At 50.4% G+C, this 142,699-nt stretch overlaps 1 protein-coding gene across 10 annotated transcripts; it reads left to right on the plus strand.

Annotated features, from left to right (window-relative positions):
- The first annotated feature begins 15,004 nt into the window (after window positions 1-15,004).
- On the plus strand, window positions 15,005-116,763 carry CXXC5 (CXXC finger protein 5). Of its 10 annotated transcripts, XM_073356036.1 has the most exons (5): window positions 15,134-15,573; window positions 16,168-16,180; window positions 102,596-103,575; window positions 114,474-114,605; window positions 115,031-116,763. In XM_073356036.1, exons 3-4 carry the CDS (start codon window positions 102,784-102,786, stop codon window positions 114,600-114,602), a joined length of 921 nt encoding a protein of 306 aa, XP_073212137.1. In that variant the 5' UTR covers window positions 15,134-15,573; window positions 16,168-16,180; window positions 102,596-102,783; the 3' UTR covers window positions 114,603-114,605; window positions 115,031-116,763. The 10 variants fall into 10 exon arrangements, with proteins under 10 accessions (XP_073212138.1, XP_073212137.1, XP_073212136.1 ...); XM_073356037.1 differs by lacking the exons at window positions 15,134-15,573; window positions 16,168-16,180 and adding an exon at window positions 15,005-15,127; XM_073356035.1 differs by lacking the exon at window positions 16,168-16,180.
- Window positions 116,764-142,699: the final 25,936 nt, after the last annotated feature.

Genomic DNA, 142,699 nt, shown 5'->3' on the forward strand with positions numbered 1-142,699 from the left:
TCCCCATGGCATTCTCCACAAGCTCATTCTGAAAACAGATGATTTGAGAGTGGGTGATCCAGCCTGGATTGTCAGCATCAAGGGGATGGCTTCTTCAGAGCAGCCCTCCTTAAGCAAGGCATGGATGCTCACCATCCACTTCTTCATTGGCCTTCACCAGGCATCAGGGACATGGGTTCCCAGCACAGCTGTGGCACACAGTTCCGGGAGCACGGCGGGCTGGAACCTGAGCAGGGGAGACAGTGTCTGGACCTGCCTCCATGGACACAGACCATTGGGTCTGACTCTGTGAGCCTTGCTGAGCAAAGCGACGTGAAATTGCCTCACAGCTGGAAGATGTAAGTCAGCTGCAGAGCGAAAGCAGCTCGTTGTGCCTGGGCAGCTCATTCCACTCCCTGGAACAGGCCTGCGGGGGCAGTGGAAAAGGCCAAGAGCTGCTTATTGGCCTCCCACACTGCCATGGAAACTGAGGGTAAAAGAAAGAGTCTTTCTGACACAACTGCACCTCTCCGTGGACCCTCCAGCTGGCTTCCCACTGCTTCTGCTGCGTCAGCTCATCTGTCAACCAAGGCGACCTGTGAGGCAAACGCTGGGGAAGAGGGTATCCAGGAGCCCTTCATCGATGTTATAAAGTCTTGCCAACCCCTCGAGGGAGTGTCGGGTCAGAAAGACAATATTTCTGCCTCCCAGCCCTTGGGAAACATCCAGGTTCCATTAACCAACAAGGTGGGACCATCAAACCAGGTTCCTCGCCCCCTAGGAAAGGGGACCCCAAGATGCAGGAGGACCATGATGCAGGCTGAATCTCCACCTGTACTGCCTCTAATCCCATCCTCACTCACTGGATCAACAGTGTGGCCAAGTGCTCGCGATGCGCCTCAGACAGTCCCCTTGTAGTTGGTGTGGTAGTCATGAAATCTGGAGCTGTCTCGGGAGAACCACCGTCCACAGGATGCTGACATTTCCAGTGTTGCCCTGGTGAGGAATGTCCTCTGCTCACACAGTTATGTGCTCTGCCCACTGACAGCCAGTCCCATCTGGATGCTGCCTTGGGGATGTGCTGTGTTCATGACCACTTTGGAGTACATTTCAGGCTGGGTGGAAATAACACAGCCACCCCCACCCCCTCACTGAGCCCCCCTTCGGCTCATACTGCACTGAATACCCAGCTGGAGACAGCAGCACCAGCCATGTCCTGCAGCCACACATGCAAAATCCAGGGGCTTGTCCTTCATGACTTAACCCCCATGGTCCCCAGGCCAGTGTCCCCTGATACCCTGCTCTCCTGGAGAGACCTGTGACCCAAGCCAACAGAACCAAGACTTGTCACTTCCATCCCAGTCTTCTGCATACACGTTTCCTGCCTGGTCTCGCCCTGCTCACAACTGCAGGGACTGAAGAGTCCCTGTCCCCAGCCTCCTGGGTCTCCCCAGGGCATAGCAGCATTGCTTTGCCCTTTTGGCCAGCCTCCAGTGGAGATAACTGCCACCATTGATCACCTGGATAAGGACCTCCAGGACAGCTACTCAAGCCATCCATTCCCTCCCCCAACAGACAAATAACACCCTAGCAATCTGTCTGGGGGAGACGTCTATATCCCCCAGACAGCTGCAGACTCCCCATAGAATGCCACACCCAGTACAGTTAGAGCGGGAAGGGACAGATTTGCACCAGCCCTCATATGGGGGGAGGGGTAACGGTCTCCTGTCAGGGTAAAAACGGAGTGATTCCAATCCAGCCTCCCCCACCCATTGCTGCACCTGAAGACCTTATTCTTTTCTGACTCACTCTCCTTTACCCCTGTGTAGTGTGGCTCATGCACAAAGGCTGATGGGTCCCTCCTGCCCCGAGCTAGCTGCATTGAGGTGACCAACAACCACCCTACACCCCTGCAGCTGGCTTTGTGGTTTGGGGCCTGCCTCTATGGGCAGTGCCAGCGAGCATGCTCTCCATGCAGTTGCAGGCCCAGTTGCAGATTAACCACTGGGATATCTCAAACCACGGGCCCAGTTACCCATTTCCTAAATGCAACTGCATGCTTTGCTTGTGCCACCTAGGAGCAGAGTCGAAACCTCAGCCCACAGTGTCTTGGATGTCAAAATACCATGCACTCCTACCAGGAGGTCAAATTCGCTGGAGAGCTGAGACAGCTGTATCCCTCTGCCCGCTCCGTGATATACGGTAAGGGAGAGCGGATTCCTGGGGAAGTTGCTGTTTGACCTCTGCATGTACCTGATAACTCCAGCCGGAACCCGCTGCTGTGGTTAGAGCTCACCACACCGCAGACAGCTGGGGTTAAAAATTAACAACCTCTTCTGTGAGCAGGAACAGGTATAGGCCACTTAAAATTCAGTTAGTCTGAGCCACGTTCTGGTCTGAGCGACACCTGTGTGATGCTGGGGTAACTCCATGCACACCGGTGTAACAGAGATCAGAATTAGGGGTAGAGTATTTGTGTATTCACTACATGTTAAGTATGGGGGCCTGATTCACCGCTGTTACTCCAGCTTTGTGTGTGGATTCAGTGGAATCACTCACATGTGAAACTGGAGAGCTGCAGTGGTGAAACAGGCCCTAGGCTACACATTCTGATCTCAGCCACCCTGGTGTAAATCTGGAGTGACTCAATTGGTGCAACAGAGACTACAGTTTGTTTCCGAAAACCTCACTGCTGATTTATCTCCACGTGACTCCAGCTTTTGTTATGATCTGGCAAAAGCGCCTCCACCGGCGATTGCGACTGCCCACTCGACTAAGGCACGAGGCTCGGCGACTGCCTTCTTGGCTCAAGGGCCTATTCAAGACCTCTGCAGGGCCACTACCTGGTCGTCCATTCACACACTCACGTCTCCTTATGCGCTTCCTCAGCAGGCCCGAGACTATGCTGGCTTTGGTAGAGCAGTGTTGCAAGCTGCATGACCATGAACTCCGAGCCTGCTGCCAGGGATTCTGCTTGTGAGTCACCTAGAATGGAATCAACATCAGCAAGCACTCAAAGAAGAAAAAACGGCTACCTATCTTTTCGTAACTGTTCTTCGAGACGTGTTGCTCATGTCCATTTTATTCCTCGCCCTCCTACCCCTCTGTTGGAGTTCTGGCAAGAAGGAACGGAGAAGGCATAGGGCTAGAGGTGCCTAATATACTGACGCATGAGCGTGGCACTCCCGAAGGTGCCATAGCTGGCCCTACAGATACTGCTAAGCAGGGCCATCCTTACCCACATGCAAAGTACGCAGCTGCTTGGGGCACCGAATTTTCTGGTGCCCTGCGCAGCTGCACGGTGCTCCAGCCCCTGCCCCACCCCTTCCCCAGGCTCCCCACCTCTGCCCCACCTCTTCCTGCCCCTGCTCCACCCCAGCTCTGGCCCTGCTTCACCGCAGCCCCGCCTCTTCCCGCCCCTGAGGAGTGCAGCAGGGCTGGGCCCGCCCTCACCAGTGGGGGGAAGTGCAGGGACGTGGTCCGAGCCACACTGCCAGTGAGTGCTGGGGGTTGGTTCCTCCCTGACCCCCAAGCCAGCTGCCCACACCCCGCAGAGGCCTGACCCCCTCCCCCACAGGGGGGCTGCTTCGGGCCCCAGAATAGCTGGGGACAGCCCTGCCGCTAAGGCAAAAATCTCTGACAACTGCATGTGGGCACACGCACACCTAGAATGGAATGAACATGAGCAACACATCACGAAGAACAACAGTTACGAAAGGGAGGTAACTGTTTTTTTGCAAGAGCTGAGCACACTGATTTTCCTACGCCTAGCACAGTGAGACTTTTTAAAGGGAACTAACTTCTTACAAATGTTAAATAGATGAAGAATCATGGTTTGTGACGAGGAAATTATCTCTCTTCAGAGATGCTTTGGGTTTTTTCCCCACTTCTAAGCAGGGACATTTTGAGGGATTTAATCATCTGATGAGGTTCAATAAGGATAAGTGCAGGGTCCTGCACTTAGGATGGAAGAATCCAATGCACTGCTACAGACTAGGGACCGAATGGCTAGGCAGCAGTTCTGCGGAAAAGGACCTAGGGGTGACAGTGGACGAGAAGCTGGATATGAGTCAGCAGTGTGCCCTTGTTGCCAAGAAGGCCAATGGCATTTTGGGATGTATAAGTAGGGGCATAGCGAGCAGATCGAGGGATGTGATCGTTCCCCTCTATTCGACATTGGTGAGGCCTCATCTGGAGTACTGTGTCCAGTTTTGGGCCCCACACTACAAGAAGGATGTGAATAAATTGGAGAGAGTCCAGCGAAGGGCAACAAAAATGATTAGGGGTCTAGAACACATGACTTATGAGGAGAGGCTGAGGGAGCTGGGATTGTTTAGCCTGCAGAAGAGAAGAATGAGGGGGGATTTGATAGCTGCTTTCAACTACCTGAAAGGGGGTTCCAAAGAGGATGGCTCTAGACTGTTCTCAATGGTAGCAGATGACAGAACGAGGAGTAATGGTCTCAAGTTGCAGTGGGGGAGGTTTAGATTGGATATTAGGAAAAACTTTTTCACTAAGAGGGTGGTGAAACACTGGAATGCGTTACCTAGGGAGGTGGTAGAATCTCCTTCCTTAGGGGTTTTTAAGGTCAGGCTTGACAAAGCCCTGGCTGGGATGATTTAACTGGGAATTGGTCCTGCTTCGAGCAGGGGGTTGGACTAGATGACCTTCTGGGGTCCCTTCCAACCCTGATATTCTATGATTTTACAGGTTTTCTCAAGTGTGTAAAATGTGCATTTTTTGGTCTCATTCTCAGGTATCTTTGTTTTTCTCCCAAAAGGTGATTGAGACAGTAGTTGAGCTGGTCAATAGTAAGAAAGCAGACCTTGCTGTGGGGTAGGCTGTGCAGCTTTACACTAAATGAATAGGCCATTGTAGCCATTGGGCAGATGGGTGGTCTTATAGTTAAGTTGCTGTAATGAGGCACTGGAGATCAAGGTTCAAATCCTGGCTCAGCCAACTTCTTGTATGATCCTGAGCAACTCATGTAATCTTTCTGTGCCTCAGTTTCCTATATCTAACGTGGATGTAATGTTCCATTCTTCCATCCCTTTTTCTCTGTGTTTAGACTGGGAATTCTTTGGGACAGAGGCCATCCCTTACTATGTGTTTGTGCAGCACCTAGCACAATGGGGCCCTGATCTCAGCTGAGCCCTCTAGGGTTATTTTAATACTAATAATGGCATCTGCTTTACATGTGATGGGACTACAGCAGCCATCTTCTTCTATCTTAAGTATAAGTGTAGAGAATCCGTGAAGCAAGTCTTGTTGCTGCACGGTAGCTGGTGGGTTCTCTTATTCATCTAAAGGTCTATTAAAGTTACAAGCCAATGTAGAGGGAAGATGTGCCAGCCTCATTTCAAGCATGGACCGGCAGGTACAGTAGAGTCCATCCGAACAGTATTGATGGGTTCTGACCCCTCTCACCTTGTTAGATCTGAAGAGATCACCGCGGCAGGTACTATGGTGCAGGCCAAAAATTAGCATGTGTACCCCAGAGAGAGTTGCTCTTCTTCTCTTCAGTGGTTCATCTCCTCAATGGCTGGCTTGGGCTAGTGCTAGCCAGCTCTTGTTTGTATATTTTCCTTTGGGAAGAAGCACTATTATTCTTCATTCTTTACATTGCAGTGATGTCTAGATGCCCTTGTGCTCTGTGTTCTACAGACCCTCTCAGCACCAAAAAAGGCAAAGGAGGAGAGAAGAAATTGTGGGACAGATTACCCAAGATCACACAGCGAGTTCATGGCTGAACTGGGACTACAGCCCAGGTTTCTAGTCTATTGAACCACACTGCCTGTATAACAAAACTCAAAGGACATGGTGGGGAAAGGTTGCAGGACTTGGGATAAGGTGTGCCAGGGAAGGGGAGAGGATCTGGGAATTGGCTGGGCAATGGGTATATGGGAATAGTTTTGATAAGACCTCGTTTTCTTATACACTCATTCTTTCCACAGGAAAGGAGTGAGTCGGTGGCTAACGTCAGCTGTTAATCCAAGGTAGGTCACAGTCACTGTTCCAACCATCCAAACTCAATCAGCCTGAAGTCCTTTGCGGATGGAGATCTGGTTTCCCTGCTCCCAACAGTGCTGCTAAACAAGACTAGCACTGGATTTTCAAAATCACCTAAGTGGTTTCTGAGCTTATGCACCTGATGAAGGCCGTTGAGGTTCACTTTTTCAATGTGCTGGTTTAGGTGAAAACAGCAGAGGAAACGGTGTTAATCACTAACTCACTCTGAGTCAGTTCACTGGTGGTAAGCAGCTGATCCAGAGAGGAAGGATGGCTTTGTGGAAGGGGGCTAGCCTGGGTCTCAGGAGTTCCAGATTCAGCCAACCCTGGCTCTTAGGGTGACCAGACAGAAAATTGTGAAAAATCGGGACGGGGGTGGGAGGGTAATAGGAACCTATATAAGAAAAAGACCCCAAAATCGGGACTGTCCCTATAAAATCGGGACATCTGGTCACCCTACTGGCTCTACCACAGGCTTCCTCTGTGACTGTGGGCAAGTCACTTAGGGTGGGATCCACAAAGGGACTTGGGTGCTGTGACACTCAGCATGGTATCACCTAGACAATCCCAGGAATAGTGCTACGATCCACAAATCCTGAGAGGCAACTTGGCTCCCTATACAATGAATGGGGAGAGAGGCGCCTAAGAATGGGATCGACAAAAGCCAGCTGGCTAGGCCAGAAGATCCCTAATCTAGCGAATGGAAATGCTGACCAAAGGGGGGTGTGCTAAGCCCCGCCCCTTTCCCAGAGATCGGCACCTAAGTGCAGGCCGCAGAAGGTGCCTAACTCTGCGTAGCCACCCGTGACCAGGGACCTGCTGCCTGGAGTCGCTCCTTGGGGGAATGGGTTAAGTGCCTGCCTCACTCCATGAAAAATGGTGCTGGGAAGAGGTCTTGCCCGCCTTATAACTTCCAGCCCAGTGGTTAGACCATTGGTCTGGGATGCGGGCGGCCCAGGTTTAATTCCTCCTCTGCCAGAGGGGAGAGGCTCTCTCACCTCTCAAGGGCATGCTCCAGCCACTGGACTGTGAGGTATTCTGATGTGGGGCTTCCTCACTCTCTCCTCTTGAAGCTGTTCCACTGAGGATAAACACAGCCATTGGGCCACAGAGGGGAGATGACTCTAATCCAGTGGTTAAGGCTCCCATGTGGGAGGGATATGACTCTGGTCCTGTCCCTCTGCTCCAACCTAGGAACATAAGAACGGCCATACTGGGTCAGACCATTGGTCCACCCAGCCCAGTGTCCTGTCTTCCAACAATAGCCAATGCCAGGTGCTTCAGAGGGACTAAACAGAAGAAGCAATCATTGAGTGACCCATCCCCTATTGTTCCCTCCCAGCTTGTGGCAAACAGAAGTTTAGGGACACCCAAAGCATGGGGTTGTCTCACTGACTATCTTGGCTAATAGCCATTGATGGACCCATCCTCCATGAACTTATCTAGTTCTTTTTTGAACCCCGCTATAACTTTGGCCTTCACAACATCTTCTGGCAACAAGTTCTACAGGTTGACTGTGCAAAGTACTTCCTTTTGTTTGTTTTTAAATCTGCTGCCTATTAATTTCATTGTGTGACCCCCAGTTCTTGTGTTATGTGAAGGGGTGAATAACACTGCCTTGTTCACTGTCTCCACACCAGTCAAGGCTTTATAGCCCTCTCTCATATCCCCCCTTAGTCATTTCTTTTCCAAGATCAACAGTCCCAGTCTTATTAATCTCTCTTCACATAGAAGCTGTTTCATACCCCTAATTTTTGTTACCCTTTCTGTACCTTTTCCAATTCCAATATATCTTTACTGAGGTGGGGTGACTAGAACTGCTCACAGTATTCAAGGTGTAGGTGTACCATAGATGTATATAGAAGCATTCTGATATTTACTGTCTTATTCTCTATCCCTTTCCTAATTATTCCTAACACTGTTTGCTTTTTTTGACCACCACTGCACATTGCGTGGATGGTTTCAGAGAACTGTCTACAATGGCTCCAAGATCTTTCTTGAGTGGTAACAGCTAATTTAGACCCAATCATTTTGTGTATATAGTTGGGATTGTTTTCCAATGTGCATGACTTTGCATTTATCAATATTGAATTTCTTTTGCCATTTTGTTGCCCAGTCACCCAGTTTTGGGAGATCCCTTTGTAACTCTTCACAATCTGCTTTAGACTTAACTATCTTAAGTAATTTTGTATCTGCACATTTTGCCACCTCACTGTTTACCCCCTTTTCCAGATAATAAAATATGTTCCAGATTTTTGAATTGGTCGAATTGCACTGGTCCCAGTACAGATCCCTGGGGAACACCACTATTAACCTTTCTCCATTGTGAAAACTGGCAATTTATTCCTACCCTTTGTTTTTGGTCTTTTAACCAGTTACTGATCCATGAGAAGACCTTCCCTCTTACCATAACAGCTTACTTTGTATAAGAGCCTTTGGTAAGGGACCTTTTCAAAGGCTTTCTGAAGATCTAAGTACACTATATCCACTGGATCCCCCTTGTCCACGTTTGTTGACCCCCTCAAAGAATTCTAATAGCTTGGTGAGGCATAAGTTCCCTTTAAATAGCCATGTTGACTCTTCCCCAAAAAATCGTGTTCATCTATGTGTCTGATAATTCTATTCTTTAATAGAGTTTCAACCAATTTGTTTGGTACTGAAGTTAGGCTTACTGGCCTGTAATGCTAGGATCGCCTCTGGAGCCTTTTTAAAAAAATTATCTCACATTAGCTATCCTCCAGTCATCTGGTACAGAAGCTGTTTTAAATGATAGGTTGCATACCACAGTTAGGAGTTCTGCAATTTCATGTTTGAGTTCCTTCAGAACTCTTGAGTGAATACCATCTGGTCCTGGTGACTTATTACTGTTTGTTTAATCCAGTTTGTTCCCAAACCTCCTCTATTGACACTTCACTCTGGGACAGTTCTTCAGATCTGTCACCTAAAAGGGATGGCTCAGTTGTGGGAATCTCCCTCACAACTTCTGCAGGGAAGACCAATGCAAAGAGTTAATTTAGGCTGTATCTACACTAGCAAGCTTACAGTGGCACAGCTGTACTAATGCAGCTATGCTGCTGCAAGATCACTCGTGTAGCCGCTCTATACTTGCAGGAGAGAGATCTCCCATCGACATAATAAAACCACCTTCACAAGCGGCGGTAGCTATGTCGGCAGGAGAAGCTCTCCTGCCAAGGTAACACTGTCCACACGGGCACTTCTGTCGAAATTTATATCGCTCAGCGGTGTGTGTTTTCACACCCCTGAGCAACATAAGTTATACTGACAAAAGTGGTAGTAGTTTCTCCACAATGGCCTTGTCTTCCTTGAGTGCTCCTTTACCACCTCAATCGTCCAGTGGCCCCACTGATTGACAGTCTTCCTGCCTCTGATGTACTTTTTGCTGTTTTTGTGTCTTTTGCTAGTTGCTCTTCAAATTCTTTTTTGGCCTGCCTAATTATACTTTTACACCTGACTTGCCGCAGTTTATGCTCCTTTCTGTTTTCCTCGGTAGGATTAACTTCCAATTTTTAAATGATGCCTTTTTGCCTCTAACTGATTCTTTTACTTTGTTTAGCCACGGTGTCACTTTTTTGATCCTCTTCCCAAGTTTTTTAATTTGGGGTATACATTTAATTTGCACCTCTATTATGGTGTTTTATAAAACAAGTTTCCATACAGGTTGCAGCATTTCACTTTTGAGACTGTACTTTTTAATTTCCATTTCACTAGTTTCCTCATTTTTGGGTAGCCCAATCACTTTCATTATTTATCCACAGTGCACAGCTTCAACAGGAGAGACTGCCAGATTTTGCATGGGAGCTGATCTGATAGGTAGCCGCTGAGCACTTCCACAAGTGCTTTAACCACTGGGCTAAAAGTTATAAACTGGACTCGTCCTCCTGGAGCTGGATTTTGAATGGGACCCAATCTGGTAGGTAGCCTCTGAGCACACCACCTGGATCAGGCCCTCCCTTGACTTAGGAAGCTGAAGGCCTGCCTTTCCCATGGTTTGTTGAATTGCCCTGGGGCTTAGGGAGGAGATCAGAAGCTGGATGCTAGGACGCCCAAACGGAGGCAGGCAGTGCACACGCCCAGAAGCAGATGCACATGAAAACGGAGGCACCAAGTGACTTCAGGCATTGCATTGGAGCCAAAACTGGGCTGGGGGTGCCTAAGTCTGGGGGTTACCCACCTATGTCCTTTTGTGGCTCCCACCTTTAGTCTCCCTGGCCATCAGTTTCTCCTCTGTAAAACACGGATAAGAGCACTTCCCTGCCTCACAGGCTGTGTTGAGGGGCACTTAGGTACCATGGTCATGGGGGATATACAAGTACCCCAAGCAGAGATGCCTGTGACCAATGCCAAGCCTCACTGGCTTAGGAGCTGTATCATACAGGGCTGTGCTAGCAGGCCGTACCCAATATGCTGTCTGTGTAACTTCAATCTTTGTGTGTAGCCTTGGGGGTGGTTAGAATTGGAAGTAACTTTATGGGACATCTGTGGTCTAATGGGTGGATAATGGGGCTTAGGAGTTGGCTTTCCCACTGGCTTTGTGTGATTTTTTTTTTTTTTTTTTTGTGCAGGCTGCATAGGCCTAGCTTCCAAAGCAGTCTTTGATTTTGTTGGTAACATTTTCAAAAACCTGTGAGTGAGTTAGGACCAGGGTTGTATCGGGATGCAGGTATCTGAAGATGCAGATAGGTGCTCTGTGGGATTTTAAAAACAGGCCCCTAACTTCCCATTGATTTCTAAGTCCCTTCTGAGAATGAGACTTGGTTTCCTTGATCACTTAGGCGGTTTTGAAAATATTATCTTAAATGTTTAAAAATGCCTCCCAGTGGAGGGCAGCAGTGGTGCTTCAACCTGCCTTTCCTCGCAGACACAGCTGTTCCTGTTGGCCTAGCCGCCTGCAAATTGCTCCTTCTGAGGCTACAGTTCCTTAGCCTTTTAACTTACCTTTATGAAGATGGCATTTTCAAAGCACCTAGCGCTGGCCTAACTCTGCTCCCATCGAAGTAAGGTGTAAAACTCTCCTTGACTTCACTAGGAGCAGAGTGAAGCCAATACTGCATTCCCACCAGAGATATATGTAAAACTCTTGGAATTAACCAGATGTGTGCCAAATGAAAACAGCTTAGCCATATTACTTTCATTTTCAATCCTCCCTCCTCTGCCCCAATATACACATACTGTCTGCATTTTTGTCTCACTTATGACTATAAGTAGAGCTGGTCAGGACATGATTTTGGGGTCCTCCCCTGGGGAAAAAAGCCAATGAAAAGAGGGTTTTTTTCATTTTTTCTCAACATTTTTCTTCAGAAAAAGTTGGGTTTTCATCAGAAAACAGAAGCCAAAAAAACAGGGTTTTTTCAATTTTCAGCAACATAAAGCTAAAAAATTTCTGCCATAAACCATTTTTCTTTAGTTTTTAGTGGAAATTGATAGAAAAAAATCAGTTTTGGGGTTTTAGATTTATTTTTAGTGGAAAACCTGAAACACGTACTCAAAACCGTAGATGTCCTGTGTAAGTCTTCCATTTTGATGAGAGCCATTAAAGTTGGGTTGAAAGAAATATTTCAACTGGATATAACTTTCCAGTGTCCGATGTAGGGATCTAATCCCCTGAGGTGTTTGTAATGGGCCTTGCATAGAAATGATGTATTTTGTCTTTATTGAGGTGGAGATTTTCAAATGCACAATAGGCCAAGTAGGCACCCAACTCTCCTTGAAAGTCAGTGGGAGTTGGGTACCTGGGCTCCTGGTTGTATCTTTGAAAATATCCTGCTTATTTCATAGAGTTTAAGGGGAAAGAGACTTTTTAGATCTAGTCTGACTTCCTGTAAAACCCAGGCCTGAAATTTTTACCCATTTACCCTTATATTGAGCTCAATAACTTGAGTGAGCCCTAAAGCATGTCATCCTCAGGAGACTAGAGGTGCCCCAGGCAGAGAAGAAGGAAAATGGAGGGGCCACCAATGCCAGAGGCTGCTGCCATGGCAGGGAATTGATTAGGTGAGATATGCCCGGATGATCCCAGCAGGTGAACCACACCCCATGCTGCACAGGCAGGCAGCAAATCTCCAAGGTTCCTCTAATCAGACGGGGTGGGGGGGGGGGGGAGAATTCCTGCTAGCCTGCACATCTGGCAATTAGTTGGATCCTGAGTATGTGAGCAAGACCCACCAGTCAGACGTCTGGAAAGGATTCTCTGTACCACTTCAGAGCATTAGTCCACCCCATCCAGGGTCCTGTCTCCAGCTGTGGCTAATCCCTGATGCTTCAGGGGAAGATAACCCCTGCTTCGCTGTCCCCTGCCATACATCTGGCCAGGTGTGCAATGGGGAAATGTGTAGTGTGGTAGCGATCAGGGTCTTGTTATGGTAGCTGTGGGTCACACACATGGTCTGTATAAATAATCAGTTTAACTGAATAAGAAATTGGAATCCACATAATGCTTCAGCCCCAAAAGAAGTTACGAGAAATGGAGAAGAGTGGGAATAGAAATTGCCTTTCAGCCTTGCCTATAGCAGACATTAGCTGTACCTCCTGTAATGCTGGAGGAAGTACCCACTCCTTAAATGGACACGTAAAGTAAATGGATGAGCACCTGCTAGTCAATGTGAGTACATTTGCAGAATTGGGTCCTGAGTCCATTTGAGATTGTATTGCAAGCAAGACCAGGAAATATCACATTCCTGTTTTCTTCATGTATCTGCTGGAAGGGTTCAGTAAGAAGTTCACATCTGACCAGTGGTACTTACATGATCCCCAGATTATATATGATGTACATACTTGTGACACCCATTGCTTACCAACTGTCATACAACTGGCTGACACAGCATCATAAGACTGAAAAGAGTTTTGCACTATTGCTTTCCTAGCTAGTCAATAGCTTCTGGCACCAGCAAATATTGACCAGCTACAAATTTGCTGAGGGGAGGTCATATGGCCTTTTGACCTGAAATATAGAGGACGATAACTTCGATGCTGTGTAGGGGATATTGGAGTGGAGACATTTTATCTTATTCTACCCGGAATAAGCTTTCAGGGCCCCAGTCCCAGGCTTTTTAGGCATCAGCCACACAAACATGAACAAAACGTGTGAGGTATAAGCGACACAGAAAGAAAAGCAGTCATAACAATTATTTATTGAGACAGCAGCTCAGTATGGTATCATGGAGAGAGACACACCCTAGTCCAAGTGGTTTATAACCAAAGACCTAGTTTTATGATTAGCTGTCTGCCATCTGTTTATCTTGTCCAGCACATCTGAGCACAGTAGTAGCACTGGGCCAGGTCCTGGTCCGCTTGAAATTGATGGAGGTTGTACCATGTAAGACCTTGATCCTGCGAGTAGCGTTGCATGGCAGGGGGGAGGGGAGAGATGACCCTTGCTCCCTAGCAGAGCCCCATGGAAATCAACAGGGTGCTGTGTGGGTCCCTCACACATGCTCCAGGATTGCAGGAGATGCTCAGCAGACATGATTTTTAAAAGTGAACATGAAGGACTATAAGAACTGAGGGGAAAATGTCTTGTACGGAGCGTGGCTTAATAGCACCTGCCCAGCTTTGCACAGTGCTTTGAGAGTGCTATAGACGTGCTTACTATTATTACATGATCCTATTATTAATTAATTATTATCTGAGACAGTTCCCACTATTTGTCCTGGAGTTCTGTTACTAAGACTAGGTCACGTCATGCGGCGAGCTAAACCCAAACTTTGTCAGACGGTAAACAGCCTGAGACAAGTGATACAAAATACATTATTAAAGAATGTTATAACACATCCCCTGGCCAGCAGGGTAATGTGTATAAGGATGAAGGTCTGCATCATGTGTTGAAAAAAAAAACAAAAGGGACCTGCAGCTTAATTATATCTTGATGGTCAATTTCTGAATTTTTGCTGTAGTCTTCACTTCCAATCAATCCCCCCAAGTAATATATCCCTTTTAAGAGGGCCTTATAGCAGTTAGCAGAAGCTATATAGGCATCTATATATATTTGGCATTTATATATATGTGCCCAAGGTATGTAATAAAAATACAATAAATGGACACATTGCATTAGACTGAGGGCCAATGTCATGTATTCATAATGTACAGAGACTAGTTTGAACAATTTCAGCTCAGAATAGCTTGAAATGCCACAGAAAGCTGCGCTCTGAGTCCAAGCAAGCGGAATCCATTGCGGAAACCTAAATCCTCATGCTCTCGCTCACGCACATCTGTATCTACATGTTATAATAATAATAATTAATAATTAATTAATAAAAAGGATCTTCAAAGTTTAGCACGAGTACCACAAGTGGTCTGTTGAAGTATTTACACCCCTAAGGAACCGCTGGGAAAACCTTTATTCATAAAAAAAGGCTCCACAATGAATCAGCCCATGTGCTGGCGATATTTTGTGGCGAGGCACAAGGAGCGTGTTTTCACCAGAAAGCAGCGTGAACCTCGGTATTTGTTATACCAACCCCCCCCCCCCAAAGAAAGTTCCGAACAGGCCAGTTTAACAAAGCCCCAAATAAAAATCACATCGCCCCTGAGAAGCAAACCCGGCTGGGCTAGCACCTCCCCAGGCCAGCTTGCTGAACGCCGGCTGGGCAAAGTTTCGCATCTTACTTTGGGGTTTGTTTTTATTTTGTTTAAAGGGGAAGGACGGCGATAAACTCAAAGTTGCTTTTCGTCGTGGTGGTGGTGGTGGGGGGGAACACAAGGAGAGAGCAAAAAGAGGGAGTGTAGGAGACAGCGAGGGATGGCAGAGGGCTTGGGGGCTGGGATGTGGCCAGTGGGAATGCAGCAGCGGCAGCCACGCTGCAAGTTAATCAGATAATAATCAAAGCGATTGCATAAAAACCTCCTTTGGAGGCGGCTCGGCGCTGCCTGCCCGGCTGGAGGAGTTGCCCCGGGCTGCGGCTCACTTTGGGGCTGGTTGCTGGGGAGGGCGGGGGGAGAAGCCTGCGCTCAGCATGCAAAAGAGCAGGGCCAAGGGAGCGAGGCGGAGATGGCAGAGGCGGCGGCAGTGGGCAGCCGGCGACTTGGTCCGGTCCGGGTTTTGCCGGCAGCCCCCGGGCAGCAGCAGCCCTATGCAATGTGGTTCGGCTGTCTATGTACTTCCAGAGCGAGGAGGGATGTAGAGGTGGGTTTGCGGGGAAGGAGACGCTGCCTTGGAGGAGAAACACCCCCCCCCCACCCCTTCACTTCTTTTTTTTTCCCCTTCAATTTCCCATTGTGAGCCCCCCCCTCCTCCCATGCACGCGACCCTTTGATCTGGGCGCTGCAGCCCCCCCCCCACCCCGCTGATTTACCCCCCCGCCCCACAGCGAGGGGAGGGAGACAAACACCCCTCGCTTTGCAAAGAGACAATTTTTTGGCAGGTGCTAATTTTTTTTTTTTTTGCATGCTCTGGATTTGGCTCTTTAATCCGGCCGGCGACAGCTCGCGCGCGCACACACACACACACACACACACACACACACTGCCCGGAGTGGTGGTGGCTGCAGCTCCCATCCTTCCCTTCTCCTCCTCCTTCCTCCCCTGCCGCTGCTGCTTCTCCTGCTCTTGCTCCGGATCGCTCTTCCTCCGGTAGGTGCATGAGAGTGAAAAGGCCCCTGTGCTTGCTAAATATGCAGATACATTCACGGGCGACGGAAGAGTTGGGGGAAAAGTCTCGGGAAAAAGTTTGCCCTGTAATTTTCCGTCCGTTCAGGTGCTGATCAGTGGGAAAGGGGCGAGGGGGCAGATCAGACCCTTTGCTCCGACCCAGCCCCTATCCCTAACCCCCCTTCTCCCTACCTCCGCCGGGATGGAGAAGTGCGGCAGAAGGTTGGTCTCAGATCACTGGGTCTAGACAAAAAGAGGGGACTTTTTTTGGGGGGGGGAGGAGGGTGGTGGGATCCTCCATGGGAGATGACCCGTGAGTTCGCCCCAGCCCGGCTGGCACCAGAGGTCCTTGGAGCAGAGGCAGAGACATCCCAGGAGAAGGGGGGAGGGTTATGCACCCTCCCTCACTTTCCTTTTAAAGTCCCCCCCCAAGGGAAATTAATCGCTTCTCCCGCCCCGATTCTTCCAGTTTTGGGTATTTTTTGCGGGGTGGAGCAAACCCCAAGCACCGCGATTTGAAAGTGACCAGTCCCGTGTGTGTGTGTGTGTGTGTCTCTCTCTCTCTCTCTCCTGTAGCGCTCGGAGTCATGTAAGTCCCAGATCGCGGCTGCTTTATTGGGGTTGCTGCCGGGAGCGTGGGGGGTGGGGGGATTGTTGTGGCGGCCGCGAGGACGGGGCGTTTAATGAGCAAAGTTTTGTCTGCAATATTGAAATTGTCCCTCTTGCCCCCCCTTCCCTCCCCCCCCTTGAGTGAAATTAACAGGAGGGGGAAATGGGATAGCAAATGTCAGTTTCCAGGGCTGGGCGGTGGCACGGTGGCTGCAGCCAGCCCCTCTATCCCAGGACGCTGCATTATTGATCGGGAGCCCACCCCTCCCGATCTAATCACTGGGTTGTTTCCCGGGTTACAATGGTGTCTGAAAGCAGCAGGCTGGCTCTAGCTGACCCTTCTGCTTGTGTGAGCCGCGGATTAGAGCGGCGCCCGCTAGCGCCGCTGCAGCTCAGGGGCTGTCAGCAATTCCTAGCCCTGCTTTCCAGGGGCTGGCGATTCAGCAAACAAACCCAGGCCGCCCACCCTCCCTCGCCTGCCTCCAGCTTGCCATGCAGAGCCTGGCGCTGCTGGGGAGAGGGAGTGGACGGGGAGCAGCACAAGGCGGCTGGGGGGCAGACTTTGGGTTTTCCCGGCTTTAATTTGCCCTTTTTTAAAAAAAAAAAAAAAAAAAAAAGCTGGAGGAAGAGGATTTGGGGCAGAACAGCGTTCCCTGGGTTTATCTCTTTGACTTGCGGGTTGGATATGATTTCTTTTTCTTTTCTGTAGCTCAGAGGGCATTCAAAGTGTTGGGGTCGCTTGTTCAGAGTTTTCTACAGGTTTCTTTTTTTATATAAAAGCAACAGGAGGGCTGAGTTTGTTTCATTTATTTTTAAAGCAAATTTTGCATCCACGGAGTAGTTGAAATCTGTCTATTTTGTTGTTGCCCATTTTAGTTTTGTTTCCCAAACTGCAGTCAGTGAGGGATGGCCAGTGTGCGGGATGCGCGGCTCTCTGGAACTGAGCCATGTGTGACAAGTAACTTAAGTTTGTTTTTTTTAACCAAGTAATATTTTCCCCCCACTTTGCCTTTGAGTCGGTAATATGCGATTCATGCTGGAGCTGCACTCCCCCTGCATTTGATGTGTGGGCACTGAATGTACACTAAGAATAAAAGATTAAATGGAAGCAGACGATTGCAGTGTACAATGTGTAATTTATCTAATACTCATCCACAGCCGCACGCTGCTAACTGTAGTGCTGTAGTGTATTTTGCAAATGATTTACTGTACTGTTGATTATTATACAAAACTCGGCTCGGTCTTAGCTCAACTCATTGAGGACCAATGCCCTTCCCATTCCACCCAGTTATTTGGTTTGGGTCCTTTAATTCTTTGCTCAAATGAGCGATTAAAAAGGAAGTGCTACTTATTCTGGGTCCTAAACATAAACAAAGCTGTACACACATCCAGTGATAACAGATCACATGTGTGCAGAGCTCCATGTGACCCTGATCCAGCAATCTTTGCTCCCATGAGTAGATTCTTTGGAGAGGATGGGATGACTGGAGTGATTTGAGGACTACATGAAGGAGTAAAGGATCCATGCCCTCTTAGTTGTAGGATACCTGGGAAATACCGTGTTTTAAAAGAAAAACTTAATGGTTGGGGCTGCCCCATCTGTAACCCACTGAATTAGAATGTAGGGCACATTTCTTATCACCATGCAGCTTGAAAGATACATTGCATGCAAGGGGTATGAGCTGGGTCTTGCACCACTGAACTCAATGGAAGTTATGTTTCTGACGCGTTCGGGAATAGGCCCTGACTGATATGACAGTGTCAATGGTCCTTTAATAGTTCCCTTGCCTGGCTTTTCCAGGCTCCTTGGAGCCCTTATTCTGTCACAGGGACACTTCCCCACCTTCACTTGCTGTTCCACTTTCTAAAAAAAAAAAGACTAAATTTCCAGCAGCTGCTTCCACAAAGCTACCCATGAACTTCCATGCTTATGCATGCAAACAGGACCCTGTGACTTTAGATCAGGTAGCTGCCTATACAGGAGGGTGATTGGGTGTTTCTCTCCCTGATTTGCCTGTCCAAGGGTGTGATTTATTACAAATACACCCATAGCACCAGGGAGTGAAAATTTGGCCTGCAGGCTACTTCCCTACAAGCAACTGCTGTAAGTAATTGTGTGGGGTCCAGCTTAAACCCACCAAAGCCAGGAAGTTCAGAGCTCAGACTGCAACTTCTTTGTTAACTCCAACCCCGTTTATCCCCTCTGTGCTGGAGGATTCCCCAAACACTGGGTGGTCTTCCATGCTGCACCTAGGCATAGGGAGAACTTGGGCTGACAAAGGTCCCACCCTGAATATACTTGCTTTCACTTATTGCTACTGTAACTGGGTTTTTTTCCTTTTGTTTATTTGTGTGAGGTTTTAAAAAAATGTTCCAACAGTTAAATAGCTTTGCTTTAATGTGCGCTTTGAAAGAAACATGAGCCATTGAAATTGAAGGCCAAGTAGCGAGGATTTTGCCTTTAAGAGGTGTTGATTAATAGAAAAGCAGACCTAGGTTTTTCCTTTGGAGTGTAAAGTACCCTTTAGTTAGACATAGAAAACAGAGTGCCCCTTTCCTCCCTTTTTAAAAAATTCCTTTCCTGAAAGATTATGCATGGTGTCACCTTTTGAAAAAATGACAACAGTCTGTGCATTTAGACCTTGATGAGAACTCTCAGTGCAATGTCAAAAACAAATCGGCTTCTTTAGTGCCTTATTGAGCACAAAACCCGTAAGTGTTGTTCTCCAAGGCTTCTGCCCACATTGGCGAGGCAGAGAGGGGTCGGTTTAGCTCCCTTTGCTGCCAAGTGTAAATTTATTGCCTGATTTTAGTAGTGTCCCCCTATGGAATTGGGAGCTGTTGGTAACATTTACTGTGTTCCCCTGTCATGGGAATGGGCTCGTTTTGTCACTTAAATCCAAGTAGGCGCCATTGTGTGCGTGTGTGCGTAGATGTGCATTTTATCAGCCTTATAGACCCAATGATCTGACCTCCCGGGGTGTTTTTTGGGGTTAACCCATCAGAGCGTGATAATAAAAGTAAACTAACAAAAGAAGTGCTTATAGCTTTCTGCTGGTGAGGGTTGACTTGGCTCTGTGTATTTGAAGTTCTAGTCGATGTTCTTCCTCTGCACATTAAAGCTGACAAAGTGGCTTATGAGGAAATGACAGGTTAAAGCGTCGGACAAATGAAATCGACATAGTAAATGTTCGGAATGATTTGAAAGTTCGGCTGATTCCATGAATGAAACTTGTTGAATGAACTTGCGTGGGAGTTTTGTTTACTGGTGGCAAATGCAAAGTGCACATTGCAAAACATGATTGCTTACCCTGGATTAGAGAGATAATAAAGAAGATATTGAAGTGTCTGCATTGGGCTAAACAAGGGCATTTAGAGCATGCAGAGGTTATTGAATGGGGGGTGGAATGGGGAGAAGGCCTTGGTGGTGCAGGCAGTTTGTGTGTGTGTGTGTGTGTGTCATGTGTGCAAGGGCTTTGTACAATGTAAAACTTTTTGAATGAATGCATGCACACATCATTCACAGGTTATCACCACTTTGGTGGGAAAATAGATGAATTGTTTGAGGCTTTGAGCCAAGTTGTTACTGACATGGACTTACAGGGGGAGATCTGAGGACCAAAGGGACCCAGCTTTGTCTCTGGCAGATGCCACAAGGTTGACTTTGGTGCAGTTGTGCTGGCTTACGCTAGCATGGAGTTTGGCCCACGGAGCCTGTGAAATAACATTGGGCCGTGTTACACTCCAGCAGCATGGGATGCCCTGAAGGCTGAGGACTGATCCAGTCTGCAGCATGAGCCCAGCAGCCAAAAGTGCATGTATGACATTAACTGGCTGAGGATGTATTTGCAGGTGCCTCTTTCCAAAAACCTGCTTGTTCCTCCTTGATAAAGGATGCAGTTAACACGAGTCATGCAAGAGGGGGATGCTGAAATGGGTTTATTGTGGTAGGGACTTGTCCAGTGCATCTCACTAGTGGCATCTATCACAGAGGGGCCAAATTGTCCTCTCCCTAAGCAGGGTAAATGTCCCCTTTGGTGAAATGTGTCCCCTACCTGCAGAGTCAGTGGCATCTCCTCCATTGGTTTTGGGGAATCAACTCCCCTGCCCACCCAATAGGTTGTGGGATAAACTCTTCCCCCCAGCAATGATCCATGAGAAGGCAGAGCTCATGGCATTTCCTGACTTGTTCTCACCAGGGGCACTCTCGGGCCATGCGTTCGGAGCACATGGGGACATGTGGCTGCCTGTCGGTATCCTCGTTTGTTCCTAAGCACAATGTGGTTTTCTGGTGGTTTCACTTCTGAGCTCCTCCAGTAGCACTTACGGCCAGACCCTCAGCTGGTGTAAATTGGCATAGCCGCACCGATGTCAATAGAAATGATCTACACCTGCGCAAGATCTGGCCCTTTGGCCCATTCAGATTTAAAAGCTTGGTAACACAGAGCAAGGTGAATTACAAGTGAGAGGGTTGGGGTTTTTTGGCGGGGGGAGAAGGGGACTGATTGGCTCTGGGTGCGGGGCAGGGTCATATGGGGCTCTTCACCTGTAGGGTGCTGGTTCCAATCTGGTTCTAGTGCAGCAGTGACTGGGGGCCATTTGGTGAGATGAATTGACCGTGTTCTCAGCTGAATCCTAGCAAAGCAGGAGCGTGCTGCTCAGAGAGACACTATTGCAAGGGGGGCTTGTAATTTTATTGCAAAATACTAGACAGCTTACTGGCTTGATCATCTTCTCAGTTACATCGGTGTCACGTTGTTGCCTTTAGCAGTGTAGGTCACTTCAGATTTACACTGCAAGTTCTGCTGATATTTTGCTTCTTTCCCATGTGCTTTCTCCAAGGCCAAAGTCTCCAGGGGAGGGCTGAGTTTGGAAAAGGGGCAATGAAGGAATTGGGGGTTTACTGTGTGAAATTAGAAGCTCTGAGCCAAACTCACTGCTGGCATAAGCCACCAGAGTTCTGTGACTTTACGGAAGTGTGCCAGTTTACACAAGCAGAGGATTTGGTCCCCAGCACCTTAGGTGCCATGGAAGGCCGTATTGGGGAGTGGGTGAATTTGCTGCAGTGCCCACCCTGCAACTGAGTGAGACTCAGGGGTCTGTAGAAAGTGTGGGTGGTGGGGCGAGGGAGAAGGAGAGAGAGAGAAGGCCTGACTTCCGCTCACCTCACCTGATTTCCGTTTACCCTAGTCTGAATCCACTAATCTCAGTGCAGTTCCTCCTGATTTACACTGGTATACAGGAGAGCAGAATCGGGCCCGTTGTGCCTGGAAGGGCCAATCTGGAGCTTGAAAGCCAGTGTGAGCCAAGTCCCTGTGAGTGGTGGTGTCGGTTACTCTCCCTGGGCCTGATTCTGCTCTCACGCCACTGGATCCAGGCTCAGGCCTTATGTCTGCCTTGGCCAGGTGGCGCCTGTAGGGGGGCACAGGCGCATAGCTCATGCAGACGAGGCGTTTGACAGGTGTGCACGCTGGCCCCCACCATGGGCAGCGGTCTGGCCACTTGAAACCGTTCTTCGGGGTGTAAAAAGGCTGGAGTCCAGGCTGTGTCCCTGATGCATTGGGGGGGTCCCCTGCCAGCTGGGCTTCACCTGGGCCTGGGCCGGGGGGGTAGCAGATGGTGCAGGTGTGAGTGAAAACCTGGAGGGAAGGGTGCTGCGTTACTGTATCTCTGGATGCTACCAGCCCCTGGTCCCTTCCACTCCCATTCCCTGGGTTTGCAGGCCTGCTGGATCATGCAAGTGCCATCGCTTCACCATTTACACCAACCCTGGATTGGCCCTGAGGCTTTCCTAGGGGCTGCCCACCCCCTGGCTTTGGGGCCAGATCCTCCAGAGACCTGTAAATCAGGGAGCTCCATGGCACTACACCAGCTCTCACCCAGAGAGGAGCTGCGCTGGCCCCCTTGGTGGGAAGTTTCCCTCCCGATGCAGGACATGTTCCGGTGCTGGGATCCTTAGGATGGGCTGGGGGAGCCTTTGGGAGCGACTGCCACTTCCAGGGTGAGGAGACTTGAAACAAATCATGCCAAGCCACCAAGATGACTGTCTTGGGGCCAGCTGCCTGCTCACCCGTCAGCAGCCTGGCCGTGTGCTGGCCTGGATCCCGCTCTGTCTGGGACCTAGCAGCAGGCATCTCCTCTGGCACTCTGCTACCTTTGCTATTCAAATGCCGTCCCTGCTTGGGAGACTCTGGATTTCCTGCCGGTGAGGTGGTGTGGCTTTCCACACTTTGTCTGGCTGCCACTCCATCACGCGCTTTGATGGCCACATTCAGGCTCACAATGAGGAGGCCGGAGCCAGCCCCCTCCAGTCCTGTTCCCCCCCTCCGCCCTTTTTCCTCCAGCCTCCACGCAGATGTACCACTCCCCTCCTCAGGAGGCTGGTTCCACTGGGGCGGTGCTGACTTGCCCCGGTCTCTCCCCCACCCTCTTCACTGATGGCAAATTTGTTTTCCCAAACCCGGGCGCAGGAAGGACCCCTTGGTTAAGTGTATTAACAGTTAAACTTTCAGCTCATAGCTTAAACTCACCAGACCACGAAAAGCCTCCATCGTGTTTACTCATGCTCTGGTGCTCAACAAGAATATAGTGCTGAAGCTTTCCTCCACCCTCCCACCCCCCGCCCCTCAACTTCAACTTCCAGGAGAGAGGGGGCCTTTCTGGCGCTTTTCTCCTCCAGAGGACCCCGGATCTGGGGGCGATCCCAGCTTTTCCTGTTGGGTCTCTCTCCAGCTCTGCGAGCTTTGGTAAGAGAGGTGGAGACTGAATTCCTCCCTTGGCCAAAGGAGCATTTAACATTTCCCCCTCTCGCTAGCGCTTTGAATCCTTTTTTTTCCTTAACGGAAACCCAATTTGTTTCCTGTTGGAGCTGGGCAACTCCAATGGGATTGATCTTTACCCATTTTGATGAGCCTGTATGCCTAGCAACACCCAGCTCCATTGAAATTTACCTTCTGTGGAGTGGAGGAGGATGATTGTTTGTTAAGCCAGTGATGCCCCAGGATCAGGGCCCCATTGTGCTCCACACTGCACAGAGTAAGAGACGATCCCTGCCTTGAGTTGCTTACAGTCTGCATAGACCAGACAGACAAGGCAGGAGGGGGGGGACAGACAAGGTATAACATACAAGAAGGGAGGCAAATGGCCTCTTAGATCAGTTTTATGTCTGGTGGGAGATGGGGTGAGTGGGGAGAGTGGAGGGGCTGAGCTAACAGGCCTACGGGGGAAAAAGGACCAGCAATATTGCCAGGAGTAGGGGGCTCGTAGGGGAGGTGGGGATGAGGCTGCAGCGGAGGAGCTGGGAGGGCAGAAGATAAGAGGTAGTTGGCGCAAATAGTGGGGGGAAAGGGGCTGCTTTTTTCCCTAACCAGCAAAGCCCTTATGCAGCCAGAGAGGGAGGAAACAATGGAATCTGCTTAGAGCTTTGGGGTCCGACTCCAAGGTGACGTGGACAAGGGGCAGGTTTCAGGGCAGCCAGTGGGTGTGAGGGGGTCAGCAGAGCCTGCGGCAGATCTCACTCCCCGTGGCAGCAATCGGCGGCGACTGCGCCAACCCCAGGCCGAGTGGCACCACCATAACAATGGTGTATGTGAAGCCGAGTCCTGCCGAAGGGGCTCTGAGCTGGTATGGCTTGTACCCCGTTTGGAGCTGTGGTTAAAGAAGGGGAAATTTCTTTACTACTCTCCTGCTCATTGCTTCTCTGCCCATGCTCTGGCATGTTGGGGCAGGGCCGGCTTCCCCTCCTGCCCACTCGTGCTGCGTGTTGCCTGGGCAAGCTGCCTGAGCAGGGCCCGGGTACCAAGTGGTAGCTTCTCTGCAGATAAATGGGGAGCAAGGAACAGAGTGGCCTGGGCGGGAAAGAGCTGCTCTCGCTTGACTGGAAGGGATGGGCTTGATGTAGTAGGTCAGACGGGATGATCATCACGGTCCCTTCTGGCCTTAGCATCTATGACTCTCAGAGTTTCTCAGAGGCCCAAGGTATCCTGTGTGCCCCAGAGCTCTGCAGCCCCAGAGCAGCGTTGTTATGTGATGGGGGAACCTAGCAGTCTTGGATTGGGGTACAGATTTCATTTATTTTGTGGAGGGGTTTGCAGAGGGTGAGCCCAGAATTCATTCATAGGGGTGTGGAGCAAATCTGTGGGTTCAGTTATTAGGTGGTGGGAGGAGAGCCCAGAATGTATTTACTCTGTGTCTGTGTTGGGAGGTGTCAGGATTGATCTATTGGTGGGAGAGAGGAGAAGTGATCCTTTAAATCTGATAGGTGTGGGGTTGGGTTTTGTGTCAGCACATGTCCTTCTCAGCCAGGCTATCAGGTTTAATCTTCAGGCACCTATGTGTTACAGAAGCTTATGAGCCCATTTACCTGCTGTGACATACACATCACCTCTCAGTTCACCCTGCTCTGAGCTCCACGCACATCCCAGTTGGTGGAGTGCGGGGTAGAGGGGGTGCTGCATGGCGTATCAGGCACACCTTTAAAAGCCCTCTCTTCTCGGGTGCCTCTGGTCTTTGGGGGCAATGGGTATCGGCCCTGAGAGCACTGTCAGTTAGCACATGCAGAGCATTCTCTTCCCACATGTCTCCTCCCCTACATTGGGGAAGCAGGCGGATGGCATCGCAGGTCTTCTATGACAATCCATATCAATGCACAGGGCAGCCTGTTATTAGAAGAAGAAAAGGATTTTAAGGTCACAACTTTTTAAAGCAGCAGAATGAAGCAAAGGGGAACCCTTGTATTCTATGGAAGCGGTTGGATCAGCCTACATACCATATTGGGTTAACTTCTGAGGTTTGGAACGCTCCAAAATTAGTTTTCAGAGATAAATAGAGGGCCCGATTCTGAGACACATACATCAGGTTTACCCCAATGCCTTCATTAGGGTTACTCCTGATCTGTACCGGTGCAAATAAGATCAGAATGAGGCTTGGTGTGTGAAAAAGTGATTCCGCTAGCAAACGCGTGCTGCAGAATTGCTTTAATCTATTTTCTTCTGGGTCTCATGGCCTGTAATCTCTCCTCTTGTTCCATATTTTTTCTTCTCCTTTTGTCTGTCACATGGTCAGTGATCTTTCTCACCCAGCTCCCTGGACCCATCTCTGTCTCATCAAAGGGTGCTCCTTTTGTGCTTTGTCTTGACTGGAAAGTGTAATCCTTTCTGGATAATTAATACAAAGGCTTTAAAATGTTTTAAAAGTGACTCTGTAAGAGGCTCCTGCATCTGTCTCATTGATTCCATCTTAGATGTACCCATTTTACAAATAAAAAAGTTTTTTTTTCTAATCTCCAGCCCTGCAACTTCCCCTGGGATTCTAGAGTCAAGCTGGGTTAGAATCATAGAATCATAGAATATCAGGGTTGGAAGGGACCCCAGAAGGTCATCTAGTCCAACCCCCTGCTCAAAGCAGGACCAATTCCCAGTTAAATCATCCCAGCCAGGGCTTTGTCAAGCCTGACCTTAAAAACCTCTAAGGAAGGAGATTCTACCACCTCCCTAGGTAACGCATTCCAGTGTTTCACCACCCTCTTAGTGAAAAAGTTTTTCCTAATATCCAATCTAAACCTCCCCCACTGCAACTTGAGACCATTACTCCTCGTTCTGTCATCTGCTACCATTGAGAACAGTCTAGAGCCATCCTCTTTGGAACCCCCTTTCAGGTAGTTGAAAGCAGCTATCAAATCCCCCCTCATTCTTCTCTTCTGCAGGCTAAACAATCCCAGCTCCCTCAGCCTCTCCTCATAACTCATGTGTTCCAGTCCCCTAATCATTTTTGTTGCCCTTCGCTGGACTCTCTCCAATTTATCCACATCCTTCTTGAAGTGTGGGGCCCAAAACTGGACACAATACTCCAGATGAGGCCTCACCAATGTCGAATAGAGGGGAACGATCACGTCCCTCGATCTGCTCGCTGTGCCCCTACTTATACATCCCAAAATGCCATTGGCCTTCTTGGCAACAAGGGCACACTGCTGACTCATATCCAGCTTCTCGTCCACTGTCACCCCTAGGTCCTTTTCTGCAGAACTGCTGCCTAGCCATTCGGTCCCTAGTCTGTAGCTGTGCATTGGGTTCTTCCGTCCTAAGTGCAGGACCCTGCACTTATCCTTATTGAACCTCATCAGATTCCTTTTGGCCCAATCTTCCAATTGGTCTAGGTCCTTCTGTATCCTATCCCTCCCCTCCAGCGTATCTACCACTCCTCCCAGTTTAGTATCATCCGCAAATTTGCTGAGAGTGCAATCCACACCATCCTCCAGATCATTTATGAAGATATTGAATAAAACCGGCCCCAGGACCGACCCTTGGGGCACTCCACTTGATACCGGCTGCCATCTAGACATGGAGCCATTGATCACTACCCGTTGAGCCCGACAATTTAGCCAGCTTTCTACCCACCTTATAGTGCATTCATCCAGCCCATACTTCCTTAACTTGCTGACAAGAATACTATGGGAGACCGTGTCAAAAGCTTTGCTAAAGTCAAGAAACAATACATCCACTGCTTTCCCTTCATCCACAGAACCAGTAATCTCATCATAAAAGGCGATTAGATTAGTCAGGCATGACCTTCCCTTGGTGAATCCATGCTGGCTGTTCCTGATCACTTTCCTCTCATGCAAGTGCTTCAGGATTGATTCTTTGAGGACCTGCTCCATGATTTTTCCAGGGACTGAGGTGAGGCTGACTGGCCTGTAGTTCCCAGGATCTTCCTTCTTCCCTTTTTTAAAGATTGGCACTACATTAGCCTTTTTCCAGTCATCCGGGACTTCCCCGGTTCGCCACGAGTTTTCAAAGATAATGGCCAGTGGCTCTGCAATCACAGCCGCCAATTCCTTCAGCACTCTCGGATGCAACTCGTCCGGCCCCATGGACTTGTGCACGTCCAGCTTTTCTAAATAGTCCCTAACCGCCTCTATCTCCACAGAGGGCTGGCCATCTCTTCCGCATTTTGTGATGCCCAGCGCAGCAGTCTGGGAGCTGACCTTGTTAGTGAAAACAGAGGCAAAAAAAGCATTGAGTACATTAGCTTTTTCCACATCCTCTGTCACTAGGTTGCCTCCCTCATTCAGTAAGGGGCCCACACATTCCTTGGCTTTCTTCTTGTTGCCAACATACCTGAAGAAACCCTTCTTGTTACTCTTGACATCTCTGGCTAGCTGCAGCTCCAGGTGCGATTTGGCCCTCCTGATAACATTCCTACATGCCCGAGCAATATTTTTATACTCTTCCCTGGTCATATGTCCAACCTTCCACTTCTTGTAAGCTTCTTTTTTATGTTTAAGATCCGCTAGGATTTCACCATTAAGCCAAGTTGGTCGCCTGCCATATTTACTATTCTTTCGACTCATCGGGATGGTTTGTCCCTGTAACCTCTACAGGGATTCCTTGAAATACAGCCAGCTCTCCTGGACTCCTTTCCCCTTCAAGTTAGTCCCCCAGGGGATCCTGGCCATCCGTTCCCTGAGGGAGTCGAAGTCTGCTTTCCTGAAGTCCAGGGTCCGTATCCTGCTGCTTACCTTTGTTCCCTGCGTCAGGATCCTGAACTCAACCAACTCATGGTCACTGCCTCCCAGATTCCCATCCACTTTTGCTTCCCCCACTAATTCTACCCGGTTTGTGAGCAGCAGGTCAAGAAAAGCACCCCCCCTAGTTGGCTCCTCTAGCACTTGCGCCAGGAAATTGTCCCCTACGCTTTCCAAAAACTTCCTGGATTGTCTATGCACCGCTGTATTGCTCTCCCAGCAGATATCAGGAAAATTAAAGTCACCCATGAGAATCAGGGCATGCGATCTAGTAGCTTCCGTGAGCTGCCGGAAGAAAGCCTCATCCACCTCATCCCCCTGGTCCGGTGGTCTATAGCAGACTCCCACCACTACATCACTCTTGTTGCACACACTTCTAAACTTAATCCAGAGACACTCAGGTTTTTCTGCAGTTTCGTACCGGAGCTCTGAGCAGTCATACTGCTCCCTTACATACAGTGCTACTCCCCCACCTTTTCTGCCCTGCCTGTCCTTCCTGAACAGTTTATAACCATCCATGACAGTACTCCAGTCATATGAGTTATCCCACCAAGTCTCTGTTATTCCGATCACGTCATAGTTCCTTGACATCACCAGGACCTCCAGTTCTCCCTGCTTGTTTCCAAGGCTTTGTGCATTTGTATATAAGCACTTGAGATAACCTGTTGATCGCCCCTCATTGCCAGTATGAGGCAGGAGCCCTCCCCTCACAGACATTCCTGCCTGTGCTTCCTCCCGGTATCCCGCTTTCCCACTTACCTCAGGGCTTTGGTCTCCTTCCCCCGGTGAACCTAGTTTAAAGCCCTCCTCACTAGGTTAGCCAGCCTGCTGGCAAAGATGCTCTTCCCTCTCTTCGTAAGATGGAGCCCGTCTCTACCCAGCACTCCTCCTTCATGGAACACCATCCCATGGTCAAAGAAACCAAAGCCTTCTCTCCGACACCATCTGCGTAGCCATTCGTTGACTTCCACGATTCGACGCTCCCTACCTAGGCCTTTTCCTTCCACGGGGAGGATGGACGAGAACACCACTTGCGCCTCCAACTCCTTTATTCTTCTTCCTAGAGCCACATAGTCCGCAGTGATCCGCTCAAGGTCATTCTTGGCAGTATCATTGGTGCCCACGTGGAGAAGCAGGAAGGGGTAGCGATCCGAGGGCTTGATGAGTCTCGGCAGTCTCTCCGTCACATCACGAATCTTAGCCCCTGGCAAGCAGCAGACTTCTCGGTTTTCCCGGTCAGGGCGGCAGAAGTTCTCCCCTTCCTGTGTATAATCACTCGGAATCATAAGCTGCTTCTTTTACAGGCCATATTCTGGATTCCTTAACGCTTATGCAATGCTACTAAAGGCACAGCTGCCAATCAGAGTATAATTTGGCCAGCAAAATCATTGTTACTGGGGATGATGCATCAGAAGGGAAATGCCACCTTTTTATGTGTCAGATGAGAAGATTTCATACGGTATCCACGAGCCAACAAACATAGCTACCCCGATGCCATTTTTACAGTCACCTGTCAGAGAGAGCCCTACTTTATAGCGAATATCGTCACTGCATTGCAAACAGTTGGAATTTCGGGTTACCACTGATGTAGCTAGATTGTGAGCACAGGGCTCTGGAAGTTTATAATGTCCTCCATCCCTCTTCTTCCTCTCTGGATGATGCTTATGGTGGGGTGTTGCATCTTCCCATTTAAGCTCTTAAAAGTCATGAAAGTTAGAGATGGAAAAGAACCTAGACCACTGAATCTGTCTCTTGTCAAGAGCAAGCGCTAGTTCTCCAGCTAGAGAATGTAGTGGGTAATAAACATCCCCAGCACTTCATTGTGAGACATGGAGCCTTCCATTTCTATGTCACAGTTCAGATCCATCCTTGGGGTTTGATTCTGCTCTCACCTATGCCAATTTTCCAGTGGTGTAACTCCACTGACTACACTGGAGTGATTCCTGATTTATTGAGATGTGGGAACAAAATCCGTGACTGAAAATCATTTCTGGGCCCCACTGGTTGGTTGAGGTTACAACTGGCAAACTATATTTGAATTGCCAAGATAATTCTACAGGGGCCCTAGAGATGCATGTGATCTTATCCCACGGGCGATGGATCCAATTCTGCTCACAGGTGTAAATCCAGAGTAACTCCACTGTGTGGTATGGATTTGCTTCAGATATATGCCAGTGTAACTGAGAGCTGAATTAGGCCCAGTAATTTTTAGACCCATTTTGCCTGGCATAAGCCTGCACAATGTCATTGCAACAAATAGGAATTGCATCCACATGCCCCAGTGCTCTGAGGTCTTGATGCACTCTCATCCTGGACTCTGGCCTCCCTTGACTTCAGTTTCCTTAAGCGCAGCTTTTAAAGTCCTTGATTAGCATGACATCAGATGGCCATCCAGCGATCCAAGCAAGTGATGCCCTTGGCACTTGGGGTGGTGGCTGTATGGTGTTTGAATTTGGGCCTTTAAATCTTGTTTGGCTTCAGCAGTTCTCCTTCCAGTTCATCATGATTTTCAGTTACTTTTCAGGCTTCTTTTTCTTTAAATTTGTGTTCTCATTCTGAGACTTTTCCTCCAGTTCTCAGTCATTCTCCACCCCACCCTCCCATGTGACGTGTGTTGCTTTGCTTTTGCACATACCTGGCTTTTATACATCTCCTTCAACCCTAATCACCCACCTCTTGTCTTCAGTCCAGCTGTTGATGTTCTCCACTGGGGGTTTCTCTTTTGAACACGTTCCCCCATTCTTTTCCATTCCTCTGTTATTTAACCTGTCATTCACCTCTGTCACATATGCCTCTGTCCTTCACCCTGAACATCCTTTTGTCTTCCCTGTAAGACTGTGAATCTCTAATGCTCCTTCACTATGGATGCTCTGAGCTTTTTCCTGAATGCTGCTGGTTCTGCTGCTCTCAGGATGTTCCCAGTGCTGACTTCCCAGCCGTACCATTAGGTGTGGGTGTGAGCTGAAATGCTTCCGTTAGGGTTTTCTCTTGACTCTTTCTGTGTGGGCCTCTTTAATTTGTTAGTTGCAGTCTTGCATCTGTAATTGCACTGAGCCGACACGTCAATGCCTGGTTCTTGCTGCTCAGTGGTTCTGATTTTAGAATATGGTTTACATGTACACTAGAACTCCCAGGGTGCATTAGTTTGCAAGGATTTCTGAGTTGTAAGGGACAGTTTGGTATTGTCAGTCACCAGTGCACATAAGGGATCATATTTACTGGTGTAAATCAGTGCAGCTCCTTTAGCTTCAGTGGCGTGCTGCTGATTTACATCAGCTGTGGCTCTGGCCCCATGTAGTCAAAATTAGGCCTGTATTTGACATTTCAGTGCCTTAGAATGTCACCCAACTACTGCATTTCTGCCCCCTTGGTTCAAGTGTAGCTGCTGTACCCCTGTGGGCCCTGCTCATCTCACTAGCTAAGCAGGATCAGGCTAGGTCAGTTCATGGAGGAAAGATCTTCTAGGAAAGCCCATGCTGCTGCCGCTGGAAGTGGTGTTTGTGGTTCAGTAGATGGGGTGATCCCCTCACGGTTGCTAGGGAAGAATGAACGCCCAAGGTGCTGTCCTCTGTATGAAATGGAAACCTGAGGACCTGATTCCTGTGGTCATTAAAGGGTTGGTGGTGCTTCTAGATTCACAGAAGGGACCATTAGATCATCTCATCTGACCTCCTGTATATCACCGGCCATCACATTTCAGCTAGTTACCCCTTTATTGAGCCATGTAACTTGTGTTGGGTGAGGCATCTTCCAGACAGGTAGCCAGTCTGGAGCTGAAGAGATGGAGAATCCACCACTTGCCTTCATAGTTTGTTCCAGCGGTTTGAGTAAGGGCTCGTCTACGCTACAAAGGCTTTGCTGGCACAGCTGTACTGGTGTAGCTATGCCGGAAGGGCCGCCTAGTGGAGACGCTGGTTATACCAACAAAAGGAATTGGCTTAGTTAAACCACCTGCCCCGCTGACATAAGCTGTTTCCAGCTAAAGGATTTTTTTGCTGGTATAACTGTCTACACTAGGGCTTTTGCTGCGTAGCTATGTCAGGCTGGGAATGATTTTTTCACGTGCCTACCAACATAGCTATGCCAGCTAACTTTGTAGTATAGACCTGTACAAACTTCTCAAAGCCCTTAGAAAATGTTCTTGATCCTTAAAATAACAAACACATCTTCATGGTGTGAGTGAAAGCCCGCAGGAGCTAAGTATGAACGGATCAAAGCAGGGAAGATTGGAGGCACGTGCCACTAACGGGGCAGAGTTAAGGCAGTTTGAGTATCTTAAGTGGATTTTCATTCTTTCCCATTTAAGTTTCATTTAAATTTTACCTTAACTCTGAATGTGCTGGGTTTCTAGTGATTTTTTGTTTTGAGAATGACAGACTTCCTATAAATTACAGGATCCGTGCACTCCAACTCACCAGAATTGTATTAGGATTTGATGGACGGCGTGGTAGCCTGCTCAGCTGTTGGCAGAGCCGGCCTAGAAACAGAATGGGAAAATGTGCTTTTAAAAAGTTTATATGTATATAAAAATTATATTTGGGGGCTGGGGGATGACTGCATCTGTTGCCACTCATCAGCATCCCAGCTGTGGGAGCCCTGGAGAGCGTTGTGTAGAACATAGAAACCCCACTGAGTCCTTAGTTGCATCCTAGATCTCAAAGCTCTCTGCATTATTGTGAGCCCTGTTTCACAGCTGCGGAAGCCAAAGTACGGAGAAGGCAACTGACTTGTCCCGGGTCACGCGGTGAGTTGGCAGCAGTGGGGCCATTCCCCCAATGATTTTTCAGGCCGTGCCCCTGCTTGATTTCGATGAGGGCTTTGGCTTAAAAACTGCCATTAGGGTGGCCCAGAACAAGGAGTTAAGCCCAGCCCTATCCATTGGGCCATGCCACTTTTATTGTACATAGAGAGCCAGCTCCTCAGCTGGTGGGATTCAGTGTAGGTCCATTGATCTCGGTGGCAATTTGCTGGTTTACACTAGATGAGGATAGGGTGATCAGGTGCCTGGTTTTTGACTGGAAAGTCTGGTCGAAAAGGGGACTGGACACCTGATGTCCAGTTCCTGCGGGCGGGGGAGGTGGTGGGTCATCACCCGCTCCAGTCCCCACTCAGCTGGAGCAGCTTCCTACCTGCATTGGGCAGCTGCAGCTCCCAGCCCTGGCTCCGCAGGTGAGTCCCTCCTGTCTCAGGTGGGGTGGGGGGTGGAGGGGGCAGGTGGGGGAGAGGGAAAAAGCAGTGAGCGACAGGGGGAGGGGGGAAGAGGAGTGGATAGAGGGTAGGGCCTTGGGGGGAAGAGGCGGGGCAGGGGAGGTTCTGACTCTCCTGCTGGAGTGTCTGGTTTTTAAGTATTACCAACTTGGCAATCCTAGATGAGGATCTGGTCCAGCATGTACAGTCCGTGCATTTGTAACCCCTGGTGAGTGGCGGGATGTGTAATACACACTTGGCATGGGTGACATGGTCGCATATGTTGTGTGTAGGAAACGGACAGTTCAGGGCGGCAGGAAGCAAATCCATACTGTCTGTGTTGTCTCCTCCTTGCTGTATGGCTGCTCCCATGGGAGAACAGGCCAGCGCTTAGGGACTACATTTTCCTTCCTCATCTCTCTGGGGCTCTGCACAGTGTGGGGCAGGAGCAGCTCCTTCCGCAGCCTGCCAGCAGCGTTCCTGATCTGGATGGGGTCAGTAGAGAGCTCCAGGATGTGTGCCCACCTGCATGCTATCTCCACCGTGCCCCAGGCTGTTGCCTGGCTGGCACCTGAATTTGGGTCCATCTCTACATGGCTCTTCCTCTAGACAAGCCTTTTGTTCTTCGTTTCTGGAGACTTTTGACCTAATTGCTATAACCTCTATGAATGACAGAAGATTGCTGCCTCTGGGTGGCATTGTTGTGGTTGCCCTCTGCTTTACCTTCTTCATCTCACTAATCTGATGACCAGAAAGTATTCAAAGCATTCCAAATATGGGTTCATTGTCTGGCTCTTTACAAAGCACAAGAAGGATTTCCTGGGACCATTATTCAATAAGTCTATTTATACTCCCTGTTGTGTGTGTATGCCACAATGTAGAATCATATTGCATTGCATTTGAAATTGCACGTGCAGTTTCAGTGATTGTGCATATAAATCAGGAATAGCACGCACAAATCATTGGCTCTGGTTATTTGTGTGTCTGATTGCAGTAAATGCACATGCAAATCACACGCAGTGTGTGCTTTGTCTTTAACAATCAGGCCCGTTTTCTATGTGACATATGTGTGTGTTAGATGCAGCTATCTACTCTGTATTGAGTGTGGTACACCGGACCCTCGCTAGAACGCGCGTCTATATAGCACGAATTCGCATATAACATGGTCGCGGCCATGGATCCCAAATTTAATTATTTTAATTGCATTTCATTTTAATGCAGTCCCCGCTATAACGCGGTATCGCGCATGGATCCCAAATCCTGCATTCTAGCGAGGATCCGGTGTACTTTGTCGCTCGAAGGCCATGTTCTGCACAGGGGTTTCGGCCCATGCACCCAGGACCGTCCCTAGCGATTCTGGGGCCCTATGCAGTCCCCCCGCGGGGAGGCCTCTGCGGGATGGGGGGGGGCGACCCAGGCCTCTACAGGGGGGCCGGGGCTGACTTGGGGGGCAGGGGGGAACCACCCCCCAGCACTCACCGGCGGCGCGGCTGGGGCCGGGTCGCTGTGCTCCCGCTGCCGGTGAGGGCAGGCCCAGCCCTGCAGCTGCAGAGCTCAGGGGACCGGGGGCGAGTCTGGAGCAGAGCAGGGGCGAGGCTGGGCCTGCACTCACCAGCAGTGGGAGTCCAGCGACCCGGCCTCAGCCACGCCGCCGGTAAGTGCTGGGGGTGGGGAAGGGGCGGAGGCCCAGGGGAAGAAGCCGGTGGGGAACGGAGGGCGGAGCAGGGGCAGAGGCCTGGTGAAGAACCGGAGCAGGGATTGGAGCAGCACGCAACTGCGCAGGGCACAATTTCCTGGTGCCCTATGTAGCTGTGTGCTTTGCGTATGGGTAAGGACGGCCCTGCATGCACCAGGGAGAGTGGTGATGCAGAGAGCTTCTCCCCCCAGCACCTTGCGACCCTCCTGCCATGCCACTGCTGGGGCTAGACCAGTGGTGGGCAACCTGCGGCCTGCGGCCACACGCAGCCCATCAGGGCAAGTCACTGGCGGGCAACCAGACCATTTGTTTCCATATGCATGGCCACCCGCAGCTCCCAGTGGCCGCGGTCCACTGTTTCCGGCCAATGGGAGCTGCAGGAAATGGTGGCCAGGCCTGTGCCACTTCCCGCAGCTCCCATTGGCTGGGAACAGTGAACCGTGACCACTGGGAGCTGCGGATGGCCATCGAAATGTAAACAGTCTGGCGGCCCGCCAGCGGCTTGCCCTGATGGGCCACAGGTTGCCCACCACTGGGCTAGACTCTGTAGCTGGGGGGCACGAAGGGGCTGGAACACCACTTCCCCTTCTGACCTAGCGCAGTGATGGCACCCCCTTGTGGTCTCCAGAGGCACTGTGCTGCTTCAGCACACTCCTGAGCTGCCCCATTTCCCCCTGGGGGTGTGTGGCCCACACTTCCATCCACCCCACCGTGTGTGTCTTTATCTAGGGCACCAGGGAGCCGTCCCTGAGAGGTGCTGTGGTTTCGTACCCTTTAGAAGTGCTGCCTTTGGCTGCAATATACTAACTGCCTAGGATAGTCTGTGAGTTTTCTGTGCATCCCCTGTATGAAAGTGTAAATCTCTTGTGACGTGGGGATCAGAGGACAAGTCAGAGACCTTACTGTGATGGGGTCCCCTGGTTTTGGGCTTTAAGTGTCCAGTAAGAAACAATCCCGGGCCCAAAGAGCGTATGATCAAGACAGACCAAATTCAGAGGGGAAACTGAGGCACAGAGATACATGACTTGCCCGTGTCACACAGGGAGGCTGGGGTAGAGCTGGGCATTGAACTAGATCTCCTGGCTAGTCTTTTAAACACAGGAGCCTCCTGGCTCTCTGAATCAGGTGACATGGCACATGCCGGGGGGCAGGGGGTGTTCAGCCCCTAACAGCATAGGAAGAACCCATCCTTCACATGCCCACTGTCCCGAACTCTCTAGGCAGGAGATCTGTTCTATGCTAAGGGCTCTGGCTTTCCTTTTTCCTTCTGCTGCTCTGTCCTGCTGGGTCTGACCCCCACCCCCGCCTCCACACTGCCAGGTTTATCCTTCTCCCTTCCTTTCTGTCCGAGCCGCGTTGCCTTTCATTGATCCGTGGTCAATTGCAGAATCAACTTGTCTGCTCGCCTGGGCTCCTCTCTGGCCTCCCTAAACATGACTGCCTGCCCTGATTCTGTGTCCTCCACTAACATCACCCCCTCGCTGCACTGTACTTCCTCCAGGTCCTTGACAAAGCGAGCGCAAAAAAATGGTCCTGATGCTGATCGTTGCGATTCTCCAATACTCACCTCCCTCCTTCCCAAACTATTAGCGCTCACAAGGAAACTAGGTCTTTGATTTCCAGGCTAGCCCTTTATCCACTCAAGTAGCTCACCCTCTATACCGTACTTACTGACCTTGTAGATTAGTCTTTTGTGCGGCGCGCTATCAAAAAGCTTTTCTGATGTCCACGGCTTCCCTCATCAGTGCACTTTGTCGCAGCTTTGAAAACTTCATTCCGATTTGTTATATGCCCTCACCCTTTTATGAAACTGCTAATTAAATTATCACTCGTCTACGGTATTCTTCCTGGCGCTGATCAGGGGAAAGATTTGGGGGTTATTGCGTGCGTGCGTGGGGAATATTACGGAGACAGCAGCAGGAAAATGAGGCAGGAGACTGATTTGTTAAAGGGAAAGTGTAGCATGCAAAATGAGAGAGACACTGCTGTCTCATTCCTTGTTAGATACCTAGCAAGAACACTGTGCCAGTTGGGTAGCATGCCACAGGCAGGGGATTGCTGCCATGGGCAGGGTGCTGCCCTGGGGAGGGTACTAGGGATGACACCAGGTACGGTGGAACAGAGGGGTAAGGAAAGGGTTAAGGAAAGTGCGGTTAGTTCTTGGTAGAAAAGGGGGCATTTGGCCTCCAGTCTTGCTCCAGAGGGAGTGAGTGGCACTGCTCTCTTTGACTTATCAGGGGGCAAGATCAGGCCCTGAGAGATGTGTTCAACTCAGCAAGGGATCAGTACAGTCATATGCAGCGATGAGCTGCCGAACTCTGAAGAACCGGTTCCTTCACTCGCTCCGGGTCTTCGGCGGCACTGAGGGAAGTGCCGCCGAAGACCTGGAGCACCGCCGGGTGACTAAAAAGGGATTCTCAAGGTGAGCCTCCCCAGCTGGGATCTCAGGCGGGCCAGTCAGGACACTCCTGTGGGCCAGATATGGCCCGCGGGCCGGAGTTTGCCCAACCCTTTAACAACCAGTTCTAAACTGGTTTCTAAATTTAACGGCCGGTTCGCGTGAACTGGTGCAAACCAGCTCCAGCTCACCACTGGTTATATGCTTGTCACACTGATCCTGGCTCTAAAACCAACGGATGCAGGGCCACTGCTGCTGTCAGTTACTGTGGTGTCCATTGGCCGAACACCGTTGGCTTGAGCGCTACCCCTCCGGATTCACACCGCCAGAGTTGAGATCAGGATCAAGGCTCTCATCTCTACAACTTGGGCAGAGCAGTGTCATCGCAGGGATAAGGGTCCCACGCGGTTAGGGGGACAGCTGAATTACAGAGGTGTTGGGCCAGTCGCTGGGGCTCCATCAGAGCCACTGGCACAGCAGCGCCGGGCACCAGCTGAGGATCACCCTGGGTCCGTTCCCCGTACCAAGCAGCCTGAGTATGGAAGTGAGCAATGTTGCCTCCTAGTGGTTGGCCCACAGAGAGGATCTGGACCTGCTAGAAGTGTTTGCTAAGGGAGTTCTCCCTCAGCTCAAGCGTGCGAGGCCTATGTATTTGGCAGGTCTGGCTCCCCAGGGAGATTTGCTGCCCATTGAAGGCAGGTAAATTCCGGGGCATACTCAGGGGAAGTGTGGCCCTTCTTCTATGTGCCCCTTTAAGTCTCTGTCTCAACACTTGGTGCCTCCTATTGCTAATCATTGTGGGGATCCCCCTGCCCCATCCCTTGGTGCTCAGATATTGTGGGGTGAGAGGGCTAGTTGCTAAGCAGCTAGATTTATCTGCTTGTTGCCCTGAACTTGCATCATTTGCGGGATCCACATGGAACCAAAGCCCTTCTCCAAAACCTCTTCCGCCCATCCTGGTGCTAATGGCCAGCTCTGCGCCACGCCCCAAGCACCGAGCTGGAGGTGGGCAGCAGGGGACCTGGAGTTTGTTGAGCAAACTGTTCCTGGCTCAGCTTCAGAGGCTATTTAAAGCAGGGGGGAAAAAAAGACTCCCGTCTGGCATGGGTTTTGAAAGGCTGGTGTGCCAGCTCCAGGCACCCGGGGCATTGGCTGTGCATCTGTGCCCGCCCATTTACCTTGGCCTCCGCTCCAGCAGTCAATAAAATAAAGTGCTCCCCTATCTGCACGGCTCCCTCCCCTCAGCCGGCCCGCTCCCTCCGCTCACCAGTGGCCGCAGCGGCAGCGTAGGGAACTCCACGCTCATTTCTCTGCTGTCACCCCCAAATGTGGTTGCTGGTTTCCTTGTTTCCCTCCCGTGTGGCAGGGTGGGGGGAGGCTGGGGGTGGGGGAGTGGTATCTGATTGCTTTCGGAGAGGGAGCAGTGCGCACTAGCTGCTAGGATTGCCGCCCGCTGCCACCATTTTGTTTGGCCGGGGGAGCGCTGCAGCAGTGAGGCATGTGGTGTTAGCGCCTTAATGAATCAGGACAGCATGCAAATTCCTGCCTGCCATGGTGGCCAGCGGGTCTGTCCAAGCGCGCTGTCTCGCCCGGTGAGTCTGCTCGGATCCTCTCAGGGCTGCTGACAGAATGATTTAGTTTGCACAGTTAAAAAAGAGAGAGAAAAAAAAGTCATTGCAGCTCTGTGCAACAGGCCGGAGGGCTGGGAGGTGCACTGGGGAGAGCAGAATGCCAAGGGCTAGGCCAAGGCTTGCGGGGCATGGCTGCCTGTACAGACATCTCGAGGGGCAGTTTGATCTCCCAGCTGGGCTGGCCGGCATGGAGGGGATGGGCTAGTTCCCCCAGCTCATCCCCCTGTGGCATCAGGGAGCAGTGAGCTAGACTGATGGACCCCAAACCACCGCAAATCTCCACGCCACAGAGGAAGGTGAAAACCCCCGAGCTCACTGCCAGTCTGTGCTGGGGGAAAATTCCTACCTGACCCATATACAGCGCTCAGTTAGATCCAGAGCCTGGGAGCAAGAACCAAGCAGCTGAGAGAGAGACTGCTCAGAGCACTGGCCCACCCTGCCTAATGTCTCATCTTCAGCTCTGTTGCCTCAGAGGGAGGAGACCAAAAACCCACACCGTGGTGGGGGCGGGGGGAACATCCCTTCCTGACCCCTGCAGGTGGCTGGCTGACGCCCTGAAGCATGAGCTTTAGGAACATCAGACATAAACCAGACGCGAGCTCCAGGGCTGCCAAACGCCGTCTCCCACCCTCACCAGCAGCCCTGTCATACAGTCCCACTCATACATTTGTCCAGCTCTCTCTTAAAGACAGATTTGCAAATTTGACACCATCAGCTCAGGATTAAACAAAGACTGTGAATGGCTAGCCAACTACAAAAGCAGTTTCTCCTCCCTTGGTGTTCATACCTCTACTGCTAGAAGAGGGCCTCATCTTCCCTGATTGAACTAACCTCCTTATCACTAGCCTGATTCTTGCTTGCATATTTATACCTGCCTCTGGAAATTTCCATTACATGCATCCGACGAAGTGGGTATTCACCCACGAAAGCTTATGCTCCAATACGTTTGTTAATCTATAAGGTGCCACAGGACTCTCTGCCGCTTTTACAGATCCAGACTAACATGGCTACCCCTCTGATAAAAGACAATTAAGTTGTTTGTTTGTCTCCATAATTCCAGAACCTCACCCCTTGATGGTTAGAAACCTTCTTCTCATTTCCAGCCTGAATTTGTTCAGGGCCAGTTTATACCGATTTGTTCTTGTGCCACCGTTGTCCTTTAGCTTCCATAGCTCTTCTCCCTCCCTGGTTTTTACTCCCTCGTGCATTTTATAGAGCAATCAGGTCCTCTCAGCCTTCTTTTTGTGAGACTAAACCAGCCAAGCTCTTCCAGTCTTGTCTCGTAAGAGAGGGCCTCCATTCCCCCGATCATCCCAGTAGCTCTTCTCTGCACCTGCTCCTGTGTGAATTCACCTTGCCCAATCACGGGTGCCCAGCATTGCACACAGGATTCCAGATGAGGTCTCACCAGTGCCTTGTCCGATGGCATTAACACTTCTCTAGCCCCGTTGAGAGTGCCTTACCCTGTGTGATAGGGAAGGAGTGTCATTTTACAGATGGGGAAACTGAGGCACAGAAAGTTGTTTGCCCAGGGGCATCACAGTGAGTCAGTGGCTGCACTGGGAATAGAGCTCCAGCGTACCAGTTCTAGACACTCCCTTCTCTGTGACATTCCTTTTAATGATGGGTGTTAGTGATGTGCACCAACTGCATGCCAGTGAGAGGACTGGAGGCCTGTCGTCTTCCAAGGATATCGCTATAGGAGAGAGACCAGTACATGCAAAGATCATAGGATGATGGGCAGGGGGAGGTGTATGCATAGATCCTAGGACGGGGGGCGTGGGGCGTGGAGAGGGGAAGCGTGTGAACCCTAGGGTTTGGGGGGGGGAGTAAAAGAAGGGGAGTGCACAGATCCTAGAATAGGGGTGGGAGAGGTGTATACAAATGTTCCAGACCCCCAGACCCTCCCCCTGCCCTGGGCAGCTTGCCTCCGGGGGGCGGGTATATGGGCCGGGGGCTGCTCTTGAGCACCCCATCAGCAGCCTGGGCTCCCTGGGCTGCTCTTACCATGGCCTGGTTCTGGCTTCTGGCTTGTCCAGGGGTGGGGCCTTGGGGTAAACGGGGAGGGGGGGGGCAGTGCCACAGAGGGGGCAGGGCTCCTGCATGTGTCCCACTTTTGCCTTTTGAAAAGGTGGTCACCCTAGTGACAGCTGCCTAAGGCGTGTGTGGGGCCCAATCCGGCGGTGTGCTCAGAGGCCACCTACTGGATCGGGCCCCTGAGATGAATTCCCATCAAATATCTGGGGTGGGGGGAGGGAGGGCAGGCACGCCCTCCTGTTGTCCACCCCCATGGTAGGGTGCTCCCCGGGAAGTGGGAGACCTCTGGTTCGAGTCTCTCAGCAGATTCCACTGAAGGGAGAGAAGGGATTTGAACAGGGCTCTTCACCCTCTGTGGTGAGGGCTGTTGGGTGTTCTGAGGTGCGGCTCCCCCTGCCTATCCTGCTGACGCTGTTGTGCTCTGGATAAATGATTAAAGCATCATTGGAGCGGGGGGACTGATTGCCAAGGGGTTAGAACAAGGAGTAACGGGATGAAATAGAGCAAGGAAACACTTTGGCTGAATATCAGAGAACTTTTCTGAACACACAGGCCTCTTGGACTGAGGAATGATCTCCCAAAGAGAGCTACAGCAGGTGCAGTCCATGGCTGTTGCATTGGCGAATGCAGCCTAGGAAGCTGCCCTGCCTTGCCGTGGTGCATGGCGTGCGTTGGGACAGAGTGGCTGCAGGATCTAATAGGCCTTTGTATTTTTCCATGATCTAAGAAGAGCAGCAATAACGCAGCCTGGTGCTTATTTTCCCAAGTACCCTTTAAGAAGCAAATTATTTATTGTCCCCTTCCGTTAAACACTGGAAGCTCGTAAGCTAAAATTAATTGATGGGATTTGGGAAGGGAAATATGTGCTGTTCATTCTTCCTCCCTCAGTTCCACATCTCCAGATCCCCATGTGTTTCTCCAGGTCCCATCTTGTAGTGTTTAGATCTTTGTTCCTTTAAATCAGATCCTTTAATAAATACTTATTAACCATCTTGATGGGGAGAAATGGTTTCACCTTGAAAACTAAGCCAGTGGCCCCGACACCTCTGCATCTTCACATTGGTTTGATGTGTTCTGGGATTATTTTTATTCCCTGGTTGAACTTTTCAGGGCTGATACTGCGGGGTGCGGAGCCGCTTCACCTCCCCCTACCACGCGTGGGAGTTCAGGGCTCAGTCTCTCTCCCAGCCCTAGGCAGGATGGGACCTTTTATTTGTGAAGGCGTTGGGGGATTAGGGAAAGGCTTAGTAAATATGACCTCAGGTAAAGATTAAGACAAAACAGCAAAGTTTTTCACGCTGATGCACTGTGAAGATTAAATCGGGATGAATTCGCTGTATTGTGAGGATTGGGGGGAGGAGAGGGACGGAGGGACAGAGGTAAGTGGGCTGAGGGTCAGGGACAGAGGTAAAGCAATGCATGAGATGGATTCTGTGCCAGCCAGCCCCTGTGTACCAGGCAATGGCTACATCTGTTCCTGGCCTCCCTGGGGGCCATGCCAGGGCTGCTGCGATGCCCCTGGGGAGGCGTGGAGCGCATCAGCGCCCATCTCAGTGCTCTGAGGCTGCCCTGAATTCAGAGAGAGAGAGCAGGAGGAGGTAACCAGGTTAGGCCTGAATCACAGTGGTCCATTCGGTGCCAAGCTGCTGCTTTCGGGGAGTTCTGATGCATGGCAGGGGGGAGCTGTCCGGGAGGGGTTCCAGCTGGCGCACTGGTGGGCTGTGGCCCCCGCCTTGCGAGGGAGGACAGGGTCAGTGCTCAGATGGGAGACCCAGGCACCGCGGGCGCTGTGGCGCTGATTCAATGGGTGGTGCAGTTCTTGCCGAGTCAGCACCGAGCCCCCTTCTGAGTCAACACCAAATCATCCCCCCAGCTAGTCACTCTGGCAGGGATGCTGCATTGCTGGGCGTGCCGTGTTTCTGACGGGACCTGCAGCTGAGACCCTGACTGCTTGTGCTCCTAAAAGACCCTCTGGCCTTTGTTCTAAGTGGAGAGGCATTAACTCTGTTTTCCGGGCCAGATTCCAAGTCAGAGCACCCCATGGTGCTTGTCTAAATTCCCCTTGCGGTTTCAGTTGGATTTGGGATCCTACACCTTTTTCCCTAATCTGTGGCTTAGTTTTGCTGTTAGCAGTTGAACAGCTGCCATGTTCCACCCCGGAGAGGACAGCATTTCTATTGTGGGTTGAGCTAAGTAATTCCTCAACATCCCTTCGTTATCACACCAGAGTGTGACTAATTAATTCAAGTTTAAAATATCTCCCGAGCACCTCAAAGAATCTAGACCCTGAAAGACTCTATGGAGAGGCAAATTCTTCTTATTTATAATTTGTGTTAGCAGCTGGGAGCCCCAGTTACGGACCAGGACCCCAAGATCTAGGTGTTGTACAGACACAGAACTTCTTCGGCTCTGTGGTACTGGTCCAGTCCTGCTCTGATTGAAGCTAATGGAAAGTCTCCCATTGTCTTCAGCAGGAGCAGAGTTGAACTGTGAAATTTTTCACCTTTAAGGGACATCCTCCACATGAAATCTAGTCAGTGCCAGCATATGCTAGTCCTGCCCGGACTCCCCCTGCCAAGCCGTGTGATCCCATTTTCCTATTTCAAAAGAGGTTTTTTTCTCTCCCCTCTTGCTGTGAAAAAGACCCACACAAGCAACAAAGGAAGCTGGCTGATTGCACGACTGTACTGGGGGAAGAGTGCGGCCGGGGTGGGGAGGGGGAGCAAAGTGCTGTCAAGTGCACAAAGCAAACAGGCTGCGGATTTTTAAAATGGAAGCTGTTCAGCTGTCGTCTCTTCACCTGCACTAGCGTCGAAGTCTTAGTAATTGCGACTAGCCTAATCCTCCAAATAACTGACACTCCGCCGAAAGTCCAGGGCCTCAGCGGCTAATCTGAAAGGACATTTAACTCAACAGAGAATGCTGGAAAACACTTGGAGTAAATGTGAACGTTTGGGAACGCAGAAGCAAATCCAGCCTCTCTTTGAGCCCTTCTGCTGCCCTTGCAGGAGGATGGACTCCATCGTCTGTAATATACGGTCTTTTCCATTTTGAGCTCCTCTGATCCTCTATCCCGCAAACCTAGCCCACGATTCCCCATGGAGCAGAGATCTTTAAGGATTAGCTGGGGACCTGAAATTTCAGCTGCGTATTGAATATTCATCAGATAAAACCTCTTCTCTCTGGCTAGATCCCTGCCCCTGGGCTTACGCTGGTGCCCACCGTGTCTGCGTGTGTGTCTGCGATGCCGGTACGGCGATGTACATTGAAACAAAATGAGCAAGTTCTCCTCAGTGCATCACCAAGATGAAAACATCTTAGCTCCCGTTTATTATTGAGAGGTTGTAACCAGACAGTGGGAGCTGCTGGGAAAAGTGAGAAACTCACTGAGTCTAGGAGATAGATGCCTCTATGGAAAATTCGGCATCGCCCCAGCATCACCAGTGCAGCATTGTGAGGCAGAGGGGCCTGATCTTCCTCTCACGCCCACTGGATTCACTCCCTTGGCTTTCCAAGGTGTTCGGAGCTATCACAGTTGAGAAACACAGGGCGTTTTAACCTGGGGAAGCAGTAACATGGCATTACAATAGCCGTTAAAAGGGTTGCTGCACCAGTCCAGATGTTCTTTTCCTGATCCTACAATTGTTTAGGCCTGACTCCTCTCCTGTTCCGGTGTGGATCAAGAGTAACTCCCTCCATGGAGTCATGTGGTGTAAGGAGAATTCAGATCAGGCCTTTCTGTTTTTACACTGCAACGCGGTGTAAAAATCTGGCGGATTCATGCAGCTGTCTCAGAACTCATGGAAGGGTTACAGCCTGAGGACCAGACCCTCTGTTGGTGGAAATCGGTACAGCCCATTTACATCAGCTGGGGATCTGGGCTGCTGAGGTGCAGAAATCAGTGGGAAAGAGGAGATGAGAAGCGTGAGAAGGGGGTGATATTAAATACTGGTGTGTGCAGATGGTCAGAAGCTCCTGGGGATGTTGGCAGCGTGGAAGAAACGGGGTTTGGGCTGCAGTTTAGACCAGTGGTTTTCAAACTGTGGGTCGTGACCCAGTACTGGGTCACAGAATGTAAGGCACTGGGTCATAAAATCATAGAATATCAGGGTTGGAAGGGACCTCAGGAGATCATCTACTCCAACCCCCTGCTCAAAGCAGGATCTAATACCCAGCTCAATCATCCCAGCCAGGGCTTTGTCAAGCCTGACCTTAAAAACCTCTAAGGAAGGAGATTCTGCCACCTCCCTAGGTAACCCATTCCAGTGCTTCACCACCCTCCTAGTGAAAACGTTTTTTGTAATATCCAACCTAAACCTCCCCCACTGTAACTTGAAACCATTACTCCTCGTTCTGTACTCTGCTACCACTGAGAACAGTCTAGATCCATCCTCTTTGGAACCCCCTTTTAGGTAGTTGAAAGCAGCTATCAAATCCCCCCTCATTCTTCTCTTCTGCATACTAAACAATCCCAGTTCCGTCAGCCTCTCCTCATAAATCATGTGTTCCAGCCCCCTAATAATTTTTGTTGCCCTCTGCTGGACTCTTTCCAATTTTTCCACATCCTTCTTGTAGTGTGGGGCCCAAAACTGGACACAGTACTCCAGATGAGGCCTCACCAATGCCAAATAGAGGGGAACGATCACATCCCTCGATCTGCTGGCAATGCTCCTACTTATACAGCCCAAAATGCCATTAGCCTTCTTGGCAACAAGGGCACACTGTGGATTCATATCCAGCTTCTTGTCCACCGTAACCCCTAGGTCCTTTTCTGCAGAACTGCTGCCTAGCCACTCAGTCCCTAGTCTGTAGCAGTGCATGGGATTCTTCCATCCTAAGTGCAGGACTCTGCACTTGTCCTTGTTGAACCTCATCAGATTTCTTTTGGCCCAAACCTCTAACCAGGCCATTAAAAGTCCTGTCGGCAGTGCTGCCCAGCTAAGGCAGGCTAGTCCCTACCTGTTCTGACACTGCCCTGTGCCCTGGAAGTGGCCAGCAGCAGGCCCAGCTCCTAGGCTGGGGCGGGACCACGGGGCTGTGCGTGCTGCCCCGGCTCCGAGCACTGGTTCTGCACTGGCCAATGGGAGCTGGGGGTGTGGCGGTGCCTGCGGGCGAGAGTCGCACGGAGCCGCTTGCATGCCTCTGCCTAGGAGCCAGACCTACTGCTAGCTGCTTCCAGGGCGCAGGTGCCAGGACAGGCAGGAAGCCTGCCTCTGTTCCCCTGCTGCGCCATTGACCGGAAGCTGCCCGAGGTAAGCCTGTGCCCCAATCCCTTGCCCCAGCCCTGAGCCCCTCCCCCCAAACCCAGAGCCCCTTCCTGCCCCCGAAACTCCTCATCCCCAGCCCCACCCCAGAGCCTTCACCCCCAGCCCAGAGCCCTGACCCCCTCCCACACCCCAACCCCCTACCCCAGCCTTGAGCTCCCTGTAATGATGCTGCCTCTGGCAGAACACAACTGAGAGTATTAATTCAGGACAAATTGCTTAGAACAGGGCAGTTACAGCCCAAAGCTGGAGTTTCTTTATTATTAAGGCAAACCAAACCAGCCAAACAGAGAGGACTTCGGTCTCACCCCACTGGCTAACCATAAGCCTTACAGGCAATTTCCTTAGACAGTCCAGTTTCCTAGGATCACCACCAGTGCCGCTCGTTATGGGGATGACTGGTTATGAAACCCAATACCCCAGTAAAAGAAAAAAAGTTCTCCCGATCCCAAAGGACCAAGCCCCAGACCCAGGTCAATATACAAGTCAGATCTTACCCACAAATCACGCTGTTGCCAGTCCTTTAGAATCTAAAGTGTAAAGGTTTATTCATCAAAAGAAAGAAATATAGATGAGAGCTAAAATTGGTTAAGTGGAATCAATTACATACAGTAATGGCAAAGTTCTTGGTTTAGGCTTATAGCAGTGACGGAATAAACTGGAGGTTCAAATCAAGTCTCTGGAGTACATCCACAGCTGGGATGGGTCATTCAATCCTTTGTTCAGAGCTTCAGTTTGTAGCAAAGTCCTTCCAGAGGTCAGAAGCAGGATTGAAGACCAAATGGAGGGGTTTCCAGGGCCTTTTATATCCTCTGCCCTGTGGAAGGACACCCCTTTGTTCTTACTATGGAAAATCACAGCAGCAAGATGGAGTTTGGAGTCACACGGGCAAGTCACATGTCCGTGCATGACTCAGTTCTTTACAGGCCAACGCCATTGTTTGCATATTAGTTTGAATGTTCCCAGAAAAGCTCAGATGTGGATTGGTGTCTCCCAAAGTTCATTGTTAGTTAAATGTTTCTTGATTGGGCACTTACTGAGAATAGTCCTTTCTCAAGAAGCTGACCAAATGCTTCACTGAGGCTACTTAGAATTAAAACACATGGAGATACAAGTACATAGCCAATATTCATAACTTCACACACAGAAACTGCTACATGGAACTGCTCCTGGTTCACACCAGCGAAAGTGAGAAGAGATGCAGAGAGGGGCGGGTGGTCAGCAGATCCTGAATGTTTGCACTCTAGAACTCCCCCCAACCCTCCCCCTGTCAGCACATGGCTAAGGAACACAGGGCAGCCCACCAGTTGCCCAGGCCTGAGCGCCATCCTAGGCAGCATGTATGTGGAAATCAATAGGAGATTTGAGACTGGATCCGATTGGGACTGGTCATCTCAGGGGCTGGTATGCACAGAATGGGAGCGAAGCACAGTGGCGTCTGCGCCTGTCCCTTTAGGGAGCTGCTGGGAACAGCGAGGAGGGCATTCCCAGATTCTCCCAGAATGGGGGACATCTGGAAAATAACTCTGGAGTGGTTTGGCCGTTCTGACTAAATCAAAGGCGTGGGGGCGGGGTCTGAGAGAGGAAGGACATGGAAGTGTGTGGAGGGGTCAGTCTACGCTCTGTGGAAAACTCTGGTGCCCGGTATTAGTAGTAGTGTCTGTACCCAAGCAGGGGAGGAGAAGCGTTTTCTGTGTCTGGAATAGGACGTTGCTCAGTCTTTTTGAAAAGAAAACTGAATTATTCATTGAGAAAAATAATGGCCAATGTAAGTCTGTGCCACCGCAAAGATGTGGCTGTGACAATAGAGGGGATCTCAGGATGGCTCGCTGGGGTAACCCTCCTCCCCCTTCTCTCATGTGCTTGTACTCCCTTGTGGTGTCTCCAGTGCAGGGCCAGAGCCTGCAACACTCTCTGCCCGCTGGCGCTAACGGGACCATGCTGAGCAGTAAGCACTGCACCCAGCATGAAGGGTCGGCAGTATCGGTCCCCTTGTTGGGGCGGAGACCTGCTTCTGTTTCTGAAGGGCTAGTGCTGCACTCCTATGAGAAAATAGACTCCTCTGCTAAGAGGGAACGTACCGTTACGTGGAAAAGTGGCTGCAGTTCATCTGCTTCTACGTGCCGCACCAGATCTGGGAAGGAGGCGAGACTAGAAGTGGTGCTGGGGGGATGAGGGCTGGAGGAGGTGCCCAAGCGTTAGATGGGGGAGGTGTGGGGTTTTCCCGGAAATAGGTGGAGAGGTCTGAGGAGCAGGATTCAAAGGATTCAGTGGGCTAGCGCCTTGCCCTGCCAGGCTGCTAGTTCTAGTCCAGCCCCCATCAGTGAAGAGCAAGAGACCTTGCCATCTGGGGAGTGGTACCTTCTCTGAGATGAGTGTGGGCACCTCACCAAAGCCACCATTGCAGGTGGCACTGGCGGGCTCCCCTTTTGGCCCTCTCAGTGTAGAAGCCAATAATTGAACAGACCAAGGAGATGGAGCTGGTCAGGGCAAGATGTGCCGAGGCTCACGGTGCTGCTGCACTTGCCCTGTGCAGGGATAGCGGTTGGCAGTCTGTTACCTTCAGCAGGCGTATGAAAAACTCTGCAGTGCATTGCCAGAGCTCCGTAATTCTGCATGGTGTTTGGGAGGCAGTTTTAAAAAGACACTGCCCCTGCTCCAAGGAGCTGCCAGGCTCCCACAGCCAGACCCAGAGCATCCTAGCGCTGCCCCAAAGGGAGTGGGAAGGGTGGAAGTAAATAGTAAAACAAGTCCGATTATAGTGCCAGAAAAGCACAGGCATGCAGAGTGGGCTGAGTGCAGGGGAAAAGCTACGGTATCCAGGGGAGAGAGCCATGGTGTGAGCCAGGATTTCGACAGCAGGAATGGAGATGGAGGGGCAGATCTGAGCAAGGATGCAGATGGAGAAGAGGCTGGATAGGGAAGGGGAGGCACAGAACCCCCAGGGCTGATGAGAGCTGGCGGAGATGTCAGTGGCAAGGGAGAAGGGATGGGTGGAGATGGTATGGGGAAAAGGTGGGGGTGGGTCCAGGCTGTGCTGTGTACTGTATATAGAGCTCAGGAGGGAGAGCTGGGGGCTTGGGTGGAGGAAGAAAAGGCAGGAGTGGAGAGGTAGGTCTAAGAGTCATCAGGATAGCAGTGGAACAAGGAACAAGGCCTGGTAGATAATGAAGAGGACAGGTCACTGATACAAAGGGATCGGGAGTGCTTGGTAAGCTGAGTGCAAGCAAACAATATGCCTTTCAATACGGCTGAATGTCAATATATACCTCTAGGAACAAAGATTGTGGGGCAGTGATTCTTAGACCTCAGTGGGTCAGGAGCAAAATTAGCAATCAACATTACCCAAACAAGCCAGTCGTATGACTTCATTGGTTCTTTTTAATGTTTTTATATATATTATTCTCACAGCAAAATGACTGACCATGTATTCCACAATTGGTTAATAACACAGTAAAGGCACCCTAATTGGTTAATAACTTAGATTGGTTAATAATTAAATCACAGTATTTTAATATCGCACTGCAAAGAGGCACTCTGAAAAAGATTTGGGCATGGGGGTGGATAATCAGATGAACATGAGCTTGCAGTGCGACACTGTGGCCAAAAGAGCTAATGCGATCCTGGGATGTGATCCTAATGCGATCCTGAGGATCTCCAGTGGGAGTAGCAAGGTTATTTTACCTCTGTAGTTGGCACTGGTGCAACAATTGCTGGAATCCTGTGTCCAGTTCTGGTGCCCACAATTCAAGTAGGATGTTGATAAATTGCAGAGGGTTCAGAGAAGAGCCACGAGAATGGTTAACAGTTTAGACAACATTCCTTATAGTGACAGACTCAAGGAACTCAATCTATTTAGTTTAACAAAGAGAAGGTGAAGGGTGACTTGCTCACAGTCTGTAAGTACCTACATGGGGAAGAAATATTTAATAATGGGCGCATCAGACTAACGGAGGAAGGTCGAACACAATCCAATGGCTGGGAGTTGAAGCTAGACACATTCAGACTGGAAATAAGGCGTACATTGTTAACAGGGAGGTAATTAACCATTGGTACAATTTACCAAGGGCCGTGGTGGATACTCCATCACTGACAATTTTTCAATCCATATTGGATGTATGTCTAACAGATCCACTCTAAGGATTATTGTGGGGCAGGTCTCTGGCCTGTGCTATCTGGGAGGTCAGACTGGATGATAACAATGCTCCCTTTTGGCTTTGGAATCTATGAAACCGTGGGAGCACGGGAGGTCATCCAGCAGCCAGGCACAGAGAGGAAAAGCAGGAGACAAGGCCAGGCCCCCGGGGAAGGAGAGCATCAAGGGGAAGGGGGGGAGGAAGGAGGAGGAGGATCCAGTGAAGGTCACGCTGAAGGAGCGTTGCCAAGGTGAGTTGACAGTGACACCCCAGATGTCTCAGCTGACGGCTGGATGCTGCTCTGATAAGTCCTTTCATTGTGAAGGTTGGGCTTTGTCATAATGTTCATGTTACAACCGATCTGATAATCAGAAGACATTAGCTTTCATGTTGGGCCTATGGAGATCATCTCTGTGAACAAAACCAGCCATTGCTGCCTTGGTGTAGTGCACTTTTTGCAGAGTTGTGGTGCCTGGTAGGGCAGTGCTTGTGAGGGGCTGTGTGAGGGGGTGACGGAGCTGAGAGGGTAAGTTACAAGACCCTGTAAAGTGTATTCTTCACAGCAGAGAGCCACTTCTTTGTCCACTCATGTAATGGGCTGACATGCATTTCTCTCCTACGCTCCACCCAAAGAGACATAATGTTGACTGGCAGCTAAATGCCAGCATGCCAATCTGCCAACATGCCGGTGAGCACACCGGAGGCGTTCCACTTCTGTCGGATTCCCCTTGCAACCTCTACAGCCTGACAGGGAATGTATGTCCTGAAGGCTGAAAATATCGCACATGTCGGTGAGAGGGACACCAAGCTGCCATTGCTCCAGGAGCTAAAGGCTGACAATGCAACCACGTGGTCACTTGCATGAGCAAACACCTGCTCTGTGCGCACTGTCCTGGTAGCTGTATGTACAAATAAGTTACACACTTGCCCATGCATGTTTCAGTTTGTAGCATGCAATTTCAGTGGAACACACTGGAACATGGTCTATAGGGCAAGGCCAACTGAGTTTCTCCTTCATAGGGTTATTGCTCTTTCTCTTCCCCCTTCAACCCCTCTGCCCCCTTTCTGGGGCATGGAAGTGGGCAGTGGATCAGCTAACATATGAGAGAGGCATAGCTTTGTGGTGGGAGCACAGCAGTGCAAGCTAAGAGTGCCCGAGCTGTGGTCCCATCTTGGACACTAACTGTGTGACTTTGGGCATGTCACTGTGCCTCTCTGCCTTAGTTTCCCCATTGCTAACATGGGGATAAAAATGCCAGCCTGCCTGTCCTCTCAGGGGTTTGTGAGGACGTCTCCATGGCCTGCTTAGTCATTGGCCCAAGATAGCCATCAAGGAGGGCAGTTGGTGATGACAGTTTTTGGAAGGGTTGTCCCTGTCCAATAGGAACCGAACATTGACCCAGCCACCCGGCCATGATGCCAGTCAGTCAACACCAACCCAGGACAGATCTGACCGGTCACTGCCGAGGGAAAGCTCCATGCCCCATAGTCATCCACTCAGCTCTGGGCAGCTTCAAAGTAAACTCTACTGTTTGCAATGCACACCAATGCTCTGGAGGGCATTCTGTGCCAAAAAAATAAAAATTCTGTGCCAAGAAATTTAAAAAAATCTGCAAAGTTTTGTTTTGTCAATAAATAAATGCAGAGGCTCCAGCATGGCAGTGGGGAGCACAGGCCACTGGCTGCATGAAGGTGGGAGGTCACCCTGCAACCCCCCCACTCCTGGGACACGGACTTAGCAGTGGGGCTGTACTTGACTCTGACACAGCACAAGGTCTGGGTCTGCCCCAGAAATACCCTAGGGCCCTGCCTCTCTGCACCAGGTGCACCAGGTGTGGGGCAGGCAGACTCAACCAGGCAGGATCCAAGTGTATGTGGGGGTTCAGTGTGGGGTGATCCAGGTGTGGGGTGAGAGGATTCTCCGTGGGACAGTCTGGGTGCAGGCAGCTCAGTGGGGGATCTAGGTGTGGGGGGATCTCGATGCACAGAGGCTCATCGGGAGGGGGTTCTAGATGCAGGGGGAATGGGATTCTGCAGGGGCTTCCAGGTGAAGGTGGTTGGGGCTCAGCGGAGGGGTCTGGGTATGGAGGGTCTCAGCGAGGGAGTCTGGGTGCTGGGAGAGTAGGGCTTGGTGGGATGGGGGTCTGGGTGGTGCTAGTTGGGGGTCAGTGGTGTGGGGGTCTGGATGTGGGGGCTCAGGGTGGTGCAGGGGTTGGGGCTCATCAGGCTGAGGGTTTGATGCAGGGAGCTCAGTGGGGGTGGTCTGGGTGCAGGGTGGGTCCGGAGGCAGGGGACCTGGGTGCAGGGAGCTCCAGATGCAGAGGTTGAGGTTCAGTGAAGTGGGGTTTGGGTATGGAGGGCAAGGGGGGTTTTGAGTGTACAGGGTGAGGCTTGGTGGGGGTGTCTGGGTAAGGGAGGTCCGGAAGCACAGTGGTTGGGCGGATGGGGGAGCAGCTGAGGAACAGTGACCCCTCCTCCCCCCACAGCTGAGGAGCAATGGGGGCAGGAAGCAGGGGAGGATGCTGAGCTTCCTGCAGCTGGGGGAGGTTTCTGGGGGTGAGTCTGACAGAGCCCCCGCCACTCCTTGCAGGGGAAGAGGAAGTCCCATCCTCTCCTGCCTCCAGCCTAGCCGGGACTAGCAGCTGATCCCGGCTCAGGGTAGAAGTCACTGGCTGGGGTGTCCCCAGCCCTGTGATGATTTACCTCTCTGCTGGCTGATCAGGGTGCCTGAAATGATGTACCTGCACTGCTTGGGAGTGGTGCGTGACTGCTCTTGCAGCTTTCCTTTGCTTCCCTGTCAAAGTAATTTTTCTGCGGGGAAGCAAAGAAATCTGTGGGGGACATGAATTCTGCACACACACAGAATTCCCCCAGGAGTAACACCAACTCCTACACTGTCTAATGTGGTGGGTCTTGACTCAGTTGGGGTCTTGGCTCTGTTGCTCCCTTTATGCAGAGGACCTTGCTGGATATTGACAATGGCTGCGTATGATTGAATATAATAATTGCTGCTGTGGGTTGGTGGTCACAAACACGAGCACAGCCCCCAGATTTCTCAGCTGCCCATGCTCAGATGAAGAACACCGTAGAGTTTTCAAAAGCAACTGGTGACTTTGGGTGCTTTGTGTTTGGGGTACCCAACCTGGGACCCCAAAAAGGGGGCTGATTTCTAGCACCAGCTCTCTGCATATCAGGCCCATCTAAGGTCTCTCAAGTAGAGTGCATGAAAAGGGAGGCGTCCAGAATTACAAGTCACTTTTGAATATCTTGACTGCTGCATTTGGGCTGTGCAATCAGAATTCAGCTGATCTAGAATTTTTCCAACATAAAACAAATGGCCCAACCTAGGCAGTGCTGTCTAATGGGTAGAGCTGGGAACTGGGAGTCAGGACTCATTGGTTCAGTTCCTAGCTCTACTTCTGATTCATTGGGCCAGTCACCTTGTAGCTCCTTGCCTCTGTTTACTCATTTGTAAAATGGGACTGATAATAGCTGCTTCATAGAAGGCCTGCGAGTTTAATGCGATAAAACACTGAGACACTCAGATGAAAGGTACTGTTAAAACCCCACATGTTAGGAAGGGGATTTTTTGTTTTTACTCTCCCATTGCATCAAATTCACGGCTACTGCTGACCCAACTCAATGTGTGTTCTAGATTCTAAGGCCAGAAGGAACCATCGTGATCATCTAAGTTGTATAGTACAGGCCATAGGCCCATGAATTCCTGTTCGATTTACAGCGTATAGTGAACTCCTGCTATTCCCTAGCTCTGCCCCAGGCCCCTTAGGAAGGGACCATGGTTTTAGTGCCTCTGGTTACATGCTCTCACCAGATCTGTAGATTCACAGATCTCTGGATCACTAGTTCTTGCAGTTAGTTCTGTAGCCAGTGAAGCTCCTCTGTCAAGTGCCCAGCACGTCTGCTCCACCCACCCGGCTCAGCCTGTCATCCAGCGTCTCCGGGGAATGTGGGGCAGGACACATGGAATCTGGCATTTCCAAAGGGAGTCAGGTGTCCAACTCCTTCTTAAAGTCACTAAGGTCTTCTTGGAAATCCCAGCCTCAGTGACTTTGGAGCGGATCGTGTATGGGGTCAGCCTCCTGCTTCAGGGGCTCAGCTCCTGCAACCGGCTTTGGCTGTAGTAGGAATTTGGGATACACAGCATCACTGAAAATCAGGTATCTTACTTAAGTGCCTGAATCGAAATGTGGGTACCTAGCTTTAGGCACCCAGAGTGGGAAATGCTCGCACTAGTGGCTAGGCACGTACCATGCTTTGCCACTTGTTTCCACTGTGGATTCCCTAATGCTGGCCAGCAGGGATTAGTGACATTATTCACGGCCCTTGTTCCCATCACTGTTGCCCTCACCCTTCCTTTGCTTGTTGGTTCGTACCACAAATGGGAGGTACCTTGTCTTCCTTTAGCTTGCCGGGTCTTTGGGGCAGGGCCTGGCTCCCACTGTGAGCACGTAGAGCACTTAGTGCAATGGAACGCAGAGCCTGCTCTGGGGCTCCGAGTGCTACTGTAACACACATCAGGAATAACAAGTACAGGTTACGGAGAGTGACTGAGACTGGCGCGTCTATTCCACCCCCTCTTCCTTGATGCGTGTTCCTATTCTCAAGCTTCAATGGGAGTTTGCCATCCATACACAGGGAAGAATCTTGCCATTCTGGGGACATCAGATTCAATTCTACCTCCCCAGCCCACACCTCCTGCGCTAAGCCTGCCATGGAGTGGTGCTGTGTGCTATTAGACTGCTGCTAAATTCCTTCTAGAGGTGGCTGCATGTCAGTGCTGGGCCGAGGGAATCTGAAATTGCTCCCAATGGGAGGAGTTGTGTGAAAGTAGTACATGATGGGCTGGATCCTCAGCTGGTGTAAATCAAGGCCACTCCATTGAGGTGAGTGAAGCTACACTGATGACACCAGCTGGGGATTTGGCCCTGTCTATTGTTTTTAAATCTGCGACAGCGTGAACCCTTTGGCCAATGGTGGAAATGCCCCACCTCATCGGGATCTCAGTTCTACCTGGCCAAATGTATGTTGGTAAAGAGATGGTTCTTCCCTCTGTCCTGGCCAGAGTGGCTTGTAGCAGCTCTCTTGCTCCTGTCAAAGGCAGTTGTGCAATTCTCCCAGAGTTCAGGGGTGCAGTGCCAGGCCCTAGATGGGGGCCTTCACCTAGCATGAGCAGCTTCTTAGGAAGCCATGTAATTTTCCAACAACTGATCTCCTGCATTAGAGGCTTCCCTGCTGCTCTGTCTTTGTTCCTTTAGCTCCTGGTGTGGGGAAAGGGTACAGGGAGCCCTTTAGCCTTGTGTGTCCCAGTGCCAGCCCATGCCAATGGGAGGAGACTGGTTCCACTGACTGTTCAGGAAGCCCTGTTCATATACACAGTCTAGGCCCTAGATCGGTATGGTCCCCGTCTATGCCTCCACTCCCAGACTCATGAGCCTTGGAAACTCAGCAGGCCACCTAACCTGTTTGCCCTTCTGTCCTATAGGTCAGCAGCTGAGGCTGAAGGTGGTGTCAGTAAGGGGGGGCGGGGGTTGGAGGAATTCGGGCCTCTCTCTGTCTACCAGGAACTTCCCCCTTCCCCTAGAACCTGACCAGCTGACAGATGCAGATCTCAACAGCTGCGTGTTCATATGCAGGGCTGTATCCACCCTGCCGCTAGCCCATCTGCAGCGCTGTCTGTGTCCCCGATCTTGGCTTTGGCTGGCCTGGAAGAGGAGCCTGGTTACAGAAACGGGGCGAGATCGTCTCCTGCCTTGGCGACGCAGTCAGCGACAAGCCAGGATTGGGATAGCTTCAGAGTCAGCCCAATGTTGCTTTTCCTGTGCTCTCTGGGCAGGCACAGCTGCTCACACCCTGACATGCCCACTGGAGTCAATGCTGTCAGTACATTGTTGGTCCGTGCTGAAAGAGGGCTGATTCATGCGGGTGCCAGCTCTTCAAGGACAGATGTCTGTCGAGGAATTTCAACCACATTGTCCCTGGGCTGGCTGGGTGTAGCTAGGATCCCATCGCTGCTGATTGGCTCTGTCCACAGAAACGTTGTAGCACAGGGCCCTTGCTCTGCAAGCTCCTCCCATCTACCCTACGTCAGCCCCCCTATTCAGGAGAGGCCATGGCTAGTGCACTAGGGAGTGGGCTGAGCCCACCGACGCCTTTCACGCAGGCCACAGGGCTACTGGCCAGACCTGGTTTTGAACTGGCAGCCCAGTGGGGCAGGCCTGTGCCCTTCATCCACGCCCATGATCCCTCCAGTCTGCCATGCATCTGTCATTAGTACTTGATTAGCTATGTAAGGGTTTTCATCAAACCCTTGGCACCGCTTGGTGCCTGGGGGCTGCCTTGGCCCTGTCTGATCTGCTCCTCTGGTGTGCAGAGCCAAGAGGTTGCTGCCTGTGGTTGGGTGACAGGTGGCACTGCCGAGACCAAACGAAGAGCCTGACTTTCCACTTCCTTCTGCTGACAGTAGCCCAGTGGCACTCCATTGGTTTCAGTGGAGTCACTCCTGATTTGCACTCCTCCGAGCAGGAGGTCAGGCCCTGGATATTTAAAAACAGTCCCTGCCCCGTGTTATGTAACAACACTGAGAAACCTAGTGTGCCTTTCACCCATTTACACGACTTGTATCTATTGCTGCATTTCACGGAACCATGCAAGCAGACGAGCACACCATCTTCCTGTCTGGATCACAAGCAAAGCTGTCATAATATTAAAAAGGACAAACCCTTTGATATTGGGATTAGAATAGTGGTTGGAAAATATCCATCGTATTATTCAGAAATCACGAGCCAAGCCCTGAAAGTCACGAGACTTAAAAAATAATAAGTGTTGGGTTCTTTTTATTGGACCCTCAGAATTCACCTTTTTAAGCTTTTCCTTGCAACAGTGAAAGCTAGAAACTTTGTTTCTAAAAGAAAAGCTGAGATTCGCATGTAACCCTGTGACTCCAGGAGCTGGAACTTTAAGAAAAACACCAAGCATCATGAGACTCGCAGTAAAATGGCAATGCAATGCTGCATTCTGCTCTGTGTCCCGCCTGTGTAATCCCACTGAAATTAATGAAGACATAAGAGTGTGACTCAGTGTTATGTGAGATAAAGCCCGTAGAGTGGTTCTCTTTTTAGAAATCTTGGCGCTGGATCGCCCTTTCCTGCTGTAGCACTCAAAGAAGGGGCTAAGAGAGGGAACTACAGCGATATTCCCTTCCCCAGTCTGTCAGAGTGGGAGGGGGATTTGCTCTTTCTGCAGCATTGGCAATGGCTGGAGGGGCCTCCCCAAACCTGGAGAATCCCTAGGGATATATGTGGGTTGTGGGAGACCTGGGCCACCCATGCAGTGGCCTGCACGCCAGCTCTGTGCTCCCTCCCCTCCCATTTGCTGGCCATAGCAGCCCATAGGATTCCAACCTTTAAACGGGCTGAGTGGACCAGGCCATACAGCTCCAGGGCATGGGCATGTCATAGAATCATAGATTGGAAGGGACATCTGGTCCAACTTCCTGTTCAAAGCAGTACAAATCCCCAATTTTTGCCCCAGATCCCTAAATGGTCCCCTCAAGGATTGAACTTGTAACCCTGAGTTTAGCAGGCCAATGCTCAAACCACTGAGCTATCCCTCCCCATCTTGCCAGTTGTGTTTGATTCGGGGCTTACATTAACTGACCCTGTCCTTCTAGCTGCAGGAGCCTCCTGGCCCCATTAGATGATCTTTGAATACAACAGGTCCTTTCCCCACTGAACTCAGGGCCTGACGTTGCCATGTGTTGGCTCCAGGGGCCCTCCAGGATAATCAGCATGTTCCCAGGATCAGGCCCTATCTGTTCTCAGCATGGTCCCAATCCTGTATCGAGACCCCTGTGCCTGCAAGGGTGTCAATATAGCATCTGGGCCTCAACGAGAAGCTCCAGTGAGCTGATCAGATGTTCCCACTGGCAGCCCTGAAACCCTCCCTAACTCTGCCGCTGCTGCACTGTCTCCGACCCTGCTGCACTGCCCCTGCAGAGATGTGGTGCAGGGGACGGAAAGCTACTTCCAAACCATGCTCTACCACAACCCTTTTCTCAAGCCCCGCTAGCGTCGTGAATCATTGATGAGGCAAAAATGAAACCAATTAAGGAAAAACTTTGAAGCATCTTCTTGAAGGGCCCAGTGGCAGCATTGGAATTAAAGAGATCCTGACAAGTCGTTTTGGTCTAGATTTTGACCTACTATAAATATCTATCTATCTGATCAGAAATGTGCCCTAGATTCGCATTCTTTTTTAAAGTAATCAGCTGTTCCATTGCCAAGAGAAAAACTCCATTATATACCTAGGTTTTGGAGGAGACGGAAAACTGAGGGTCTGACTGCTAACGGTCAATAAAGATCCCATTTAGCCCCATTCTAGTTAAATTCCAGTATTCGTAATTCCATCCTGCCTTCCTAAATTCCACCTGCAACTTCAATTGTACACAGTATTCTTCTTTATATACAGTCCTAAATTGTTGAGCATTGTTGTTGTGGGCTGTTAAACAGCTGGAGTGTTCCATACAGAGTCAGCTGCTTTTCAGTGCTAGGTGAAGCATATCTAGTTGGCTAAAGTGCTTTGGATGGCACCAGGTGGAGGCGCTACATAAGAACATACTGGATCAGACCATCTAGCCCAATATCCAGTCCTCCAACAGTGGTCAATGCCAGGTGCTTCAGAGGGTTGAATAGAACAGGGCAACCATTGAGTGATCCATCCCCTGTCATATACTCCCAGCTTCTGGCAGTCAGAGGCTAGGGACATCCAGAGCATGGGGTTGCATCCCTGACCATCTTGGCTAACTGCCATTGATGGACTTATCCTCTGTGAACTTATCTTTTTTGAACCCAGTTATAGTCTTGGCCTTCCCCTGGCAACGAGTTCCACAGGTTGACTCTGCATTGTGTGAAGAAATACTTCCTTATGTTTATTTTAAACCTGCTACCTGTTAATTTCACATGGTGATCTCAGGTTCCTGTATTATGTGAGGGGAAAACAACACTGCCTTAGTCACTCTCTCCACACCAGTCACGATTTTATAGACCTCTGTCGTATCCCCCCATAGTCGTCTCTTTTCCAGGCTGAATAGTCCGAGTCTTTTTAATCTCTCTTCACATGGGAGCTGTTCCAAACCCCTAATCATTTTTGTTGCCCTTCTCTGTACTTTTTCCAAATTTAATATATGTTTTTGAGATGGGGAGACCAGAACTGCATGCAGTATTCATGGATTCATATAGAGGCGTTATGATATTTATTGTCTTATTATCTATCCCTTTCCTCATGCTTCCTAACATTCTGTTTGCCTTTTTGACGCCGCTGCACATTGAGTGGATATTTTCAGAGAACTGTCCACAGTGACTCCAAGATCTTTCTTGAATGGTAACAGTTAACGTAGACCCCATCATTTGTGTGTATAGTTGGGATTATGTTTTTCAATGTGCATTCTTTTAATTTGTCAACATTGAATTTCATCTGCCATTTTTTTGCCCAGTTACCCAGTTTGGGGAGATCCCTTTGTAACACTTCGCAGTCTGCTTTGGACTTAACTATCTTGAGTAATTTTGTAACATCTGCAAATTTTGCCACCTCTTTACCCCTTTTTCCAGATCATTTATGGATATATTGAACAGCACTGGTCCCAGTACAGACCCCTGGGGGACACCATGATTTACCTCTCGCCATTCTGAAAACTGAGCGTTTATTCCTGTCCTTTGTTTTCTGTCTTGTAACCAGTTATTCATCTGTGAAAGGACCTTCCCTCTTATCCCATGGCTGCTTACTTTGCTTAAGAGCCTTTGGTGAGGGACTGTGTCAATGGCTTTGTGAAAGTTCAAGTACACTCTATCCACTGGATCCCCCTTGTCCACATGTTTGCTGAGTCCCTCAAAGAATTCTAATAGATTGGTGAGGCATGATTTCCCTTTACAAAAACTGAATTGACTCTTCCCCAACAAATCATGTACATCTGTGTGTCTGATAATTCTGTTCTTTACTATAGTTTTAGCCCATTTGCCTGGTACTGAAGCGAGGCTTACTGGCTTGCAATTGCCAGGATCGCCTTTGGAGCTTTTTGTAAAAGTTCACATCACCTTAGCTATTCATTTGGTACAGAAGCTGATTTAAATTATAGGTTACATTCCACAGTTAGTAGTTCTGCAATTTCACATTTGATTTCTTCAGAACTCTTGGGTGAATACCATCTGGTTCTGGTGACTTATTACTGTTTAATTTATCAATTTGTTCCAAAACCTCCTATCTAGACACCTCAATCTAGGACAGTTCCACAGGTTTGTCACCTAGAAAGAATGGCTCAGGTTTGGGAATTTCTCTCACATCTTCTGTAAAGAAGACCTATGCAAAAAATTCGTATAGCTTCTCCGCAATGGCCTTATCCTCTTTTAAGTGCTCCATGAGCATCTTGATTGTCCAGTGGCCCCACTGATAGGTTGGCAGGCTTTCTGCTTCTGATGTACTTAAATCTTTTTTGCTATTACTTTTTGAGTCTTTTGCTAGTTGCTCTTCAAATTCTTTTTTGGCCTTCCTAATTATACTTTTACACTTGACTTGCCAGAGTTTATGCTTCTTTCTATTGTCCTCAGTAGGATTTGACTTCCGGTTTTTAAAGGATGCCTTTTTGCCTCTAACCGTGTCTTTTACTTCGTTGTTTAGTCGCAGTGGCACTTTTTTTGTCCTCTTACAAGGTTTTTTAATATGGAGTATACGTTTAATTTGAGGCTCTGCTATGTTTTTAAAAAGTTTTTGTGCAGCTTGCCGGCATTTCACTTTTGTGACTTGTACCTTTTAATTTCCATTTAACTAGCTTCCTCCTTTTTCTGTGGTTCCCCTTTCAGAAGCTACTGCGGTGGGCTTCTTTGGTATTCCCCCCCCCGAAGTTAAATGTAATAATATTAGGGTCGCTGTTACCGAGCACTTCAGATATTACAAATGTAATGTCATGATATAATCATCGTTTTGGCTGGACGCACCAAACAGGAAGATGTGTGCTCCCCTAGCTGGCCTACTTCAAACTAGTCATGAACCAGCATTGCTGTTTCTGGAGCTGTGCATGATCCTGTGTCCTGGGAACTCTTGGGGTCTTCTGCTCTACTGGATTGGGGGACTACATATCCCTGTGTGTTGAGTGGGGAAGGCGTCTGAGAACCCTTTGTGTGTGTGTGTGTGTGAGCTTGGCCCTGGGCAGCTTACCCGGGCACTTACAGCCAGCACTCTAGAAGGGTGGGGGTCTTCTATTGCATGGATCTGCTGGCAGTGGCCTCCACACAAGGGCATCTCCACTCTAAGGGCCAGTGTAGTGTCTGCAGAACAGCTGTGCTCCTGGGTTGGGGAGGAAGATTCCTCCCCCTCAAGAGCCATCAGTGCAGATCCCCAGTGCCTGGCCCAACTACTGGGACTAGGCTTTCAGAACAGGATTTGCTCAGTAGTGTTTGAGAGGAAGCGGCCTGACTTTAGAAAGCAGGGCCCAGTTCTCCTCCTGGACCAGAAGACGTCCACTGGCTGCAATGAAGCTGCTCCTGGTATAGACGGGTGTGAGTGAGAGGAGAATCAGACTCAGAGAGTCCTGCCTCACTCTCTCCCACTGTATACCCAAGAGACTGCTGGGCATATGAAAGCAGAACAGGAAGGAAAAGTTGGGGGAATCCTCTGAATTGAAGACTCAGGTCCAGATTCTCCTCTCTGTTACCCTAGTGCAACCTCCTTGGCTTGAGCTTCCTTGTGCTTGTTTAACTGTGAGGTGAATTCAGGTCTTGGCAGCCTTGCTTGGAAGAGATTTTTCAATGCATTAAAATTCTTCTGCTGAAGTTTTGCCCCTGGAAAGTCAACGCTGCAGCGGTTAGTTCACACCTGGAACTCAAACACTGCTTAATGATTTTAAAATGAGATTCCCATGGCACCTTCTCTCCGTAATGCATTCCCTTTTGGTTTCAAGTCAGAAGCCGAGCGATGGTTTTTAGGTTTCAGGATCAGGCCTTACATGCTCCTTTTCATAATGATTCTTTAATAATACATGTAATGCACCTCAACCATACCTTGATTCTCTCTTGCCTATCTGGTACTTACATGCTGTCCACCACAGGGAGACCTCCAGTAGGGATAGGTCAGAGAGTGGGTTTATTCAAGTGCTAAAATGCCCACTGGAACTTGGTCTGAGTCCACACCAAACCCACTTCAGCTGCCACTAAAGTCACACATCCAGAAGGGCAGGCTTCACTAATCACTTTCACTCCCCACCTTCCCTCTCTGCACCGCTTAAACTGGCTTTGAAAGAAAGTGATTGGGCCTGGATTAGAGTTTTCCCCAGCCTTCTGTGTGATCTTCTTTTGGATCTTCCTTACACGGGTTTAGTCAGGAGTAACTCCATTGTGTGAGTCTGATGTAAAATTGGCATTAGCTAGATCGGGATCTACGTGTGAACATTCTGCCCTTCCACACTGCTGGGAAAACAAAGTGTGAGGGGCCAGCAAATGGGGGCGGAGAAGAGCTGGGTTTGGGTTCAAAAAAGTGGGCTAGAAATAAGGAGGTTGAGTCCTGCTTACAGTGGGACCGTACTCAGTGCCTGCTCAGTCCTTACACAAAGGGCAGTAGAATTTTTCCTGCATAAGGAATAAGACCCTGATCCTTCCCCTAATATGGACCCATGTATATTTGTTTGGCTTGGTTTTGTGAGCTGGTTGTTTATTTCAGATTCCACCTCTCGGGACTTATCTGGCAAGGGCCAGCTGTGATTTTGTAGGACTAACCCGTGTCCTGAAGGAGACAGTATCTCTGTGGTGCGATAACACCCACTGGCACTGACCTGCCACGTCGATTTCCCTTATTTGACATTCAATTATTGTTTTTAAGGATATAATTTCAGGGTTAATTAAACTCTCCTCTTTATTCTTTCTTTGACATGCTGGGAAATGCTCGCCCATCGTATGTAGGCATCTTGATTTCTAGCCCCGACTCTGTGCTTTCTTCTCTCTGCCTTCCTCCCCCTTTGTCACCTTTCTGACTAAAGCCATGTCAATCAGGCCAAAGTGACCAAGGCGTTCCTGTTAGGAAATCTGCAACTGTAGACTGGATTTGCTTCCAGGCCAACACTCACCCTGAATATAAACCCAACACTAAACCCTGAATATATATCTTAGAGCATGCTGCAGTCGTGCAGGGAGAATCTGCAATGGTCTGTTCTTCTCTCTAGGGCATCAGAAGCACAGTATTTGGCAAGGTCAGATATGGAGTCTGGACTTAACCATCTTTCCATGTGAGCGTCAAATACAGGATAAGGGACAGGCTTGTGTCTCTCTGTTGCTTGTCATTATTTTCAAGGACTCATGACGGGCATGGTCCCGCCTTCTGGTTCCTTGTTACTCCAAGTTTAGTCTACAAACACATCTCTCTTTCCAATTATTTTTAAAGTCTTGCAGCTCGTGTATGCGAATGTTTGGCAGCGGATTGTAAAGCCGCATGTTTTGAAAAGCTGGTCCCTGATAGTGCAGTTGTTATGAGTGTCTAATTCTTTGCCGGGATAAATATCCCCTTTCATTGGAGGCTCTCAGCTGAAACTGCCACGTTTTACCTTATTGTCAAAATCGCTGCGGTTATGCCTGGTTTGCTGACCCACTGCCCCTCATCTCTGTTTGCTAGGCTAACCTCCCTGCCCAGAGCAGGGCCGAGAAGTGAACCTAGGAGTTCTGATGCCCAGTCCCCTGCTCTAACTATACTGCTAGGCCAAACTCTCCACTGCCCCATAGGAACAGGATGATATCTCAAGAATCCTGACTTCCAGCCCCCTGCTCTAACCACTAGACAATCCTTTCTTCCTTGTGCGGTGCTGCAGCATTCTTCATGAACTGTGACACTAATGTGTTCTATATAATGCAAAAGACCATGCCGGTAAAATTCTGCCTGAAGATTGACTCTGTGGGTGAAATAGGAGAATACAAGAGCTTCCCTCTCTGGAGGAGATCGAGCTTCGCCTGTGAGGAAATGACTGTCTCAGCATAGGCACCGATCTCCACTTTGCTTATGCGTCCCATTGTGATCTGCCATTTGTGTAACAGCTGCTCATCTCTCATGTCACAGCTGGATGGCGTAACCCCACCTTGTGCACCTGGTCTAATGGGGACGGAGAAATTTACAAGCCTTAAAATACATTGAAAACGTGGGGGCTGGCACTCCTCTCATTTACGTTGGTGCAAATGTTTCATTGACTGCAGTAGAGTCATTCCTGATTTACACCAATGTGTACATGAGAAGAATCAGCTATGCCTAGGCCTGATTCTCTTCTCTGGTGTAAATCAGGAGCACGGTCCCCCTCCCTCAGCGCCACTGACTCAGACAAGCTGTCCACTAAACCTGTTAGCTTATCCTCTTTTATCCCACTCTGATATTATCATCTCCAACATAAGCTTTTGCCTGGGTCCCGAATGATTTCCAATGTTTGAATGATTTGAACGGGCTCCGGAATTGTTATGGTTTCAACCTTGCTCTGCTCATGTGCTCAGCTGTTTGGACGCTTATCTGGGTACGTTGTCTGCATTGAAATTGCCCCAAATAAAACGAAAGGAATAAAGCTGTGGGCTGTTTTTATTTTAGCATTCTCTAACCTGATGATAATCCTGGCTGTAGCGCAGACCCGTGAAAATCCCAATTTGCGGGTGCTGGTCCGAGACAAACCTCCCAACTTGTTTTTTTGAGGTTTGTCCTTCGCTACTTTCTTTCCAGCTGGAAAATAACTAAGCCTGGGCTGGATTTGTGCAGGGCCTGGGTCGGATTTAATGCACTCCTTTTATTTTCCCATGTGTTCAGTGGTAATATCACAGTGGAAACAATGGTACTGCTAATCCATCTTGCTAGCCGAGGTGAAAACCATCCTGGTAATCCACTGGTAACGACAAGTGTTTTGACTATGACATTGGCAGTGTAATGCTACTTTGGTTGGAGGAATATATATATATATTTTTCAAGGGGTTATGTACTCAACAGATCTGAACAACCGGTGCATCTTATCTTGTAAACCCATATTTTGGCCCTTTAAAACAAAAAAAGTGCATTTTAAGCACAGTAGACAGTGATGGTTTCTTTGGAGCTGTTACGATCTGCCATGTACAATAAATCCGTTTTAGTTTGTGGATTACTGGTCCGATAGACCGTAACAGCGCTGTCAGACCCTCCTGGCATGGTGTGTCCAGCTAGCTCTGTGTTGCATAGGTCTTTATTTTATTTTATTTTATTTTCACAGAAATTTCCTAAGGATTTTTTCCATGCAGTGTGTGTGTGTACAGCAGCTGATATGGAAATCTCAGTAGCTCAGCTGCTTTCTGGGTCCCCCCCCCCCTCTGAAAATACCCAAAGGCACAAGCCTACATTAGGGAGTAAGAGCCTGAAAATGTTTCAGTGTAAAAGAACGGCCAGTTTTTGAGTCATGGGAAAGCAAACCTTTCTTAAAAATTAAAAATGTGTTCATTAAAAAATATATGTTAGTATTTTAGGGGGTCATTTTCAAATACAACAGACACTGCTTTCATGCAAGGCAAAAATATGTAGAGAAGAGAATTTGGCCCAGGCTGCTACAATTGTATGCAAAGTTTTCTGCCAGAGCAGATTGTTATGGTTGAGTTATAAACCCCTGAAAAACAGGATTTCTAAAGAAAGTGCTGATACAACTCCCCACGATGGCCACACAAGCGATCCCGCTGCTGTGTTATTCTCCGCTGTCACCCGAGTGCCATATCAAGTGACAGTGTGTGTGACAATTTCAACACACCCTTCCCCCTTCCTGCCCAGTTCCCATCAAACAGATGGTTTTAGAAGTTAAGAGCAAACTCATCCTTAAAGGGGAACTGACCCGATTTCTTCAGTAAGAGGCGCTAAAGCTGATTACAGTTAATCAATTGCTTTTGATGCGCTGAAAATCCCATGTCCCAAATACAGACCCTCCCCCCACCCTGCCCTCATGCCCTCCCCTCCTAGAAGAACAAGTAAGCTTTGCGGCTTGATCTGAAAGTCTCCAAATTCCAGCTGTGTCAGGCCGAAGGGGCAAGGGAGAGTGTCTCCGAGCTGAGCACCCCCCCGCTGAAGGCGCTCTCCCCCAGTCCTCCATCCTGCTGACACCCAGGGGCTGCTGGTGCAAGTGTGTCCGCTTCTGGCAGCTTCATGGTATCCGCTAAGGAGAGAGGCTGCCTCCAACTAGCCAGGGCCTAAAGCAGGTACGGCTTTATAGAGAAAAGCCAACCCATTCCAAATCCCAGTGAAGTGAAGGGGAGTCGGTCTACTGGCTTTAGAGGCCCTGGAAGAATGCTTGTAGACGTACATGTTAGTTAAAAGACATTTGAAAGGCCTTTTACCTGCTGAGAACTGAGTTCAGATCCTCAGGTTTCCCTGGCTGATCCCCCTATTGCAGCAGAGGCATCACCAGGCCCCAGCACACAGGGCGAGGAGCTGCTGCCTTCTGCTGCAGGTGTGAAACGGGCCCCGCAGCTGTAGCTGGTGTTACGCCGTGTGACCCAAGCGGGTAGTCCAAGTTCAGACCCCTGGGGTTGTCCCAGTTGGGAACAGAAATTGACAATGGAGCCAGGTGGTTTCTTTGATGCAGCCTTTTTATTACAAGGCATGTCCTGCCTCTCCGAATCAAAACCAGAAGGAGCCGTTTCTTAGCTCGCAGGCCCAAACTTGGTTCAGCCAACACCCCCGACCCAGACCTCTCTAGGCTTCTCCAGGGTTGCCCTGTGCTTGCCGGTTGTTGCTTGGCTTTCTAGTTCTGTCCCTGACTCTCCCCTGCTGTATCTCCTGAGCACATACTTACCCCCCCCCAATGTACTTACCAAAACAGTACTCCGCAAAACCCCATCACCCACTCAGATCAAAACTCCTGGTGTCACCACACCCCTTTTGTCTGAGGTGGGGGCTTGTGCTGAACTCCTCTTGAGAGTTATGTTAATTGAAGGATGTGTTCACACCCAGTCTCAAGGAGGTTATTGGCTCAGGCACTCGTACCTCTCAGCAAAGCCCGGGGCAGACTGCCTGGTCAGGGAAGAGGGGCTGGTTTAAAGGTGCAGCTGGGCTGTGCACTGCGCCTCTAGGAACGCCGTCCTGCAGATCCATGCTTATTCTGGCAGCAACGCTGACCCCGCGTCACATGATTGTTTGCTGTAGTGCCCGTGATACGCTGGGTACTTTCCAGACCAATGAGTCTGGGCAGACCCTGCCCCACTGAGGGCAGACGGACAGACAGAGGCCAGGGATGGGAAATGGCAGAAGGGACTGTCCATATGAATCAAGAAGAGGCATTGTAGGCAGCTCGGCAGAGGTGTCATTTGAGAGGGACTCAGAGGTGGGGAGAAGAGGGCCCTGCGGTGGACGTAGACAGTAGGGGAAGAGCCTGGCCATTTTCCAGAAGCTCCGCCCACCCTGCACCCTCTGCCGGGGTCCCTGGGGTGCTAGTATCAGTTGTCGTTTTTCTGAGTGTCCTTCCATGATGAACTGTATCAGGCTAGGGGGGAGTTTAACCCAAGTATAGGGCGTGTGGAAGGACTTCTGTGCTTCCAGCCACCTGATGGGTTGCTCAGTACTGTCAGAGGGCGGCGGGGCTGGGCCGGCCATGTCGTGCTCCGGCCGTAGCCCAGTAACCCTTTGACAAAGGAGGGTACGTGTATGTCCTTCCTCTCTGCTCGTTATCTTGGCCCTTCCGCACTTTCCTCTCCTGATATCTGTTGCCCTTTCTGTTCCTTTTCTCCGCCTGTGGCTTTCCTGTGTTTGCCCAGCGCTTGGCTGGACGGCTGCACCCGCCCCACGCTGGCCTGTTTGTAACGTACATTGATGAGTCTCCCACAGATTGCAAGCCGGCAGTTTGAAGTGGCTGTGGGAGACTGGCTGGCCATGGGGCTCAGGAACAGGGCTAGAGAGCTGACTGCCTTGAGGGTGCTGGTTCAATTCCAGCTCAGCTCAGCTCAGCTCAGGAGAGGTCTGAATCAGGCTCCTATGCGAAAGGAGCTAGTGGCTTCCTCCATCCTTAGTGGTTGGGCGTCTGTGTCATTTAAAACCCACCCCATGATGACCGTAGCTCCCCTTCTCACCCTCAGGGCAGCACCAAGGTGTATTGACAGGGCAGTGCTGGTGTTTGTGCTTATCCTGTGATAAGAAAGAAGACTTCTTCCTGCAGCTCCCCCAGCACCAGACCAACCTGAGCAGGGATCAAGAGACACAGGGCACGGCTGTGTTTCATTTCGTGCATCTGCCCGACACTTATTCTCTCTTCTTTGCAGTCTCTGCTGCAATGGCTTAGCCCTTGCCTGTGACTACGGCAGGCCTAGGAGATTAAAGAGTCGCAGCCAGCAAAGCCCTGTGCGTCCTCGGCATGTGCCCACCACCCGCATCTCAATCGTTGGCTTCCACCGAAGCAGCAACAGGAGGGATCGGGGGGGGGGGGGGCGCTTTGGTACTGTGGTCAGCCAGGCAGCCAGCGCAGGAAACACTTTCATCTCTCCCCTGCTGCAGATGAATGCGTCCGGCTCAGTGTTGTCTGCAGTGCTCTGAATTCCAGCTGGGCCAGGCTGCCCATTCATCCAGCCGATGAGCTCATGCCACTCCGGGCTGCTGGTTAATTGTGGCACCTCCCCTTTGCCTGCATGACGACTGCTCCCAAGGTCAGGGCGGGAGCGAGATGTGGAGGAAAGGGAAAATCATCAGCATTTCATCTAGAAAGGGAGCCCGGTGCCAGGGCTAGGATTGCAGGGGCTTTGTGTGGAGAATGCCGCGTGGCTCACTAGGCAGGCTTCCCAACCCTGTGCTGGGGTTGCGGTGTGCAGGATTGGGGTGCTTGCCATTATGGGGAGGGCTGGAGCTGGCAGGGATAATGTGGGGTGGGTCATTAGTGACTGAGGGCTGTGGAGGCCAAGTCTCTCTTTCAGGGTGTGTGTGTGAAGGGAAGGGGGGGATCTCCAGCTGGAGGGGAAGGTCACAGCGGGTACTGACAGAACAGGGCCTGTCTCCCCCAGGCACCCTGCTCTGAAGGCCTGCATGTTTGGCACATGCCCAGGCCCAGCTCTGAGCGCTCCACAGTCCTCCGCCAAAGTGGTAGGAGCCCTGCCTGGTAAACCATAATACCAGCGAAACGTTGCAGGCCAGCTGTTATCTGGCCACTTGCATGCACAGATAATGGTGAGTGCACGTCCAGTTATGCACACCATTGTCCATGCACTCTGTGATGCAGCCCTTGCATGAAACTGTGGCAGTGTTTGGGTATTGTCGCTGGAAGGCCCCCACCCAGCTAGCTCTTCAGAGCCCTTTTTTAGGCACTTACAGCTGGTTAGCAGCGCAAGAGCCTTGTTCCATGCATGAGAAAGTTGCACTGGTTTAACTCAAGTGGGTTTTTAAGCCAGTTCTGTTGAACCGGTGCAGACCTCATGTAGACACTCTGATTTGGGTTTAAGAGTGGCTCATTTTGGTTCATCTTAAACCGATTCCTAATTAACTGAAATGAGCCTGGTGTATTCTGAAATATGAGCATCCACCTAGAAGTTTGCACCAGTTTAACTAACTTGGTTTAAATTCACATCTTAAGGTAAAGTGGTGCAACTATCTTGTGGAGATATATACCTGTAGGCCTTGTCCACACGCAGAATGGTACTGGTTTAATTAAACTGGTTTAGGTAAACCAGGGCAGACCCCTGTATGGACACTCTAAATTGTATATAAGAACGGCTTATTTCCATTTAGCTTAAACCTGTTCTTAATGGACTTAAGCTAAACTGCAGTAAGCCACTCTTAAACCAAAGTAAGAGCATCTACATGGGGATTTGCACTGGTTTAATGAAACTGGTTTAACTAACCCAGTTTAAATTCACAGCTTAAGTTAAACTGCTGCAATTCGCCATGCACACGAGCCTTGAGAACCCCTCTTGGGTTGTTCCCCTAAGTTAGTTTGTTTTACTTCTTCTCCTCTTATGAGGATGGTGATTTCTGTTACAGTGGCTCCTGGAGGCCCAGTATGCAAGGTGCTGTACATTCACAGAGAATGAAACAGACCCTGCTCTGCAGAGCTTACAATCTAAATAGACAAGACAGGCAAACAGTGGGAGAAAGGCAGGATTGTTATCCCCATTTTACAGGTGGGAAGCTGAGGCACAGAGATCCTAAGGGCTAGTCTACCTGGGGGCTGGAGGTGTAATTTCCAGCTCGGGTAGATCGAGCTAGCATGCTAAAAATAGCAGCGCAGCCACAGTGGCAGCCATGCTGAGTACGATCCCATGTAAACCCTAGCTCCTCCCATTGCTAATGCTGCCATGGCTACCCAACTGTTTTTAGCATGCTAGCTTGATCAGAGCTAGCACGGGTATGGCTACATCTTCCAGCTCCAGTGTGGACATACCAACAGGGTAAATCCTAGCTCTGTTGATGTCGGGGGAGTCTTGCCATTTCAGGATTTCACCCTTAAGCTTCATCTACACTATGAACCAGGGGTGTGATTCCAGCTCACATAGACATTCCTGCGCTAGCTGTCACTGAGCTAGGGCAATAGAAATTGTAGCATAGCCACAGGCTAGCTACCCCAACTACGTATTCCTGGGGTCTAGGAAGGTTTGTGCTGGCTAGCCCATGCCACTACTCACCAAGCTACTGCAGCTTCACTGCTGTTTTTGGCATGCTAGCTCAGCTGACCGCTCGTGCGAGGACATCTGTATGAACTGGAAATCACACCCTTAGCTCCGAGTGTAGACGTCGTCTGACGCCTGGTCTACACTACATGGTTAGTTTGACATAAGTTGCCTTGCGTCAACCTAGTTGTGGAAGTGTCTGGGCTTAAATTTGGTTCCCATCAATGTAAGTGCCTCTACACCCATTTAGTAACACCACCTCCCCAAGTGGTGTAGAGTCACACACAGTGGATGTAATTAGGTCAACGCAGTATCTACACTGCATTACTTATATCCATAGGCACCAACTTTCCTCGGCACCGGTGGGTGCTCGCACCCCCCCTGGCCCCGCCCCAACTCCAGCCCTTCCCCACCCTACCCCCATTCCAACCCCTTCCCCAAAGTCCCCGCCCAACTCTGTCCCCTCTCTGCCCCATTGGACCCCTTCCCCAAATCCCCACCCCGGCCCTGCCTCTTCCCCGAGTGCACTGTGTTCCCCCTCCCTCCCAGCCCTTGCCGCATGAAACAGCTGTTTTGCAGCGCAAGCACCCACTAATTTTTCCCCATGGGTGCTCAAGCCCCAGAGAACCCATGGAGTCGCCGCCTATGCTTATATCGACTGTCCCTGGCTTTCAGGCACTGTCCACAATCCCCCACAATGATAACACAGTTGATACAAATGCTCCTGGTGAGGATGCACACTGCCAACACAAGGAGCCAAGTTTGCACGCACACAAGTGATTTAAAGAAAAGGAGTACTTGTGGCACCTTAGAGACTAACAAATTTATTTGAGCATAAGCTTTCGTGAGCTCCAGCTCTCTTCATCGGATGCATTCAGTGGATGAAGTGAGCTGTAGCTCACGAAAGCTTGTGCTCAAATAAATTGGTTAGTCTCTAAGGTGCCACAAGTACTCCTTTTCTTTTTGTGAATACAGACTAAACACGGCTGCTACTCCGAAACAAGTGATTTAGTAACTGGTGGCTGTATGCCGACATAAGTTAAGTCAACATAATTTTATAGTGTAGCCATGGCCTGAGTGTCCAGCCCAGAGTTACGCAGGAAGTCTTTAGCAGAGCCAGGAGTTGAAGCCAGGTCTCTTGTGTGGTTGGTCAGGGCTTTAACCGCAAATCCATTCTACCCAATGAGCTGATGAGGTTTGTGAACCAGTGACTTTCATGGCATGGCCTCTTGGCTATGAAAACCATTGATTATATGATGATTAAACAATTTAAATGTAGACCCAAAGGAAAAAATATACCTTTGTTTTTCAAATTTCTTCTGTAATTTAAGATCCTTTTTTAAAAAAAAAAAGCATTTCAGTTCACCTTTAAGGTCATACAAATCAGGGACTGGAAAGGAATATGGATCAATGCGTAGATACATCAGATGGTGAGGTGTTCTAGCCCTGAGTCTTTGGGGGCTGCATATAATTGGGACTTGGAGAGGCAGCTGGGTCAGTTCTCTCTCTAGGAGGGAGGCGGTAGGGGTAGCAGAGCTCTTGGTGCCTCAACTCCCTGTCCTTGCCCCATCGGTGGAAAAGACAGCTCTGGAGTGTATGTTCAGTGGCTGCAGTGCCCTGGGAGGTCAGCTGGATTCAGAGGCATGCTGGTTTATTTTAAGTGCTGTCTTTAGTCTTTGCCACTGCTGCTGGGCCATTATAGGAGGCTTTGCGTAGCATTGCATCAGGGGGATCTGTGATGAAGGGATGGGTGGTTGAACTTGCCACATTGGGCAAGTCAGTCAGGAGTCACAGTTGCCTAGAGGAACTTGTGCTGTACCATGGTCTGGCAAAGTCACCCGAGTTAGAGCCTTGGCAATGTAAGCATAAGAACATAAGAATGGCCCTACTCGGTCAGACCAAAGGTCCATCTAGCCCAGAATCCTGTCTTCCGACAATGGCCAGTGCCAGGTGCCCCAGAGGGAATGAACAGAACTGGAAATCATCAAGTGATCCATCCCCTGTCGCTCATTCCCAGCTTCTGGCAAACAGAGGCAGGGACACCATCCCTGCCCATCCTGGCTAATAGCCATTGATGGACCTATCTTCCATGAATTTATCTAGTTCTTTTTTGAACCTTGTGATGGTCTTGGCCTTCACAACATCCTCCGGCAAGGAGTTCCGGCAAGGTTGTCTGTGTGCTGTGTAAAGAAATACTTCCTTTTATTTGTTTTAAACCTGCTGCTTATTAATTTCATTTGGTGACCCCTAGTTCTTGTGTTATGAGAGGTAGTAAACAACACTTCCTTATCTACTTTCTCTACACCAATCATGATTTTATAGGCCTCAATCATATCTCCCCTTAGCCGTCTCTTTTCCAAGCTGAAAAGTCCCAGTCTTATTAATTTTTCCTCATACGGAAGCCTTTCCATACCCCTAATAATTTTTGTTGCCCTTTTCTGAACCTTTTCCAATTCCAATATATCTTTTTTGAGATGGGGCGACCACATCTGCATACAGTATTCAAGATGTGGGCGTACCATGGATTCATATAGAGGCGACATATTTTCTGTCCTATTATCTATCCCTTTCTTAATGATTCCCAGCATTCTGTTCGCTTTTTTGAGTGCCGCTGCACATTGAGTGGATGTTTTCAGAGAACTAGCCACACTGACTCCAAGATCTCTTTCTTGAGTGGTAACAGCTAATTTAGACCCCATCATTTTATATGTATGGTTGGTCATCCTAAGCCTAAAATGCTTTTGTTTGGGTCCTTAGCTTAGTCACGCAATAGGAGTGTCTTTCTTATGCCAGAGATATTATCTACTTTATTTGAAATTCTAGCATAGCTGCTTGTGGGCCAAATCCTCTGATCAGCTACGTACTTGATGTGAGTGGAGCTTTCTTAAGTAATCAGGAGGAAAATTTGCCCGTGTCTCTTATAATCATATCTGCTTATTTGACTGACAAATGGTCCAATCCTGCTTTCCTTGCGCGCCCAAAACTAAAATTCCTGTTAACTTCAGAATCAGGTCCATACTAAGTTTGTACTGCTCTTAATCCTAGTAGAGCTGATACAGTTACGAAGGAGCAAGCTGGATTCTCTTCTTGCCTTGTGCAGCATCAGGAAAATCATCAGCTAATTTCTGATGGGAGAATCTCTCTTATCGGTGGCAATGTGTGGAATAGGAAGCACCCAGCCAGATTCACAGATCCTAGGTGGAGCTGGTCAATAAGAATGATCGTATGACCTTTTAATAGGGCTGGCGTGATAGAACAGGAACTGATAAGGATTGAGAAGCCCAGTATGTTATTCCATCGCTATGGATGAGGCCTGTGAAGTGCTGAGTTATGCTGCACAAAACAATAAAATGTTAGCAAAATATTTCAAGGTTGTTTCCATTTTGCAGGTTTCAAAAAGGACTCCTTTTCCCCCATTCATTTTGCAAACTGTTCTCGATGAAATCTTTCTCAAAACAATTATGGTCATTCTTAACTCACCGAAAACCCATTGAAAAAAAGTCACGAAAAATGTCCTGAAAAATTTCCAAAAAGTGAACGGTTCTTCATGGCATTTTTTGTTTTTAAAAGGCCATTTGTTGACCAAAAAAAAAAAAAAAAAACCTCCAAATTTTAACTGGCTCTGTCATTGGGGACCCTCAATCCCTATGGAGTTCGGTCTGCTCTGCTCTTGGCAGGATTGGGACTCACCACTGTCCTTTCAAACCAGTTCTCAGGTGTGGGATGGACCAGCATTTTGGAGGAAATGGACATGCAGAAGATGCCATCTTCCTTGATGATTTGCTCAATGCTAATTTCAGTTTGTCTCCCCTATGACACCTCCTGCCCCTCCACAGCCTGTGCTACAGCTCATCCATACACAGGGATGTGCCTACCTCAGGGGAGCTGGGGAACAAAGGAATTGTCCATCAAGGCTAGTTATGAAAGCTCCTGCCCTCCTGGTTCCTCCTCCTTAGTATTTGTTTCCTTCGCTCTTGAAGCACGTGGAGTCCATGACGCAGCTCTTCCTGGCCTCCCTCTCCCCCCATCTAGGTAAAGAAGGTAAAAAGAAAAGGAAGAATTGAAGGATGATGAAAGAACTGGGCATGTTAGAGGGCCCTGTGTGGATGCCAGTTGCATTCTGAGTAGACACTTGGGGACAGGAGTATGTTGGGTCACAGGAGCTACTTCCCCAGTGGTGGTTTCCACTTCATGGAGTCTGTTCCTACCCTTCCCAGCTCTCTCAAAGGCCAGGTTTGAACGTGCTGTGTCCATTCCCTTCTCCACCCTTTCCAGAGCTGTGCTCTGGCCCTGTTTGCAGTAGAAGGGGCATCAGGAATCTCTCTTGCCAGGAAGGGCAGTGCCTGGGGGAACAGTTGCCCCACATGGAATAGGTTTCCAGACTCTTTTTCCAGACCAGCCTCCTCAGCAGGATGCTTTTCCTGGGCCATGGCCCCATCCCTCTGGGAGTATCTTTCTTTCACCCATGGATCTTGTAGCCCTGTCCCTATAGCCTCTTTGGTAGGCTGCTGGATCTCTGACTAGGGCTGCGCGCGGCCCCTCTCCATGGGAACTCTGTGCAGCTCTGAGACAGATCTTGAGGAAGGGGGATACCACCCTGAGCAAACTAGAGCCATTATTGCCAGCATTTTGGTAAGGCCTTGCTTGAAATTACTGCTTTTCCCTGTGTCTTTTCCCCCCACAGTTCCGGGACGTGAAATAGCTCCAGTCTAATGTGGAGGAACAGTTTGTCCCCTAGTACCAGGGTAGCTTTGAGATGTGCAGGAAGGTTCTAACCAGGGGAATAGGGGGTGCTTTATGGGTTTTTTTTTAAATAGATCATGTCTTTCCGCCTGGTCCCATTGGCTATCCCCAAGCAGCAGGCCAATGATTTTGTTGGTAGGTACCTGGATACTCACAACAGAGGTCTGAGCAAGTGGTTCAGGCTGAGCTCTCTGGCGGATGTCCTTGCATTTCGTCCTCGTTCCGCTCTCTGCTGGGCGGATCTTGCCTCTTGCATGGTGTGGGGTTTCCTGCCCGTAGCGGCCAGGTTAAGCATAGATGTGGATGCCAGCTGCCAGGGCTGGGAGATGGTCTTTAAAGGGTTGCAGAGGCAGTTTATCATGCCCTCCCTTAGTCATCAATTAGCTGCGCTGGCTATACACATTTCTTTCTTTTAATCTGCCCTCATAAATCAGTCCCTCACGCCCCCAGTCCTCTCGGTTGCTTTTCTCTGAATTCCCTCCAACTTATCTGCATCTTCTTGTTACTGCATCACCCAGAACTGAAAGCAGTCTCCCGGATGAGTCATAATGAGCTGGATTAGTCCCTGTCTCCTGCTTGCTGCGTGAGATGATGTGTGTGCAGCCCAACACTGAGTTATCTCTCCTATGGTTTTGTTGCTGCCATGTCTCACTGCGTGCTCTGCTGTCCATTCCCTTTGGACCAGCGCGGGATCATTCCCTACAGTATATTCCACAGCACTTTGGCCAGGGAGCTTTAAAATAGCTTCATAACGTCTCATGTAAATCAAATAACATTTCTGTCTAGGTGGTGTGTGAGGTGAGCTATTCATAGGTTTGATTGGGCCTGGCAGGAAGTTCAGGAAATAGGAAGCCAGTTTCCAAGATTAAACTCTTCTTAAGAGGTGGAGAGAATGTTTTCTCAAGACCCGGCGTCATGAGGTCTACATGCTGCAGTTCAAGGTAAGTGGATGGGTGCTCGCTACACCTTCTGTTTGCTTGGGAGTCTAGCACAGAATGGGGACGAGGCTTGCAATGATGGAGGATTTACTCACTCTTGTGGGTAATCTTTCTTTTGTTTCTCAACTGAGTAAGAGATAAGAAGGGCAGAAGTATCTGCATCTGTCTCGAGGAACAGTTCTTTGATTAATAGATTCATAAAGTTTATGGCCAGACGGGACCATTAGATCTTCTAGTCTGACCTCCTGCATGTCACAGGCCATGACATTTCACCTAGTTACCCCTGTATTGAGCCGAATAACTCGCGTTTGGCTAAAACATCCCTTCCAGAAAGGCAGCCAGTCTGGATATGAAGACATCAAGAGATGGAGAATCCACCCCTTTCCTTGTCGTTTGTTCCAATGGTTAATCACAGTCACCATTAAAATTTGTGTTTTATTTTTAGTTTGAATTTGTCTGGCTTCAGCTTCCAGCCATTAGTTCTTGTTCTGCCTTCCTCTGCTAGGTTAAAGAGCCCTTTAGTACTCAGTATTTTCTCCCCATGAAGATACTTATACGCTGTAATCTAGTCTCCTCTCTATCTTCTTTTTGATAAGCTAAACAGATTGGGCTCTTTCAGTCTATCACTATAAGGCATTTTCTCCAGTTCTTGAATTGTTTGTATGGTTCTTTCCTGCACTCTCTCCACTTTTCAACATCCTTTTTAAAATGTGGACGCTAGAACTGTGTGTAGTGTTCTTGTAGCGGTCGTACCGGTGCTGTAAACAGAAGTAAAATCACCTCCTGACTCCTACTGATTAATCCTATGTTGATACTGCCAAGGATTGCATTAGCTCTTTTTGCCACAGCATGGCACGGAGAGCTCATACTGAGTTGCTTGTCCACTATGACCCCAAAATCTTTTTCAGAATCATTGCTTTTCAGGATATGGTCCTCAATTCTGTAGCTATGACCTGATGCATAACTGCATTTGTCTGTAGTAAAATTCATTTTGTTTGAGTGGGCTCTGCTTCCCAGGTGATCCAAATCGCTCTGTATGGCTGACCCTGTCCTCATCACTATTCACCAGTCTTCGTGTCATGTGCCAATTTTGCCAGCCATGATTTTATATTGATGAAATATAGTTCATTGATGAAATAGTTCAAAATAGCATTGGGCCTAGAACCGATCCCTGCGGAACCCCACTAGAAACACTCCCATTCCATGATGATTCCCCCATTGATGACTACTTTTTGAGATCTGTCAGTAAGTCAGTGCTTAGCTCATTTAACGTATGCTTTATTGATATTATATAATGCTTTAATTTTTTAATCAGAATGTCCTGCTGCACGAAGTCAAACGCCTTACAAAAACAGCGACAGAGTTACCCTTTGTCAAGCAAATTGGTAATCTCTCAGAGAACGAAATCAGGTTTGTTTGACAAGACCTATTTTCCATAACCCATGCTCACTAGCATTAATTATATACCTATCTGTCAGTTCTTTATTACTTGAATCCTGAAGCAGCTTTTCCACTATTTTGCCTCGGATTGATATCCCCCTGTTGGTAAGTGGAGAGATATTGCATTGTGGTATTGTGGGGGAGGATGGAGAAGGGGGTAAAAAAACTAGGAAATAAATTCTCTTTATATGGACATGTGTCAAGATCTAGAAGAGCTGATAGAAGCCTGGTATGTGGCTTTGAGAACACCCGGAGTTTGACTCTGCCTTCCGATGTGAGTGCACAACTCGTTGTCACTTCAGGGAGGGCTGTACATTCATATCTGACCCCAGAGCTTGGCCTCGAGGGGATAGTGTTTAGATGCAATGTGGATGTCTTTCCAGGTCTTGAACATCCACAGTGATCATGGTGCCACTGCCTGAAAGTGTCCTACCCCGACATCAGGTTGTGTGGGGGTAAATGGGATAATTTTCTGTGTGTCAATAACATCTATAGTTATACATGGTAAGGAAGAGTAGGTCAGCTCCTCTGTGCATACCCTGGCTGAAAGCAGAATTTCCCATTAATGGCATCACAATAGGTTGCTGTTGAAACCGATGTCACAGTTGTGATGTCTCCTCTCTCCCTCTGCATCATCTCCGCAGTTCATACCTGCTGGGACATACTAGTTGGTGGTCCCTAGATTTGAACATCTGGGGACAGGGTGTTCTCGGTAGAGGAAACTCATATGCCCTGTCATTCTCTCAGAGCCAGAATTTATGGACCTTCAGGACATGGTGTAAAGCCTCACTTCTTGCTCAGCCTTCTTCCTTAGGATGAGTAGCTGTTTGACCTGTTATCTTCAGATGGTAATGAGGGCCTTATGAGTACTGACATCAGTTATTACCATTTGTATTACAGTAGCACTGAGGAACTCCAGCTGAGATTGGGGCTCCATGGTGCTGGATGCTGTAGAAAGAGCTGCTGAGAGACAATCTCTTACTCCCAAAGACCTTGTAGTTTCTCGCCCTAGGTCATGCAGAAGGTCAGTGGTAGAATTGAGAATAGACTCCAGGTCACCTGAATGCTAGGCTAATACCCATTCTGCTGCACCACACTGCCTTTCTAGAGTCAGCTAGGACTTCTATTGATAGTAGTAATACATTATAGTTTACATAGGGCTGTAAATTTACATGACACCTTCCAGTCCTTGATAAGACCCTGTCCCAAAGATCTAAGTAGTAAGACAAGACTAACAAACACCGGACAAGAGGCAGGGTGATGGGTCAGGACGGCAAGTGTGTGGGCACTATGGACGTGGAGAACAAGGGAGGAGAGATCACTTGAAGAGGTAAGTTTGAAGGAAGAAGTTCTTTAACTGAGCATGGTCAGTCTGTTTTACTGTTGCAATATTTTCTCATTATAGCTGTGCTCAGGAACCCAGAAATGGGCTCACTGGGTACATTTCAAAATAAACTAATAGGGGATTCGAATTTCAGGGGCACGCTATAAGTGGCAAACATCCCTTGCTCATACAGATGTCCCAAAGCAAAGAGAGAAGGGAGAGGATGGTGCATTGAGCAAATAGTCTTCTCTTTTGTCCCAGGTGGCATTTTTCATGCTGTTTGTCACTGCTGTGGTTTCCAGTTGCTTTTTAGAGATCCAGGGCAATTCATATTTCCAGGTGCTTGTTTCTAAGGCAGGTGCTCAGGTATGTGCCTAACTTTAAGCAACAGAGTAATCACATTGATTGCAACGGGACTAATCATGTGCTTAAAATGAAGCATGTGCTTAAGTACAATCCTGAATCGGGGTCTAAGTTTTTAATGCCCAGAGCTGCCATTGACTTCAGTAAGCTCTTTCCCAGGGCTGTGCAAACTCTTTGGCCTGAGGGCCACATCTGGGTATGGAAATTGAATGGCGGGCCATGAATGCTCATGAAATTGGGGGTTGGGGTGTGGGAGGGGGTTAGGGATCTGGCTGGGGGTGCGGGCTCTGGGGTGGGGCCAGAAAGGGTGCGGGAGGGAGCTCTGGGCTGGGGCAGGGGGTTGAGGTGCGGGTGAGGAGGGGGGGTGAGGGCTCCGGCTGATGGTGTGGACTCTAGGGTGCTGGAGGGTGGGATTGAGGGATTTGAAGGCAGGAGGGGGATTCGGGGTGGGGCAGGGGGTTGGGGTGCTGGAGAGGGTCAGGGGTGCAAGCTCTGGGCGGTGCTTACCTCAGGCAGCTCCTGGAAGTAGCGGCATGTCCCCTCTCCAGTTCCTATGCAGAGGTGCGGCCAGGCAGCTCTATACGCTGCCCCATCCACAGGCTCCACCCTTGCAGCTTCCATTGGCCGCAGTTGCTGGCCAATGGGAGCTGCAGGGGCGGTACTTGGGGCGGTGGCAGCATCCGGAACCCCCTGGATGCCCCTATGCGTAGGATCCAGAGGGGGGACATGCTTCTGGTTCCAGGAGCCGTGCGGAACGGGGCAAGCCCCGGACCCCGCTTCCCGGCAGGAACTCGAGGGCCGGATTAAAACGTCTGAAGGGCTGGATGCAGCCTCCAGGCTGTAGTTTGCCCACCCCTGCTCTTTCCTCATACCATGGCGATAGAGTCGTATAAACACCCTAGCAGATAGATAAGGGACTGAGAGGCAAGTGAGTCAGACTTGCAGCATTTGGGCCAGGGGTTTTGAATGCAAGCTTCTCTTCAGGGAGGGTGAACTGGGGCATCAGGATTTGGCTTGTGTTTATTTTCGATGTAAATCCTAGAGTTGTCTGTTTCTTAAGGCAGGCTAGCTGCTATCTTATTGGCAGGCAGACAGCGCGGTATTCCCTTGGAGCCTGGGCGTTTAAATCAGGCATTGTGGGGGCACGTGGACATTGCATATGGTTGTGTGCCCCATGGAAGGAGGGCCTTCTGTGGACATTTCGGTTGGCTTGTCTGTGTTGGGTCTGGGGCTGTGTCTGGGGGATCCTCACCATTTGCCTTTGGCCTTTGGATGGCATTTAGACAGGCCCTAAAAGTCTGTTTCCCTGGAGAGGTTATTAAATGATGCTCCACTGGCTGTTAGCAGGACGCTCATCATTTCCTGGAGGCTGCTCCCCAAGTGGGGCTTGTGGATGGGCACAGCTGGATTTTATTTTTGCACAGGGGATGGGGAGAGTGAGCTGTCATTCCTGCAAACCCTAGCTCCGCCACCTTTGGCAGCCTTTGACTTTTGATGCATCATGGGTGTGGCATACAGTTCGGCCAGGGGCCCTGCAGCAATCACGACTCAGAGCTGGGGCCTGTCCCCTGGAGAGCCTTGTTTCCTGCAAGCCAGCCAAACTTAGCTGCTCTTTTTTGTTTAGGTTGCATTGGTGATGTTTAATTCTTTCTCTAAATGCAGACAATGGAGACCTTCGTGGAAATGACCGATAGGCGAGGAGCTGGCTCTGCATTGCTGATGAAATTGAGGGCTTTTGTTTTGCGCTGTTTCGCAGGCAGTATTTCGTTGTGGGCTGGATGTATTCCTGGCAAGAGAAATGATGGATGCTCTCTTTCGTTTCCAGTGGCAGCGTTTCAGATTCCTTGCTCCAGGGCAGAAGCTGAGCTAACTCTGATTCTGGAACAGCTCTGGAACCTTGGCAACTAAAGGCCACAGGGTTGCTCAGATGACAAGTGGCACAGAGTGCAGGGAAAGCTCAGGAGAACAGTTTTGTGTAGCGTGTCCTCTCTCGCTCTCAGGAAGCGGGGCGGTCGGGCTGAAAGTCCGCCAAGCATGGAGGGAGGGTTTCATTGTCTGGGTGTTTTGCAGGCAGAATGAGCATTGGGCTTTCTGGCTATTGCTGCACAAAAGAGCAGATTGACGTGTTAATGAGGAGTGTTGGGGGTCTCCAAGACCCAGCTTCCAGGGCTTGGATAGAGAGCAAAATGCTTCAAGGTTGATCCCAGGGTGGGGGATTGTCAATTTTCTTTGTGAGTCTTTCAGAGACTCTCTGGGAGTCCCCAGGATACCTCTCTTCTGCCCCCCACTCACATGGCAAGGCCCCCACATTATACCTGGCCTTAGAGGGCAGGGTAGGGCTTTCTCCAGAGCCTTAGGATGTTACTCCTGAGTTGGCCAGAGAAGGTAACTTCAGAGCAAGGCAAGGCACCCCGCCCCTGCTGCCAGGCTGCCTGCTTCTAGCCCATCTTAGCTTGGAGACAAAGAACCTAACCCAGTCTGACTTGGTGCCCCTTGGAGAGGAGCCGTAGATGTGGCACGCTGGCTGTGCCTTCACCATGCTCAGGCTGTTCATTGTCTCGTGTTGGTGAAACACGCTCGTCATTCCAAAGGTGGCCTCTGCCGAGCCAGCTCGCTAGCCATTTCTGTTTGTTGGCTGGTGTCATTTCCACTGCAGAATCCCTGCCCCATGGGGCTCACTGGCCGGGCTGTTTGGGCTATGTGCAGTGAGTTCGGGGCCTTGGAACGAAGGTGTGACAGACACTGATGTTTATTTCCCGGCCCTAGTCACGTGGTCCAGGTCAGGGTTACCAAGGTCACATGGCAGAGGTCAGTATCCACTGATTCCAGGGACCACTGTTAAATCTTCACCTTTCTCTCCTTAAAAATCAAGCCCAAATAAAACACAATATCAAGCAAAACTGGCAACCACAAACTAATACAGCCCAGTCACAAACCACGCAGATAGCCATGGGTAGGATGGGGACGACCCGAACCCTCTTGAGAGGAGGCAGGATTTTGCTGTCTCATTAGACATCTGTCAGTAGCAACCATCTCGTAACCCCATCAGGCTTCCCGTTGCATGGCCACTTGTCAGAGCAATTCCTTCTGCAGGGGCCTGGTCAGCATTGGGGAGGGTCTGTCATCTGGAGCCCCAGTTGGCTGCTCTTGGTGCTTGTCATGGCCAAAGACAGGGGTTGGCATGTGCTACTCCTGCCAGCCCTGTCAGAGAGCATCCTGGGTGTCCACTGCTTCCCGCCTTAGTTTTGTCAAGATGTCTTCTGTACCTCCTGTGCGTCTGGTGCTTCGCGGTAGCTATGGCACATCACTATGGTGTGACTGTCTAGCTCTTACTGTGGCAGCTTGCGGCAACCCCTTTCTAACACTCTCTCCTGTATGTAATGGGAGCAGCCATTTGGCATTCTTTGTCATAATATTTCTTCTGTTCTGTCCCATGATCCAGTTATTTTATAACTCCTTCAGAGCCTATTAGATATGGGCACTAAGGATTCTGCCCTACCCACATGCCTCTGATCCTAACCAAGCACTGTGTGGTGGGTTGTGATATATTCCCAATGCTAAACATGAATCCCTTGAACCAGGCCTTTTTCTTTCTAGCATGCTCTTTGCTATTTGCGCTGGCTGTTTGGCCAGCCTGTTCGATGATACATCGCACAGGCTTGGCATAAGGTGCTTGAACTAATATTTCAGAGAATTGCAGAAATGAGCCTTTTGTGAATTGTTGGCCAATCTCTGGTACTAACTCATCTGGAAGCCTGTGGTGAGCAAACTGATTTACAATGGGGTATTACGTTGCTAAGAAAATTGAGTACTAGTCCTCTAATAAGAGGCAATCTTTCCTGATACAGAAAGACAGCCCCTGCTTCTGTGAGCCTGGACTGACTGAGACCTTACATGTTGTTTATCGCAAAATATTTCCATAGTGACATATCTGCGACCACTTTTTTTTTCTTTTAACTTCCAAAAGCGTCTCTCATGCCAGTCGATCTCGCTGTGAACTTGTTATCAGTTATACCCCCAAACAATTCAGGCTTTAATAAATCCATTGGTTAACTGTTCAGATTCCCGTGTCTTAGCTCTAATACCCAGGTATGTAATGTCATGATCGTTGGTCTCACCTGGCAGCTGCTTTCTTGTAACAAAAATGTGCCTTCCCCAAGCGAACTGTCTGTCGTATAGATCACAGTATAGTTGAAATGCTTTGAATAGCTTTGTGCACCAGTTTGCGGTCTCTGGAATGGAATGTTTTGTCAATAGCCTCTGGGCCTGCCACAGGTAACAGTATGGAGGGTCTGGCCCTCTCAGTTTGCTCTGCAGTACTTCTGGCTTATAGGAAAGTTTGGAAGTTCTGCTAGCAGCTCTTTCAACTCTCTGCCAGATTCCCCTCTGGTCTGAGGGATTCCAGTGGCTTCCTTTGCTCCATTTGTGCTAGAGATACATACGGTTCTCCTCTGATGCCAGGTGTCAGAGGAAAAAGGAGTGCTGGGAAGGGGCTGGTCAATATTAACCTGGTCCCAATCGCATGGTGTGGATGAGGGTTACAAAAGGTTATAGCCCGGTTGCATGGCAGGAGTTGGTATCTGCTGACGTCTGTGGCTAACTGTGCTAGGTCTCAGTGCATTTTCCCGTAGGCAGGTGTCCATATTGCATAAATCACCATAGAACCATAGACTTCAAGGCCAGAAGAGACCATTAGATCATCTAGTCTGATCTGTGGATCACAGGCCACAAATTCTATTTGGCAACCTTCTTTGCAGAGAGACTGAGGACCGAATGGCCATAGAGACTCAGCTGCTCTATGGAGGGCAGGGCTGAGACATGTTGAAGAGGCACGTGTGTGGGAGAAGAGGGCACTACTGCTGCCCATGCTCTGATTGATCTTTCATTGCCAGTCCGGCCCTTCCAACCACCCCCAAATTGACCTGCAAAATATTTGAATAAGGGGGAAAAATGGCTGTCCTCATCTGCCTCCAGTGTGCTGGGTTTATCTGTCCATCTCTGGGTTACAGGGGTTCCTTTTACAACAGCCTTCGAGACTCCCCCAAACAAAGGAGGACAGCATTAGGAAGGCAGTACCAGCCAGCAAAGGTGGGAGAGAAATGAAATGCTCCCCCCAGAGATCCATGCTGTGGTATTTGAATGGCAGATGCTGCTGCCCATTGGCTGTGAGACCAGCCCATACACATAGATCTGTTCAATCCAATTTTGAGGGAGAGGGGTGAAAAAAACAGGCGATTGCCTTCCTGAGTCTCAATCTGGTAGGTTTTAGTTACAGCCACTTTAGGATTTGGGCAGCGAGCGCAGCAGCTTTGGCAGCCGAGTGCGGGGAGAGCGGATGAGCCGCTCATTGACGACATCAGGAGTGGCGAGCCTGCCAAGCCGCCGGCATCTGTGGGATTGCAGGGGGCACGCAGGTGGTGGGCAGCCTCTTGACTCACTTGGTGGAGGGGGGCTTGACCAGCCCTTCCCTCAACTTTGTGGCCCCCGGAGCACGTCTCTATGGAGTGTGGAGGGAAAGAAGAGAAGCCCTTAGTTGTCCACAGGGCATGCAGAGTCTTTGCATATTCTGATGGACATTTTAAGTTGCCTTATCTCCATAACCACCCCGGATCTGGACATTCCAAGCAGCTGTGGAGATAAGTGGATTTCCAACAAGCTCCTGGGTAGTCTGACATTTGCACGTCTCCTTATTTCCATAGCGACCACCAGTAAAATAAATAGGGAGCAACTTTCCATGCCTTGCGGTGGGACACAGAGGGGCACTCAAGTTGCTGTGGCAACTGGCAGCAGATCTGGAGGCATATCCCATGGAACTGCGTCAGGCCTGGCGCTTGGGGCCTCGCTGCCCTCATGGTGTGGCTGGTGCTCAGGTTTGTGTTTCCATTTCATCAGCTCCCAGCGGGGGCAGTCCTGGTGCTGGATGAGATGCCAGCCAGATAAGAGCCCAGTGGTGCTGGCACTGAAGGACTGGAGGAGTGTTGTGACTGCTCTGACTGGAGGGTGTTTCCCCTCTGCTGAGGAGGTTGGCAGTCTCTGGGCACATAGCAGGTTTATGGCTGTGTTAAGGTACTGTTTCACCCCAAGATGGTGGCATTGCTGATTGCACCTTCCTGTGCTTTTCAGGTGAAATCCTGACCACCCCTGGAAGCTTGTGGAAGTTTTGCCGTTGATTTGAGTAGGGCCTGCATGTTTTGATGGGAAATGTCTCTTCTGGGGTGTTGTTATTAGTAGGACAAACCTCTGGGTTGGAAAGCACAACAGGGTATTTATTGGTCTCCGAGCAACTCTTGGATGCACAGATACAGCAGCAAAGGTGATACAATAAACCCAAGTGTCGCAGACAATAGACATGGTTACTAGATAATCCCCCTGCCCCTATCCATTCATCCTGGGGGAGCAGGGACTAGAGACCTAGGCCTTTAACTCACTCGCTCTCTCACTCTCCCACCCCAGTGTTTTTAGCTAAGTGGCTATTGATTTCCCTTGCTAATGCTACTGTCATCCATATCTATGTCACTTCCTGACTAGACTATTGCAGTGTTATTTACTCAGGGTGACTCTTGGAGACTGCTTGGAAACTTTAGGTGGAGAAGAATGGTGAGCTGCTTGGTGGGGAAAGGCTGTGCAAGCATGTTACTGCTGCTGGCCATGCACCATGATGGCGTCCCGTCTGTTCCTATATGCAATTCAATGTGCTGCATTTAATCTCCCAAACCTTTTGTAATTTAGGAGCTGGCTTCCTTAGAGACGATACATGTCTCTGTACACCACTGCAACGGCTGAAATCAGCAGAGAGGCTGTGCTGACAGCCCTCAGAAGAGCATTCTGTTGGGTGGTCTGTCAGACCTTAACCTGGTTAGTCTTCAGAGGCATGGTACGTGGCTTATCTTTTCAGCCACAACCTAGCCCAATAAAATCAAGGCTCTGTGGTCTCCTTCCATGTCTGAGTTGTAACTGATGTTTTGTTTTATCTTAATCTGTGATCTGCACATGTTTCAAGGCAATAGACACACTGTGTTATCGAATAAGTAGAAATAAACCGCAGCTAATATAGTGAAATCACTTGGGGAATCATCACAGTCTCTTGTGATGTTTCCCTCTGCATCTGGAAGATGATTTGTGTCAAATAACTGCTGTTTAAGAACACCAACCCTTGGAATATGGGAATGAGTAATAGGAGCTCCAGGAAATGACCCAAGGCTAGGAGACCCTCTCGATTTTTGATGAAATTCTAGTCCAGCTAATGGCAATGATAATTTGCCAGGAATCAACAATGTGCTCAGTACTGTACACGGCACAAATGTCCATAAAGCCCACCCTAAAGCCTTTATGATTTAGGAGACAGTTTACAGTCTGAAAGGGTATTCAGTCAGTGTTGTGCCTCCGAGCCTGAAGATTGAAAACCCTCAAGACGAATTATCTCCTTGGCTTGGCCTGGGGGAATCGTTAATATTACCACTGTGTATTAAATGGACACAAGGTCTGTCTTGAAATTCCAACTGTTTATCCACCCATTTATGGGAGGGCTGAGACAGAGCTGGGGTCTTCACAGAAAATGTGCCTATGAAGAGAGGGCACCAGAGTTGATTGCCTCGGGCTCAGAATGGTTAGAGGTACCTTATCATTGCTACCTTTGCAGCTCTGGAAGGCTCCCTGAATCGGCAGTGGTGGTTGCTCATTTGGAGGATACTGGCTAGATGCACGCACTACTCAGGTTCTCATGGAACAGTGAATACGAAGAGACATTTAGCCATGATACCTATAGAACTGTCAGTTGCATCCTTCTCTGGATCTGTCTTTCTTCCAAGATGGGGTTGGAGGAGAATGGAACTAGCCAGGGCGAGACGAAAAACTGACAGGGAGCAATCAGTGTCTTTTCCCTGCTGGGAGTCTGTGTGTTGAGCTGTAATCCAGTTAAATCAACTGCTGTCAAATAATAAGAAACAGGTTCACAAGTTCTACAAAATTCAGATCCCTCTTGGTCTTCAGGTCAAGGTTGTAACGAACCCAGCAGCATTGGGTTCATGCAGGTTGCTTTGTTGTGTTCCCCAGAACCTTTCTTTGCTTAGACTGACTGGTATTTGTAATTAGAAGTCATAGCTAAGTTTTATTTTGCCTTTCTCACCTGGGAAGGAAAGTGGGAGAGAAGCATTGTAATTCCAGCTTTGATTTTTGCCATACAAGTTGGACGTTTGGGAGCTGAGCTGTGAGCTGTGGAGCTGTTAACAGCTGCTTTGAAACTTCATTACCAAGAGCCAGAGTCTTCCCTTGGGCATGAAAGTGCAGCTTCCTTTGAAACCAGTGTAGGTTGCATGCTCGGATATTGGGGTACAGAGGTGAAGAGATTTTAGTTGCAACCTTTATCATAGGTTCAGTTCCTTCTTTTGAGGCCTTGACTTAACAGCTTTGCCTTAGTACTGATTAGTCTTTTTGTAGGAGAAATAAATGCCCATTTTAGGTGACAAACTGAACATCCCATCATCTCCTTAGGTTTACAGCATGGTGGGCATGTGTTATCAGGCCTTTTGGGTATGTCCTTTCAATAAAGTAGCAGCCTTTCCATCACTGAACTGGATAAAACCCATTCAGGCTGGAATGTGCTCTCTTGTTAACTTGTGCTGATCCCATGTGCTACAGCTTGTCTCCTTACGAAGGCACATCATGCTCGCATCACAGGCTCTCTGTTGAATTTTGGATTCTCCTTAAAACCTCAGTCCTCCAATGCAAAGCCCTCAATGGACTAGGGCTTCATTAATGCAGGGACCATACCTATACAATCCTTCAGATGCGTGGGGACACTACCGCGGATGGAGACTCCTCCAGATGTATGGGGACATTACATTGGATGGAGACTCCCTCAGAAGCGTGGGGACATTACAGTGGATGGAGACTCCTCCAGATGCGTAGGAACATTACCACGGATGGAGACTCCTCCAGATGCGTGGGGACATTACCGCGGATGGAGACTCCCCCAGAAGCGTGGGGACATTACAGCAGATGGAGGACAGGGTGATAGTCTCAGGAGTGGGAGATAGAAATTTTTGCCAAAGGGTCCTTGGTAGTGGAACTACCTACAAGTTTTGCAAAGGCTTGTTCCCACTCAGTAGAAGAAGCTAAAATCACACGCTTGGCCTGCACAATTTTCCCTTCCCCTAATAAGGACCCCCTGCATGTCTGACAGGGAATGCTCCGAGCCAATGGAAGGATGAGAAACTAGTCCATTTTAGGACAGCAGTGATTCTGAGAATTGCTGTATTTTATGCCATAGGACTGAGCACATTACAGATGCCTTGATAGAGAGACAGATAGGTAGATAAACTGAGTGGCAGATTGCTGTGCTTTCAGAAGTGACTGACAGACAGAAATCCCGCAGTGTACACAATTATGGACTTTTAGTTCCTCATCTTGGAGATTGAAAAGACGTCTGTTTTCCTTTGGCGTTCTGCTCATTCCTGTTAAGTATCAGACAATGCAAAGGCGCAGAGCAGCCACTAATCAATGCACAGCGGGAAACAGTTTCTCTGAAATCATCGAAAAAGCAGAACTTTTATTTTCTTTTTTTCCCCCTCTTGATCCTTGGGAGCATCTTGGCCTCAGCTTCTTTTGGGAGGCTTTTACTGCAGCTTTGGCGCAGGGCTGAGAGAACAGAGGCTGCGGGAGGAAACTGATTTATTTAAAATTAAAGGAAAGTGGAAATTATTTTTCAAGATAAGAGTTTTTACACCTGAAGAGGCTGACTACTTCCCAGTTATGCTGGTCCCCGGACAGTGAAATAACACAGGAGTGATGTAAATCGCAATCTGTCGTCTTTACGTGCTTTACAAGGAGCTCAGCATTCTCTCTCTTGTCCACCTCTCTCCCTCTTACGAATAAATGATTTCTACAATCAGCAAGATCTTAGTTTGTCATTTGACAATTGCCGCATCTTAAAGTTCTGAGGCTTTTTGGAGGGAGAGAGATGAGCTGAGCCAGGGTGGGTTAGGGCCATTTTGTGGATTGTTAGGATTTTCTGGTAATCATGTCCCCAGATGGCTTGGAAAGCTCGGATCTAAAAGCATGAATAGCTATGGCTTGAGCTAAAGAGGCGGTAACAGACTTGTCAACCTTTTCTGTGGCTTAGCCACTAGAGGGGGACCAGGAGGCACACCATGCAAACATGGGTTCTGGTGGCAACTCCGTGCCTGGACTGGGGAGGGAAGAAAGGGGCTGTTCTGGATTTCGCAGGTGCCTTTGTGACTTCACGATATTAGTTTTGGGGTGCTTTGTGACCCGAGGAAGAGGGGCATTGGCCTAGGAGTCAGGACTCCTGGGCTCTCCTCCCAGCACCAGCACTGTGGAAGCAAGTCATTTCCTGGCTCCGTGCCTCATCTGTACCATGGATAGAATGGTACTTACTCCTCTTTGTAAAGTGCTTTGAGATCTACAGATCATAATCCCTGCAGGAAGGATTCTTATTAGATTAAGTGTCCGATGGATATTTCCTAGAGCGTTGTCCTCAGAGAATGCCGTAGCTGTGCGTTGGTGCCAGGATGCATGACTGTTGACTGGTATCTGGGGTAAACTCCAGGAAGATTTTGTTTGCTAAGAATGCCTCTTAATACAAATGCTGCTTTCCCTAAGGATCTGCAGCAGGCCGGTGCCTCCGTGCTGCTACCTGTGGTAGGGCCTCATGCATTACCACATAGACCCTATGAGGAGAAACACCACAGGAAGTACCACCTTGAAAGCTGGGTTGACAGCTTCCCTCATGGCCCCTGATTGGTCCAGGTGCCCTATTTAAGCCCAGGAGGAATTCCAGGAAGTGTCCATGCAATGAGGCAGACTCCCCTGCCAGCTGTAGCAATGGTCCTGCCTCTTGGCTTGCCTTTGGACTTCTGACTACGGCTTGGACCCTCAGCTTCCACCCTGCATCTCCGACTCTAATCCCGACCCCAGGCTTCGGTGCTTGAACTCTGACTCTGGCTACGAACACTAACTTTGCCCCTTGAGCCCTGGCTCTGTTCCTGCCCCTGGCATTGGTACTAGGACCCTGACTCTGGGCTCGGACTCAGGCTTTCGCTCTTAGACTCTGACTCTGGTTTTGACCCTGGACCTCGGCTCCTGGAAGCTGGCACGGTTCCCCTGCCCTGCCCTGAGCGCCATTGGCCGAGATCTGCAGCCAATGGGAGCTGCAGGGGCAGCGCCTGTGGGCAGAGCAGCGTGCAGACCCTCCTGGTAGTGCCTCCACCAAGGAGCCAAGGGACATGTCACAGTTTCCAGGGAGCCCCCTGAGGTAAGCGCCACCCAGAGTCCACTCCCCACACCCCACCCCTCCTCCCAAGCCCTGAGCCCCTTCCTGCACCCTCCTGGAGCTCGCACCCCACACCCCCTCCCGCACCCCAACCCCCTGTCCCAGCTTGGAATCCCCTCCCACACCCAAACTCCCTCCTGGAGCCTGAACCCCCCTCCCCGCACCTCCTCCCCCAGCTCGGAATCCCCCTTCCACACCCAAAATCCCTCCCAGAGCCCGCACCCTCCTGCACTCCAACCCCCTGCCCCAGCCCGGAGCCCCCTCCACACCCTGACCCCCTCATTTCTGGCCACATCCTGGAACCTGCACTTGCAGCCCAAAGCCTGTACCCCCTCGCACACCGCAAACCCCTGCCTCAGCCCGGAGCCCCCTCCCATACTCTGAACCCCTCGGCTCCACCCCCAGCCCAAAGCCCGCTCCTGTACCCCAAACCCTTTATCCCTGGCCCCACCCCAGAGCCCGTACCCCGAGCCAGAGCCCCCTCTCGCATCCCAACCCACTGCCTCAGCCTGGGGCCCCCTCCCGCACTATGAACTCCTCATTTCTGGCCCCACCCCAGAGCCCACACCCCCAGCTGGAGCCCTCACCCCTCCCACACTCCAGCCCCCTGAGCCAGCCCAGTGAAAATGAGTGAGTGGGTGAGGATGGGAGAGAGCGAGCGATGGAGGGAGGGGGGATGGAGTGAGCGGCGGCAGGGCCTCAGTGCAGGAGTGGGGCCTCAGAGAAGGGGCGGAGCAAGGGTGTTCAGTTTTGTACAATTAGAAAGTTGGCAACCCTACCACTAAGCCTGACTTCCCAAGCCCAGGTCATGACACTTTGGATAAGGAGAGTGATGTTGGATGGAAGTTTGGGGATAAGTGGAAAGCACTGTGATTTGGGCCATTCTAGCAGTGCCTGTCTTGGTCCTTACAGCCACATGTGTATCTCATGCCATGGGCAGCTCTCTGGACAAGTGGCCCTTGAAGGTGAAGTCACAGAGTAGAAATAATAATATCTAGCTCTTTCCATCCACAGATCTCTAAGTGAGGTAGGTAGCGTTAGCTCCCTGGTACAGATACCGGCCGCACAGGCAGGGCAAGTGTCTCACCCCAGTCACATAGGAGACCTGTGGAAGAACCAGGACTAGACCTCAAGTCAGCTGAATGCCTTGTCCCCTGTGTCATGCCACTTCCCAAATAATCCCTGCTGAGCAGTTTCATCTAGGGGTTAGCGCAGTTGAGACAGTTCTGCTGCGGGGTTCCTGCACCCCAAAGCTCGTGGGTGCTGGGTTCAGAGTTTTGATCTGGCCCATCGTAACAAGGAATTCCAGTCTGGCGTTGGGACCCCTCTCCGAGACTGTGGGTGTTTGGAGCCAGGGTTTTGGTTTGGGCCCAGAAAAGACTGACCTCTAATAAGCAAGAGGGGATTGCCAACAGAACTGGTTCCACTGATTGTGAATAAGATTATGGTGAGCCACTGCAAGATTCCCATTGACTGCATTGCCGCTCTGCTCCGGGATATCCTTTCTGAAAGCCAGGTCGTCTCCAGGCTGGATGTGAGCTGGCTCTGAGCAGCTGTGCCTTGCCCTCTGCTCCTCCCTCTCGCTCCTGAGTGCCTTTTCGCTTCCTCCAAGGAAGTTCTTATCTGGAGCCCCCAACCGCACTGATCTATCATCACTGCTTAGCCAGCATTGTTGCAAGGAATGCCACCTCCAGGGCCAAGTTCATCCCTAGAGTAAACCCCGTGACTCCACTTCTCTAACAGAGCTAAGCCAGACATGGAGTGCTGCAGAGACCTACAGCCCCTGAAATGCTCCAGACTAGGGAGGAGGTCTGTGTGGGGTCTCCAACCCCACCCCACCCTAGGTCTCCTCTCTCTAGCTGGGAAGGGCTTGTCCGTATACTGCAAGCCATAGACATGAGCACAGAGCAGCTCTGAATTGAGCAGCGCCCTCCCGTGTGCTTTGCAGCTATCCCCATCATGGCTGGAAGCATACGGTCACCCCCACCAAGCAGCAGGTGGCCATGGCCGTCCTTCCTTTCTCAGGAGCACAGGCTTAGGCAGCTCCTCTGGCTTCTGTAGTTTCTCTGCCTCACAGCAGAGTATGGGGGAGATTCCCCGACTCACAGCAATAAGCAGCAGCTGTGGGGCTTGAAGCTACACAACAGTGGCTTGCCTGCATGTGGGAGCTCTGATCTTGCGGCACCGTGGGGCGGAAGGTGTGTGATGGGACATCTGAGAAGAAAGCACTAGCTGGAATCAAACCGGGAGTAGGGGTGGGGGCTGGTCCGAGTGCTTTGAATCCAATATTGACAAGAGCAAAGGTGTAGGAATCCCCTCAGGCAGAGCATCCCTGGGACACATCCCTCCTGCACGGCTGTATGCGGTGGTGGTGAGTGCATGGGGAGAACCTGTCCCCAGGACTGGAGTAGGGCTTGGAGATGCCCCTTGGCTCCGGGCATTGTGTATCCCACCCATTTCTGGGGGACACAGCAACAGAAAACTCATGAAGCAGCATCACCCCGTAACCACTGCAGCCGCTCTGGCACCCAGCAAAGTCCCTGGCCAACCCCTGGCCAATTGATTTGTGTAGGAACATGTCCAAAGCCTCGTTACCCAGGTCAGCTTCCACAGGGCATGGGCACTGGAGAAGAACAGGGCAGGAGCAGTGGGGGGTGCAGAGGACGATGGGCAGAGGGATGGTGCTGAGGGATAGTAAAGAAAGTCACGTGGGGCAAGATCTGGGCATTGTGAGGGTAGGGACATGGAAAAGTGAGGGAGATTTCATGGAGTGATGGGTGGGGGGTATTGGAGTAGATTTGGGGGTGGGGGTGAGGGATATTGCAGCAGTTTTTGGGGACGGGGTATTTGAGCAGATTCAGGAGGATTCTGGAGCAGTTTCTGGGGGATGGGATGGAGAAAACATGCTTTGCGGTTTTTTGTTTGATCTGATGGTGAAGGAAAAAGGAACCAATGTGCAGGGCACCTGGTGGAACGGCTCCCTCTCTCCCTGGGGGCAGACTGCCAAGGGCTGGCACATCACCGTTAACGGCGGGGAGCCCCATCTGAATGCTGCCCAGCCTGCGGTTTGTGTGGTTGCGTTTTCGGGCTGTTTCTGTGACGGTGCTGTGGTCTCACAGCTCCCACTCAGTCCCCTCTGGGTTGTGTTGTGTCTTGGCAAAGGGTGGGCTGCCCCCTCAGTTAGGCAGCAAAGCCTTCCCCAGGAAGTGCTCATTGTGCAGAGCCCATGCTTCCCTTCTGCCCCCTCTCAGCTGCGAGTAGCTGCCTCTCACTGATCCAGCGCAGGGTGCAGGGCTCCAGGAAGGGATGCTGAGCTAGTGCCGAGTGGCCTCAAAATCAGTCACCTCTGCCTTCTTTGTGCTTCCTTCCTTCTGCCAGCTGCTTGCTCCTGTGGCCAAGCACCAGGCTAAGGGCTTGGCAGGATAATCTCAAGGGGTCTCAGTAACTTATAAAGCTCTTACCTCCTCACCATAGACATACTAAATCTTTGGAAGCTTGAAATTGAAATGTTTCCTTATCAGCCACCTTTTATCTTCATTACATACGTGTTGGTTTGTTATTGTAGGGTTGCCTGCCTGAGTGCTAGGGCTGTGTGCGCTGATTTGTTGTTGTAGGGTTGCCTGGTGCTGTGTGCACTGGTTTGTTATTGTAGGGTTGCCGGTCTGAGTGCTGGGGCTGTGTGCACTGGCTTGTTGTTGTAGCGTTGCTGGTCTGGGTACTTGGACTGTGTGCACTGGTTTGTTGTTATAGGGTTTGCCTGGTGCTGTGTGCACCGGTTTGTTGTTGTAAGGTTGCTGGCCTGAGTGCTGGGGCTGTGTGAGCTGGTTTGTTTTTGTAGGGTTGCTGGATCACATGAGGTGGCATGTTTTTAAGTTCCCTGTGTTGGCTTTCAGACGTGGCTGGGAGCCACTGTGCTGTGCGCATTGGCCTGGCTCTCACTGAGGCGCTGCCCATGTGTCCCTTGGATCACTGCACTGTCGCTCGCTGTTGCAGGGTTGCCCGTGGCTGGATGAGTTGTGCACAGTGTCCGGCTGCATGGCTGGCTTGTTTGCCATTGCAGGATAATCTCGGGGGAAGCAGGGAGGACGGGGAGTGGGCAATAGAATAACAGCACCAAAGCATTTGGGCTAAAACAGGAACCCCAGGAGCTGCCTGACCTTTTCAAACAGCTCTAAATCTGATAGGGTCAATCTGGGCCCTCCCGACCTTGACAGCGTCCCCTTTAACCCTGGCATCTTTCCAGCCTGCTAAGCTGCCGTGTATAAAGACCTGAATGAATGGGTGTGTCACATGACACTTAATGCTCTGGCTGAAACTAAGCACCTTCTGACGGAGCCCAGATGACACGCTGTGCCCGGTGAATTGTCGGGGGGGGGGATGGGTGGCAGGGGGGTGCATGTCTTCTTCCGTTATAGAATTATTTGCTAATTAAGGTCCATTATTGCAAAGAGAGGAGTAGGGTCGTGAAAAAAGCCAGCAACAAGGCACTGTGGTGTAAGAAAGGGGGTGCACAGGCCAGCACAGAGCAGTGACCATAGGAGAGCCTCTAATGCTCCTTGGGGTTTGACATCCCCTCAGGAAGTGGGGATGGGCCCCCACAAAGTTGACACACACAGAGTGTGGCCTGTGCCTGGGCAGTTCCCAGCGCCTGCAGGGAATCGCATAGCGCTCCGCCCACTTGGTTCTCTGCTGGATCGGGGCCGTCAGCTTGACACTTAGATGTAGCCTGGAAAGTCCTGAGCCCCCTCCCTTCCTTTATCCAGCTGCCCCTCTCCTGCCCGGTGCCTGTGAGAGCCCTGCCCCCAAAACGCTCCCCTCGCCCATCACAGCTCTCGTCTCCCTGGCCGGGAGGGCTGGACAGGACTCCCTGTTGGCGCTGTAACTCAGATGGCCAGAGGAGTCGCTGCAGAGGCCCCTTTGTTTCCCAGACACACTCCTTAGTTCGGCTGCCAGCCTAAAGGCCAGTCTCTTGTGGTCAGCAAGCCAGCTGCCTCAGACACTCCTGCCGCTTACAGTGCCTGGACCGGCTTCCTGACTGCGACAAGAGCTGCCATTGAGTTTGTCGCTGTCTTTGTTTTCCTCCCTCTCTACCTCTCCTTCTAGTCTGCTCTCTCTTCTTTCTTTCTTTCTTTCTTTCTTTCTTTCTTTCTTTCTTTCTTTCTTTCTTTCTTTCTTTCTTTCTTTCTTTCTTTCTTTCCCTCCCCATCCTGGTTCTTATATCTCCCCTTCCAATATCTTTCCTCTCCCATTGTGGATTAGCCACTGCTGGGTGGTTTTTGTTTTGTTTTTTTTAAAGCTCTAAGGGCTTATCTCCCCAGGAAAGCTATTCTGGAAGAAGGTAGGGTGTGGATTTCAAGTGGCATAGTTATTCCTGAATGTGTGGACAAGCCCTGAAGGTTGGTTTTGGTGCTGGGGGAGCAGAGGAAATGGGACAGTGGTCATGTGTGAGAAGATGGGCAGCAGCAGGCGAGCTGGGAGGTGGGGAGGCTGTAGGGGAAGGAGCTGCAATAGTCAAGGCTGTAAACAACGGGGTCACCATCACTGACAACCTCAGGAGAAGTCAACTGATGCAAAGACCCTGAGACAGAGGGGTCCAGTCCTACCCATCTCAGACAGGCTGCATTACTATGGAGCTGGCCAGGGCTAGACTGGATGCTCAGCTATCAGGGATAATGAAACCTGTCCCATCACAATCCACTCAGAGAGGCTAAATGACCTACCAGAAGTCTCTCCCCGCCTGCCATTATCTCCTCCAGCCGTCATGTGTCTCCTCTCCTTCCCCATTGTTTTTACTGGGCAAGAGGGACTTATGGTTCTTGCTCCAGTCAGGTTGGTGCCTCTAGGTAACCACTTCTCCTTCCCCACAGGATACATCTGTATTGAGCCTTGCAGTGTCTTCTGCCACAAAGGGCCCTCCAAGAAGTGCCCATCAAGAAAGCAGGTCGCAAAAGGGGTTGCCTCACTGAGCCATGCATGGCTTACACCCAACCCAAGAGCTGAATGGGGTCAGATGAAACCCGCGTAGGAGATGTGAATGGGCCCACTGAAGCTGTGCACGCACACGCGCATACCCACACGTGCAAGTACACATGAGATGGGGCCATTGTCTTTGACCAGGAGCAGATCCCATGCTTGGAGAGGCCGGATTCTCACTCCCCGATGTGATCTCACAACAGCTTAGATGCCAGTAAACCCCCTCCAATCTAGCTGTCCTTTGTAAAACCATTTATGATCAGCACCTAAAATCATTCCCTAATTTCATGCTGTGTAATGACCATCCCTTATCAAAAGATACTGTGGTGTTGTCCTGGAACAGATGGGCTCACTGACTTCAGGGTTACGCTAGTGTAACTCCATTTACTTGTGTGGAGTTACTTCTCATTCACACCGGTATTACTAAGATCAGATCACTGCTGTTAGCCATAGTGCAGATGTTTTCAACTGTGGTTCAGGGACCCCTTGGGGTCCGCAGACTATGTCTAAAATGTCCAAAGGGGTCAGCACCTCCATTTGAAAGTTTTTAGGGGTCCGCAAATGAAAAAAAGGTTGAAAACCATTGCTGTAGCATTTGGGCCATTACCACTGCCCATGAGAGAGGATCTGCCTTTGTATATAACTGATGGAGACACATACTGACCAGCGGGTAGCTATATAGAGACATACAAGACTGAGAAGAATGGGAGCTATTAGGGTGCTGGCTGGGATAGTGTTTTTTGATTATGTTGACATGACATGGTAATGAGTGTTGGTCAATATTGATCAGCCGTAAGCTGTATTCAGTGACCTAGAGATGCAAATTTCCATATCCTATAATCAACCCTTCCCCATAGGGCATCCATTTCATTCTTTGAATGTATAATATTTACCCTGATTGGTCCGAACGACAGAGAACTTGAGATCTCTATTTTCACATGGGTGTCTTCCCTTTCCATGATGAATGTTGTAACCCTGACACTTCCTAGCAAACAAAACATTGAGGCACGATTCAGAGGAAATGTCAGGAGCGCCGAAAAGTGCCTGAGCAAAGTCGTTTACAACTGAAACTTCTGGCGATTGCAAATGAGCCGGAAATGTGAGCTGAGCATGCCAGTAAAACCAGGCCTTATTCAGTGCTCTGCACAGTCTCTGCAGATTTCTGTCTAGGCAGCATGTCTGTGGTCCTGAGCAGGCTTCCCGAATGTGGACACAAGAAAGAACATCTTGGGTTTTCCTTTTCCTTTACTACATTAGGCCTGTTGAGATCAGAATCCCCAGATTGAGTTTAATGACAAGTTCCTAAAACCCACGTTCCTGATTGTGCAGGGTTGTTAATAATCCCGTCCCGATGTTAGCCCTCGAGTCCTCGCCAAATTGCAAGCTGGGTAATTACATTCTACCTCCCTATGTTACCCCTCCAGTTCCAAGTGGAGGTGGGGCTCATGCTCGCTTCTGGGGCTGAACTGTTGCACAGTGTTGCAACACCTGCCACTTTCCACCCCAGAGGTGGCTGCCTATAGAGAAGAAGCTGCTTAATTGGCTGCTGGACAACCTGTTATCCCAATTACAGAGCCATCCTAATTATCCGAAGACATCCCGCTTCTAAGCTCAGCAGGGGTTGTAGCCACCGGATTGTGCGAGCTCTGAAGCGCCTAAGCTCCACTCCTGTTCCCGGGGAGCTCAGAAGCCCAGCAGGGACCGGGGGTGCTGGGGGAGCAATCCATTTTATATTCCGTGGGAGCATCTGCCTCCCAGATAAACAGCGGTGCTAACAGCCAGCCCTGCTCACTGGGAGGAAATCAACTCCCTTGGCGGTAGAAGTCCCGACTGCCCATCAGAACTGGCATGTACTGCATGTAGACAGCTGTATATTGCATACAGCTTCCGTGGGCCAAATCAGCTCAGTCAAGTCAGGGCTGTAGCAGGCCCTGGGTGCTCCCAAGCAGGGACGGTTGTGCTGCATAGGCAGGGCAAGGGTGCAGAGAGACTGGCATGGGTGCTATGGCAGCATCCTCAAATTACCCCATGGGGCAGGGGAAGGATCTGGGGCTAGTGCCAATCTGCAGTCATGTGGATGCAATCCACCTCCTGTGTTTGGTAGGGGTGCCACCCTCACTTTGCAGAGTCCCCTGCACAAGGCCTGTTCGTGTGGGATTTGCAATGGGGGGAAGAAGATCTGAGCTGCCAGTCTGCCAGTTCTTTGGGCACCTTTAGGATGAAGGGCCCTGTATAACTATTCCGTGGGGCTAGCGTTATGGGGCTTGATCTTTGCATGTAGCCCTTAGCACTGATTCAGAGAGGCCATAAGTGGCTCTGCGCCCCCTGGTGCCCGTGCTGGATTTGTCTGTCCCTGTTTGGCTGCGCCCGCCACGTTGGCTTCTGTTTCCAGTGTGATAGCCAGGCTGCTCCTGGTGTGTTGATTTATGTGGGGGTTGCCACCGCTTGCTCCTAGTGAGCCCTGTTTGTGACCCCCAGGCTGCAGAGATGCATGGATGCACTTGAAATTGTAACACATGAGAGCTGAAGAAGGGTAGGAACATTTCTCTCATCAGTCGATCCATTTCCCTTACCTGGCTGAGCTGGGAGATCTTCCCTTTCCTCCAACGTGATCTCCCAGCACGCTGATTTTGCCATGAGGAGATACCCCCCCCTCCGCTCCCCTGATCATTCCCCTTCCCCATAGGGTATCTGCGGAGCCTGCCACAGCACCCAGCTCATGCTGGTCTCTCTGCACCCTCTCTCTGCCTGTGCAGCAAACTGTCCCTGTTCGGGCACCTCCGAGGCCTCCCACGACCCTTCAGACTCAGCTGATTGGGGCCCTGAGAATGTCGAGCTTGGGTGAGAGTTACAGGCCGGGTGCTAGCCGCTCAGCACGTAGGTGTGCAAAACAAGTGTGACTTCCACACCAAGGGGGTGGCGGAGGGAAGGGCAGCAGGAAAAGCAGTAACAGGAGGGTGTAAGATAAGGAGGCTGGGTGACTTTATCTCACATCCTCTTGTTAGATGCTTTTCCTGCTTCGCTCCCCTCTGGGCCCCTGCCATGCCAGTTACAGGCGTTTTTGCAATAAAGGTGTGACACCCCAGAGTGCTGCTGGAGAGAGACTTGCCTGGGACCCGCTGACTCCAGCGGCGGCAGTTATGGCTTTGCACGCTGACTCAGTGACAGATTGGTGCGAGATACCCTACTTCATCCCTTACTTGCATCTTCTCACCATCTTTTAGGTCACTGCTGACTTTGGCCCATAGATTACCATGGGAGCTGCACCGGTTTACCTGAGCTGGTCCTGTCATTGCTGCAGCAGTGCTAATATCCTACATCTCAGCCTTCTCCATATCTCAGGCCCACCCCTTCCAGCTAGCCAGGATCCCCCTCCCATTTACTAACATGGGGGGTGAGAGGAACAGGGCAGCCACAATGCCCTGACCCCTGTTTGTGACCGCCAGGCTGAACGGCTACATAGCTGCCCGCTACATTACAATATGCAAGCGCTGAAGAAAGGGATAATAGTACAGTGGTCGGACCATTTCACTCATGAGTCAAGGCATTTCCCTTATTAGGGTGAGATGGGACCTCTTCCCTTTCCTCCAGTATGGTCTCCCAGCGCACTGATCTTGCCAGGAGGAGATACAGATTCCACTTTAGAGCTTGCACCGCCGTGTCTGTGTGCCTGTGTGTTGGCAGAGAGGTCATGTAATGTGGGAAGACTGTATGATCCCGTATTTGCAAGCCTCTTCTCTTTAATTACAGCAGGCCTGAGGAGAGATTTAAACACTCTGTAGCTGGGTCAGGCCATGCAGTCATATTGAATAAGACATTTGCTGCAGAACACCTAGAAGAAAGGGAGGAATGACGGATAGACAAGAGCAGCGAGGAGCATGCCAACGAGATAACGCAGCTGTCACTCTTGGCGCTGGGAATAATCAGGGCTTGTTGGTTTAAAGCAGAGAAGATGCCACATTGTGACGCCAAGTGGGCTGGGCTGGGCGGGTTTGTGAGGCTCAGACCCTGAGACAGTGATGGGGGTGGGGGAGGGGCCTTGTCAGAGCAGGGGCGTAGCCACAGGTGCACCTGGGTGGGCCATGGCCCATCCACTTAGCATCCATGCCCACCCCCGCAGCCCCGGCTCTGCTCCGGCCCCAGCGCTTACCCCCCTCCATCCGTCCGGCGCTTCAGCCAGGGAACGGGGTTGGGAGCTTGTCCCGCTCCACTCTCCCACCCAGCGCTCCAGCCCAGGAGTGGGGTCGGGGCGCAGGGGCTTGGCACTGGAGCACCTCCTCCCATTCTCCTCCAGCTGGGCGCCTGGCGGGTGAGTGCTTTGACTTGTACCTGCTGTGGTATTGCAGTGACCCGGACACGGGCACTACCCAGGGGAGGCCACCCTTCAGGAAACGTACCCGGGCGCTCAATGCTGAGGGTAGCAGTACCAGGACTTCCTTACACAGCAAGGAGGGACTCAGCTGGAGGCAGTGGGGCTACACTGGCGTACGTGAGATCAGAATCCAGCCCATTTGGGCCATAGGAAGCTTCTCCGATTGTCTTTGCTGTTTGCAGACTTGTTCACTATAGTGGGGTTTTCAAACTTTATTGCACTGTGACCCACTTCTGACAACAAATATTACTACAAAACCCCAGGCCAGGGGACCGAAGCCTGAGCCTGCCCGAGCCCCACCACCCCAGGTGGGGGGCCAAACCCCTGTTACCCCAGGCAGGGGGCCTGTAATCTGAGATCCACCACCAAGGGCTGAAGCCCTCAGGCTTCGGCTTTAGCCCTGGGCCCCAGCAAGTCTAACACCAGCCCTGGTGACCCCATTAAAATGGGGTTGTGACCCACTTTGGGGTCCCGACCCACAGTTTGAGGACCACTTCACTAGCGGGATTACACCAGCTCAGTGCAGGCCAAACCTCTGGGTTCTGATATGCAGCACGGAGAGGGACGTTCTCATCACAGGGGATGGTCTCGTCACTTTCCTCTCTGACTCCCAAGGCAAGTGTTCATTCTCTAAAAGAAGAAGAAGAAGAAGCAGCAATCCCCACTGCAGCTCCAGGAACTCCTCGAGCAGCAGCCATGCTCAGGCAGCGATTGAGGACACGAGAGGGAGACAGGCCAGAAACACAGACTGACCCATTTAGTTGCTGCCCGAGCTGGGTGAGACAAGGGAAAATGAATCCGCATAAATGGGGAAAGCAGATTAGATTGCCGGGGCCTGGTTCTTTTCTCACACCAGCTGTACCCTAGTGCAATGCCATTGGGCCAGTCCCTGGCTCTGATCCAACAACCTCAAGCCTGGCATTAAGAGAAATCTGTCTGCCTGGGTGTGTGGCTAGGAAAAAGGGGGCATGGACAAGATGCCACTGTGTCTGACGGATCCTCAGCTTCAGGGATGGCTGCTGGGGATGTGGGAAGGAAATAGATTCAATGGTGCTCTAGGGACCAGGCAGGCAGCCCCAGAATCAGGGCAGCACAAAGGTGACTTAAAGACTCTCCTCACTTTACGGACCTGTGCCGAACACGGCTCAGCCGGAGCAGAGGCTCTGGGCCTCTGGCTTTGGTGGGGTTCCTCCTCATTTCCGCCAGTGGGAAACGGGAATCAAGTCCTTGGAGCATTAGCAATTCAGGGCGCTGCTAGTCAGCCAGGCCAGGCCATTCCTTTGAAACTCATGATGGTGACTCTTTAAATGTGACGGCGTAGGCTAACTGATCCCAGTCTAGGTCCATGCCCTGCCAGTTCATTGTTATTGGAGCTGAGGCTTTCATTGCAGGGAGCCGGAGAGCGGCTTTGGAAAGCACGGTCGCTTGTGCCACTGCTAACTGTCTATTGTTTTCTACTTCCAGAGCCGTATGTTTTGTACCAGCACCGCAGATGATGACCCTGCACTGACCTTGCCCTGAAGACCCCTGCAGCAGCGTTGGAAGGATTCCCCCGTTGATTATAATTATTTCATTTTTTGGTGGTTGGTTGGTTAGTTGCCGCTGCGAGTGGGGTTTGGTTTTTTGGTTTGGTTCTGGTTTTTTTTAACACCATGTCTAATCCTGGTGCCCCTCAAGACGCTGGTAACAAGCCCAACATGTTGGACAGAAATAACCCAGAGGACTCGCAGCCCCCTGTTAACTCCGAGAGGAGGAACAAAAGTGGGATCATAAGTGAACCTTTGAACAAAAGTCTTAAGAAATCGCGTCCACTCTCCCATTACTCCACCTTCAGCAGCAGCAGCTCGGTAAGCGAACATTCAGAGAAAGGAACCTCCTTAGCTAATGGCAATGAAGCCACAACTGTGGATAAAAGTCACTCTACCTCAAAGCACAAAAATATCTCTAGTATGCTGAGCAAATCAGACAGGGCGTCAGAAATCTCATCAGAAGGACAGATCAGCCTACAACAGTTTGCTCAGTCTACAGATATGCTCAAAAGAGTGGTACAGGAGCACATTCCTTTACCAAATGACCACGGGACTGGTATCTCTGATATGGAAGCGGTCTCAGCTGCAGAGACAATGAACAGCCCTTCTGATTTTCCTTACCTGGGGGCTTTTCCCATAAACCCAGGCCTTTTCATTATGACCCCTGCTGGCGTGTTTCTGGCAGAGAGCGCGCTCCATATGGCTGGCTTGGCAGAGTACCCAATGCAGAATGAATTGGCATCTGCCATCAATTCTGGGAAAAAGAAACGGAAAAGATGTGGCATGTGCCCTCCATGCCGAAGACGGATAAACTGCGAGCAGTGCAGCAGTTGTAGGAATCGCAAAACTGGCCACCAGATTTGCAAATTCCGAAAATGTGAGGAACTCAAAAAGAAGCCGTCTGCAGCGCTGGAGGTAACTGGCTGTAGTCCGACATCCTAACCTTTCTCTTGGTCTGCTGTCCTTTGGATGTTGATAGAGATGATAAAATCCCGGGGCTTTTTCCTTCTTAACAATTCCTGCCTTTAGCAACACACAAATTGTCAGCGTTCCCCCCCCCCCATGCTGATCGACTGTATTCTGATTAGTAATTAGCAGTAATATCACCTGAAATAGGTCTTGCCATGATGATTACAACCCTCAGTAGATTTGTATCCTTTTTATTGACTCCTGTAGGGGCTTTTGAGTTTTAATACCCCTTTCTTGTATAACAGGGGAGTGTCTCACAATTGCACCTGCCAGCTAGCTAGCCATTGCTTAGTACAATTCCTGAGCCAGTAAGTGAATCATGGGATGAGGGCCTGATCCAAAGCCTACTGAAGTCAGTGGTCTGTGGACAGCAGTGGGTTTTGGATCAGGCCCTGAATTCTAGGCTTTTCAGGGCAGGTCTCAAGGTCACTCTGGTAGTCATTATCAATCTGTTAAACCTGTTTTTTCAAACTGGTGTTCCACTGTAAGTCATTAGTTTGCCCCTTGTTCTGAAAGGGAAGAAACAGGCTGTGGTTAATTCCTGTGAAAATGACTGTGCTGTGTGCAAATTGTTAGGGGATGAGCTCTTGAAAGTTGGTGTGATCAACTGGGGAATGGCCACTTCATTTGGGAAACATGTCCAGTACTGAGACAACCTAAGCTTACCTAGGGCTAGATTCTGAGTTTGAGGACACCAATATGAATCCATTGAAGAAAGAAGAGTTACTCCAGATATACAGTAGTGTCACTGGGAATGGAATCTGACCCCTGATCTTTCCTTTTTTTATGTCTGGAATGTGGGCCTGGTCCAATAGGCTTCCTCAGTGTCCAGTTCCAGAGCGTGCTGGGTGTCTCCTGGGAGCTGCTGCGAGCCAGCAGAATCAAGTGAGCATCCCGGGTGCTCTGCTCCTTTCAGGATTGGGTCCTTAATTTTTACTTGGGCAAACACTCTTTAAGATCACTGGGAGTTTAGTCTGAGTAAGGACTGCAGGATTTGGTGCTAGAAAAGAGCTGCCCCAACATATCCCGCTGGTTTGTGAAGCTGATTCCTGATCGAGTGTTAGTGCAGGGCAGATGGGTTATTAATCTGGAGCCCATATGCCAGGCAGTGGGGATTGAGTTATCAGACATGCCTGAAATTCAACCAGAGCCTTGTGGAGCAAGATCAGAACTCAGTTGTTCTCAGTAAACTTCAGCTTAAATTATGTGAAAAGTTAGGCATGAGTTAGGAGCATACAGTGCCTCTGAGCATATTTCAGGCGTGAGATGGCAAGGAACTACTATGCTTTATTATTAACGCCAACATGTGTGCATCTATTCACTACTTCATCCATCCCTTCAATGAGGAAAGATCAATAAAATTGGGGGTTGGGGGAATCCCTGGCGTAGGCATTTTATATCATCAGACGCTCTTCCCATAAATCTATCTCTGTATTTTGGCTTTTTAAAATAAAATCTCCTAGCCATGGATTGACCAGGGCTTCTGAAGTTCAGCTGTGGAAGGACAGTTCACCCGCTGTCTGCCTGAATTTTCTCGCTTGAATTTAAAATCCCAGAAGACCTGTTGTTTGGAAACATTCTGTTGACCAGAGATGTTTTCTGATCCCCATGTGTTAGTTTTGTTGTGGTAGAGATGTGTGTAGCGCTTTATAAAGCCCGAGCACAAAAGCGATGTAGGTAGCAACAAAAGCAAACCTTTGCATGTCAAGGATACAACCTTGACCTGGATGAGCTGTGCGGATACGAGGGAACTGAATCTCCCCGCTGTTTCTTGAGCAGAAATGGCTCAAGTGTGAGTCAGTGTTTTGTGCTAGGACTAGTGACCACACTTGGCTGGGCTGAGTCCTCTGAACAAGGTCCTCTGTATTATTCCATTTAATTCATGGTCAATTTTTGGTAGCTTGACCACCGCTTAGGCTGTGTGCCTTCCTCCTCCTGCTGAAGATTGCTCCTGTGAAGCCAACAAAGGTTAAAAACACCTCGGCCTCAGTTGAGGCAGCAAGATGTTGTACCAGGTTGCAAGGGTATTATGCAACCTCTGACGTCTTCTGAAGGAGAGAACTTACTGTTTTCTTAGCCACATTCTAAGTTTTCAATTAGCATCAGATCTGAATGAATAGTGAAGGGGAAAAAAATCTATTTGGGTGGCAGGGGTATGAGGGGACTGGTGTCTTTCAAAAACCGCTGTATTGCTAAATTATATTCTTGTTCTAATTTGCTGAGTCAGTGATCTGGAAAAAGGGAGAGGGGGAAAAAAAAGTTCATCTTTTCTGAAGAGTCCTAAAGCAGGTCAATTGATTCCATAGCTCACATTAGGTTGAAGAGGGTTTTCTTCCTGCAATATGAGTTAAATATGGAAGTTAAATTGCATGGGGAGCCCTTTGAACGCCCACCCGTTTGATTTGTTTCCTGTTCTACAGCTGACTGGGAAATCGGAGTCACTGGAATCGGGCTTTTAATTTATGATTTGGGACCTCTGAGTGGATGGGTCACTTTCCTTTCTGAGTGAATTTGGAATAACACATAGGTGTAGGACAGGTGACTCAACAGGAATCCCAGATGTGGATAGGTGCATAGGCAGAAATGGATTGATAGCTGTTATTGGCTCTAAAGTTTCAGGTAAGATTCCATCCTTTGGAGAACTAAGGAACTTACAGTCACCAAAATAGGGCGAAACCTCAAATACTGTACATTTATGGCCACTCTTTCCATGAGATCGCCCCAGAAACTGCATTCTCATTCACACTGCCTATCTAGTTTTCAGTCCATATGCGTAGGTAGGTGAAGACAGGGTGGCAGACTGTGAGCTGCCGGCCAGTGGGAGATGCAGTTCTCATGTGCTTTAAGGCGATCCAGTGCATTCTTCCACTCACTGGAGCCTGGTGGTGCTGAGGGCTGTGTACACAATAGAACTCAACCTCTTCTGAAATGTTCATTGTTTGTCTCTTTCCTGATGAAAATATCCTCCTCTTAGACTTTGTCGTCTCCATAATGTGAGACAAATTTGGGAAGTCACCAGTGTTTCGACACAATTTATTGGTGATTAAACCTTCACCAACTTCACCTATCACCGTTGGCCGAAGCACTGCAACAAATTCACGCAACATCACTGTGTTCTACTCAGTTTCTTGGCTCAATAGCGCCCCCTGGAGATGGTCATGGCTCCTGTTTTGAGAGCAGAGGTATTGCTGATGGTCTCTGTTCCTCCATTGCTGGTGATGACTAGACAAGGAAGTGTTGTCCTGACGTTATTCTTGTGTGGCTTCAAAAATCTCTCAAGAGCCATACTTCCTCCCTTTCTGAGCTAGCTGGGCAAACACTGGAGAACAATATTCACATACGCTCATTTGAACGAACTCTGTGAATCCAGTTCAACGGCATCCATGACATTCCGTATTAATTTTTGATGACCTTTGGGCTCCTCCCCCTTGTACAATTGTACAAGAATGAGTGTGGAAGGTTCAGGTCTCTTGTGAATACAAGTGCAAATATGTGGCCATTTTAAAATCTCTTTCAGGTGCCTCTTCTGTGATGCAAAAGGTTCTGTTATCCAATGGGAGAACAGAAACAAGATCATGTGGCCTAGATGACCATTCACACATGCCAAAGGGCAAATAGAGCGAGAGAGTGAAGCGTTAGAGATCAGCCCATTGCCTGGTATACGTTCGTTTGCAGTAGTGTTCAAACAGCTCTGAATAACAACCAGTCCAGCTCAATGCCTGGTGCACACAGGTCTGATTCACTGCGACCTGAAGTGAGTGGGGCTCTGCCCAGGCACTGGCTTGCTCAGTAGATGAGTCTAAGCACTTACGTGACTCATTCATCATCTTCCTTCTCTATACAGAGCCCCATCCTGAGAGGGGTTGAGTACGTGCTTAGCACACACAACTACCGTGGAGAGTCAGAGGTGCTCGGCACCTGTCCGGATTGGGTCCATAGTCTCTTATAACCTTTCCAGACTCATCTTTGACCTGGGACTTCTTAATTGTCCTGAACTTTCTAGCACCTGTATTCCTCCAAACAAAGACCTGAATCGGCCTTTCAGATCGGCATGTCTGGCCCCTGGTTCAGCATTATCAGCGGAGCTGTTCCTCAGAGCAGGCTGAGTGCTGGAGGTGAGGGAGGCCCCTGGGATCTTGGCACTTGAGGTACCTCCCCTGCCCGTGTAGAAACCTGGGTCTGCTGTGCACTGGGAGTGTGTCCATGTACCATGGGTCAGCGTGGCTGTGCACTGCTGGGCTTCAATTCAGGCAGTGCCCTGAGCCCTTAGGAACGAGGCAACGCAGGGCATGGACAGAAAGCTATGTTTAAAGGTGTATCCTCACTCAGAGACACTCGATCTTCCTGGCTACATACCATCTCTGGCCCCCGTGACTCCTCTTGATTGCACTGGTGTCCCCAGCAGCATAAGGCCTATGTGGGGTGTCAGTGAAAGTCAGTCCCACGCGGGGGTTCATGCACCTCCTGAGCTATCTGTAGAGCTGGCTTTTGGGACCTTGGGAAGTTCATGGCCCAGGGCTTCAGAACCATGTTGGTCCCCTGTTTTGTGAGATGACCTTAACTCGGAGGGGCCGCCTGCCGTCTGAATGTGCTGCTGGGGCTGTGCTAGCTCTGCCGAACGGAGAGCAGCATGTCCAAACCCAGGGAAAGACCTGCCATGCCCGTTTTGCCTGGCCACCATGTGGTGGAGGGCAGTAGCCATCCCTAGCCATAGGAAGAGGGAGTAAGTAGAGGAAAGCATTTGGGGAAGGAGGGAAGAGAGACAGAGGATAACGTCCTGGGGAGTGAGCTGTCTGTCACAGCGGGGGTGAGGAGTAGAGTCCACACCCAGCACGGCTGTCCGTCACCTAAAATATCCCCTCCCTGAATGTTCAGGATGCTCTGCTATCAACAGCCACATCAGAATGGTCTTGGCCAACGCTTCCAAAGAGGGTTGCTGCTCTTGCATTTTGAGCCATAGCATGGGCAGGGTCATAGATAGCAGGTGCCAGGCTTCTCTGATGCCATCTGAACGTAAGAACGTAACATAAGAACAGCCACACTGGGTCAGACCAATGGACCATCTAGCCCAGTGTCGTGTCTTCTGACAGTGGCCAGTGCCAGGTGCTTCAAAGGGAATGAACGAAAGGTCTTTTGCAAAAGACGTTTCCTTTGGAAATCCCGGCTGGGACCCAGGACTAGCCCTGCTCCCAAGACAGCGCTCGCTCCTGGCACTGCTGACCATCTATGTCACTAGCACAAAAGCATCTTTTCCGATTGCTGTTTTGCCTCCTCCAGTGATTTGATTGCAAATTGCGGAAATTGTTGAGAAACAGTGATTGTGCCGTGGTGCTTGCTCAGCCCCCAAGATAAATTTGCCCAGGAAATCAGATGTGTGCTCTGAGCAGGCGGGACCGGCTTATTGTCTTGTGAGCAAGTCAAAACAGCTTACTGTGGGCCTGACCCTGCACAGTGCTGTGCATCGTCCCCTCCCATTGATTGAGACCTGTCTCTGTTTTACGCAGCTCCCATGTGGGTGGGCCCGCTCCTGAAAACACTAGCCGTCATCACTGTCTACGCCATAGGTAGATCCCACCAATCCAACACGCAGGTGGGCAGAGCACATCTACACAGCAGCAGCATCAGGCACGTGTTAACTGGGTTGGCCTGACTGCAGCCTTCCATGTTGTCCAGCCACGGTTGCACCAGTGGATTGTGAGACAATCTGGGCAGCTATCTCATAGGCCCTCAGCTGCTAGGGCCAGAGCAGGGGATTGTGGGGGGGTTTCACGTGGGATCCCCTTGGGCACAGAGAAGTGGGACTCGCTAACCGTTTGTGGGAACAGCAGAGGAACCACGCAAGGCCCCAGGTAGTCGTGCTCCTGCCCTTCTTGTGAGCATGGTCAGAACGCAGCGCACCCACGTGGCTAGGCGTCATGTGCTCGCCACTGTGTGAGCGGACATACACCATCATGAGTCATCTTACGGCCGGGGTGCGAACTCGCGGAACATCTGTGGTTCTGACAGGCCCCTCAGAGCTTCTGTACTTCCTGGGTTCAGCTGCTGGCAGGCCCCTGCTCTGCCTCGGCTGTGCCGTTGCTGTTCGCTCTGGCAGGTGCTATTTCTGCCCTGTATTGTGCAGCCATTTGAGTGTTTGCATTTGGATGGAGCGTGAGAAGAAGAGAACCCCCATCTCCAAAGTGGGGTGAGTTGTGGATAGAGGAAAATGCTCGGTCCTTCCTGTCGAGGCAACTTTGAAAATCCCTGGCGGCACCTAAGCCTCAAGTTGGCAGTCGTCCAGGCTCTAGGACATAAGTCCAGTCCCTGACGGGCCCCTGTGCATGGGCAAATCCTTCAGCTCTGGTTTGTCTGTCCTTGTATGGCAGGGAAGAAGGTGCTGCTGAGCTGGCCTCTGGCAGGGTGCAGATTTCCCTCCAAAGCTGGCAAGAGGGGAGCCAAACCCAGAGGTCCACATACCCAGAGGAGCTAAAACAACCCAAAGTGACTTTGCCCACACAAACACTTGCACGCACAGGTGTTCGGGCTGAAAGGTGTGCGAGTTCTGCACACACCAGAAGTTAGCTGCACAAAAAAAGTTAGCTGCAGAGGCCCCTTTGAACATGCAGCCCTGAGTGCCTGCAGCTCCCGTGCCAGGTCGGCTCATCATCAGCTGATGCTTTGGTGTTCCCCGGCTTGCTGCTGCTGTAAGCCGTCTCCCACCAACGCCAGTGCCTGGAAAGTCCTGGGACGCAAAGGACGCTGGTTCTCAAGAGACTGCACCAGCCTCTGCCCTGAGCCTCCTCCGTCAGTTTGCCTTTTTGCACTGGACTGCTGAAGTGCTTGAGATCAGTGGAGTCAGGGAAGTGTGCATGGACAGGCAGCTACCTGACTGAGGGTTTATGGCAACCTAGGAATTGCCCTGCTCGATAAGCCTATTGGTCCATCTAATCCAATATCCAGCCCCTGGCAATAGTCCCTATCTGATGCTTCAGAGGAAGCGGGGGAAACCCCAGCTGCTGCCCCTGGGGACAACCCACTTAGACTCTGATCAGGAGCCAGTGTTTCCTAACACCAGTCCCGATTCTTCCGTGCCTGCAGGGATGGAAGCAGCACTCGCGCAATGTCAGGACGGCCGTAGAGTATTCCGTGGTACATGTCAGGCCCCGCCGGGTTTCCGATAAACCCTTTGCTGGAAAAAATACCATGGCTTCCTCCTGGGCCAAAAAAGAGGGTGTAGGATTGGAGGGAGGGGGACTATCTGCAGGGCAGGTCATTCTCCATCCCTCCTTTTGTCAAGCCTTGCTAGAGGCTGGATGTGTTTGTGCCAGTGGATCCAGTTTGGGGTGAAGATGGTTATTCCTCACTAGCCCACCCTGTCCTCGTCCACATGAGTGCTGTTGCAGTGCTTCATAGTTGTCCTGGGGGAACCTGCCATTCCCCATCAGTAGCCTCAGCCAGCTTGGCTATGCCGGAACTGAAGGAGAGGGATTTATCTGGTACATTTGGCTCCTGCATTACATCTCCACCAGCTCAGAATTCCCGCGCTGCCCCTGGGGAGTCCTACGTGCTAGAAAGTTTCTTCTGGCATTGGTAAGTTTCCTGTCCTGCTGCCTTTACAGCAAGCAGTGCCTAGCATAAGCCTCCTGTCACTCTTGGGTAGGAGATCTCCCTCAGTATCCAGGCTGGAAGACCTGTAATCCCCGGTGAACACTCCTTTGTCTTGCTGTGTATCATTCACCAGTGGGTCCTCAGCACAATGTGAGCTTTGAAAAGCTTTCCTAGTTCAGTTCCCTTAGCTAATGCTGACTCCCTGACAGCCTCTTCTTTAAAGGGTACAACTCAAAACTGGTCTCTTCTGATGTCTGTTATTTCTCCTCCATGTGCTGTGATATGGTGGGATCTCAGAAGGGTCAAGCCGGGTCTGAACTTGGAAGCAGAACCCAAGGATCAGCAGGAGATAGTTTAGGATACCCCGTGTGCAGTGCTCTTCCCTGAATGTTGCTAGTGCTGCCATTCAGAGGTGATGTAAACCAGAGGACTTGACCGTTTGTGGCTGCTTAAAGATCCCATGGTGCGCTCTGCAAGAACCAGGGTGTTGGCCCCAGTGTCCTAGGTCGGATAATTAATTTCTGCCAGCTCACATGCCTTTTGCAGTTTGAAATTAATAAGAACATAAAAACAGCCACACTGGGTCAGACCAGTGGTCCATCTAGTCCAGTATCCTGTCTTCCGACAGTGGCCAGTGCCAGGTGCTTCAGAGGGAATGAACAGAACAGGCAATCATCAAGTGAGCCATCCCCTGTCGTCTACTCCCAGCTTCTGGCAGTCAGAGGCTAGGGATGCTGAGAGCATGGTGTTGCCTCCCTGACCATCTTGGCTAGTAGCCACTGATGGAACTATCCTCCTGAATTTATCTAATTATTTTTTAATCCCAGTTATAGTTTTGGTCTTCACAACATCCCCTGGCAGGTTGACTGTGTGCTGTGTGAAGACATTCCTTCTCTCTTTCTCATCAAACCCCATACTAAGTACTGGAACTGTACTGTACACTAGCTGCATTTCCCAGACACTACATAAATGCAAGGGACTGCGGTGTAAAGCTGAGCTCTTGAGAGTTTGTCCTTTTAAGTGATCAGGTTTAATAAGGGCCATGTGGTTCAGAGGGTAAGGTCTCCGACTGGCAGAAGACATAGTTCTAGTCTTGACTCTGTTGCTTACCTTGGGCAAGTCCCAGCATTCTCTGTGCCGCCGTCTCTCTATCTGTAACCTGGGTGATAATGCTTGTGAGCTCTTTGGTAAAGCGTGTTACCATCTGAACAGAAGACACTAGGTATTATCATTTAAATGTGGATGCATGAGCCATGCTTTAATGCGTGTGTTGTTTGACAGGTGCCCAGAAAGGCCCGTTTGCATTGCTCATTTCTGCCGTCTTGGGCTCTGTCCCTCATTTTCTAATTTGCTGATTTCCCAAAGTGCTCCAGCCTAGCCTGTTTTCGAATGGCCTGAAATGAAGGGGAGGTTTGGGGCAGGCTCAGCAATCAGCATGAGGCTAGCGTAGCTTTGTAAAGGAAAGTTACCTTGCCGTGCCAGCTGCACTGGGAAGGCTGGCCTGCCTTTTCTGTATCCGACTCAGTGGAAGCCGGACATTGTAATCTACATCAGACACAGGGGAAGTAGGAGCTTGTTCCATTGTGTCTGGAACAGTAAGTGGACGGCTGGAACAATCACAGAGCTGTTTTTCCAGATGCCCTTTAGGAGCAAGCATTCTCTGTAGCTCCTTCCCTCCCCCCGGACTGTTGAGTGAAACCCTTCTAAGATGAGCCTTTGTGGGTGGAGGAGATATCCTTTTCCCAGGCAGGCACGCTTCCTTTCTTCATATTAAAAACCAATGTCACAGCGCCAGGTCAGGCAGTTCTCAGGCACAGTGAGTTTGTTGGGTCTCAGCTTAGTGCCGAGCGGTCCTTTTGTCCATATCACAACCATAACCTTGTGGCTTCGCCCAGTGGGAAACGAGGGTTGAGGTGTGACCCGCACTGAAAGCTGAATAACACCCGTTCTGCCTCTGGTTGAAAACAAACCTCCCTTTCTGTCACTGAAGATGTGTGTGGTAGCCGGGCAGAGATGTTGAGAGTGACTGCCCGGTGAAATGCTGTTCATTTGAAATGAGAACGCTAATTAGCAGATGTCACCTGAATCTCACTTTGTAAGGAACTGTTTAAAAGATGCAGCAGAGATGCGGGGTTTGGAGAACATGATCCAAGGTATTAGCTTGAGTTACTAGCCCAGCTGGTTGTTATGAAATCTGTGTGCAGATGTGATGGAGCAGACTTAGGCCAACTCTTTCTTTTCCTGCCTTTGAAATGCATAATTTTTTTATTAAAGCGCCTGCAGGCTAAGTCCCCACTAGGGGATTTCCCTGTAGTGGAGGATGGCGGCAGCTGACCACAGCTTCGCTGAGAGCGCAGACAGGACCCGTGCTCCAGAAACGGTGGCTAAACCTGGCTCTGAGCAGGACTGGCAGTGCCATCTGCATTTCCCAGGGTAGAGCTGGCTAAGGAGAACTGTGCACAAGACGTTCTTGTAAAGAACAGAGGGCCTCTGGGCCAGCATGCTCACCAGTTACTAATGTGCCAACACAAGCCCAAATTTTGAGGTGTGCTGAGCTTTTCTCAGTGGGCCCAATCACTTCTTGCACACCCAAGCATACTTCTCCCTGAAGTGAATGGGAGTTTGCCTGAGCAAGGCTGGATCCTGTCCCTTGGAGGCCAAATTCTCAAAGCTGGGGGGCCTAAAGTTAGGCTCCTTAGAGCCATATTCAGGACTACTTAGGAACAACCTGTTTTTCAAAGGTGCTGAGCATAGATTTCAATAGGATTTGATGGTTGCTCAGCACCTTTGGGAATCAGGTTGTGTCTTGTCATTTGGATTTAGGAGCTTGACATTAGGCAGCTGGGTTTGAAAGTTTTGGTTCAGGATTTGGCCCACTGGTTGTCAGGGGTGCTGAGCCCCATTCCAGATCGTGCCTGGGGGCTGCAGGGCCTGTCAGGCAAAGGACAGAGCGTGTGTTGCAGCCGCCAGCCTTCCAGGACTGTGGGAGTGACTTAGTGAAGGCAGAGCTCCCTGTACCCTGGTACAGTGTAGCACTCAGGGCCCCTTAGCAGTTGCTGGCTCCCTTTGTGCCCTAATCAGCAGACAGACAATGGGATGGTTGAGGGAGAAGTGGCTAGTCTGAAACAGGAGGAATTGTGCATTGTGTTTCCAAAGGCGTGTGTTCCAAAGGGGGGGAGGGGGTTTATCCCCTAAATAAAACTATTCCCTCCCTCCTCACATTACAAAGCAGATATTTTGTCTCCCATCCGATACAGATTTTCCTCTTTTGTGTGGACTTTTCTTTCTCTTTTTTCCCCCCACCAAAGGCTGCAACTGCTAAAAGGCGTAAGTCTCCCCCGCAGGACAAGTCCAGCTGTATAGTAACAGAACCCCAAAGACACTGAAATGTGAGTGCAAAGCGTGCCCCAGCAGGGAGGGCAGTGCACTCCAGACAAAATTTGCATGTTGTCATATGTTGCTTTTACTTAGCTGCCTTTAATCAACTTACCAGTTGATCGTATTAGCATTACTGCCTGCTAATACCTCTTTGACAAGGTCCCTAGCATAAACATGGTGCTTCTTGGGGACCCCCTCCCCTGCCTAACAACCTGTACGCAGGGCCAGATTTTGCAAACCCATCCTCATTTGGGCTTAAGTGGGACCTTGGGCTGGGATTTCATCCTTGAGGAGTAATGGGACTGATTTCACGAGGAAAGATTTCTGTGACCGGCCCAAGGGTTGTGTGCAGAGCAGACATATTTAGTAGCAGTTGTGTTTCCCGCATGCACCTGACTCTTAATGTGTCCCTGTTTTCTTTTCTCTTTCTTTCCAGAAGGTGATGCTTCCTACAGGAGCTGCATTCAGATGGTTTCAGTAGGAATGAGAATTCCAAAGCTCTGTCATCCAAGTGCAATGTCACTGCTTGCTTGTGTTGTCTCAGGCAAGGAATTTTTTGGCTGAAATGAATGGATGCACCCGTGTCTCTTTAGAACCAAAAATATTTTCTCGCAGATTTCATTCCTGTTTTTATATATATATTTTTTTTGCGTTTGTTTTAACATCTTCAAGTCCTAGTAAAACATTTAACTGCTTTTCAAATAATAATAATAAAAAAATGGATCTGTAAAGTACCAAGACTTAATAGACAGAGTATGGACAATCAGTTTCTTTCTGTGTTTTGGTGTTGATGTTGTTTATGTGTGGAAGATGCAGTTCTTGTGTAGAGAATGTAAATTTACAGTAACCTTTTAAAATCTAGTTACTAATAAGCACTACTGTAATTTAGCACAGTTGTTTAATTACACCCTCATTTATACTTTTTATTTGATTATTTCCCATCATAAAATAGAGTGGATAGTTTCTAGAATGCCTCAACTTCATGTTTATAAATGAGAATATGTTTAAAACGATGTAGTATCCCTTTTCCTAACCATTCCCATATGTAAGTTTAACCAGCAAGAAGCTTGGTATTAAAAATGAAAGAATAATTGCTGCAAAATGGGCAGTCTTGGAAAAAAAAACCATTGTTAGTTTATTAATATAGAACAAGAAATCCTGCATACAGGGAAAACAAGATCCTAACTGCAATGGTTTACTTATAGAAATCATTTTTATAAACTTACTGAAGTTAAAAGCAAAATAAAAAAAATTGCAGGACCTGTGCTGAAGCAGTTCTGAAAGCTAATATTTCTCTTACGTTCAAATCCCCGTCTCTCCAGCTCTCTCTACATCAGTAAATTGAAATGCTGTTTGTAATGTTTTAGCGATCCAGGCTGTTTTGTGAATAAAATGAATGCATGTTTTGTGTCATGATTTACATCTCGTTTTTTTCTGTCCATTTCTGTTGCACGCAGTTGTGAAGAAAAAAACCGTAAAAAAATGTCCCTTTTGAATATGTCACTTCTTGTGTCATGGCATTTTCCTAAGTTTGCCTTTCTTGGCATTCAGGGTTTGGGGTGTATTTTTTAGTTTTCAGTTTTGCTTTTGTTTTTTTATTAGCAGATTAAAAAATAAATGAGAGAATTGTAAATGTTTGCCAGTGCAAATGGAGCAATCAATCATTTTTCCCCTAAGGTTGCATATGTTACATTTTTAACTGGCTGGCTGAATAGCACATGTTCTGCAAAATACATACGGTGTTAAATCTGGGATTGTTACAATATACTTAGGAGTCTAAACTAAACTGTGCTAGGCTTGATCGCTAGAATTTTCATTACAGGTAGCATGTGGACAACTAAACTACAGACTCCTTGGAAACTGACGTAGGGTTGTTGGTGGTGGTGAGTTTGTTGGGGAATTGACAACTTGTACCAGGCGATGGATTCGGCACTACAGTCCCTTGTATAAATTGAGGCCAAATCTGATTGGAAATGATGGGTGTTGTTTTCAGAAGCATTCAGCGTTTGCCTAGAATTTGCCTCCCACTAGGTGACCATTGGCCACAATGGGAATAAAGATGTATCAACACGGCGTGTGTTGAGAGTCCCATCTTCATGGACATATTGTAACATGCGGATGATGCATTTCTGAAAGAGGAATCAAACGAAATAAATGGTGTCCAACCCATGAGCTTTCTCGTGTTTACCTTTGGCCCTTTTCCACCCTGCTTAGGTCCAAAGCCGCACAAGGAGCAGGACAGTAACACTGTTTCTTGGGTCCCTTATCACAGAGCTCCAGCTTTGGCAATGTACACTGGGTATGCTGATCCAGCGCCCAGTGAAGTTCAATGGGAAGGCTGTCCTTGACTGCCCTGGGAGCGGGATCTGGCCGGAGTTGGCCAGAGCAATATCGCGCCGATATCTTTTTTCTTTTTTCCTTCCTAACAAACAGCTGCACCAAGGTCTCTCCTCCTTGACAGTGCAGCTTGCGAGGTCCAGACATTCACAGCTCTTCATGCTCAGGCTTTTCCAATGGTACCCAACACATTAGGGTCCCAAGCCCCTGATGCCATGGCAGGAAACACAATGGGCTACAAAACTACAAAACACAACGGGCCACCACTTGTTCAGTTTCCCCCCGTATTTAATCATATGAGTCGTTGGGTTAAAAACTATCTTTCTTAGTGGAAATAATTGACCAGCTAGACCTGCCTAGAGTTTTACCATACAGTACATGCCATTTGTTTTTGAAAAACAGTGCAATCATGCCACAGATAATTGTATTTAGACTGGTTCTGAAAGACAAGGATAAAATGGATGCTTCAAAACAGGAACTCTTTTTTAGTGAGTTAAGTTTAGATAGCTGAATGTTCAATAAAACAAATTTACTCTGCACTTGTGAAGGGGTGAGTCTGTTTTGGGGATAATTTTCAAGTGTGTGTGGCTTGCAGACTGGGTCACTCGCCAGATCAGGTGGAGGGTGGACGCAGTAGGAGCTAAGGACAGCCAACCTTGAGATGCAGTCTATGCTCTTCACCCCATGAGTAGCACCACAAGTCACTGGGCGCAACACACCTCTCTGAGCCCTGATTCGCTCTCTGCATCCCCGTGCTCCAAGCTGGATGGCGGCGGGATAGCGTTGTAATTTGTCACTGGCTAATACCAGCAGCAAATTATATCCCTCTTCTTCCCGTATGCCAGCTCAGCTGTGCTGGCCAGTATGGTTGTCAGGGGTGGGGCCAAGGCTCTGTGCATTCCTCACCTCCTCCTCAGACACCTGCTCCAGGAAGCAAGGGCTAAGCCAGCATGCAACGTCCTCTCTGTGCGTTGGGGAATGGAGTTCATAAAATGCCCTGATCTCTTATGAGATCATGCAATGCCGGCTCCCCTCCCAGTGCCCCAGACCGAGTTCTGGCTAGCCAGTGCACATGGAAAGGGTCTCTTACTCTCCCTTGCATGAGTGTGTGGTCTAAGCCACAGCTGAGCCCTAAGCATGTTTGCAGTTGAGGGTGTTTATAGACTCCTGGTGGATTTGGCCAAGGCTCCAACATTCACAAGTTGCTAAATGCCCAATCATTGAAGGAGACAAGGTGGGTGATATAACATCTTTTACTGGCTCAGCTTCTGCTGATGGAAAGTACAAGCTTTCGAGATACACAGAGCTCTTCTCCTAGGGAAGAGCTCTGTGTAGCGCGAAAGCTTGTCTCTTCCAGAAACAGAAGTTGGTCCAATCAAAGCTACTACCTCATCCACCTTGTCTCTTGTACCCTGGGACCAACACAGCTCTACCAACACTGCAAACAGTGACGGGCTATTTGCTTATGACCTTCTCCAGCCATTTTGGACAGGTTACGGAGAGAGGAACTGTGGGCCAACCAGTGATCATTAGAAGACCTTGGCGTACCAATATATTTATGGGATTGTGCTGTGGCTGGCCATGGGGATGGAAGTCAGGAGCTTTGGGCTCTATTCTTGCCTCTTCCCAAGGACTCCTTGGGCAAGGCCTCTCAGACCCTTGGGACAGGGTGGTCATAAGTACTGCCCTACCACTCATGGCATTGGGAGGCTATGGTCAAGACGATTTGTGAACCACCTTGAGGTCCTCAGGTGGGAGCTGCTACAGAAGTGCAACACGTTAGCAGGGTTAGGGCAAGCCCTTGTGCAGAGTATATCAGCATCACTGCTGGTTGGGTTCTGGCTTATTAATTGTATGCCAGTTGCACTTGGGAACTCCAGTCAGATGCGAGCCCTATTGTGCCAGGTGCTGTACAACACAGAGCTAGACACAGTCCTACCACAAGGAGCTTCCAGCCCAGTGGGCGGCAGGGGGAGAGAAATTATGCTTCTCAGCTAGCCAGATTCTCTGGGGGAAAATAGCTGGGGTCTTTCATCCACCCCGGATAGCTCAGTGCCCAGCGCGTGGCAGCCATTCAAACAGTCTAACATGGTAGCTTGTAAAAAAGGGATAGACAGGCAGATGGACCTCAGCGTGCCATGAACCCAGTCAATGGCACCAGGCTTCCCGTGTTCTGCGCAAGTGTATGACGGGGACGTGGGTAAGGCAAGCCATGGCAAAAGCACAGAGCTGAGCTTGCCAGAGAGCCATGATAAAGGTACAGTGGCTGCTGCTCATCTTGATGTGGAGTTTGAGGATGCAGCGGCACACGCCGGGAGTGACTAGCACAGTCCAGGGAGCAAAGGCTCTGACCCACGGGGTGGGGGGTGGGGGAGCAGGGTTTATCCCGTGCTCGTTCAAACCTGTTTGGCACCGCTATGGCTCAGCTGATGCCAGTGGCGTTACTCCTGTGGCAACCCCAGTTTCACTGAATTCACACTAAGGCTTAGCAGGTTTGTGTTTACAGAGAAAGGCTGTCTAATTTGCTGAGCATGGCTAAGATTTGCAGCTGCACATGCTCAGAGGATTGCTGCATGAGGGCCCTGGTGCCAGGGTGTAAGGAAAAGCTGAGAGATGGACGAGCTTGTGCGTGGGTAAAATGTTCCCCCCAGTTCATCTGTGCTCAGGTTTATAGCATTGATTCATGGGTTGGCGGCAGGGGGAGGGGGCGGGGAGGCGGTTGCCTTCCACATAAATATCAAATAGCAGCTGCTGGATACTGGGTACCAGCCTACATGGCCCGGCGCGCTGCTCTGCTATGGCATCTCCTGTTTGCCTTCTGGTCAGTTGCAACCTGATAAGCAATGCCCAGCTAATCCCGACCTGTTAAGCCAAGTGCAGCCAGCTACTCCTGCTCCATGTGCGGCATGCTGGTTAGTGTCGAGGCAACGACCGGGTGCAGGGAAGGGGCTGGCGAGGTCCCTTCCAGAGCACAGAGGCTGCACGTGCCCGAGGCCTGCTGAGGTGCAGGGCAAAACAGGGCTGCTGGTCATAACCCATACTGTGGGCAGCGTGTGGAAGAGTCTGACGTGCTCTCCGCCCGAGCCTTTGAGGCAAGCCAGGTGCATACGGCCAAGGTGCATTAGAGAGGCGCCTGTGTGCTGGAAAGCAGCGTCAGCGTGGACGTGCTCGGCTGTGCACAGCCTCCTTAATGAACGCCCCGCGTGGTCATGGAAGGGTTTCCCCCTCGTGCGCTGCGTGGGGCTGGAGTGACGTGACCGGCCTTTGGGCAGCAATCGCTGTGCCATGCGCTTGCTGCAGCACTGGGTGCGGGTGAAAGCTCCAGCTCACACAGCGCCACGGGCAATAGCAGCGGGGGCGGGTATTATGAACACAGATTGACTGGGGTCGCCATGCACTGTTTTACGGGGGCGAGCTGAGGCAGCATGCAGGAGAGAAATCGGCCTGAGCTGGCCGAGCAGATGGGGGAGTAAGAAGCGTTTGACATTGCTAGTACAGTAGTACCGGCAGGTGACAACTAAGTGCAGGCCAATTGTTCTCGAAACGTGTGGTAAGAGATAGGCCCTGCCCTGCAGAACTTACAGTCTAAAGAGCCAGGACAGAGGTGGGACCCGACAGGGAGCAGGGACGTGACTTGCCCAGGTTCAAACAGCAAGTCAGTGGGTGAACCAGGCTCAGCACGCAGCACTCCTCCCCCTGCCTTCCCCCCTCCATCCCGTCAGTATGCACCACCACACTGCATTGCTCCTCCGTATAACCCCTCCCCTTCCAGAAGCACAAAGCCCCACGCTCTCACTGGTTTAGCCTGCGCCTTACTACCCTGGGGAGTAGCTAAGGGACCTAGCCCCTTTTTGCAGATGAGGGTCACACAGCAAGGCAGCCACAGAGCCAGGGTTACACCCCAAGACTGCGAGCACCCAGTCCTATGATCTGACCACTAGCACACACACTGCCTTGGCTTGGTGCAGTGAGGTGAACTCAAAAGGCTGGTTCAGAAGATACAGTGGAGAAGGTTTGCGGGGAGATTCTGGGTGGGGCTGGAAAGCAAGCCAGCGCTAGCTACGTGGGGAAAGGCACGCGCAAAGCCTGGTGCAGGCGCTGGGCCGTTTATTCTAATAGGCCCAGATCCTCAAAGATATTTAGGTGCCTAACTTGCATGACTTTCAATGGGTGCCTAAATCCATTCGGGGAGCTGGGCCTAAATGACTGTCTGAGTATAAGTGATCTCAGGGCAACCGTCCCCCCTTGTAGCTTCTGGAGGACCCCAAGCCCAACCCCACAGCTGAGGTCTGTGTTCTGCGTCCTGCCATAGAAACAAACCCCTAGGCTACCTGTCCAAAGATACAGACTCCCTAGCTGAGCAGGGGGCAATTTTTGTGACTGAGCCATTGAGGGTGCCACGTAATGCCCAGGGATGGAGAAAACCCACTGGGGCCATCTAGTTCAACAGCAGGATTGTTCCCTAGTGACCAGCCATCAAACTCCTGCGCCCACCCTTGGCCAGAGCTGGGGAGGAAGCACGGCTCCACTTTGCGGACTAAGGAGAGTCAAGACAATCTGACAAATGGCAAAGTCAGGGGAGGAAAACCAGAGAAGCCAAAAAGAAAAGTAATAACTACAAAGCTAGAACCCTCCATGCTGCTCCCAAGCCCCACATGAGTCCAAAGGAACCAATCCACTATGACAGAGGCACCAGAGGTGCCCAACTGGCTCAGCCCAATGGCTCAGGCGCTCCGAGAGTCGATCTACAATAGTGGCCTACATCAGATGCTGCAGAGGGATGGTCAGTCATGCCACAGTCTGCCCTTGGGGGACGGTAAAGTCATGGGGCAAAATCCTGAGCTCAATGAGACCAGTGTAAATGCAGAGTCAGTCAAGAGTGTTACTCTGGATTTGCATGCACGTGCCTGATGTCGGACATGGAGCCCTGGGGCACTCTGCGGTGCCCCCTTTAGCCCCCGGCAGAGCTAATACTAATGGGGCGCGCGTAGCTAGACCACGCGCGGCTAGAGGAGTGCCCAGCAGTGAAGCCCTGGTGTGTGCTTGGGCTGTGCCCAGCACATTCAGTCTTGGAAGCCACGTCGGGGCAGCTTCAGAGGGAGACAATGATTGAGAGTCATGGGGCAGGGGAGGGACGTGCTGCCGAGCAGATTATGGGCCTCACTTCCTTTCCTGGTCTCCCTCCCCTGGCCCCTGTGCGAGGCAGCTGGCACAGGCTGGACCCTGCAGATGGTGCAGCAGCAGTGTATGGATCTGGCTACCATACAGGTGTTCGATTTTTGGAGCTGCTAGCTAGCCAGCTTGGGGGAGGGAATCAACCCACAGTTGAGCGAGTGAGCAGTCCATGCCCACTGGCATTAATTATAATGATCATTCTCTTCCCTGATGCATTTCAGGCTGGAGTCAGGGACACGGCGCATGCTTTCTGGCCCGGCTTTTTGAGCTTCTTTTCTCCCCCCTCCCCGGCACTGGAGACTCAGGGGAAGTCGCTGGCTTGGCTGCAGCTCGACAGGCACAGGTGGTAGCACCAGCTGCATGTTCTCTCGTTCTTGTTGGCTCCACCACCGCTCTCGGTCCCTGTAGCAGCAAGAGAGACGGTCAGTGGGGCCCTCAGCGTGGCTCGAATAGCATCCCGGCTGCTTGGCTCCAGCTGGCGATTTCCAGAGTGTACCATGGAGGCAAATGCGTCTCGCACGCGGGAGCGCGCGTTCGCAGGCGTGCCTGCTCCCATATGCGCAGACATCAGGCTCCCACTGATCGGGCTGGGTTAAGAACAAGAAAGAGAGGACCAGAGAGGAGCAAAGCCCTGGAACACTTGCAGTCTAGACATACGCAGCAGGGCAGCCCCTGAGCCAGGTACAGAACCCACAGCTGCTGGGTGCCAGGTCAGTACCCTACCTTCTGGACTGCACTACTTCTGCAGCATGTGATGGACGGATGGGCCATAGGCGACCCAGCCTTTCACCTCTAGTTCACCTCCAGCCCTGCTCTGCCGTCTTGTCACCCTCACCCTCCTGTATGCCACACACAGCTACCAGGCCTGCCTGGGCCATGGACAGGATGCCCTTTAGCCCTTAGCCATAGAGCTTGGCTGTCTTTGAGAAATCCAGAATTTGGGAGGAAGGGGACACAAGAACTAGGGGGTCACCCACTGAAACTAATAGGCAGCTGGTTTAAGACAAACAAAAGGAAGGATTTCTTCACACAACACACAGTCAGCCTGTGGAACTCTTTGCCAGAAGATGTTGTGAAGGCCAAGATTATAACAGGGTTCAAAAAAGAACTAGAGAAGTTCATGGAGGATCGGTCCATCAATGGCTATTAGCCAGGATGGGCAGGGATGGTGTCCCAAGCCTCTGTTTGCCAGAAGCTGGGAATGGGCAACAGGGGATGGATCACTTGATGATACCTGTTCTGTTCATTCCCTCTGGGGCACCTGGCATTGGCTGCTGTGGGAAGACAGGATACTTGGATAGATGGACCTTTGGTCTGACCCAGTGTGACCATTCTTATGTTGCATGGTCATGGGGGCAGTGCCCAGACGGGAGCTTTCTATTTGGAGTTTGCTCTGTTGAGGACAACTGGGGAATGCTTCTGCCCCAGCTGGTGCTCTCGGGGCTGGCCTGGTTGCTGTCTCCATGAGAACAACCAGGGTGGAAGGAGAACCTTGGGAGCAAGAAGACAAGGGGGCAATGGCAGATGGGCTGGCAGCCTGAGGGGATTCCCCAGCCATGCTGAAGAGATGGGGTTTGTCTGGGGCAGGGGCTAAACAGGGTCTGGGCATGAGAAGGAAGACAGGGCTGAGGCTTGTGGTTGGGTGAAAGGAGCCTCAATCTGAGGCTGGCGAGATTGGACGGGTGGAGAAGGCAGGGAGGGACCTGGGGAGACTGTGATTGGAAGTGAAAGGGACTGGGCGAGTGAACCATGGAAAGTCTTTGGACCCTTCTCCCTTCTCCTTTAGAAGCGGGGGGTGCAGGGGGGGGCAGAGAGAGAGCCTGTGCCCAGGAGAGGGTGGGAGGAAGGCAAATAAATTGATACGGGCAATGAATTTGATAGGGATCATATGGAGGAAAAGGGTCACGGCAACAGGGAAGAAAGGGCGTCTGAAATGAGCAGAACTGCTGGAGAAAGGAGCTAGCAGGCAAGGGAAGAGCAGGGTGGGTGGGGTCCAGGCCCAGCCACAGGAGCTGTAGAGCGGCAACAGCTAGAAAGGACACTGCAAGAACCACAACTGGAACAGGAGCTGTGGTCAGTGCTAAGAGGTACCTGACCTCAGCCATACCAGCACGTATGGGCTGGCCAGGGCTGACCAGGGTCCACTCACACAGTAGGGGAGAGCAAAGCATTCTCTGGGTGAAATCTCTGGCCCGTGCTATGCAGTAGGCCCGCCTAGCTGAGCACAATGGCTCCTTCTGGCCTTGAGACTGTTAACATGCAGCATATTAGTCCCATGAATTGCTTTAAACCCCGTTCTGCAGAGTCTGGGGAGTGCAAGGTCATGTGACAGGCATTGGTTGAGAGGTGGATTTAGGACTTTCCCCCACGTTGTGTCTCCTGCTGGTTGATTGGGGCATTGAGGGGGTAGGAGAATCGCCTGGAGCTGCAGTAAAGTTAGGGCTTGGTTCCTCCCTGACACAGCCACTAGAGGGTGACATAGCTTCACACACGTAGGCAAGAGTGCAGTTCAGTCTGGTACAGGGAGTGGCGATCACTCACCTTAGCCAGTACAAGCCAAGTTAGCAAAAGCTGTTCCAGGCTGACAGTCCTGTATTAGCTGGCCTGAGTCCGGCTCTGATTTGACAAGTATCCACAGCACACAAACACTCAGCTGGCTTCCTTGTTGGCAGGCTCAACAGAGAGCACTGAGTGAGCCATGGAGCCTGAACTAGCCTCTCAGGCCCTGGAGGTTCCCTTTGGAGCAAGGTGGAGACACAGTGCTTTGGGGGGTGGAGGGGAGCTTGCACTGCTGCCCCTCAATATGCCTGTCCAGGGAATAAAGAGAGGGTTTCTGCCTCCAGCAGTGGTTAAGCTGGCATCTTTTCACCAACATCATAGTCACTGTAAGAAGAGAGGTGTGGACTCAGTTCAGATTAAATTAGGAGTTGGCCCAAACATGCCTGAGATTTAGCAGTTCATGGGATTTCTCCTAAGAGGACTGGCCAACGAGGAAGTCATGAAGAACGCTGAAAAAGAGTTATTGATTAAAAAATAAGGGACTAGTTGTGATAAGGGAATAGCAAGGGGATATTGGGGATTACTAATAGCATCTGGATTGATTTCCATCCTAGGGCATTAAGGGAATTTACCTAACTCAATGAACTACTTGATGATTATTTTTGAAAAATTGGGGCAGCTAGTGCAATTGTGGAGAAGGGGAAAGCAAATGTGCTACTGAGCTTCACAAAAGGCAAAGACAAGAGATCCTGGCAGTTTCTATCCAGTACATCTATCCTTTGCCCTTAGTAAAATGGGCAAATATACCAGCAAGCAATCTATACACAGATGGAGGCTAGAGGACCCATGAGCCAACAGCAGCAAGGACATATAAAGACTAAATATTGCCAGACAAACATGGTTAAAAAAAGAATAAGAAAAGGCTGGAGGCAAGGGGATGCAGGAGAAAGAAAAGGTAAGGAAACAACAGCAGTGGCTCAAGCTAAACTAACTAGCTGTCTAGTGGGTTGCTACAAGGGTTGGTGTGAGGTCCAGGGTGGTGGGTGCTTAACTGGGGGAGCGGGGGAGCTGGTCAATCTCTTCTGAGCCCCCCTGGAGATGGCAATGCAGTTCCCCTGGATTGTCAGGCCAAGTGTCACAGGCCCTGTCTTGCAGCTCTGACTCCCTGCTGAGTTCTTCCTTCCTTTTCTGCTTCCCCCTCTCTCCATCCATTTCTCTTTCTTTCTTTCTTTCTTTCTTTCTTTCTTTCTTTCTTTCTTTCTTTCTTTCTTTCTTTCTTTCTTTCTTTCTTTCTTTCCCCACCCCCATATGCACCCATCCATCTATCCCTCCCCATTCATACCTCTGTATCTAGCTATGGTTTTCCATAGTGCTCATCACTCTAGTGACTAACGGCTCTTCCTGGTTTCTTCTTCTCGCTCCTTTCTTACCCTTCTCCTCTGCTTTCTCCCTCTCTCCCTCCTCTCCTCTCCGCTCTCCCCATTCTCACTGCCCTTCTGTCCTCTCTTTGGCCTCGCCCGACGCCTCCTCTCTTACTCCTGCTGCTGTTTTGGGCTCTAAATTGCTGCCGCATTAGCTTGGCTGCTGACTCCCCACTCCCAGCCTGACGCTTTGACGCAATTAGCAGCCTGACCTCATTTTAACCTCGACGCCCCCCTCCCTGGGAGAAACAAAGCGACGTGGGGAATGCGGGCGGGATGCAGGAAGCTCTGCACAAAATGTGCTTCATCTGAGCCGGATGGCGCTCTCGCTCCGAGCGCACCGGGGCCTGCTCCCGCTCCCACTGCGCTCAATAGTGAACCCCTGCTGGCTTCAGTGCTTCAGGATGGGGCCCCGGGGCCATTCCAGCAGCTCACAGGCTCCAGCCTGGCTGTGCTTTGTCCTTCTTGCTCAGGTCTTTTATTCAAACGTGTCCTTTCGAGGGGGCATGGCAAGGCAGGCGGCGGGCAGGCAGTCTGGCCAGGCCCAGCCTTGCTGGGCGAACAATGGTTCAGGTGTTTTGCTGCTGTTGCTCTGTTAATATTCAACAGGGAAGTTAAGGGAGCTGGCTGCCTGCTCTGCAACAGCTGATGTATGGCAGGCTTCTTCTGCCAGACGCACCGGTTGGCAGCAAGCTGGCTCAGGGGCAGCAGCTTTAAAGGGATGCAGCAGGGTAGAGCCAGCCTTCCGAGCCCGCAGTGGCCCAGGATGGAGAGGACTTCCAGAACGAGGGATGGAGATGACACCTGATGTTAAGGATCCACCAGAGATTGCAGCTGGGGCTGGCCAGAAAACGAGAAATCTGGGTTGCAGCTTTGACATTTGTTTTTGTTCCATATTGGAACAAAAATGAGCCCTTTTAAAGTCTTGCGTGGAGATAGAGAGAGCACAGCCCACCTCCGCAATAGCCAACAGACCGGTGGGTAGGGCACTCCGGTTGCACGTCAGAGACCCAAAGAGCTGATCTGGGGTCTCCCCCATCCCAGCTTAGTGCCCAAATCACTGAGCTAGAGTCTCTGGCCCAATCACTATTTAATTATTTATCTACAAAGTGGAGCAGCTCTACAAGGCCAGGCTGAGCCTATAGTCTGGTGGTTAGGGAAACCCTGGGTCTAGGCCTGGGGCCTTCTACGTGCGAGGTGATTCTCTAGCCCACAGGCTCTTGGCTATTCTTCTCCGTGGGTTTTTACCAGAAATTCCAGCCTGGATTGGAGAACATTTAGCCAGTCATTTCTCCAACAATGTTGGTTTTGACGGATCGGCGTTTTCTGATGGAAAAACATTTTGTGGAAAATTTCCCGACTGGCAGTAACTGTAGCCACAGGAGGCCATCGTGATGATAATGGGAATGTCTACACTACTCTATTTGCGTCTACACTAAAATACAGCTCCCACAGATGTAAGTCACCCACTACACCGACTTAATAACTTCACCTCTGCGAGAGGTGTAGCACTTAGGTAGATGATTTTAGGTCAACACAGTGTCTGTGCAGACAATGTGTTGCTTATATTGACCGTTGCTGCCTTTCATAATGCCCCACACTGGCAGTACAATGGGTACAAGCGCTCCTGGTGAGAACGCGCACTGCCAACACAAGGAGTGCAGTGTGGACGTGCCAAAGTGATTTAATTACTGTGGGGGCTGGATGTCGAGGTCACTTAGGTCGACTTAGTTGTGTAGTGTAGACTTGCCCTTGTCAGGAAGAGGATGCTGAAGAGAGGCAGTAAGGCCTGCCCCTTGTCCACAACTGCTGTCTAAGTCACATATACTTACTCTGGTTCGTAGTAACCTTCTGGTGCTGGGACTTCGCTACCCATCTGGTAGTGCATCTCATTGCGTGATCTCCAAGGGAGAACTCTGGACCCACCAGCTCTGGGGGGTTTGTCATTAAATAAACAAGCAGTTAGGAGGTAGGTGCTCTACTGATTAATCACCCTGTTCGTATCCCTGAGCAGCAGGGATAAGAGGTGTGACGTATGGGTGAGTCAGTGATGGGGGTGGATTCCTGTTCAGTGTCAGCGAGGATGTTCCTGCCAAAGGACCCAATCCTGCACGATTGATTCTAGGAGACGTGCCAGTGATGGAGTGGTGCGGGTCCAGCCTTGGAGCGGGTTTATGATCCGGATACAGAAGGATCCCTCAGCACAGCGCTCATGAGGAAGAATGCCAGCTATCAAACTACTGGCTCCACATCTTGCAGAACCTGGGAGGTCTCCTGTAAAGTTGCTCCAGGACTGAGGAAGGACCTGCAAAGACTAAAAGCCTCCCATTGTGGAGATCTGGGGACCAGGACAGGAGATTGAGTGAAATAGGAGTCAGGTTAGAGCTCTGAAAAGGAAGGAAAGCTGAGAGCCGGCAGGGTGAGAACAGTGAACTGGACATCATCTGAGGAGCAAACCCATGGGCAAACCTCCCACACTTTGTGTTGCATGGTTCTGTGAAGATGTGCTGAGACTTGTGCAAACCGCTGCCTGAACACGGAGACTGCTGCCACCCGGAGGGTGAGGCTGATGGATGGACAGGGGCAGCAGCAGTGGCAAGGACACCAAGCAGGGGGGATAGGGGCTAGCGGCCTCACCGTGTGTGACACACATGAGTGCGGTGGCCCCCATGCGTTGTGTGTGGTGCGCACAGAACCTGGGGAGCTCAGCCAGTGCAACGTGCGGCTGGCAAATCACTGTGTGAGCGTGTGGGATGGCTGACATCTGCTGTACGGCATGCCGTCTGCAAACGCTAGCCCGTGCGTGCATTGGCCAAATTTGATGAAGTGATGCCGCTGAGGAATGAGGCAGCCGCCATCCCCCAGGTCCCATGGGGATTTGCAGCACTTGCCAGCACTTTGGCTGGAGGCGGCTGCCACAGATGGCATCTCTGACTTTGGGTGCGCTGCTCAAACGCTACCGAGCAACATTTCTGGTGGGATGGATGCATGCCACAGCCCAATTCAGTTCTGCAGCTGGCTGGGCAGGGAGGTACCAAGAGCCAGAGGTGGTGTTAGAATCGATAGGTCTGCAAAGGATCTCATGGAGCAGCTGGACTAATGCAGGGTTGTCTTCTGCATGAATGCACCCAGCAGACCCCTTTCTCTGCTCTCCTGATCTTCTCCAGAAAAGGGCCGAGCATATTGTGAAGCTCTGCTTTGGGAGGCATCTCGTTTTTGGTATCACAGGTAGGTTGGGGGGGACCCACCGTTTGTTTGGTTCCATGCAATACTGATGTATTCCTGGGTGCCTCAAAATAGTTCTGAAGAGCACCTTTGTTGTCAGACCAGATGGCACCACAGAGCAGGTATTTGCAAAAAAATGTCCAGGACACAATCTCCCCAGATTCCCGATAGAAATTCTTGACCCCATGGACCTCCCATTTCCAACTACGTAAGTGGAGCAGAGTCCTACATCATCAGACACTGTAAATTCCTCTAACTGACCCGATCAAGGTGCAGCTTAGTCCAGGTTTGTTCGCACAGTGTTGCTGCATCCTGCCATGGTCTGGTTACGAGAAAGCACCTGTGTTTAAAAGGGAACACAAGTTCCTTCCCTGTCCCCCTGCAGTAAAGGAAGCCCTGGGGCCTGTGAGGCATATCACCGGTGAAGAGGACCATTTTTGTGGGAGGCCCTTGTGGAAATATTGGCAGCACATCACTCATGTCCCTGTAATCCCTCTCCTAGGGCTAGATGGTTCCAGGTGTCTCTCTGTAAGTCATCCACGCTTTCCATTACGGTGAGGAGCCCAAAACACAATGCTGTGGAGATGGTCAACCATAGTGTTTCAAACAGCTGGGTGTGCAAACACCCTACGGCCTCTATGATTTTAGTAGCATCAAGGAGTCGCCTTACCCACTAGCGCTAGCCTGTAATTACCAAGCCGGAGAAGATTGCCCTTTAGATGACCCTTGGCTATGTAACAAACACCACAGGCAGTTTGGAAGGAAGTATTTCTAGCTATCTGCACCCTCTAGTCTTCAGATACCAGCACGTCCCGCCCTCGGCCTCCCCTCCACCAGAGTTTCTATGCTCAGCTCTTTGCTGGGATTTGGCATGAAATGCTACAGAGTGGAGCGTCCAGGGTGTGAGAGGATGCAGGAAGGTTACATCAGCAATTGCTGATGGGTGTGAAGGGAATCTCACATTCCTTGTGTGCAGTGGATTAGACAGGAAGGCAAAGGGTATTGAGTGTCACTCACAGAACGAGAAGGGGCTACTTTTGCAGCGTAGGGAGATGCAACATGATCTAGCTATGTGCGTGTGTGTGCGTGTTGCAAGGCTGTTGCTCAGCCTGCACGGCAAGCGAGGGGCTCATCAGACAAAGCACAGCAAAGAGATCTATCTCGCAAGACAAGGTGACTGAGGTCACACAAGATTGACAAGCCCTTTGCCCCACACCTGACTCCGCCTCCCGGGCAGCTCTGAACAAGCCTTCCCACCTGGTGGGAAGGTTGCTGCTCTGGCTGCTGTTCATTAACCAAAGCGAAGGATGGGTTCATTTTCTCTCTCCAGACCCGAACTGTATCCAGGCTATTGGCTGGGGCGCTGTTTCTGCCCAGTGTTTGCTCTCCTGAAAGTTTACACAAATCCACGGCTGCTCCCGGTTAGAGCGGGAATCGCAAGCATCATTGCTTCTGCTTCACTGCTGCGTCAAGGCTGGTTTCAGCACTGCGGCAAGATGCTTTCAGGCCAGACCAGTCAGGATTGGTGAGAAATAGGTCGGCCTGAGACAGCATAAGGAAGCTACTAAATCCTAGATGCAGCGGGGAAAATGCCAAGGCCCCTGTCCTGTGTTAAGAGGAGGGAGGTGGAATCTGCAGCTCCGGCATTCACTTTGTATTTGGATCCACCCCGCTATATAGAGCCTGCTGTAAAAGGGAGCCGGCAGCACCAACGGGTACCAGTCGGGGCTGGTTACGCGTCATACTGGAACCAGGGCCGCCTCCTTTTGCCACTGCTGTTCATCCCCGCGCTGGAGCTGTTAGCCATCATGAATCACACACTTGTTTTTTCTTTAAATGTTGCAAGTGGATTTAGTGTTCATGGCAGAGAGAGAGAGAACAGTGCCTGCTTCAGCCAGGCGTCCTGCCGGCAGGAGGCACCCAAGCTGCCCCCATACTGCTCTGACAGCCCTGCCCTGGCCTGCAGCTCCCACTCTCCTGGGCTTCGTGCTTCTGCTCTTCAGGCTTGACCCACAGCCACCCCTGTTATTCCAGTCACGAGGTTCTGCAGGCAGCTTTGCTGATGCACCTCAGTCTTGCCCTGCAGCCTCCCCCTGCTAGTCCAATCCTGCAAGTTTCCTGAGCAGAGCCTCGCAATTGGGCCAAAGCATGTGGCAATTTAGCGATGTGCCGAAATGACCAGGTAAGGGCCAGGGTGAGAGACTCCAGCTCAGTCATTCGCCTGTGGAACAGGAGGGGAGCACACAGCTCTAGAGATGAAAGGCGAATGCATCAACCCACTGCAGCATCACCTGCCCCAAAGGAGTGAGGAGCCGCCTGCATGCGCACTCTTGTCAGCGACGTTCTCATTACAGCTGAGCAAATACTGCAAGATAGACCCTGCAAATAGTCACTCCTAGTTCTTGGCTTGTGCCTAGGGTTGCCAAGTTTCTAACTGTACAAACCTGAACACCCTTGCCCCACCCCTGCCATGCCCCTTCCTGAGGCCCCGCCCCTGCTCCACCCCTTCTCTGAAGCCCCCCAATCACTCCAGCCCCCCTTCCTCAGTCGATTGTTCTCCCCACCGTCACTCACACTCTCATTTTCACCGGGCTGGCTCAGGGGGTTGGTGTGCGGGGGGGGGGTGAGGGCTTCGGCTGGGGGTGCAGGCTCTGGGGTGGGGCTGGGGATGAGGCGTTTGGGGTGCAGGAGGAGGCTCTGGGCTGGGGACAAGGGGTTTGGAGTGCAGGAGTGGGCTCTGGGCTGGGACAGGGGGTTGGGGGGCAGGAGGGAGTGTGGGGTGTGGGGTCTGGCAGGGAGTTTGGGTGCAGGAGGAGGCTCAGGGCTGGGGTAGGGGGTTGGGGTGCGGGATCTGGAAGGGAGTTAGGATGCAGGAGGAAGTTCCAACCAGGGGAAGGTGGTTGGGGTGTAGGAGGGGGTTTGGGGTGCAAGCTCCCGCCGGGTGGTGCTTACCTCAGGTGGCTCCCGGTTGGTGGCACAGTGAGGCTAAGGCAGGCTCCCTGCTTGCCCTGGTTTCATACTGCTCCTGGAAGTGACTGGCATGTCCGGCCACTAGGCAGAGGCATGACCAGGGGGCTCTGCATGGTGCCCATGCTGGCAGGCACCACCCCCACAACTCCCATTGGCCACCACCACCCCCATGGTTCCTGGCCAATGGGAACTGAGGAGCCGACACAGGGGGTAGGGGCAGCACGCGGAGCTTCCCTGATTGCCCCTGCACCTAGGGGCTGGAGGGACATGCGGGCTGCTTCTGGGAACTGCACAGAGCCAAGGCAGGTAGGGAGCCTGCCTTAGCCTCACTGCGCTGCTGACTGGACTTTTAATGGGTCCCTTTTCGACCGGGCTGTCGAAAACCAGACAGCTGGCAACCCTACCTGCACCCTTCATGGCCTGGGCCCAGGGTAGCTAAAAGAGCCTAAGGCTTTTGCTCTACAAAGAGCGTTCTCAGGGCTGGTCCCAGCCTGCCGAATGGGCTTCCATAGGAACTAAGATCCATTGCAAACTGACCCACCTTCTGTTCCAGGTAGCACTTCTCCAACCCGACCTTCTCTAACATCCAGAGACAACAGTGTGGGCATTTAAAAAATAAATAAAATCAAAAATCCCCCAAACAGAACCCTACTGAAGCAAAATCATCCACTGCTCACGCCTTTCTCCTGCTGAGGAGAGAGCGAACAAGCCAGTTGTAACAGATGTTAGTCACATCACTTAATGCACTATTGGAAGGTGCTCAGGTCCGTGGATGCTGAGGACAGAACAGAATAGAATAAAATAGAACTGGTTTCAACTGTGTTCACACCTCCTTCACATTCAGTCTCCAGGAATACTGTAGCCAATGAATTTGCTGGCAGGCATGTTCTTCACACCGTCAACGGCTGCACAACTATTCACGGGAAGCAAATTTCAAATCCGCAGCCACAAGTAGCCGCACCAGATACCTGAGTCAGAGAGTTACACTCATCCAATCAGGGACCAGAAATGGTACCACGTGCCTTATGGGTCCCATCCAAAGGGCTTGAAGTTTGAATTGTGGAGACTGAATTATATTTGCAGATGAGCGGCTAGACGAAGACTAAACGGCAGGAGCTATCTGGCCAATAAAAGAGGGAAAATATAATGCCCAACAACCACAGTTCAATCCACAGCAACTTTATTTTCCCTTTACTTAGTTTCCCACTGTAGCGTTGCCAGCTCTCGCAAGTTTCTCATGACACTTATGATCGTTGGGGTTTTTTTTTTTAAGGTGATTATCTGATATTCTCAGCTTTTAATGAAAAAAGCAGTATGCTTCTACCCCTCCTGGTTACAGAGAAAAGCCCAGAAGTGTGAACCCAGGAGGCTAATGAAAAGAGCCCCTCATTTATTATTTTTAAAGTCTCATGATTTTTTAAATCAGTCTCATGGAGTTTTGTAACCTTCAGTGTTGTTAATGCTGTCACTGGATCTGCACTTGCTCTCTGGTGATCGGGTTCTCTGGCCTGTTACACACCAGATGATCAAATGGGCCCTTTTGGCCTTGGAATTTACAGATGAATTCTCCAGACCACTGCAGAAGCCTCCTCTGAGTTCCCTCCTGGCAATTCCCCCAGGCAGGGGGAATTCCTAGCAGGTGTAAAGCCAGCTCCTACACCCCTCTGCTGGTGGGAAACTGAGGCGGGGAGGAGCGTGGTGGGGGAAAGGGACGTAGGTGGAGTGCAAAGTGCTAAAAATCCACAGCAGGTTTGTGTTGCGGCCCGTAGCCAGCGGGCTCGGTATAGAGCAGCCTGGAAGCTGCTCTGACCTGCTCTGGAAGTGGGGCTGAGGCAGAGAATCAGGGGGTAGTAACCATCCTCCAGCCAGCCCTGCTGTCTGCTGAGTCAAGTTGATGCCGACTGCAGAAAAGAATCTAGCCCTGAGGCGATGTCTACACTGTGCTGCAGTGTGGACTGCAGGGGCGTGAATTGCAGAGCGCACCAGTTGTTGCATGCTGACCGGCTGCTGGTGTGAACCAAATGGTACCTCGTTCGCATTAACAAAATGCCTTGTAGTTTGCAAAAGCACTGTCCACACAGATCAGAAAGTACACAACACTTTGGTGTGCTCTGCAATTCACACCTCTGTAATCCTCACTAGGGCTCAGTGTAGACAAGGCCTAAGTCTGCATGGAACACCCTTTATTCTTCTCTTCTCAAGAGCCATCAGCTCTGACCTGTAACTCCTGGAGTTCCTTGCCAAGCACGTCCTGTTCAGGCTATAATGTCTGGAAATCTAGATTCTGCTTTTTCCCAGTGTCCTCTGCCTTTATCACATTGTCTCTCAGTGACCCCTCCACAGCATCATTCCTGGTGCTGCCTGCTTCTTTCACGCCTGCCTATACCAGTAGGCCTTCAGAGCATGGACGGTGGCTGTAAGAGGCCAGGGGAGGTTGAGCCCTGTCACGCCGGCTTTGGAATGCACTGCCGCTGAAAGGGTGCCCCGGACGTGGCCCAACCTGTGCTCTGCACTGAGGCCCCGCTCCCATTAGTCCTCTTCCCCCCAAGACCCCTACCCTTGTTCCACCTCTTCCCATCCCCACTCTGCCCGCATGGGAGCCTTGGGGGAGGGACCCAGGAGGTGAGTGGTGAGTGCCAGTTGGGGGGGAGTGGAGGAGGGGCTGAAGAGGCAAGTGTGAGTAGTGAGTAGCTGGCTGGCCAGCAGGTGGGGAGGGCGGGGGTGCAGGGAAAAGAGTAAAGTGGTGCGTGTGAGCAGTGAACAACCGGGTGGGTGGCCAGGTGTGGGGGGGTGGTGAAAGAGGCACGAGCGGTGCGGGGAGGGGCTTGGGGGAAGGCGGGCAGTGGAGGGACCTCAGGGAAGGAGGCTAAGTGGGGTTGGAGCATGGGTGGGGATTCAGTGGGAGGAGGCGAGTAGGGACGGGCCTGGGCGTGCCCAGCCTCCCCAAATGGAGGAGTCGCACACTACCCATGCTTCAGAGCGCTCTCTTTTTCTTCCAGTTCAGCTTTCAGGGCATTAGCTCTAGTCACACAGATGTGCTGAGCTTCCTCTTCTGCTGTTGGCATCACCTTCTTCGCTAGGCGCTGCCTAAGCAACTCGGTATTCTCACACTATACTGGGCCCAAGTATATTGGGTAGCTTTCCCTTTCCCTGACTTGGGTTCAGATTCTGCCATCTGGGTCAGGCAGTATGCCAGTGTTTCAAAACTCAAGCTTACTCCTTGAGACCTGGTCAGCTGGGACCAGAGGCTCAGCAACATTAGCCCCCATCATGGTTCAGTATTGTTTTCCACCCTGGGGAACGGTGACCCATAGCCGGCCTGAGCTCTAAAAGTCTGTCCACAGTCAGTGCTGCTGTGTGAAGCTTTGTTGCTGAGCAATGCGGAACTATTCACATCTTGGTCTCATTGTCTAAATCAGCAAACTCACCCGTGAGCCGTCGTTGACACAAGCTGGGCTAAAGAGTGCCTCGTCTCACCTGCTTCTCGCTTCGCTCAGCTGCAGACCACGGATTTGCTGGACATTATTCACCTCACCCATGGAGTGTGCAGAAGTGCGAGGGCTCCTTTTAGACTTCCAGGCCCCCCAGATTTCTGAATCTGCTTGTCCATTTCTGCCACCACCATTACTTGGTTCTGCCATCACCATTACTCTGCTCCATCTTTGGCGACATGAAATGCTGGGAGCGTAGGTAGTACAAATGCCATGCTGCTTGTTTTTCCCTTTGACAGCCAGTGCTCATAAGTACTGCTCCACTGCTACCATGAGCCAAGGACATGGGCTTTTGTTATTATTCTATTCTGCTTGACGTTTATAGTGATTTATTTCAGACTTTGCTCCTGCTTACTGCACCTTTTCACTCTCTGGAGCTCTGTCAATCATCAGTATGTCTATGGCCCCGTCACCACTGGATCTGAGCCCCTCACAGTCTTTAATGCCTTTATCCCCAGAGCACCTCTGTGCGGTAGGGCATTGCTATTTGCCCCCATTTGACAGCTGGGGAATGGAGGCACAGGGCAGGGAATTGACCCAGGTCTCCCAAGGTCTAGGCACTGCCTATCTCAACCCATAGCTTTATCACAACAGATTCTATGAGCTGTTGGCCTTCCAATATAATATGTCTGGGGGCCTGTTGTCCACATCAAAGATGGCCCCCAAACATTTCTCTTTGTCTCTTTTGCCCTTGACAATGATGGCCACGGCTCTTCCAGTTCTGCAGCTATGGGCCTGCAGCCAGCAACTTTATAGTGGCTTTAGAAATGTACAAAAAACGCTAGTTTTTCCATTGCGGGGGGCGGGGGGTAGCTGGTTCTCCTGGATGGGCTTCAGGTATTACCATTATTGTCTATTGTCTGCATTCTGCTAGCACCTAAGAATCCCAGCCATGGATCATGACCCTGCTGTGCTTGGCGCTGTACATTTTTCTACCAGAAGAAGAAAGAACTGTGCAAGAGGCTCCTAATTTAGGAGACCTGAAAAACAAAGGTGTTTGCCCAGAATCCCAGCTGTATTTTCCATTGAAAAATGGCTCCTTTTTGTTGACATGTCAATTTCCACAGGAAAGGGCCATTTCAGCGAATTTTTTTCCAGGTTGTCATCCAAAACTTTTCAATTTTTGGCCAGCAAAAATGAAAATTGTCACCCAGCAACTGGGGTTCAGTTTTGCAGTGAAAACCTGAAAAATGTCACACAATTTTCTATGGCAATAACTAGTTGTTGTTTTCATTCACATTTCTCATGAGGAAAAATCCCATTTCCTGACTGGCTCTACTGATCTTGGGGGAACCGGCAAGAGTGGACTGTGCTGCCTCCAAATATACTTACGCTCCACGTTTCCCCCACTCCCTTACCATCGCCGGAAAGAGATCCTCTGTCCTGCATCTCCCTAGGTCTGGAAGAGAGGGCCCCCACAGTGCAGGGTGACCAGATAGCAACTGTGAAAAAACGGGACAGGGGGTGGGGGGTAATAGGCACCTCTATAAGAAAAAGTCCCCAAAAACAGGACTGTCCCTATAGAAATGGGACATCTGGTCACCCTACCACAGCGGGAGATGTGCAATTCCCTTTCCCCACTCATGTCCTGGGACAGTCAGAAAGTCAGACGCCCTTATCCATTCACTTTTATCTTATCAGACACCACAGTCACAGAACTCCTCAAAGAGAACGGTCCCGAGCCGGGCCCACTCCTGCAGCCCCTATGGCAATGCACAGGAGAAAACCACCTGCTTCAAATTCCTGATTAGATCAACAGCTTATGGGAGGCAATCATTTCTCTCCCCTCATTGGGGACCAGCCTGGGCAAGGCGCTCGGTGCTCAGTATCTCGCAGCAGGGGCTCAGCATGTGCCATCAACTTATCTTTCGACTCTATGTCCCCTAAGGTGCCGGGAACATGCCAGAAACAACAAATCCGAATGATCCACGTCTGAGGATCAATGCCCCAAAGAGCTTCCAGTCTAAACAGACAAAGGGAGCACCATCAGCCCATTTTATAGATGAGAAACTGAGACACGGAAAATCTACATGACTTGCCCAGGGTCACATGGGCTGTATCCACACAGGCTGCTGCCGTGTCTAGCTGACAGATGTGGCCTTCCAGGGCTCAGGCGACTGTGCTGAATACGGCTGTGTAGATGTTGCGGCTTGGGCTCTGAAGGCCCCCTCCCTAGGTTTCAGTGCCCGAGCTCCAGTCTGAGCAGCAACGTCGGCATAGCTATTTTTAGTGCTGTAGCGTGAGCCCGAGTCTGTTGACCCCAGCTCTGAGGCTCAAGGCTGAAGGCCGCCGCTTGCTGTGTAGACGTTCCCACGGAGACTGCGGTAGAGGCAGACTGAACCCAATTCTCTGGAGCCCCAACCCGGAGCTGTAACAACTAGCCCAGCCTTCCCATCTAGAAGATGCTATTAGTATTATAATGACTTTATCCCAGCAGCTGGCAGCCGCATAGTGGGATGAGCAAAATCGCGGTGAGCTAATACAAAGGAAACAAAATGACAAGGTAGCTGTCTCCCTTGCAACACAGCCCAGTGCCTTGTCAGCAGGTCACAGGCCAGGCAGTCACCCTGGCATGAGACCATGGGGGCTGAGTGCTTTTTCACCCCCCCCCCTGCACTGATGCACATATATTGTAATAGCTGCTTTTATCCGCCTCTCCTCCCCCTCGCAGCACTCGAGAAAAGCATTCAGGTCAATTCGTGGATGCTACCAGGGCCCGTTTACCAGAGCGACACAGCAAGGCGAACGAGGCGTGAACGAGCCCAGCAGAAGTGGTGGGCCCTGCAAGAGGTGTATTAATGAGCTGTGACACTGCCTCTCTCTCTCTCATAGTCATGGGACGGGGCATCGGCCCTGGTAAAGCCACACCAGCGACTCGCCAAGGAGAAAAGCGGGCGGGATTGCTTGGCAGAAAAGGAATGGAATGCGTGAGCAAAGGACACACAGTCTGCTTCCCTTCGAGGCAGGGACCAGGGGCTTGACCCCGAGCTCATTTACTGATGTGAAGATTCCAGCATGTAGCGTGGCTTGATTGTGACACATAGGCTGGATTGTTGGTAGGTTCATTCTGACAAAACCCCACAGCTTTTTCCTGCTGAAAACATCCCTTGGCCTTTATAGTTGGTCCCCTTTTCCTTCAGAGGGAGCCGGAGCATAGCAGGAGAGTAACCAGGCTCTGGATTTAATATTATTAGCTTATTACAGTCACACGTAAGGGCTCCAGCGGAGATTGGGGCCCCATTGTGCTCGGGGCTGTGCAAACAGAGAGTGAGCAACACTCCCTGCCGTGAAGAGCTTGAAGTCTCAAAAGACCAGCCTGACCATGGCTGGGAGGGAGAGGAGACTTGCCCCAGGTCACGTGGAAAGTCAGTAGCAGAGATGAGACGAGCACCCCAGTCTGCTGAGTTCCAGCTTCATGCACTAGCCCTACTGACACTCACCATCTCATTTTGCTTGCACCCCTGAACATCAGACAGATGGTAACAACCCCAGTTGGGGGCAAAGAGTGACCTGGAAGTGTAAGATTCAAGAGTATCAAAAGTTGAGCCAGCCAGGCTGGCGCATGTATGCGTTAAGCTAGCTGGCCTTTTAGCATCCGCCACATTGGGCTTTGGCAGTGCGTTCAAGTGACCTGCGGCAGATCACTTGCTTCAAAATGGGCATCAGGGCAGAAAACTAGCCAGGGGAGGGGAGGAGGACTTGTGTCAGCATGTAGTACATTACATGGGATTATAGCCTGCAAAGTAGCAGTGGTGGGGGGAAATGGGCATACAGACCTATGAAAAGTTTAGGAGGGGACAAACCAAAGTCTTTGCCCCTAGTAAATGATGCCCCTGGTTCAAAATAGCCTGAATCTGTTGCCCTTCCATTCGTGCTACGACAGCCCCATTGTTTGAGCAGGCCTTTGGCCAGCAAAAGTGGGAGAAGGCACTGGTGAAGGAGGTGGCTAGGGAGGGGCAGCTCCTTGGCAGCAGAGGAATGCCAGGTGCCCATCTGAAGTAGCTCCGGCGCACCACAACGCCTCCTACGGCCAGCAAGAGTACTAGCAGACAGCCAGGAGGAGAAGCAGCCCAGGGAGAAGCACACACAGGCTGGAGAGGAACCTGAGTGGCATCACGTTTTGTTTCTCTTCTGTCCAGGTGTTTCAGCTGTGGGTGGAGCTTCACTGGTGGGTGGAGCTTAGGTGGCTGGAAGAACTGGAGAGCGCCACAGCCAATCAGTCGGACCCCCCAGACCTCTCCACTGCCACTGTGCTCAGGCAAAATCGTGCCATGGGGCTGGCTGCATGCCCTACCACTGGGTGCCCCTCCCTGCCCATGCTGGAGCGGTGCCAAATCAGTGCCCCAGAGGAGTCTCTCCTGTACCAGCCCTGTGCTGAGCTGCTGGGCCCCATTTGTTCTACCCCTGGGAACTTCTTCAGGGGCAGAGAATGAGGGACAAGCTGAGCTAGGGAAAGATCCTGCCAAGCCCTTATTTGGGTGAGCAAAGGGGTAGGTAGCAGGATCAGGCTATTGATGAGCTACGTCCAGGCTTCCTAGAGCAGAGAAGGGACTGCGAGTGGAACCGAGGGGCTGACCTCGCGGTGCTGGTGTGAGGATTAGCTAATGTCTGTCTAGTGCTCTGTAAACTTTGAGCCCTGCCGCAGGGGTAGACTTGGGATAAAGCAATTGGCGAGGGAAAGCTGCATGTGGGGGATGGCCCGGGGATGGAGAGATGGAGGATCTATGGGAGATGATGGATGAGGGGAAATTGACTATTGGGGGGAGTTTTCAGGAAGGAAAGAGCAGGCGGAAGCGAAGGAGGAAGCAGGGAAGAGAGAGAGAGAATACGAGCAGTTCCTGTGAGATAGGAGAAGGGAGAAAGACTCGGATAGGGACAAAGAGAGAGGACAAGACAAAGGAAGAGAGAGCAAAGGGATGAAAACAGTTGACCCGGAAAAGCAATGCAAATGGAAGGAGCAAAACCACTGACAGGGAAAAAGGCAGCGAGCAGGGGAGGAAAAGGAACTAGGGACTTAAGGGATCATGCAGGGGCGGCAGGAGAAAATGCTGTACATCTAAGAGAAGAGAGAGGGGAGTGGACTGAGGCCTGACCTACATGCAAAGTTGTACCGTTTACTGAAAGGTGTGATTTCAAACCCATTGAGTTAAATGTGCAGCCCCCTGGGTGGATGCTCGCCTTTCAGTTTAAACCAGGCTCACTGCAATCTGATGTAAGCCAGTTAGGAATTGGTGTAAGTTAAATTCCAGTAAGCCTCTCTTGAACCCAAATGGGAACGTCCACAAAGATTATTGAACCTGTTTAACTTCATTGGTTTGAAAAGTGCTGTATGTTAAAATGATGTCAGCAAGGCCTTGACTGTGAGCTCTTTGGAGCACAAGCTTTGTCTTGCCACGTGTTTGTACAGCCCTGGCCTGCTGGAGTCCGAATCCTTGACTGGGGTCTCTGGGTGCTACCGTAATAGCAACAGTAACTAGGTTAAATGGACAGAGCCTAGGGAAAACAAACAGCAAGGTACAGAAAGAGTTTAGAATGCATTGTGGAGACATAAAAATGTGGAGAAGGGAGAAAAATCAGGAAACTGGCAATTCTGATGGTTACTGTATTAAATCATGGCTTCACAGAAATGTTGGGTTGGAAGGGACCTCAAGAGGCTGCATCTCCTAGCCCATCCCCTGCACTGAGGCAAGACCAAGTAAACCTAGGCCAGCCCTGGCAAGTGTTTGTCCAACCTGTTCTTAAAAACCTCCAGTGATGGGGATTCCATGACTGAAGCCTAGTCCAGCCTGGTCCAGTGATTAACTACGCTTTCTAGTGGGAAAGTTTTCCCTAGTATCTAACCTAGATCTCCCCTGCTGCAGATTAAGCCCATTACTTCTTGTCTTACCTTCAGCAGACATGGAGAACCATTGATCACCGTCCCTCTTTAGAACAGCCCTTCACTGTTTTCAGGTCCCCCCTCAGTCTTCTTTTCTCAAGGCTAAACAATCCCGTTTGTTTAAACCTTTCCTCACAGGTCAGGTTTTCTAAACCTTTGATCATTTTTGTTGCTCTTCTCTGGACTCTTTCCAATTTGTCCACCTCTTTCCTAATGTGTGATGCCCTGAACTGGACACAGTACTCCAGCTGAGGCCCCATCATTGCCAAGCAGACTGGGACAATTACCTTCAATGACCATCCCGTTAAAACCTTATTATTTGTAATTATTACAGTAGCACCCAGAGGCCCCAGCCAAGATCAAGGCCTCATTGGGCCAGGTGCTATTGCAAATCCCTAATGAAACACAGTCCCTGTCCACAGATCTTCCTGTCTCAATACACAGGGCAGACACAGGGTGGGAGAGAGGAAGTGTTGCTGTGACTATAATGTGTTGAGCAGACACAGCGAAGGGATATGTCCAGTTACACGCGCCGGATGACAGCTTTGCACTTTTTGGATATTCTTGTTGTAGGGTTTGCTGTGCATTGGCTGAAGAGGCTCCTGCGCGGGCTGTGCACGTCGCTGATCCCTGCAGCATGGAAATCACAGTGAGGACTAGCAAAGAATGGATTACAAAGAGCAGCGGGATAGGGCGGCAAGCAACCCTTGGATGCTGAGAGGTGTAGAGAATCTCGGTTTGTCGGCAGGACTTGTGAAACCTTATTTGATAAAGGAACATGCACATACAATGCTCTTACACGCTGAACTGGCAGTTCCACTGCTCTGCAGCTACTGGGGGAATGGGAAGATGCATGGCATGGGGAGGGCATCTGCTGAGCTTCCATTTTCTAGCCAGCGTTTATGTCGATAAATATATAGATGGTGGTTTAGAGGCCCTCCCCTGCCTTTGATCCCTGTCTTGTCTAAGGCTCTGGATGCACACATGAATTCTGAATGTAAGTCCCAGCAAAGAAGAATGAGATCAAACCCACAGTCCTAGCAGGGCAGCAGACAAATCAGCCTTTTGTTCCAAATTTTGCAAAATACATGAAAGAGAAAAATTCAGCA

Source organism: Lepidochelys kempii, chromosome 8 (assembly GCF_965140265.1).
Source record: "Lepidochelys kempii isolate rLepKem1 chromosome 8, rLepKem1.hap2, whole genome shotgun sequence".
NCBI classification, from domain to species: domain Eukaryota; kingdom Metazoa; phylum Chordata; order Testudines; family Cheloniidae; genus Lepidochelys; species Lepidochelys kempii.

Coding starts and splice junctions, on each gene's coding strand:
- CXXC5 (XM_073356037.1), top strand. CDS start 102,784: ATGTCTAATCCTGGTGCCCCTCAAGACGCTGGTAACAAGCCCAACATG. Junction 103,576..114,473: donor AGCCGTCTGCAGCGCTGGAG/GTAACTGGCTGT, acceptor CATCCGATACAG/ATTTTCCTCTTTTGTGTGGA.